At 53.4% G+C, this 142,300-nt stretch overlaps 2 protein-coding genes across 2 annotated transcripts; one reads left to right on the top strand and one right to left on the bottom strand.

Moving 5' to 3' along the window:
- The first annotated feature begins 7,697 nt into the window (after positions 1–7,697).
- NSG1 (neuronal vesicle trafficking associated 1) lies at positions 7,698–21,764 on the top strand. The gene is made up of 5 exons (XM_054708194.1): positions 7,698–7,754; positions 8,089–8,240; positions 10,169–10,285; positions 18,205–18,315; positions 21,481–21,764. The coding sequence occupies exons 2-5, from the start codon at positions 8,112–8,114 to the stop codon at positions 21,679–21,681; spliced, it is 558 nt and encodes a 185-aa protein (XP_054564169.1). The 5' UTR covers positions 7,698–7,754; positions 8,089–8,111; the 3' UTR covers positions 21,682–21,764.
- A 986-nt stretch (positions 21,765–22,750) lies between these two features.
- Positions 22,751–107,501, bottom strand: STX18 (syntaxin 18). The gene is made up of 11 exons (XM_008150883.3): positions 107,209–107,501; positions 42,714–42,781; positions 38,866–38,981; positions 37,589–37,666; positions 37,366–37,432; positions 30,439–30,551; positions 27,837–27,925; positions 26,998–27,056; positions 26,186–26,255; positions 24,478–24,558; positions 22,751–23,828 (listed from the first exon to the last, which is right to left on the bottom strand). Exons 1-11 carry the CDS (start codon positions 107,374–107,376, stop codon positions 23,733–23,735), a joined length of 1,005 nt encoding a protein of 334 aa, XP_008149105.2. The 5' UTR covers positions 107,377–107,501; the 3' UTR covers positions 22,751–23,732.
- Between the last annotated feature and the right edge of the window lie 34,799 nt (positions 107,502–142,300).

The following is a 142,300-nucleotide window of genomic DNA, read 5'->3' on the forward strand; positions in this document are numbered from 1 at the left end:
CACAGACCCATCCAAGGCAGGGGCGAGGCGGGCAGAGGCGGGCAGAGGCGGGCAGAGGCGCGCAGCCATTGTCCCGTTGTTGCCCACGGTTGCCATGTGGGAATGCCTTGGTTGGTAGCTGACACCACTCTTCAAAAGAAAGCAGGCGCCCCGGCTGGGCGGCTCGGTTCGGTCGTCCCGCACACCCAAAGGTTGCAGGTTCGATTCCTGGTCAGGGCACATACCTGGGTTGTGGGTTCCACCCCTGGTCCAGGCAGGCAGCTGAGCCATGCTGCTCTCTTCCATCGATGTTTCTCCCTCTGGCTTCCTCTCTCTCTCAAATCAGTGGACGTACCTTCCAGTGGGGATACAAAAAGGACCAGAGAAAGTGGGAGATCTGGGTGTGCTGTGAGCGCTCTGGCTCTCACACATCCCCCATCACTAAACGCAACGAAAAGATGCAGAGAAACGAGCCGTCTGCGTGTCCAGTGGAGCCCGTGTGCAGAATTCCAGTTTGCAAACCGGACCCTGCGCTTCTGAAACCTGAGTGTGCGGGAGCCGCCCGAGGGCTTGTCGAACCGAATCTCGGGTCCAGCGGGTCCGGGGTGGGGCCTGAGCATCTGCAGGTCTACGTTCCAGGTGAAGCTGATGCCACTGGTCCCGGTACCCCAGTTTGAGAACCACGGCCCTGGACGAATGCTCTCTGAGTCCCACCCCAGCTCTGAGATGCAGGCTCGGGCGCTGGCCTGGAGGGGAGGGAGCTGCCGCCCCGGGTGAGGCTGGGGCCAGGGCCCTGGGAGTGCCTGGGACAGCCCGGGGCAAGGACAGCGGCTCCCAGCAGGTGCACACCTTCAGCTACCAGCTTGAAGCACGGAAATTCACGCTTGGGAGTTGCTTTGCACGCTCTAAAGAGTGACTTAAAAGAATGTATGTGATGCTGAAATATGTAACGGGTTAAGCTCTGCAGTGCAGAAGCATTAAGTGAGCGACTGGGGCGGTGGGACTTCTGTAACGGTTCCTTGGGCTTTCATCACCAAGGACCTCAAACCGGGTGGCTTGAAACCACAGGAACACCTTCTGCCCGGGTTCTGGGGGCTGGAGTCCAAAACCCAGGTGTCAACAGAGCGGGCCGGCGGCAGCCCGGCCCCCCAGCTGCGGCTGCGCACTCGGCTCCGCCCACTCCTGACTTCTCTGTGCCTCCATGTCCTCGCTTTGCCTCCTGAGGAGACACTGGGCCCGTCATTGGACTTAGGGCTCATCCTAAACCCAGGGTGATTTCATCCCAAGATCCGCAACCAATTACATCTTCAAAGACCCAGTTTCCACAGTTACACCCTGAGGTTCCAGGTGGACATGAATTTTTAGGGGACACGATTGCAGCCCCCTTACTCTTCTTTAAAAATACTAGAGGCCCGGTGCACGAAATTCATGCACAGGTGGGGTCCCTAGGCCTGGCCTGTGATCAGGGCCGATCAGGTTCCCGCCTCCCCGCCTCCTCTTTCCCTCCTGACCCACATCCGTAGCCACCCCCTACCCCCACCTCCCTCACCCTCCGCCGTTCTCCATCCCAGCCTGGGGCCCAGCCCCGATCAGGTGATCTGGACCTGCCAGCTGAGGGGAGGGACTGGGAGGTTGGCCAGCAGGCCCCATTGGTGATAAGGGCCTGTGGGCTGGCAGCAGTTCCTGCGCTGAGTGTCTGCCCCCTGGTGGTCAGTGCGCGTCATAGTGACCAGTCATTCTAGCCGTTCTGGTCATAACGGTTGCTTAGGCTTTTATCTATATAGATATTTTTATTGATTTCAGAGAGGAAGGGAGAGGGAGAGAGAGATACAAACAACAACGATGAGGGCGAATCATTGATTGGCTGCCTCGTGCAGGCCACCCACTGGGGATCAAGCCTGCAACCCGGGCATGTGCCCTGACCAGAATCGAACCCGGGACCTTTCAGTCTGCAGGCCGATGCTCTATCCACTGAGCCCCACCAGCCAGGGCCTTCCTCCTTTTTTTAAAAATGTCATTCTAGTACATTTGGTGATTAGAGTCTCTGCTCAGAGCAAACTGGAAGGAGCTGATGGGGCGAGTGGCGAGGACGGTGGCAGCAACGCTGACCAGGATGGAGGTCACAGAGACACCAGGGAAGGCACGTGCCCTGTGCCCTAGCCAAGCCTGGAGCCTGGGGACTCGGGTGTGCGGTTCCCAGCCCTTCGCCCCGTCCAGCTGTTTCAAGCGACCCCACTCTTTCCAAGTCCTCTGTGTTGGAAGGCAGGGCGACAGGCCTTGCATTACAGAGTGACTCTGGTCCAAAATTAGGAGAACTAGACCTCGAGGGGTAAAGATTCAATCTTTTGGAAAATCTGATCATGAGGAACTCACCCCCATGCCCCAGCTGGACCTGAGAAAGAGGGGAGAGGACACACAGGGTGGACGTCTGAAAAAGAATCCCGCCCCCGCCAGCAGCCGGAGCTCAGCTCAGAGGGGGCCGGGTCAGCCTCGCGCTCTCTCACTCCCATGTCTCCCCAAACCCCGGCCCCAGCCCCAGCCGCGGGATGGAGACAGTACAGACAGAAAAGGCCCATTAGGTCCCACCCAGCTGCCACCCGCATCTGCCAGTGCCTCTCAGCCCCGCACAGAGCTGCCTCCAGCACCCCCCGGGGGCCCCGTGAATTTTAGCCACTCTCCCAGGGACCCTGGCTCCACTGAGCGTGAATGAATTGCCTTCGCCCATCTGTGGGCTTTTAAAAAATCCAATAATTAATTCGAGCGGACAGTGATAGCGCTGCTATTAGGATTTGGCCTTCCTGTGGTTCTTTACTTTGGCAAAGTGCTTTTCATCATTTACCAGCTGAATAATTTAACAGGAGCTACGGCTGTGCGGAGACCCGGGGTTCAGTTGGCGCGGGGCAATATTGGAAAGCTGGGCGGGGGAGGGCCGGATAAATGACAAAGGCCGGCGTTTCTCCCCCTGGAACTGGGCAGTACCTCGTGGACCTCCAATGCCCTCTGTCCTCGGTGCTGACCCATCGGGTCGTACTTGTGGTGGTGACAGTGACCCAAGTCAGGGGGGTTTTCTCAGCTGGAGGGGAATTAAGTTATTGCAACCCAACCCCTCATTTTATGGGAGGGGAAACTGAGGCCCGGAAGAGTCGGGGCGCTGCCCAAGGCCACTCTGCTGGTATGACTCACCCACTAATGAGAAAGGCCCGAACTCAGGACCTGGGGGTCGGGGGTGCAGGGGGCGTCAGGTTTAGTGTATCCTCCATTTGGGGGCCAGCCGTGAACTTGGAGTCCAGAGGGGAATTGGGGGTCCAGCTGGGTTCCCCATCACATGGTATGAGTGGGGGTGCAGGGCAGGGCCTGGAGCAGAGGGGAGGGGCTGCCTTTGGGGTTGGGAGCCCATCCTGTGACGAGCTCTCAGAGTGTCTCTCCCTTCTTCTGCCAGCGTATTTTCCGACCACCGTCTAAGGACCATGTGTCATCCAGTCTCAGTGGTCTCATCTGCGAGATGGAACCGTAATGGGACCCTCCCCAGAAGGAGGTCTGAGCTCTCGTCCGCACTCACACATGTTCACTGTGATTCATACAGTGGCTGCAGCCAATTCTGATGGCTCCGCTCTCTGTCAAATGGGTATAATCATACGTCTCTTTCCTCTTTACACTCTGTACAAAGCTAGAAAGAAAAAAGGTACCGGCAGAGAAAGCGTTTCTCCATCATCATCTTCACCTAAGCTCTCCCTGCAGGAGGGTAGGCGGAGTGTCTTCCTGGAGGCTGCAGAGGGTCCAAGCAGGGCCCAAACATTCCCCCTCTGTCTGTCCCTCGGCCCGAGGCCTCAGACGGGCAGCTGGCCTGGAGCTCTATGTCAGGGACAGTCTGCAGGGGTGTGGCCAGATGTCGGCCACCTGATTGGGCCAGCAGGAGGGCAGGGAGGGGGCGGGTCCCGGAGGGCCTGAAGCTGCCACAGAGGAGCTGTGACTTTCCTTGAGGGACAGGAAGGGGCTGAGGCGGCCTAGGGGCAATTCCCACTGGCCGGAGGGTGTGGAGTCCATTGAGGTGAGCACGGGGGTCTGCAGGGCAGCTCCCGCCCGGGGAGAGGGTGGCACGTGGAGGGGTCTGGAGGGCGCAGGGGGCACCAGCTCCGCAGACTCCTCCGTCACTTGGAGCACTAATCCTGCCAGGACACACGCCCACCTCCTCGTCCCGGCTCTGGCCTAAGCCTCCAATAGAAACCACAGGGTATGGAATTAGAGGTCAGAGCCGTAATCACAGCCCAAGCAGGCACTGTGTGTGTGTGTGTGCGTTTTAAGATGTAATAATAACCCCTTTGATTCTCGTAACACCACTGTGATGGAGGTATTGTCATCTCCATTCTATAGATGGGGAAACTGGGGCACAGAGAGGTTAAGCAACCTGTCTAAGGTCACACCGCGAGGAAGGGGGAGACACAGGACTGGAAATCAGACTGAGCCCCCCTGCCTCCTGCTGTAGCAGTCAGCACTCCAAGTGGGCGGGACAAGGGAAGCACAACAGGCTTGGACTTGGAAGCTGACGTGTCCCGAGGCCGGGGGAGCAGCCGCTGGCTGCCCAGTGCGGGGTGGCTGGGGCCGGGTTGTTGCTATTGCTCCAGCAGTGAGGGGCCGGTCCCGGGATCGGTAAGCCTAGGAGAGTCTCTAAGAGTCGTTCAGAAAAACCCAACGCATGCCGAAAGCCCGGCGAGGTTCGGGGGTTAGAGACCGTGGGCGCTCGGCCAAAACCAGGGTCCAGCGGGAGCCCAGGTCCTGTCGACCTCGCGCTGTGCGCTGCAGATACCTACGCCTGCTTGTCCCGCAGCCACCACTGTCCACTGTCCCCACTTCTGTGACTGTGGCCTCTTCAGCCTGCCCTCTGGCCGAGAGCCTGCCCCTCTCAGAGCCACCTGCAACCCCGAGTTCCCCCAAGCCCTGCACCCACGCAGGCTGTGCCCACAATGAGCTCCACGCTGCCGGGACCTGGAGCCACACCTCACTGGCAAAAGATGTGATTAGATTCAGGACTCTGGGGAGAGAACCGTGTTCTGGGTGACCAACGAGTGCCTTTATAAGAGACGCTGTCTAAGGAGGCGCGTGACCCGGAGGCAGAGGCTGGAGTGATGGGGCCACAAGCCAAGGCATGCCGGGGGCGCCCGAGGCTGGGAGAGGCAGGGACAGGCTCTCTCTACAGGCAGTGTGGCCTGCGGACGCCTTCATTTTGGATCTCTGGCCTCCAGAACCTCGAGACCACGCATTTCTGTTGCTTTAAGCCACCAGGTTTGTGGCGATGCCTTGCACATTCTGTTCCCCACCTGGAATGCCTTCCCTGAGCACAAAGTCTGCTCCGCTGTCCCCAGGCCTCTCCAGGGGACCTCATCCTTCACCCCCCACTCCCCCCGGGCTCACTGCTTCCCTCCAAGACTGGCCAGCGGTTTCATCTCCCTCCTCGTAAGCTCCCGGCGGGCGGGCTGCGGGCCACGCCTTGGCATCGCCTGTGTGTCACTGTCACGGGGCCTGGCACAGTTTGGGCACCCCCAAAACCCACAGAACGCAGGTGCCAAGTCCCAGTGAGCAGCGCCAGTCAGAACCGGGGACAGCATGGTGACCGTCCGCGGCCCTTCTTGTCTCTATGTCCTCGGTTGACAGAGACCATGAGGGGGAGAGGGGTCCCCTGGGGTTAGGACAGCCTGCCCTCAGCGACCCGGATGGGATTCTGACCACAGCGTGCGTGTGCCTGTGAAACACGGGCACCTACGATGGGGACAAAGCCACTCCCTCCCTGAAGCCCTCGGTGATAGAGCCTCCCTTCCCCCAACTGATGGACGGAGTATGACGTAACCTGCACCTGCAGCCTGGACATTCCTGAGCACCTCACCAGGCACCTTATATGGACTGTACATTGAACCACCCATCAGCACCTGCCAAATACCCTAAGCCCCCGATGCCTAAGTCCCTAGGTCCCTAATCATGTGCCTTACATGACACCACCAATCAGCGTGTGCTGAGTGCCCTAAGCCCCGTCCCTTCCTTTTCCTCCCCTCAAAAGGCACTCTCACCCCAGCACGTGTGCTCTTTCTCCTCTGGAAGGCAGCCCGGCAGGGGTCTTCTCCTCCAATAAAGCCTGTGTCCTGGTCTCCTGGTCTCCGGCCCTGTCTCATCTTTCACTCAGGTTCCTCCTGACCTCTGACCTCAGTATGCCAGGACATAATCCAGCCGGGTCCTCGCCCGCTGCCTGGGCCCACGTAAGGCACCTGCACACAGAGCCGCCTCATCAGTGCCGGAGTCCCTTTCCAAGGGCCTTTGAGAAAGGATGCGGAGCCCGGCGCTGAGGCTGCTGGCAGGGAGGGCCGCTGGGACACCGCCTCCCAGGCGGCCAGGGGCAGTGAGCGGAGAGCCGAGCGCCAGGCCCTGCAGGCTGCGCTGTATCCAAGGCCCTCTGGGGGCTGCTGGGGACCTGAGGTGGTGAGAGGAATCAGTGACCTCATCTGTGACAGGGGTGGGGCTCTCTTGGGGGTTTTGAAATCAGGGCACCCCAGCCAAGAGACTGCTGTCATGGTTCCGGCTCAGGGCACAGCGGGCAGAACCAGGCCCCCTGGGTTTAGTGTGTGTGTGTGTGTGTGTGTGTGTGTGTGTGAGTGAGAGTGTGTTCGCTCCCGGTTGGGGCCATGCCAGGCCAGGGGAACCCAGGCAAGGTGGTGAACATACGACTTCGGGGACAGCATTTCTCCAGCAGCCGCCTTCCGCCCCGGCTCCTCGATGGGGCTCCCACAGCCCGGCTGGCTGGAAGTCCGCAAAATGGGGCCTTACTGTGGGCGGGTGTGTGGGGGCGAGCAGGGCAGGCTACACCCGCTCCTTCATTCCAGGCCGTGCCTCCTCCGGAGGCGCAGGGATGCCAGAGGCGGAGGTTGCGGAGAGGGGACCAGACCAGAGAAACCTCTCCCTCTCCCCCCAACCGGTGTGCGCGCGCGCTCTTTGCCGGGAACACCCTCCCTCTTTCTACCCGGGGCGACCGTCCCCAGCTCTGCAGAGCGCCCCCCACCCTGCACCACCCAACATGGCCCACCTCCTCTCCCGTCGGCGCCCCCTCTATCCACGGATGCGCCCTCTTTGTTGCCTCCTCCCCAACCAGCTGCGCACCAAGGGAACGCTCCAGTCCCTGCCGCCTCCCTCCGCCTCCTGTAATCTCCCCAACCTTTCACACACACACACAAGCACACACACACACGCACCCTCCGTCGGAGCGGCTGCAGACGGGGCACCCTCCCCCACTTTGGGGGTCACTCCATCCCTAGGATATCCCCCCTTTTCCGCTACGACTCGCCTTGCGCCCCGGGCACCGCCCCAGGGCTGCGCAGCCCTCTTTCCACGTCCCGCATCCCCGGCCCCCAGCTCCGGGGTGCCCTTCGCCGCGGCGACCCCGCAGCCGGGAAGCGCTCCCATCCCCCCGCTCGCCCTTCCCCTCCAGTTTGCAGCGTGGGGTCTCCGGGGAGCGCCCCATTCCCGCCCGCCCCGAGCTCCTTTGTGCGTCGGGCGCGCGCTGCGTCAAGGCGGGGGGCGCCCGGCCACACGCGCACACGCACCCGCGCACGGCACCCCCGGGAGCGGCAGGAAAGGAGGCGGAGGGCGGGGAGGGAGGGCGGGAGGGGAGGGGGCCGCCGAGCCCAATCGCTCGCTCCCGCACGGCCGCGCGCGCCGCCTCCGCCATTGCTGCGAGCGGAGAGGGGACGCGGAGCGCGGAGCGGGTCGGAGCCCAGACCTGCGGGAGCGGCGCGGTGAGTGCGGGCGGCGGCGCCGGGGCTGCGGCCGGGCCCTTCCCGTCGGGGCGGGCTCGGGGGTTGCGGGTCTCCCCCGGCGGGAGGGGGGTCTCCAGGCCCTGCGGCGCCGGGACCGAGGACGCGGAGACTCGCCGGCAGAGGCAGCGCCCCACACCCTCCCGCGGGGCGCCCCGCGCTTCCGTCCGCGGGACCCGAATCTGTGAAGACACAGCACCCCGCCCCGGGCCGTGACCGCCGCGTCCTGCCACCCCTCCCCCGGGAAGAGGGGGGCTGGCGAGTGGGGGACAGCGGTGCGTGCCCCTCGCGGTGACTCCCGCCGGCCCCTCCGCAGGCGGCACCTCGGTCCCCGGAGCCATGGTGAAGTTGGGGAACAATTTCGCGGAGAAGGGCGCCAAGCAGGCGTTGCTGGAGGACGGCTTCGACACCATCCCCCTGATGACGCCCCTCGATGTCAATCAGCTGCAGTTCCCGCCCCCGGATAAGGTGAGAGGCCCCGCGCCCCGCGCTGCCGGGTGCGAACCCCGAATCTCGGGCGGCGGCTGCAACAAAAGAAACCCGCCGCGTGCGCTGGGGACGCGAAGTGGGGCGCGCTGGGGCGGGAGGACCCATCCCCAGGATGGGGGTTCCGGATCGGGAGCCGGGCCCTGAGAGGGCCGCTGCGCGCAGACAGCGGAACCCCCGGGAAGGTCCCCTCCAGGCTTCCGTGGGAGTCTGGTCCGAGCGGTGCCCTGGCCCTGCCCCTGCCCCTGCCCCTGCCCCTGCCCCTGCCCCTGCCCCTGCCCCTTCCCTGCCCCGCGGTGCCAGGGGCTCTGGGTCTGGGGTAGCGCAGGCGCCGCTGCCCCTTGTGCCTTCCCAGGAGGTTCCCTTTCAGCCGGATTTGCCCCTTTGCGGAGGGGAGGCCAGCCTGTAGGCCGGGGGTGGGGGTGTGGTGGGGGTGGGGGGGCCTCCCAGGGGCTGAGCCCCTCCCGCCGCGGAGGATGCTGTCAGCGCTCCGCTTCCAGCCCCCTCCTTTGTTCCTTTGTGAAACCTCCCAATGCCGCCCCTGCCCCTCTGCGTTAGCAGCCCCAGAGGTGGTTCCTGAATTTAAAGAATCCTGTCTTTTGCTGAATGCAGCATCCAGTCAAGTAATTTGTGTTCGTTAGGGATAATGTTTTCAGGAATTATCACTTACACAGGTGAATAGGCTGCTTAAAAGTCGACACAATTGTAAAACATGAACCTGAAACAATAAACCAGTGTCCGTTCTCACCCCCTTGCTGCTGCTTCAGCCCACCCCGGCCACGGCCACGGGCACGGCCACGGCCAGGAGGGAGCACGCTCCGTTCCCAGCGAAGTACAAGTACATTTGCATTTACTGTGTCATTTAGTCCCTGGGGAGGAGGTTCTGGCTGGGGCTTGGCTGTTTTCTGGGCATGTTGGTGGCGGCCGTGGGGCTGGGGATTCCTTGGGGGGGGGTCCTCACTTCCAGACCACCCCTTTACTGCCAGGGGGCCCTCTGAGAGGGTTGCTCAGCCCTCCCGAGGGGGCTGCCCCCCAGCTGTATTGTCTGTTCGGTTGGGGCGGGCAGGAGCGAGGTCGGCACAGGAGTTTCAGGTGAGGAAGGCCACACCTGTGCACCTGGGCACGGGGAGCCACTGGGCCCCCCCCCCCCGATGGTCCAGGAGAGGCCTGGCAGGAGGGGCCTGGCTGCCTGAGGCCTCACCTCCGAGCTCCTCGGCCCTGTCCAGGCATCGCGCCTGCCCGGGTAGCACAGCCTGGCCCCGCTGCCCCCGCCTCGCCCTCCCGCCTCACCCAGAGCAGCGGCCTGTCCGGTGGCCCCCTCCTTCAGCCGGGCCCTCCTCTTGCTCCTTCAGTCTGTGCCATCCCAGGACCGTGTGGCGAACAGTTGGCTTCTATCAGGGCGGAGGTCAGGGAGGTAGGACATCCGGGACAACCCATGGCGTGGCCTCGCAAGCTAACGAGGCCCCCGTCTCCGGGCCTGTGGGAACCAAGCGGGCACCTGGCAGGGACGCCCAGAGATAGGAATGGAGCGGGGACTGAGAGCTGGTCTCGCAGATTCCTGAGGCCACAGATGAGGAAACTGAGTCTCGGAGAGTTACGTACAGGACGTGGTCCCTGGGCGGTGGACGGGCCCTGCACCTACGGGCCGTGTGGCCTCGGCCCACGAGCCTAACCCCTCCGCCCCTCAGTTCCCACAGTCCTCCGGGGCTGCTGTCAAGGGTCCCTGACCGGTCACTTCTCGGCAAGGCCTGGCACCGAGGGGGTGGCCAGGCGGAGGTGGCGGTTCTGGCTCTGCCGGTGAGGGCTTCCTGGCGAAGCGGTGTCCTTGGGCACGAGCCGCCTCCTCGGCAGGTGTGTGTGAAGGCCCCTGGCTGCCCGCTGAGCACACGTCTGCTTCTCCCCTGGACAAGGTGGTCGTGAAAACTAAGACCGACTATGAGCCCAGCCGCAAGAAAGGCAAAGGACGCGCCCACCGGATCGCCGAGTTCACGGTCAGCGTCACCGAGAGCATGTCCGAGAGGTTCAAGGTGAGTGGCGGGGGCGGGCGAGGCGCTGCCGGGCCCCGGGAGGGTCCCGAGCCGCAGCGATGACCCGGCGGGGACTGGACAGGACGGGTCTGGGCTGACCCAGCTGCGCCAAACCACCGGTGGTTCAGAAAACTTCCTCATCTTCCCAAATGGTCACATATTGCTTAGTGTTAATCACGGGGGGACCCACCCCCAAACTCTCCTTTAGACAAAGGTCGTACACGTGAAAACCACTCAGCACGCAGGAACCCCGACCCCACAGGCCGCAAGGAGGAGTGGCAGGAGGGTGACCGTGGCCCGTGTTCCCTGCCCGACACAGGCCGCGCCCTCACTTGCGCCAGCTCCTCTACACAGCCCCCCCGCGGGCGGTACTGTCGGGGTGACCCATTTTGCAGATGGGGAGATCGAGGCACAGAGCAGCCACAGCTCTACGTGGCAGGGCCGGGGCCCAGAGCTCTGTGTTAGCCTCTCCTTGCCGCGCGCCCCACTTACACGGTGTGAGGGTGAGGCTGGCTGGCCCCCCACCCCCCCATGCGCTCACTTGGGGAGGGAAGCGATGCTCGGGGCGGTTTCCCGGGAGGCCCAGCTGCTGAATGAATGGTGGGTCCCCGCCAGGCCTGGGGTGCTCTGAGGGTGCACGCTGCTGTGCTGCTTGAGGGACAAGTTCGGATGCTGATCTGGAAACTTCTCTTTGGGAAACACGGATGGTGAAAGGGAGGCCCTCACTGGCTTGAAAGGCGTCGCCGGGCCCTGAGGGGTGGCCCGGGCGCGCTCCTGGCTCTGCGCTAGAGTGTCTGCCCGTGGAGTCCTGTCCCAGCTCCGGGCAGCCCGGGGGTTTTGGTTAATAGTTGAGAGCGAAACCGGAGGAGGTGAGGGGGCTTGGCGGGTGATCTGGAATGCCTCCCCTTCCCGTCCCTCCACGCTGCCTCACTGGGTGGAGAAAAGCCCTTCAGAGGCCTGCCTGGCCCAGGGGTCCCATCAGAGGTGCTGGGGGGACGGGGTGTTTCCCGTGTGAGCTCATCTCCTCCTCCCGCAGCCCTCCCCCAGGTAAGTGCTGTGAGTAGGCCCATCCTGCAGGCGGGGAAGCGGGGCCCAGAGCCGCCTGCAGCCATGGCTCCTGCCGGTGGGCTAGGGAGGGCCTGTGGCTGGCGCTCTGACAGCTGCTGGCTGACTGTGAGGCTCAGGACGGGACCAGGTTGCACGGAGCCGGGGTCAGCACCGCTCTCCCTGGCCAGCCGGCTTGGCCTCACCCGCTGCCCTGCTGGGCCCTGGGACCGTCTCCCGGTTGAGGCAGACGTGACCTGGATCTGAAGGTCACGCGGCCATCATCCCCTGGGGGGCGCCACCTGCACACCTGAGTCTGTGTGGGTTTCCCATCCCCCGTTGGACCTTCGCCTCGCCCGGTGCCGGCGTGTCAGGTCCACGGGGGGCGGGGGGGGGCGGGGGGGGTGCTTGAATGTCCCTGGGTGCCAGTGTCCCTGGGTGCCAGTGTCCCTGGGTGCCAGGCGGTCCCCCAGCGCCGGGTCCTTTGCGGGTGCCTCTCCCACACGTTCAGCTGGTGCAGGTCCCCAGGCCCCTTGCTGAGGCCCTGGGTGACGCACCTTGGCACCAGGGCGCTCGGCAGCCACGCCGGGGCCTCCGGGTGGTAACCTGGCTGCGGTTGCCCAGAGCCTGGGCTCAGAGGACCTCAGAGGCCTGTGCCCGTCCCAGGGGACCGGCCGCGGTGGCAGAACCCGCCTCCTCTCTGCTCCCACCTGGGGGAGTGGAGGAGGCGATGCGTGCGGTCGGTTGCTCAGCACCTGCGCAGCAGGGAGCCCGTCCCCCCGCCTCGTAGCGAGCAGGCCACGCGTGTTCAGGCGCTCAGCACCCGTGCACAGCCACACGAGGGCGCGTCATGAGCCCCTTTTACAGATGAAGCTGTTGAGTCCCAGGTGGTGCCCGGCGGGGAGATGGGGTGCTCCCCACGACCTCCTGCCACACACACCTCCCCGGGCCTCCCCTTCCAGCTCAGGAATCACCGCCCCTGAGGAGCCCCGGGGATTGACTCGCCCTGTGTTCCCGCTGCCCGAGGTGAGGAGGCGGCCACAGGGCTGACCTCGTGGAGCGCGCTCGTGAGCCACGCGCTGGGTCCAGCCTGTACGCGCAGTATCTCATTGGTGAAGTGTGCCAGTGACTGTCTCCGTTGGACAGTGGAGGGGAAACTGAGGCAGAGCTTGAACCCAGGCAGCCCGCCCCTGCCTGGGACACCCGAGGTCACGTGACTCCCGGGGAGCTCTCACCAGGCCCCCTTGGGGTGACTGTTCTGCACTAGGGACCCTCCCCCTCTGCTGACTTGACACCTGACGGTGAGCCCCACAGAACCAGGTCACCGTCCTGCGCCCTCCAGACGTGTGGCCTCCCCGGGACCCGAGCCCTCCCAGTGTGAGCATCATTTTCTCTCGTACCTTCCTGCCCTGTCACGGGTCCTGGCCCCCTCCTCTGGGGGCTGTCCCCGCCTGGCACCTCCTGCTGGGAGGCCTGTGACGTTCCTGGCGAGGTCGGTGGGGCCCTTGCAGTGAAGGCCCCTGGGAGTGGAATCAGCGCATTTCGGCCCCTGTGGCCACATCAGCCGGGAACTTAGGCGCCGGATCCTGGTGGGGACGCCTCCCCTCCCGACGCCTTCCCCTCGGGGCCGAACCCCCAGTCCCAGCGGGAGCCCTGCTGATGACTCTCAGGCCGCGCCTGGTGCAGGACTCGGGGAGGCGTGCGGGGCCCACGGAGCCCCCCGGGCCTCGTGTGCGTGTGTGCGCGCCCCTCACAGGTGGCATCACTTCGCACCCAGTGGGGCCGGTGCCCCGCCCAGGCCACGCGGTCAGCGAGCGGCCAGGCGGCCCAGGAGGCCCGCGGGCGGGGCTCACCCAGGGGAGCGCCCTGGTCCCCAGCGGCACCTCGTGCCTTTGCTCCAGGCCCTTCGGACGGGGAGGGGGCACCCGGCTGCCCCCTGTGCACCTGCCGGGGGGGACTCGCATGGGGCCGGCCCGGGAGGGTGCTGTCACCAGCTCTCTAGGTGACCCCTGTGGACGAGGGGGGCGGGCGTCCTAGCCCCAGGTCACGGCAGGCTTGGAGGGCTGGCGCTTTCTGGAATCGCTGAGTGCTCGTCCTTCCGGAACATTCTCTCGGCCTTTCACTGCCGGTCTGTTTCTGGCCTCTCTGAAGGCACTCCCCTGGGTTAATCCTCACCCCAGGATATTTTTTCCATTGATTTTAGAGAGACTGGCAGGGGGCCGGGGGGAGAGAAACATCGATGTGAGAGAGACTCATCGATTGGTTGGGCCAGGGTTGAGCCTGCAACTGAGGTACATGCCCTTGACTGGAATCGAACCCGAGACCCTTCCGTCCCAGGGCCGATGCTCTCTCCACTGAGCCAAACCGGCCAGGGCGGGCGGGGGGGGGGGTGCGCTCTATCTGACGCCGGGCACCCCTCTTCCTCATCCTCCTGGTGAAGGCCCCCCGTGTGTCACCTCGCTCTCCGCCTGTGCGAGTCTCCGGAGGGAGACTGCCTCTCAGCTGCGAAGCAACAAGTAAATCGCGTCCCTTTGTCCCTAAACCGGCTTGAGCCTGCTCCCCGAGTGCCGCCGGTTGGCATCCTCAGACCAGTGTCCTCTGGGCGGTACTGCACGGCGATCACTCGGGGATGAATCCCTTGGCCGCCAGGTTGCTAGGCTGGTTGCTAGGTAACGGCTGGCTGGGGACAGGGCTTCCTGAGGCTGGGCCACTCTGGGATGGCAGGACGCGTCCCCCGCGGCGGCCAGATGTCAGTGCCGACCAGGAAGGCCGTCGTTCCTGTATGGGGGGTGTTGGTGCCGAGAATAAACATTTTTTAATTGCGCGCCTGGACTCACCCACGCGGGCGGCCGTCGGCGCTGCTGGGGCTGCTGCTCCCCGCCCTCCCGTCCAGGCCGCAGCCGGGCCGTGGCTGGGCAGGTCGGAGGCCGGTCCGCGGGGCTCGCCAGCCCCTTTGTGCTCTGTGGCCGCCTCTCGGCCTCCGCGGTCCGCACGCCCTCTCCCTGTGAGCTGTGGTTCGGCTGAGCAAACCGCACCGCTCCCCGCGCACCCCTGCCACGTTGCCGTGGGCTGTGATGAGATTCCAAGGTCGGCCCTGAGATTCCAATGTCTCACGGTCCGCCCAGAGTGGGAGAACGTTCTAGAAGGAGAGACCACGTTGGTGCGGATGGTTTCCATTGTTGGCACTTCTTTTTAAAAATATATATATTTATTGATTTCAGAGAGGATAGGAGAGGGAGAGAGAGAGAAAGAAACATCAGTGATGAGAGAATCATGGATCGGCTGCCTCCTGCACGCCCCACACAGGGGACCAAGCCTGCAACCCGGCCATGTGCCCTGCCCGGGAATCGAACTGTGACCTGGTTCATAGGTCGATGCTCAACCCCTGAGCCACGCCGGCCGGGCAAGCTTGGGTTATTGTTAAACCTAAACAGATGGGGTGCCCCGAACGGAACTCTGACGAGGCTCCCACGTTCTCGGGACAGGTTTAGGGATGCCCCTCCAGGACTGGAGGTTGGGTTCCGTGTGGCTTTAGGCTGAGATGTAATTGACAGGAAGCGTTCTGTCAGCTTCAGGAGCGCCACGTGAGGTTCAGTGTGTGCACACCGTGCAGTGGTCACCACGCCACGTCCAGTTAACATCCGTCACCTCCCTTTTTTTTTTTTTTTTTTTTGTGATGAGATCTTTTAAGATCTGCTCTCTCAGCGACTTTCAAACACACGTACAGTGTTGGCACTATGTCCCCATCTGCACGTCACATCCCCGGGACACACGCCAGTTTCCCCCACGACCTGAAAGCGAAGGTTCCTGTGGAACCGTCTGTGAGCTGGAATGGCCTAAAGCAGAGGTGATTACTATTGACTTACATTGAGTGGCCAGATTATTATGATCTCTGAACGCATAATAATCTGGCCACTCAGAGAGAGAGAGAGAGAGAGAGAGAGAGAGAGTGTGTGTGTGTGTGTGTGTGTGTGTGTATTAGAGGCCCGGTGCATGAATTCGTGCATGGGTGGGGTCCAGCCAGCCTGGCCAGGGGGAGGGGACATGGGCAGTTGGCCAACCTGCCTGCTGGTTGAACTCCTGGTTGAGGGGACAATTTGCATATTAGCCTTTTATTATCTAGGATATACACTGAGTGGCCAGATTATTATGCGTTCAGAGATCATCATAATCTGGCCACTCAGTGTATATGGACAATTTTTGAGCGTTCCCAAGACCCTAAATTCAGTGCACACGCAGTGTCTTGATTTGGTTCATGGCGCTCGCAGTGCCTGATCACATTCAGTATTATGCTGAGCGTAACACCCTGAGAGCGTAGTCTTTCTGATAGCTCAGGCACATCTTGCTGACAGATGCACCGAGTACATGGAGATGAAGCCAGCTGCTCAGACAGCTCACAGCTCGAGGGCTGGATGCTGCGACGCTGGCGTGGTTCTGAGGAAGGAGCTCTCGGCCCTCTTGCTGCTCGGGGGAGGGGGAGGAGGCCTGTGTCCTGGCTCGCTGCAAAACGAACGCAGTGCTTTTTCTGCTTTTCACCTTTGCTCACGGAAGTGAGAAGCCTCTTCCAATCGCTTTCCGTTAGTGAAGACTTCGACCCCATTTACTTGTATTCTGTGACTTAACTGAATTGTTGACGAATTCTAACAGGGTTTTGGTGGAGTCTTTAGGGTTTTCTGTGTATAATATCATGTCATCTGCAAATAGCTTTACTTCTTCCTTTCCAGTTTGGATGCCTTTACTTCTTTTTCTTGCCCAGTTGCTCTGGCTGGGACGTGCAATACTGTGTTGAATAAGAGGGCCTCTTGTCTTGTTCCTGCTCTTACAGGAAAGGCTCTTAGCTTTTCACTGTTGAGTGTGATGTCAGCTGTGGGCACGTCATAGCCGACCTTTATTATTATCTTGAGGTATGTGTCCTCCATACCCCCTTTGTTGAGTTTTTATCATAAATGTCTGTTGACTTTTGTCAGATGTTTTTTTCTGCATCCTCTGAGGTGATAGTTTAGTTTTTATCCTCCGTTTTGTTAATGTGCTCTGTCACCGTGATTGGCGTGTGGGTGTCGAGCCATCCTTGCATTCCTGGAATGCGTCCTACTTCGTCGTGGTGCATGACTGATGGACTGTGTTGTTGAATTCACTTTGCTAGGATTTTGTTGAGATTGCATTCTCACAGGGGTTAACCTGGCGTGTGCCATGGGCCTTTTTGTAATAGTGCACCCAAAATATAAAGCGCTACGAAGGGGATACTTATAATGCATCTTTCCCGACAGAGCCCGGGTGAGGCAGCCCTGCTGCTGTAGTCTGTGGGGACCCCCGGAAGCTGCCTCGTGGCCCCGAGGGCTGCAGCAGGGCTGGGTCCCCGGCAGGGCAGATTCGGGAGTGAGTGTGGGGAGGGGGCTCGGGTTGGATGGGTGGCGGGCTTGGGGGAAGCTGTGTGGCCGACACTGAGAGCCCAGCTCTGCACCTCCCAGAGTGAGCGCGGCAAAGACAGGTGACAGCTGCAGTGCAAGAGCAAACGCTTCCTTCCTCCTTCCTCCTTCGCAGTGTCCACTGGCCCAGGTGCTGGCCTCAGCGGCCCAGGTGCTGGCCTCAGTGGTGTGCATTGGGCCCTCGGCCCTCCCGCCAGTCTGGGAGCTGGGTCCTCTCCCAGCCATTGGCAGGCAGGAGCCCCAGCCCAGAGGAGCTGAGCGACAGGAGCCCGGCTGCAGGGGCAGAGTTTCTACCTTGCCCCTCCCGCCCCTCCGATGAGCTCCTGGCCTGCAGGGTTCCTGCCCTTGTTGGAAAGCCCTGAACCTGCTTGCTGCTCCCTCTGGGACTACCTGCCCCTGGGGCCACTGCCCCTCCCATCTCTGGACAACTTGACCTCCTTTGTCACCCAGCCTCACTCTCTGCTCCCTCTGCAGCCTCCCTGGGCTGCCCGCGGCGAGGTGGCTGTGTCCCTGCCCCCGGAACTGGATGGCACTTCCCCCGACCCAGCCCGGCTCCATCCTGTCAGTCTCCTGTGCCAGGCACAGGGTTTATATGCAGTAGAGTCTGGGCCCTCAGGGAGGGTCACAGCCTGACCGTGAGCAGCTGCCAGGCCCAGGTAGGGTCCCGTTATCCCCCAGCTGGGGCAGGACCTTCCACCTCTGTGCTCTTCCCACACGCCATTGTGCATGTGTCTGCAAACGTTAGCTGAGCACATACTATGTGCCGGCTGGGCACGCAGCCTGCAGCGGGGATGGAAGCTGTGTCCTTGCTCTGGAGACTGCTCTCTGTGGTGGGGACAGACGCTGACCGAGCAGGCAGGACACTGTGGAGGGCAGAGGGGTGGGGGCCCGGGGCTGCCTCCTGCTCGCTGGGCTTGCTCAAGGGCACGGCCGGCGGCCAGGCCTCAGGAGACGTTTGAGGACAGCTGATGAGCTGGTGGCTGCTGCGTCACCTGGTGATGGCGGCAGTTAGACGGGCAACCATCCATCCCGTGTCTGAGTGTCCATGAGGCTTAATCATATTGGTGCCACAGCTTTCACGGAAGGGCCTGGAATGCTAAAAATAGCTAATTTATGAAATGAAGGTGACATGTGGGTCTGGTGAAAACGAAAGTGGTATGAAGAGTTGTTCAGTGAAAAGTGATTCTGCTGCCTCCTTCCGAGCCGAGACGGTCTCTGCTCACGCTGGTGTGAGTGTGTCTGTGTGCGTGCGGCTGTGTGTGTGTGTGTGTGTGACTGTGCCTCTGTCTCTGTGCCTACGTGTGTGTGTGTGTGTGTGTGTGACTGTGTCTGTGCCTACGTGTGTGTGTGTGTGTGTGTGTGTGTGTGTGTGTGAGAGACACCCATGTGTGCATCTGTCTGTCTGCCTGGCCCCCGGCCCCGGCCGCCCTGACGCCCGCCTGCCCGCAGGTCTCCGTGCTGGTCTTCATCGCCCTGGCCTTCCTCACCTGCGTCGTCTTCCTGGTCGTCTACAAGGTGTACAAGTACGAGCGCCTCTGCCCCGACGGCTTCATCCTCAAGGTAAAGCCGCACCCACTGGGGACCCGGCACCTGTCTCACTCGCAGGTCCCTGGGGAAGTCCTGGGGGGAGGCCCTGCTGGGGTGGGGGCAGGGCGGGCGGGACCTGGGGGAGGAGACTCCTGGGAGGCCTCGGAAAGGGGAGGGCCCGCTGAGGGCGTGGGGAGGCTGAGGCCCAGAGAGGGAGGCTGCCCACGGCCACGGGGATGTGGGAGTAGGGCTGGCACCGAAGGGGCTCCTACTGTGTCCCCTGTCCGCCTGCTGCGTCGTGGCCCACGCTCCTCGTGGGCGCTCACGGTGCTGGTGTGTGCCTCCTACCACAACGCCGGTGCGCGGCACGCAGTGCGCGCACACACATACACACACGGACACACGGACAAGGAGGCAGGGAGGCAGGACATGAGGGATGTGGGTGAGAAGGTGAGCTGGGGAAGGCCAGTGCGCTGGCTGGACCTGCTCCGGTCCCCACGCCCTGAGGCCGGGGCCCACGATTGGTCCTGAACCTTCCAGAGCCAGTGTGCCGAGGAAACGCCATCATTTCCAGGGCGTGGGTGCCGGCATCACAGCAGGAGAGCCCAGCGCGCGCGCGCGCGCGCGCGCGCGCGCACACACGGTCACTTGGTTCTGGGTGTCGCGGACGTGAGGGATGCAGGGCCTCGCCCAGGTAGCAGGCCAGGCTGGACCCCGTTCCTGGCCCCGCCCGCTGTGCGCTGTGCTGCACTGTCCATACTGTGGACTCCGTGGGGCTCCCACACGCCCTTCCCCCACTGGCACTGGTCCCTGCCCGCCTGCCTCCCGCCTGGGCTGGGGCGGCCGCTGTCCCAGGTGCTGAAGCAGCAGGAGCCGCTGGGGAAGGAGCCTGTGAGCCTGCGAGAGGCCCCCTGACTCTCCCAAGAAACGTGAAGGCAGTTGTATACCGAGTTACAGGGTTGTAAGCGCTGGAAAACGCAAAAGCAAAGCAGTATGGGGCGCGGCTTCTAGAAGGGGGGTCACCTTTGAGCAAGGCTTGTAGGAGGCTCCGGAGGGAGCGTGCAGGGACTGGGAAAGCGCCTCCAGGCAGGGCGTGGGGAAGCCCTGTCCACACCCTGGGCCGGGGCTGAGTTTATAGTCTGTCCGGAGGCGCAGAAGCCTCCATGGTTTAAAGCAGGGGTGGGGGCCGTAGCCGGTTTGGCTCAGTGGATAGAGCGTCGGCCTGGTGACTGAAGGGTCCCAGTTTCGATTCCATTCAAGGGCACATGCCCCGGTTGTGGTCTTGATCCCCAGTGTGCAGGAGGCAGCCGATCAGTGATTCTCTTTCACTGATGTTTCTCTCTCCCTCGCCCTTAGACTCGCAGGCCATGTAAGGCCCGCAAAATTGTTTGGTCCGGCCCTGCCAAGGCATTAGGGTGAGTTGATTAAATGGCCAAATACAGCAGGCTGGTTTTTAAGTTGATGATCTTGTATGGCCTGAGGATGATGTTATAAAAATCCAGATGGCCCTTGGCAGAAAAAGGTTCCCCACCCTGGTTTAAAGGCAGTTGTGAGGAGGGGAAGGCTGGCCTGACCCACGAGCTGGTGAGCAGACCCTGCGGGCTGAAACGGTGGTTGGGGGAGGAGCAGCCCACACAGGTGACGGCAGGGCGTGCTGGCCCAGACTGGGGTGCCAGGCAGAGGTCCCTGGAGGAGGGGAAGTGACAGGAGGCAGCGAGGTGGCCGGGGGGCTGCTGCTGTGGACCAGGAGGAGGTGAGGGTCTGGACTGGCCGTGTGCTGGGCACAGAGGAGAGACTCGCATGACATGGGCCTGGACGGAACCTGGAGGTAGGGGCGGACAGGAGGTGGCACCTGGTCAGAGCTGGGGACTCGGAGGGGCAGAGATCTCACAGGAGCCATGGCCTAGGGGACCCCATGCACAGAGGACAGCCCGTCCCCAACCAGACGGCTCACAGAGAGCAGGACAGCAGCCCCACCAGGGGCATCTGGGTCTCCTTTCTGCTCCTCCCTGGGGCTGGGACACTCCCTGTGGGGGGAGGGGCAGACCCCTGCATGGCATTGTCTACTGGGTGCCGCCCGGTGATGCTGGCGCACAGCCAGCACTGGGCACGGGGCAGCAGCCCTGAGGGATTGTTCTGCAGCTGTTTTGGGACTGGCATCTTCCACGGGCATCTCATGGGGAGGTGCTTTCCTGGAGAACGCGGCAGGGGGGCCGAGAGCTGCTGGTCCGAACCCCAGGCCCTGGTAAAGCTGGAGAGGGGTGGGGTGAGTGTGGGAGAAAGGCCCCCCCCCGCCCCTTTCTGCATGTTTGAGTGCAGGCTTCCCAGGGCCTTCACCCCAGATCTCCGACGGCTGCCAGACACCGTGGGGGAGCTGGACACCCCACTTACCACAGGAGGACACAGGGCGGACGGTCGTGGTGCCCCCGGCCACGCCAAGGTCATCCGTATGTTCAGCATCTATTTCCTGAGTGTGGTGCTGGGAGTACCGTGTGGGCGGGTCAGCCTGGGCCCCACCCTCACAGCAGCAGCAAATACCGACAGCTCGGGAACTACCCGGGCGGTGAACGCACTGCCTTTGCCAGTTCCTTGGTCCCTCGGGAAGTAGCTGCTCACGGAGGAGCCCGATCTCCCGCAAAGTGTCCAGAGAGCAACGTTTCACACGTAACCTGCCCTGGCCTGAGGCCTGTGGGGACAGCCTCTTCCTTGTCAGGGAGTTTGTGCATCCTCTGAGGACCTCGCTGACTTCTGCTGTGCTGTGGACGGCAGCTCCCACTCCCCCTGCCCAGCAGGCCCTGAAGGTGTGGCCTCACCCTCGGACCCTCACCTGGGCTCCCAGTGCTCTCCCTTCAGTCTCTTTACTCCTCACTCTCGCCACACTTCCTCCCCTCCCCTTTCCCCACCTCAGAGGTCTCCTTTGCTTGTAAGCTCCTCCCTCCCCACCCCAGGCTGCTGAGAGCCCAGCTGTTTGCTATTCCTGGTGGGCGTGTCAAAAGTTTTGTTGTTTTCCAGATTTAAAATACGTGACAACTAGTGTAAGGTCTTTCCTGAAGTGTGAAGTGGGAGGGCCTGTCTCCCACACCCCGGGGGCCCACGCACCTCTCGGGCCTGCCTGTTAGGTCAGCTGTCACATGGTGACTCAGGGCTGCGGCCCCTGGCCCCTGGTGTCCGTGCGGCTCAGCGCCTCCTGTCTTGCAGAACACCCAGTGCATCCCCAACGGCCTGGCGGCCTACTACGCGGAGCAGGACCCGCACTCCCCGGACAAGTTCTACGCGGTGGTGAACCACTACAACCTGGCCAAGCAGAGCATCACCCGCTCCGTCTCGCCCTGGATGTCCGTGCTGTCGGAGGAGAAGCTGTCGGAGCAGGAGACCGAGGCCGCGGAGAAGGCCGCCTAGCGGGCGGGCCGCTTCTCACGGGGGCCGCCTGCAGGCAGCAGAGGGACTCGGAGGGACATGTCATTAAATATAACTACCGATAATTTAGAGGTTACTCATTATGGTGCAACCGCTTCCGTCTGCTAATGCTGCTTTGCAAATACAACTTGCTGCAGCCCACCCCGGGCAGCCCTGGCGCGTGCCACGCTGCCTGGAGTGCTGGCGCCACTTCCCACGGGGGAACCTTCACGTGGCTACTGCGCTGCCATCTATTGGATGCGGCCAAAAAACACATGTACACTGGACATGCGAGGGGTTTGGGTTTCAGACAAATAATGCGTTTGCGGAATTCTTTTTGTTTAATCCTCACATGAGGACATGCTTTTTAAATTGATTTTGAGAGAGGAGCATCGACGTGAGGCAGAAACATGGATCAGTGTCCTTAGTACTCGCCCTGAACAGGAATCAAACCTGCAACCTTCCGGTGCACGGGATGACGCTCCCACCATTGGGCCACCTGCCCAGGGCGGCATCGCTGCTTTAGACACCTGTTTCTGGGCCCAGTGCCCCAGCCCCGTCTGGAGTGCGCCCCTGCTTTGCTCAGAGCCAGCCGTGCTCCCGCCCCCGTCAGGCGGCACCAGTGGGAGCCGTGCAGAGAAGGACGTGTGCCCTCAGGCCACTGTCAGGCCAGTTTTGAGTGCCTGTCGCTGTCCGTGTGTGGGGGGAGGGACGCGGGCAGGGGGGAGGGGGCTGGGCTGCAGGGCGCCGTGTCGTCCTGCGCGTGATGTGCTGAACAGGAACGCAGCCCACCGGCCCCTTGTTCACCTGTCATGAGAACTCGTGCACCGAAGGCCCTGTCCGCAAGCTGGTTTAACAGGTAGCTGGGTGGGAAGGGGGAGTGTCGCTGCTGGAGGCCTCGGCACTGATTTTAATTTTGTGAAGCAGATGTCACTCTTTTGATGTCAAGCAGGCAGGAAAGGCGGGGGCGGGGCGGGGCGGCACCTCGCAAGTCCAGTTATGACATTTCAACTCACCACCTTTGTAAGAATATTGTTTCAGCCCGAATCTTGACATTAAAGTCTATGTTTATAAAATTGCCAGTTAGATAAGTAAGTGTGTAAGACGATTAAATAGAACAGACATCAGACATTCCTTCCGTGTTACTTGAACGTGTTGTTTCTGGTGGACGTGTCACAGGTGCCGTTTTGGTGGATCAGAAATAAATGACCGTGAGACCTCTGCGAGCACATGGCTTCCTGAAGCGCGCTGACGCAGACGATGCTCTCTCCCCAGGCGCGTCCGGAAACACCGCCTGGGAAGGGACCGCACCGCAGGGCCGTGGGCGCGTGCTGCCTTGCGGCTGCGGAGCTGTGGGGGTGCACACGCTTGCGCACACAGTGATGACCACGGGGCAAAGGGCTCCCACACCTGCTGTCTGTGGGCAAGTTCACGGGGCCGAGGCAGCCCAGCTGCAGGTTCGAGCAGACAGACTTTATTGGCTGTAGTTCGTTTACACAGAGCGCGAGGGTCCCGAGACCGCCCAGCAGACTGCACAGCACGCCCTTCACAGGCCCAGGGCCGGGCCGTCCACCCTGAGTGACCCTGGGCCCCAGGACGCCGGGCAGACGGGGCTCCAGTCCGTGCCTGCCATTGCACACGGTCCCAGCACGTCTCCCAGAGCGTCGATGCACAGAGCGCAGCAGCCCGCTCTCTCGGGCCCTTGCCTTCTCTGAACAAAGCTCCTGGGCCCAGCGGCAGGAGGTCAGGCCAGGAGGCAGGCCGGGCCTCCTCTGAGCCCCGAGATGCGGGTGGAGCGAGACCTGCGGTGCCCTCCGGGGCAGCCCCTCCACAGCTGCCCCCCGCCCCGTTATTCAGGATAACCACCCCTCCCATCCCTCCACCTGCCTCGGGTTCATGGTGTTCTCGTTCAGCTCCTAAACGGGCTTAAAACTCCAGGTTGTTTGTGTCCCTTTAGTGGAGTGTGTGTCTCCGCGCCGCCCGCTGTGGTCAGACCTGGCCGGGACGGACCCCAGGCCCACGGGAGGCCGGGCCGCGCGCCCGCCGGAGCGGGACTAGCTGTCGTACCAGTCGAGGAAGAGCAGGGAGAAGGAGCACATCACCAGGAAGAAGAGCACCCACACGCGGAAGCCCGCGTTGTTCTTGATGGCCTGGGGACAGAGACGGGCGTTTCCTGGGGCCCGGGCGCGGGGCCCGGGGCTCACGGACCGCATCCCTCCTCCCCACCCCATGACTGCTGTCCGTCCTGTGCTCACCCTGATCAGACGGCTAATTATGAAGCAAAACCAAAGGCTGGCCCTTCCCTCCCTGGTCACCATCACCCGGAGGTCCTGCAAGACCCTCCTGGGGACCCGCCCCCCGGAGACGGCCCCCCTGAGCCAGGGTTGAGACTGAAGGCATGGACTCAGCACCATGCTCCTGGCTGGCGTCCCAGCAATAGATGGCGTGGCCTCGGAGCAGTCCATGCCAGCTCAAACCCCAGCCACACTCAGTGACAAGGTCCCTCCACAGTCGGCTGTGGGGCCTCCATACACAGCGCCCGGGCTCTGCCCCTCGGCGGGGCTCTGCCATGTTTCAGGAGCACCCACCTCTGGTCCAGGGAGGGGTCAGAGGCTGTGGGAGCACCCACGCTCCTCTGGGCGGTGAGGTCAGACAGCCTCACTGGGCGGTGAGGTCAGACAGCCTCACTGGGCGGTGAGGTCAGACAGCCTCACTGGGCGGTGAGGTCAGACTGCCCTGCCAGGGAGGCTAGTGCTGCTGCCTGCCCACGTGCCTCTCAGCCTGGGCCTGGGCACCCACCTCTCTGATGTCCTCGTTGCCCTCCTTGATGTTCTCAGTGGCCCCCACGACCAGCTGGTGGATGCTGTCAATCTCTGCTTCCTGGAAGGAGAGGGCGGATGAGCGCTCCCCCCACCCCCTCCCCCCACCCCCAGCATGTCAGTACAGACAGCAGTGGCCGCTCACGAAGGGCCGGTTTACACACACGAACCCGTGCACCCTCACAGCACCCCCACGGTACAGACAGGGAACTTAAGGCTCAGAGAACTTTAGTAAGTTGCCCAAAGTCACACAGCCACCCAGTGCAGGACAGGATTGGGCCCCAGTGCTTGTACCCTGCCCAACCTCGCCTGCTCCTCTCCCGCCCACGGCCAGGGGAACAGGTACGAGGGGGATCACGGAGCGGCCCCCACGCCGGGCGCCCCCCGGTCTCACTCTTGGGAAGTGCGGAGAAGCAGCTTCAGATGCACGTGCTCTCAGCCACGCGCTGGCGTCACGCACACGCACTGTCCCCCTGTGGCTGAGGCTCAAACTTACTATCACAGTGGGATGCAGGGTGTCTGCAAAACTCCACCCCCAACACTGGGGGCGCTTCAGAAAGGCGGGCCTGGGCTTCCCGGGGAGCCCCTGGCCCAGGAGCCCCCGGCACGGCACAGCCAGGCACGGCCGTGGGCTTGGGGCCACAGGGCCGCCTTCCTCTAGGGGTGGGGGGAGTGTGAGTGTGAATGTGTGCGTGAGCGTATGTACAGTGGGCATGTGTGTGAGTGTGTATGTGTGTGAGTTTATGTGTAAAGTGTGTGAAGCATGAGTGTGTGTACAGTGTGTATGTGTGTGAGTTTATGTGTAAAGTGTGTGAAGAGTGAGTGTGTGTACAGTGTGTGTGTGAAGCGTGAGGGAGGGAGGGACTGTCCAGAGCGTGGGCTTGGGCAGCCTGATGGGCTCCGTGCTGCGGGGGAAGCGCCTCCAGCCACCTGACCCAGCAGTGAGTGGACACAGGACACTGGGCGCTGCCCGCTGCTGTCACCCTCTTAGAGTCAGGAAGGGGGAGCTTGAGAGAATCAACGTGAGCAACTGGGCAACACAGGTGAAAACCCCGACAGACCTGACTTTCCTCAGGTCAGGAAACCCTGCACACCCTGAGGCTCCGACAAGGGCAAGGGCAGCAGGTCGGGAGGCGTGGCCAGCTGCTGGCGGCCGTCAGAGCTGCAGGCAGATACGGCACGGAAACCACTGACGAGAACCCCAGCTCCCGGAGGACCCCGCAGCTGAGGCGGCCTGGGCCGGCACCCGGAGGGCCCACAGGCCCTGTGTCACTGCCGGTTAAAAGGCTACTACCCACCGGCCCTGTGTCACTGCCGGTTAAAAGGCCACTACCCATCGGCCGGTGCCGGCTGGGCGCTTTCCGCAGGTTATCGCTGACCTGACAGCGTGGCCACCCCGTTTTCTAGATGGGAGAGCCATACTCGGAGGGGCTGCCCTGCGGCTGGGGGCCTGCGGAGCCGAGATCACGCACCTCCCTCCCGGTCCCCGTGGCACGGGCCTGGGCCAGCGGGGGTCCACAGGGGGAGCTGCCCCACAAAGGCTGCCTGGAGACCGAGAGTGGCCAGGAGCTCCGCCGCGAATGCACCCTCAGCAGCACCTGGCCGCGGGCACAGCCCCAGACGGACCCCTTCGGAGGTGCCCGAGCGCTCGGACCTTCCTCTCTTCCCCTAAAACCATGTCTTCTTACCTGCTGTAGAACCTTTTCTGTGAATATCTCTTGGAGTCTGGAAATTTCAACCACTTTCCCTTCAATCTGCCTTCATTAGAAAAAGAGATCACAGATGAACTATTAGTACTTGGCAATCTTCACAGGAAGGTCACACATTTCTAAAGAAATCTCTTTTAAGTGAAGATGTGTGAGAGGGAGGGGGACACTCTGACACTGGTGAGAGAGGAGGGGTCCCCACACCAGGCTGGGGAAGGGGTGGGCAGTCCCCCGGAATGTCTCCAGCCCAGTGGGGTGCTGATCCCGTGTGCCCCTGCCTCTGGGCCAGCGGGTGGGGCCAGGAGCATGTGGCTGCACCCCGTTACGAACAGCAAAGCCTGTCAGGCCTGCGCCTCGACTGTGCCCAGCGACACATGGAGGGAGAAGAAAACGTGAAGATGCTGAGAACCCCTTCCTCTTGGGGGGGCAGGGAGGGTGCATTTACCTTGGCCGCTCCCTGTGGGGAGAGGACCCCCTCTGGCCTGAGGGCACCCCACCTGGGTGGCGCCTTCCCCTGCCAGGGCCAGCAGGGTGGGCGGACGGACAGGGCACTGGAGGTGACGCTGTCCCAGCACAAGCAGTGACGGGGCAAGAGGCGGGAGGCTGTGGGCAGCAAGCGGGGCGCCAGCCCAGGCGAAGCAGCGATGTTCCTGCTCCTCCCAGACCAGCCGAGGGCAGCGCAGGCGGCGCGGGCGGCGCTGTCCGGGGGAAGGACCGGGAGGCCCACAGGAAGTGGGGGAGGCCCGGGGCCGGAGTGGTGACGAGGCCACGAGCCGGCAGACCTGCACACATACCTCACTTCGTCAAACAGGCTGTTCATTTCACCGATGAGGCGCTGGTTTTCTTGTTCGAACTGCAAGGAAACAAACACGTTACCGGGAAGTCATTCTCAAGGCTCAGAGGCGCGTGCCGGCAGGGCCTGCACAGAAGCCTCGGTGGTGCCGGATGCCACCTGGGGACCAGCATCCCCTGCGCACAGGGGACAGGACTGGGGCGGTCTGCCAGGGGCCAGCTCCTGTCTGGACAGCGGCTGGCACTCCCGGGCGGCCAGTCAGGCTGTGGTTGAAAACCAAGACCTGCCTCCCCAGCTGAGCGCAGGGCAGCCACTCAGTGAGGCCTGGCGGGCGCAGGCGAGCGGGGAAAGGTGGCGCTGCCCACAGCACCACTGCCACCAGGTCTCAGGATGGCTCCCCAGCACCTCCTCTGGGAACTCGCCCAGAGCTGGCAAACTGGCAGCTGGAGGACAGGTAGCTAAGAGATGTCGCTCTGGGCCTCGTTCAGTCGTTACTATGCCTTCTTCACGTTATCATAGCACCAACGAGTCACACGATTAAGTGGCACCAGAGCGCCAACTACAAAAGAGCATTCAGTCTCGAAGACATTTTACTGCTGCAGGAAAGGTATGTGACATTGGTGAAGTTATTCCAGGGCAACTTCTCCTTGAAGTATGCGACTGCAAATGTAAAATATACGAAAAGCATACTAAGAATCAGGAAATCTAGTGGACAAGTTGTATCTAAAATAATTGTAACTTTTAGAACTTGGTGTCAGGGAAGGGCGTGTCGGACGATCTCCTGAATAAAGGCCTCGCTAACGGGTGGAAATGGAGCGCGTAGGCAAAGAACAGCATCACCATCTGTATCTCCTCCGGGGACAGCTCATCTTCGCCTTTGCCGTCTCCCCAGCTTCCCAACTCAGGCTGCGCTTCAGCTGGAATGTTTTCTGTTAAGAAGAATGAACAATAAATAGAAGACAAATGTCCATTTTCGAACAGGCGGCTTAGGACGCGGACGTGAGAACCGGGGGAGGGAGCAGTCTCACGGGCGTCCACCTTCAGGTACCTGCGGCCACCACTCAGGCCCGGCAGCCTGGCTCCTGGACGGTGTCTAGACCTGTGTGTGTGTGTGCATGTGTGTGCATGTGTGTGCATGTGTGTGCGTGTGTGTGTGTGGGGGTGAGGGGACCCATACACAGTTTCAGTGCTGCACTGATTTCAGTGATGGCTGTGAGCCAAAGGACCTTCTTCCGGACCGGCCTGCCCAGGCTATTTTACCTCAAAACACACCCCCGCCCTATGCTTTTCGAAGACTGCAAAATGTATGGGCATGTTCACTGTCAAAGAATCCTCTATCCACACAGAGTACAGGAACAAACACCCCCCTCCCGTTCCTCTCCCAGCAGGAACCTGCTGTGCTCTGACGTAGCCCCATACACTTTGGGCACCGACTCCCTGCCTCCCCACCCCACCCCAGATCGAGGGTCTCCTTCTGTGTATGGTTTGTTTCACTAAGAGCGCAGTGGTCACACTCTCTACAACTTGCTTTCCGTACTTAACATGTACCTCGCAGCACCCTGTGCAGGTCCACACAGCTCTGCCGCATCTTTTAAATCGCCGCACAGGGTTCCACTGCAAGGACCCCGGTGCCTATGTCACCGCAGCTCCCCGCCCCTGACCACTTCGCTGCTGCTTCTCGCGGATGACGCACCGTGGGCCGGTCCGCGCGCACAGGCTGGCGGACTCAGCATGGACCTGGCGTGGGTGCTGGACAACTGTGTCCTCCACGAAGCACCGAGCACAGGCTGCTAGACAGGCTGCCTGCCCGGGGCCGGGGCCGAGGACCGTGCAAGTCACACGGCGGACGAGAGAGGGGGTGCGGGGGAGAGGACGGGAGGGACCACTCCTCCTTGCTGGGGACCACGATGGGGTCTCTGTTTCCAGAGGTGACTGGTGTCTGGTGCCTCTGAGGCCTGCCAAGTACTCGAAGGCTGATCTCAGCCCTCAAGATGGACAGAGGCAGAGCTTCTGCTCTGGGACCGATCAGGCATGGAGCACCGTGATACACAAAGCAGAGAAGCCGACCGGCAGACCATGCGCACGGGGTGGGGTACTCGGGTCACATCCTCACGAAAACACACGCTGCCTGCGACTTTGTGCAAGGTTTAAAGTAATGGCTGCGTGGCTGTTTTTGCCAGACTGTTACCATGTCGATAAAAGACACATTTGTATGTCACTGTATGTAATATACAAGTAAAATATCCACATAATCTACATATAAAAGACATGTACAGAAGACGGCTGTTACCATGTCGATGAAAGACACATTTGTATGTCACTGTATAAAATATACAAGTAAAATATCCACACAATCTACATATAAAAGACATGTACAGAACACGGCTGTTACCATGTCGATGAAAGACACATTTGTATGTCACTGTATGTAATATACAAGTAAAATATCCACATAATCTACATATAAAAGACATGTACAGAAGACGGCTGTTACCATGTCGATAAAAGACACATTTGTATGTAACTGTATAAAATATACAAGTAAAATATCCACATAATCTACATATAAAAGACATGTACAGAAGACGGCTGAAAGCAGCTTTGGAAACGGATGTGTTTTCTGCAATGACATCTTCAGGGAAGAACACCTGTGATTTCCCTCATCCCACCTGGCCCCAGAGCTGCGGTCCCCTGCTGACCTCATTACCATATTCATGACAAACTTCTCCTTCTATACTTTTAAGGATAAGAACACAGAATTAGGAACACAGAAGCCAGCGAGAGCCAGCTCTGAGCTGGACTGGTCAGCGTGTTCAGGAAGCTGCTGCTCAGAGCACCGGCCAGTGCTCGGCCAGACCTCCCGCACCGCCCGACGCCAGCACACAGGCCGGACTCCTGGCCCACCCCTCCCGACCCGATTCCCGCCCTCCACCCGCGTGTGCCTCGTGGCCCACAGTGCTTGCTTCACTCTGAGTACTAGTCATGCTTCCCTCTGCCCTAGCAAACAGGGCAGCGCCTCAAAATCGGGGCTTCCCCCACCCCTTGCTCCACCCCGAGGCTGGAGGTCAGCTCCACGCAGGCCACTGCTGACAGTGCCCAAGGACACGGGAGCAGCGCACAGCACCCCCCACCTGTGACTGACACGCCAGCCCCCGGAGAAGAGATCTCGACGTCTCCTCCTCATGGAGCCCAGTCCCCGCCTGGGCACAGCAGTGCCAGCCTGCCCCTGGGGCCCGCCAGCTCCCGGGGCTGGGAGTCCTCCCACCTTCCCCCGAGCGGCGGCCATAGATCCGCTGTGACCGGGCAGGGCTGCCGCTTCCCGCTCCCTCTGCTCTAGGGGACGTCACCAGCACGCCTGTCGGGCTGCGCGCCTGCTCTTCCGCTTTGTGTTTGCCACCAGGTCATCGGAAGACGCAAGCACGGCTGTGACTGGGGTTGCTACCTGCATGCTCCTCGGCGACAGGCTTCTCCCCAGAGCCCGGCGCAGGGTCCAGGGAGACGTCCTCAGAACCGGGCTCTCTTGTCTTTGCGGTTGTTTCTGGCTCCAGCCTGGATCTGAAAGGAATCGCAGCCACAGCATTCACTTACACAACAGAATTCCACCTCGACAGCAGGAGGGAGGCGCGCGGCCCGGCATGCTTGTTCTGCGCCCTCCTGAGAGCAGAGCTCCTGCCTCGGCCCAAGGACCACCCTGACGCCCTCGAGGGGGCACTTATTCCAAGGCCCTGCTCACGGTCTGCAGGGTGCGGGCAGGGGAGGGGGCGGAGCATGTGCTGGAGCAAAATGCAGGAACCTGCCCCCCAAACTGACACCACACGCAACACGTGGGCAGCAAGGCTGCCTCTTCCAGTTCAACACGTGCAGCAACGCGGTGTTGCTGAACATGCCGCACACACGTCTGTTACATGACACATACAAGCGACGTCGTATAGTAACGTGAATGTAAAGGTAACCTGTGAATGTCCGCTGGATGGACCAACCTGTCTCAGGAACCGCACCGGCCCTGCCCCGGCCCCCCCACGGCTGTGCTGTGTCCCAGGGGCCGGGCTCGGCTCAGTCTCTCCTGCTCAGAGGCCTTCTCCCACTTTCCTACCCAAAAAGACCTCTGTCCACACCCCGGCACCCGCCCCTGCTCACGGCTCCTGTTCACGGCCCGTCTCGCTCCAGCCCGCGTGCCCTGAGAGCAGGGTGGGGCTCTAGGTCCTGATGCCGGGCATCTGGATCCCGATGAGGTCTGGCATTCAGCGTTTAATAAATACGTGTTGGGTGAGTGGACACTTCAGAGCCGTCAGTAAAAGGCCAGTAACAGAAACAATTTGGGTTGTGAAACACTGAGCCTCGTGGTAGCTTGATGGACCCACACAGCGCTATGGAAATCAGAGGCAGAGCGCTAAACGGCTCTGGGGTCACGCCCACAGCAGCAGGCAGAGACTGTGCGCAAAGCAGCCGTGAAACACACTGCGGGCGGCAGCGGTGCCGGCTGCTGTTTACTGAGGCTTACTGTGTACTGAGCACTCCCTAAGCCCTTCACGCGGGTGAGTGTGATACCACCATCCCCAGGAGGCAGGCACTAGTGTTAATGACCTTCTGCGGGGGGGAAACGGGTCTGAGGACCTTAGGAGACCTGTCCCGCCACAGGGAGCAGGTGGCTAAGCTGGGAGGTGACCTCGGGAGCCTGGCCCGGAGGAGGCCGGAGGAGGCCATGCCCCTCCCCCGCCCTCCCCTGGGAGCGGTGACAATATCCCATCCTAAGAAGAGCGCGTGGGCTGGGCAGGTTTAGGTGCAATGGTCCTCTCTGGAAAATGCAGTCTGCTATTCTAAGTATCACAAACATGCAGAGATATAGTTACAGGATATTCACCACAGCACTGCTTATAGTAACAAGAGAAATGACTTACATGTTCGTGGAAAAGCGCCTGGTTTACAGTTAGAAGACATAATAAAAGAGAAACTCCATTTGCAATGCCAAAACAAACGATAGAAAACTAGCAATAAAAGATTTAAAAAACCCCAAAAACCCTGCAGCATAAACTAGCTACTTAACAAAAAATTTAAAAGCCATCTGTGAAAAACTAAAAGATGTTCTTAAGAGATACAAAATATACTGAACAGATGAGAAAACAGACGTTCTTGGGTAGAAAAAAGAACCACCATAAAGATGCTCGCTCTCCCTGAGCTGCAGACGCACTGCGACCCCCTGCGGGCAGAGACGGCCGTGATGAGCCCATTGGAGCCTGCGGAGGTCAGGGGCACCGTGTACCAACACGGACCTCCGGCTCACGCTGAGCGTGTCGGGGAAGAACCCACTGGAGCATGCGGAGGTCAGGGGCACCGCGCACCACACGGACCTCCGGCTCACGCTGAGCGTGTCAGGGAAGAACCCACTGGAGCATGCGGAGGTCAGGGGCACCGAGCACCACACGGACCTCGGCTCACGCTGTGCGTGTTGGGAAGAACCCACTGGAGCATGCGGAGGGTCAGGGGCACCGTGTACCAACACGGACCTCCGGCTCATGCTGTGCGTGTCGGGGAAGAGAACTGGCCTCCTCCGCCCTCCGCCCGCATGGAAAACCTGGCTGCCAATCACATATCACTCAGAGCTGCTGCAAAGACTAAAGAAAACAGTAGCTATAAAATGCCCCATGCCAAACGTGCTCTACGAATTCTTACCACTGAACCGCTCTAACCCATGCGAGGTGGCACACTGGTTTATTCATTTTGCTGCGAAACCGTCACACAGAAAGCCTGCGGCAGGTCAAGGGCCATCGGAAGTGAGAGGCCCACCTGACGCCCTCCACCTGTGAGCATCTTGGTGCCTCCGAACACAAGCGCGCCCTTCAACCCGAAGACTCCCATCAACACCGGGGTTGGCGCAGCTCTTCGGTCCCCTGTCCCACGACCTGGAGACAGCGACGTGCCAGTTACCCAGTAAGACAGCCTCCTCTGAGTGTGCCGGCCACTCCTGTGGCTGGTTCCGGCCTGCATCGCTGCATTAACACGGTGCTATTCCCTTCACCCTCTTCCCCTCGCCTCCCGCCAGGCTGTGCGTGATTCCACTGGGCCCGCCTGACGAAGGGGTGCCGCCGGGCTCCCCCCGTAAGGCCACCTTTCTCCCTCGTAATGAGGAGGACGGGGAGGGACGCTTTGACTCTATGTCATTATCAACTTCCAACTTTCGATTTGTCCATTCACTCCTTCCCGTCGGGTGGGCGCCTGGGGTCCTGCGTAACTCAGTGGGTTACAATCAATCGGCTGCCACCACGGATGCTGTCGCCCTTCAAATGGCTGGTGTCCCTCTCGCACGCCCCTGCCACTCTGAGCCCTCCGTGCTCTCTGGCTCATGTTATACTCAGCCTGCCCCCAAGTCAGCCACCTCTCCCGGGCCCGGGGCCTGGAAGCTGAGAGCTATGGAGCAGCCAGGATCGGAGCGCTGCCCAGGCTATTGCCACTGGGGTCACCGTCGCGGCCCCTCAGCTGCAGCATACCTGTGTTTATTTCTACATCTACCTGTGTACACTGCAAGCCGGCCCACACCAGTCTTCCATTCTAACCAGCACCGCAGGGCTCCTGCTGGCTGGCGCCTTTGGGGTCTCCGGGAGACAGAAGCCTGACTGCCCCGGTCCTTACACAGCGCTGACACCTGGTCAACCCCTCTGAGCGTCACCGGCCGCACCGCCACCGCCACCCTCCCCCTCTGACCTGCTCTGGGAGCCCCCAGCTGGGGACACCCTCACCCTGCCCCACTCCACCTGCCCGGCGGCACTGTTCACAAGGCGACGGTAACTGACTTTCACACAAAGGGCCCCCCTGCCTGGAGGCTGTGTCCGGGGGGCGCACGGCCAGTCTCCAGCTGGAAATGAACAAAGGCTGCAGCGCGGCAGGCAGGCTCCGACCAGGTTCAGTGCCTGCTCCTAAGTGACAGAAACACGTCTGAGTGAACACAGACTGCCTACGGAAACCCCTCGGGGAGCTACAAATCACCTAGTGGAGGCAACTTGAGAAAAGGCCAGTCTATGCCCGTGACTTATTTAAGTTGATTTCTCTGACGGGAGGCGGAGCCATCGGCAGTTCGCACCGGGCCCACGTCTGTCTCTAAGTCCCCTATCTGAGGAACCTAGTGATTCTAGTTACCATTTTAAAAGAACAGGGCATAGAAAAGAGGATGAAAAATGGGTTTTTCAGTTTTGAAACAAGAAACTACGAGGGAGAAGTTCCTTGGAAACCTAAATAAAGCCCTATGCAAATCTCAGAGAAAAGTAACTCATATACCGGCACGGCACTTCTTTTATGCCCCGGTAAAGGCTCCGGGTAGGAAGAAGGCGCGGTTGACGTGCAATAAGATGGCATGATCATTTCGAAAGTGGCTTTCACACTGCGGTGCCCACCCAGCCACAGGCACCGAGCACTCCCAGGAGCCGGGAGCCTGGCGCCACCGGCCCCGCAGCCGTCCCCCCGCTGCGCAGGTGTTGTATCCTTTCAGGCCGGTGTGCTCGGCGTGGTGCGCCGACCAGGCCAGACCAACGAGCTGCTGTCACTGCTCTGCTATGAGACTGTACAGAGATGAAGCGTAAGCACTAGAAACATGACGGCAAGCTGACACTGACAGCTAATCGTGGCTCATCTCCAGCTCAGGGTCCCCCAACCCCTGGGTGGGTCCCCTGCGGTGTGAGCTGTGAACGCACCCGTGCAGTGGACACACCTCAGTCCATGGCAGGCGTCCTCAAACTACGGCCCGCGGGCCACATGCGGGTGTTTTTGCAGTTTTGTTTTTTTACTTCAAAATCAGATATGTGCAGTGTGCATAGGAATTTGTTCATAGTTTTTTTTAAACTATAGTCCGGCCCTCCCATGGTCTGAGGGACAGTGAACTGGCCCCGTTTTAAAAGTTTGAGGACCCCTGGTCCACGGCGACCGAACAGAACAAGCAACGGAAGCGCCCTTGGCCCGGAGCCTGCCCTCACAGGCGGGCACACCTCTGTGAGGGCCAGCGGCACCTGCTGAGCGAGGGGGGAACGGGCGAGAAGGAGGTGCACCGTCGTGAGGGCCACAGGTACCTCCTCAGGGCCTTGTGCTCAGAGTAACTGGCACAGGACACCTGGCAGCAGACAAGGCTGCACTTCACGTCCCAATGAGAACAATTCCCATCTGCCTGGCTAATTTAGAAAACCTCACTGAGGAGGCAGCAGCAAAGCCTCTGCTTGCTTTACTTGGGTGCTTTTAAGGCTCAGTGCCAGGCCGCCTGGCACAAGGCAGCAGAGCCTGGCATCTCTCCCTCTGGGGGGTGAGAGCCGGTGACCACGCTGTCTCGATGGTAAATGGCTCATCACCAGGGGCCGCCCTCTCCTCCCAGACTGGCCTGGCGCACTGCCCGACCGCGCCTTCCCTCATCACTTCCCCAGACACGGTTCTCTCAGCACCAGCACCAAGCCCATGGCAATCTGCCCGACCACCCTGAGGCTCAGTCTCACCCAGCTGTGTGATGCTGAGCAGTCTCCCAGGTTCTGAGCCTCCATTTCCACAGGTTGGAAATGTTTACTAACGGAGTGGTTGTGAGGATTCAATTAGGTAAATTAATATACTGCCTGACACGTGATAAATGCTTAATAGTATGTAACAGTGCACATTAACATATGGTAACGGCTCATACGAGTGTTCCACCTACATCAACTCACTTGTTCCCCTAACAACCCCACACGGTGGGAATGATGAATGCTTCCCTGCGCACAGCAGGCAGGCAGGCTCCGGGAAGCTAAGTGACCTTCCCAAAGCCACACAGCGTGTCCGCGGCAGAGCCAGGATGGGGCACAGGCTGTCTGGCGGCCGAGCCTGGCCTCTGAGGCACTAGGCCTTGCTTCTTGGTAGCTCCACGCCCCTGAACTTGGTGCTGCCTCACTAACTATGACACACCCTGACGAGGCTGGCTCATTGTCTATGTTTATGCAGCAACCCAGCTGCCTCTGAGCTCCGAGAGGCCGAGACGTCACCTCTGGCTTCGCTCTGCCCGTGCTCTCAGGGGTGTACCACAGTTCCCGCTGACGGGTACCTTGGCGCACCCACCTCCTCTTCCACAGAGCGGGGCTGGCATCGGCAATGTCACACCCGCTTCACACGTGTACAGAAAAGTCATCACCGCAGGCGGGAGGCTGCTCACCTTGGCCTACTTGCAGTCTGGCCCGGGGCTGGTGCCTGGGAACCCGGACCTGACTCCCAGACCCCAACTGAGAAGGCTCGATGTGCTGAGCTGGGGTGGAGGCCGTGTGGCCAGGCTGCCCCGCTTCCTGCTGGGAGTCTGCCGTGGCTGTAGGCCAGGCAGCAGGTGCCCACCTGACCAGGCACCATGACAATCCCTGAGCAGTGAGTCTCTACTGAGCCCCCTGGCGTCCAGCTTCACACGAGCCGTCACAGCCACGCCTGCTGGCCCCTGGAGAGGACTCTGGAGCGTGCCCTGGTTCCGTGCACTGGCCGGCGCCTGCCCCTCGCTGCTGGCTCTGCACCGTCGCACTGTAATGACTCAGCCCCGGGCAGGCTGTACGCCAAATCCTGTAAGTCCTTCCAGTAAGCCACCAAGCCTGAGGGGGGTGCTGGGACCCCGACACAATAGGAAAATTTCCCCCCTAACACTATGTACTGTATCTTCTGAAAGAACGCCCTGAAATCTCCCAGAGTTAGACGCGACCAGGAGTCGGGCCTGGACCCAGCTCTCCACGTGCGTCAGGATGCAAGCCTGGCTTTAGGGGCTGGCACCCACTCCCCAGGAAGGACAGACGGGACAGACAGGTGCCGTGGGAGACTGGGGTCGGGCCTGCCTGCATCCTGGCTGTGAGGCCTCGGGCAACTCATTATACCTGCTGGAGCTTCGGTGTGCTCACCTAAGCGGGGTCCGTGCTGGAGTGGGGCGCGCGCGCGTGTGTGTGTGTGTTTGGGGGGGGGGGGTGCGGAGCATGGCGCAGATGCCTGAGAAAGGCCTGACGGGGGACACTGCCTGCTGTGCTCGGCAATCCCCTCAGGAACCCCCTTTCAGGGACAACAGGAGGGCTGTGGGGGTCAAAGAGGCCCACGCAAAACAGCTGAAACTGTGTCAGCCTCAAGGGTTACTAAGACAACAAAATGGGTAGAGGCACAAACTGTGGACCTAGGGCCTCTGCTCCGCCTGGCTGCACCCTTGGGGTGAGGTACCTGACTTCCGGAGCCACAGCCTCCCCATCCGTAAAATCAAGACAACAGCCCCGCCTCCCGGGGTTGCTGTGAGTGAGTGAGGCTCAGTGAGCGCCCGCCCCGCATCTGTAGGCTCCGCACGGCCCGGCAGAGGCCAGGCGCCTCGCTATCACCGCCATCCCTGCTGCTAAGGGCCCCCCCAGGCAATACTCACAGCCTCTTCTTATCCACCACTCGTTTCACGCGGATGGCTCTTTGCTCTGAGTACAGTTTGCAAACTCCTGTTGCAGGGGAAGCACCAGAACACAGACCAATTAAAAGGGCTTCTCGGCAAAGGGCTCATCAGACACAATGAGACGCTGTGGTCTTCCCCCGCAGAGCTGAGCGCGCATCTCACCCACGTGAGACGCCCCGTGACGCTCAGGGCAAGGACGTACTTCTCAGGTAGTCCTGCGTGAAGTCCAGGACGGCGCTCCTGTGCTCCCTCACCTGCTGGGAGTGTGTCTCCTTGTGGGCTGCAACAGAAAGCACAGGCTCAGGTCTCTGCACGCACCTCCGCCGAAGAGCAAGGCGGCCGCCCCCTTGCAGCTTCTCCACGGAGAGCATTTAAAACCCCGCTGTGGAACCAGAGCGGCGGGCAGCTGCATTTTTAAAAGAGTAAGAGCGTCAGGCTTTACGAGATGAGAGATGAGCCTGCAAAAAACCAGTCACACAGCTGACGGTCTGGCAGCACGTAAGAATGGTGTTTGGTGCGCCCACTTTTTTTTTTTTTAATATGTTTTATTGATGTTTTACAGAGAGGAAGGGAGAGAGATAGTTAGAAACATCGATGAGAGAGAAACATCGATCAGCTGCCTCCTGCACACCCCCTACTGGGGATGTGCCCGCAACCAAGGCATGTGCCCTTGACCGGAATCGAACCTGGGACCCTTCAGTCCACAGGCCGACGCTCTATCCACTGAGCCAAACCGGTTTCGGCAAGGTGCGCCCACTTCTTGAGAGCGGGCCACACGCTCCCGGTGCCTGGGACGGTGCGTCCTCTCCCCCAGCCACTCACCGGGTCCCGTAGACGTGGAGTCCACCCTCCCTGGACTCCTGGCCACAGGGTGCCGTCCTCCTCCTGCAAACTCGCATCTCCGAAGCCCGAGCCACTGACCCTGGCAGCTCAGCCCCAGGTACTGAGAACTGAGCACCTGCTCGTGCTTGATCCCCATCACTGTAGCCGCCGACATTGTCACCCGAAGGCAGCCATGGCTACGTTTACTTTACACACGGGAGACTAAGGCCAAGCCAACAGGCCCGGCCGCAAGGGTTGGCACTTGGCTCCTGGTTTTACTAGGTTCGTGTGTATGTTCTAGGTTATGTCAGCATAGACCCTTATGGGCACGGAGCATGACTTATGTGATCACTAAGGGCTGCCACACAAACACAGGGGTGCACACACACACACACACACACACACACACACTCACACTCATCTTCTCTGACCCTGGCCCCTTTGTCAGCTTTTAGTTGCTCGGAGAGGTCCTGTTATTTAACTTAGATCATGGCCTTCTCGTTACTTTTACCCGCTTAGGTGAAAACACTGATCGGGAAAAGAAGGATTTGGAAGCTTACAACCTGACTCTAAACGGGTGCACAGAGGACTGTGACTGGTGGTACCGTGAGGGTCCCAGGGCGGTCACGGCTGCCTGTCGGAGCCCCAGGACCTCACCTTGATTCCTCAGCTGCTGAATGGCTTCTGAGCAGGTCCTCATGAACGTCTGCGCGTCCTGGTCTATCTGGTCTCGCTCTGCGTCTGTCATCCTCCCATATTCAGACAGGATATGGCTAAAAAGAGGGAGAGCGAGAGAGAGAGTGGGCGTGGGGGCAAAATTAAAGGGCAGCAGCAAATGGGCACGTCACACAGCCCAGTGGCCTGAGGAGGATAAGCGTCCCTGCCCGAGTGACAGCCACACTGAGGCTTGAAGGAGGGGCGGGGCCAGCCGGCTCAGAGGCGAGAGAACGGTCAGGGAGTGGAACCCACACTTGGAAGGCGTCAGACAGAAAAAGCGCCTGCCCAGGCCACGCTGGAGCCGCCGTGCAGACAGAGGGACGTGGGCCTGGGAGCTGTCCGGGCGGCACATGCAGCCCTCATTAAAAACGTGGCTTTGGCCCTGGCCGGTGGTACTCAGCGGTTAGAGCATCGGCCCACACACTAAGGGGCACAGGTTCAATTCCCAGTCAGAGGCATGTGCGGGGTGCGGGCTTGCTCCCTGCTCCTGGCTGGGCTGGCGGGTCAGGGACAAGGACAGAGAAAGCTGCTCACTTCCTGTGAAAGGCGCCTGGGGCCAGAGCAGCCCTCTGAGGACTAGCTCCGAGAACATTAGGTTAGCATCCGCCTTTGCTATAGTTTGACTTAATGGAACCTCAGCTCAGTGAAATGGAAAAGTCCTAAAGGTTAATTCGATAAAACTGATGACTCAATTAAAAGGTTATGTTTCTTTAGGGCACATTTTACGTTAACCTTTTAAATTGGAAATTAGCGGTAAGGTTATTCTATTTGTAGCAACAGCAGAAACCAATAGAGTCCCCCCCCCCCCCCCCCCCCCCCCCCCGTGGTATTGTCTTGTTGCCAGGATATTGCAGAAATGGTCCATCTACCAGAAGTGGAGGACTTATTTTTAAATACAATCATTTAGGAGACCCAGCCAGAGGCGACCTAGGTTGCATGCTGTTCTGCTCTAGTAAAATGTCATTATTAAAAAAAATTAAATGGGTCAATAAAGTCGGAGCTCTACATTATGGAAAAAATTACAGCTTCCTAATTATGTCCAACTAACAGAGCCTTATGGGTCTGAACGCAATATTTCTAAACATGTTCTTTCAATTCCACCATCCTACTCCACCCAAGCTGCCCGGAGCAGGCGGGGAGGGGGAGAAAGGCCTCGCAGCCACGCTCTGGGCGGGAGCGCTGACCGGGAGGAGGAAGGGGGCCTCTCTCCGTCTGGAGAGAACCTAGGGCACTGAGGTTCTTCCTCGTCCCCGTGCTCTAGGGGCGTCCGTCCCCCAGGACTCCCAGCCTCCCCCTCAGCCTCCTCCCTCCCGCCCTCCCGGACTGACCGCCTGGCAGAGGGACTGGCAGGAACGTGGCCCCACGTCTAGCCACAGCTCCCCTCCGGGGGACCTGCTGCTCGGATCGCAGAGGCTCGGCTCTGTTCCTCTCACGGGCTCTAACGGGACCTGCCCCGCTCTCTGCGCTCTAGGAGCCGTGGCTGCTCAGTGGCATCCCGGCTGCGTGAGTGTTTGACTCAGGAGCCTGCGTCAAGGCCACTCGCCGCTGACCCAAGCACTGCCTGCCACCCTGGATTTTACTACCGATAAAACCGGTAATGCGCCCTCGGCCCTCCTGCTGGCCTGCCTCCCGCCTCCCACCTTTCCCCCTTCCCCTCCCTCCCACCTCTGTCTGGCAGGAGACGGAGGCGCTTTCTTTTCTCAATGATCACCCCCAACTGCATCACAGCTCAAATGGGGTTCCCATTCAACTTCTATTCACCAAGGGGCTTACGTGTGCCGAGAGCGCTCACATCCAATCCTTGTGAGAAACACCGTCCAGGTTTTACAAAGAAGCGAACAGCCGTGAAGTGAGCTGCACGCACACACACGGTTAACACTCGGTGGGCTGACGCCGGCTCCTCGCTGTGCCTGGCCCCGAAGCCCTGGCTCTTTCAAAAGGACTGAAACAGGGTTAGGAATGGAACTCAGAGGACATTAGCTGGCACCGACCGGTTGCGACCAGGAAGCGGGTGACGGATTGGTCAAGACTAGGAAAGCCTCAGGAGCTACAGCTCTGCCTGACCCTCGCGCGCAGAGCCAGGAGGTCCCCGCATCCGCTGCCACTGAGGCTGGCCACGGGACGGCTCAGGCAGGGCCCGCTCTCCTGAAGGCATCCGAGGAAAGGACGTGGGGTGAGCCTGGCCTGCGGCCCGGGAACACTGGCACGGCGTGGGGGCTGGGCTGTGCGGGAGAACTGCCTCGGTGTTACAATCGCAAGTTCAAAGCCACTGCGGTTAAGAGCAGCACCTGGCACGGCACCCGTGCTGAACCGCTGCTCTTTTCTTTCTGCACCAGATCAGCTGCACTGTCTTATCGGAATCTCCTCACTAGCTGTAGAGTGAGCATCACCCTGAGTATTTCGAGCAGGGCTCCGCAGACGTTTTCTGAAAGGGTCCGACAGAAATACATTACACTGAGGGCCGCGTGTCTGCCACAGCCATCACAGAAATGCACGAACGAGTGGGCATGGTGCTGCTCTGATACATGCTATTAACGGACATGAAATCAGAACTTCACAGAATGTTCATATGTGGTGAAGTTTATTGTTCCTCCCTCGCCATTAAGAACATGAAAACTATTCTTAGCTCCCGGGCTGTTCAAACACAGGCAGTGGGCTGGCTGAGGCCACAGGCTGCAGAGGCTGAGCCTGCTGAGAGGAAGACACTGGGTGACAGGCTGATGAGGAGGTGGCTTGAACTAACCATCGTTTAAAGCCTTCACACAGCCGGAGGCCTTTTCCCGGCCAAGGGAAGTTAACGATGGATTCCCATGGAGGAGCGGGACACGGAAGGGTTACACAGTGTGGTTAAGTTTCCCAAAATAACTGTAGCTTCCATTTTATGGACCATGGGATTAGTACTTGATATTCAAACACACCTTTAGAAACAGTTTACACTGCCATCTAGTGTTGATCAACTATTTGAACTAAGAACTTAAAAATACCATCTTCTTGGTACTAGGCATTAGGGTAATAACTTTAGAATATTTTTAATTATTCAAATGAAATACACTTAAATGTATAACGTTGTCTGTTTCAGTAGACAAAGTGGCGAGGGTTATTTAGAATTCAGCCGAGGTGTATGGTTTTCTCTGGAAGAGCTCACACAGAACATTCCCCCTGCCTTCCCTCTCTCCGGCCTGGGAGAGGAAGGGGTCTGGGCCAATGCCCTTGTATCACTGTTAGGAATCGTAAATATCTGTTTTCCGATGGTCTTAGGCGACCCACAGGTTGAGAACCGCTGCCGTAGAGCCCAAGACCATCGGAAAACACATATTTACATTACGATTCATTAACAGTAGCAAAATTACAGTTATGAAGTAGCAACGAAAATAATTTTATGATTGGGCGTCACCACAACATGAGGAACTGTATTAAAGGGTCGCGGCATTAGAAAGGTTGAGAACCATTGATCTAGAGGCTTCCATCAAAATGCTTTATCTTTTAAAAACAACCTAACCACACCCCCCGCAAGCACTCATCTCCACGGCATTTTCACCTTCTTACTGAGTGAGACGCTCTGTCCCTCGTCTGAGTGCCCAGCAGCGAGGTGCACACAGCGGCACCACCACCTGGGCCATCCGAACAGGACATGTTGCTGTGGGGGTGGCGGGACGCTGAGGAGCCGGTGCTCGGTGGGAGCCCTGCAAACTGATCTCCCCATTCCGACTCGGAGTCCCCACGTAAAAGGAGAGGCTACCGGTATGGAACAGAACATAGCAAAGCCACGCTAACAAGTACGCACTCACCTGTGAGCATTGATATAGTCTTTCCTGTGTTCCAGAAGAAAATCTCTCAGTTTGCCAATGTGTGAAATCTAAAAAAACGCACAAAACAAAATGTTTATATAGCTAGATAGATGTTATAATCACATGTAATGTTCACATCGAGTGGAATGCCGATTGTAGAAAGATTTTGAAACTACAAACTGGACAACTCTGGTTTTAGACTCGTGTATAATCACTGACATTCCTGGCCTTCTTCCTGTGACTGTTGTGGTCTATGACATTCTGGAGAAATGGTCTCTAGGGAACTTGGAGGTTACACGGGATAATGCATGTCTGTATACACACAGCATATGCCCAGTGAGGGCCAATTCCCCGCTTTCTGTCTGTATCTGAAGTGGACCCTAAGGCAGAGCTCTCCCATTTAGAAAAGGGCCCTTGCCAAGCAGTTACAAGGTTCAGGGCCACGGTTTATCGCTGCACAGCCGGCCCCGTCTCCCTCCCGCCCCCCCCCCCCCCCCGGCCCCACCAGGATGAACAGAGAACACACAGCGAACAGGATTCCATTTGTGACAGCCAGTTTCCAGCATCTTAAAAACCGACTCTAAAGCACCTACCATGTGTCAAGTACTGTGCACGGAGCTATGAATAAAAAAACAAAGTAAAACGAGGAAGGAAGATAATAAATGTGTGTTGCTCTAAACCACTGAGTTTGTAGTAATTTGTTATAGCAGCAATGGAACTCTAATACACCTTGTCTAAGTCAGCCTGGGCTGCTGTAACAAAACACTATAGGCTGGGGGCGTACACAACAGACATTCATTCCTACAGCTCTAGGGGCTGGAAGGCCACGATCAAGGTGCAGGCGGATTCAGTGTCTGGTGACGGCCCCTCCTGGTTTGCGCATGCTGCCTTCTTGCTGCACCCGGACATGGTGAAGAGAGATATCCCCTCTCACGGCTCTTCTGAAAGGGCACCAATCCCATTCGTGGGGCTCCACCCCATGAACTAATCACCTCCAAAGGCCCCATCTTCAAATACCATCACGTTGGGGGTTAGTGCTCCAACATGAGAATTTTGGGGACACACACATTCAGTTCATAGCACACCTACTTAGGGCCTTAATATCCAAAACAGGATTTTTAGGAGTCAAAAAGTTTTCCATAAAAAGCTTTAAAAGGTCCAAGGAAAGTTTTAAAAGGAATCTACCACACAGGCTAGCCCAGCTGCCACCACCATCTTTAGCTAGGTCTAGTCTCCCAGGGGGACTGGTGTGGGGGGTTGTGTGTGTGCCAGGAACCAGGCGGCCCCAGGAGCATCTCAAAAACATAACTGCAAGAGGTTTCACTTAAAGTATAACATATTGATCCCCATTTCTTTTGCTCTGCCATGGCAAATGTCTACAAAATGAATGTATTAAAATGGAGTTAAGCTTATTCAGGATTAAATGGAATTCTTGGTAACTTAAGAGGTATTAAATAATTACAATATCATCAATTTAACTCAATATTTAACATGAGCACAATGTATAAGCTAATATTTCAAATGCCAAGGATACAAAGAAATAAATGAGTACTGAGATTTCTATAGGTATTTGACAACCCTGAAATTTTATCAGCTTCCTAAAATAAACACACGCACAAATCGCAACACATCAATAACAAGGAAAAAATCCCAATAGGCATTTGATTTACCTAAATAGACAACATAAACCCCCAAACAGTATCCCAGGATAGGGTCATTGTCTTGAGGAACCATCTGACAGTTTAACCACGTGACCACCACCATCTCTGTGAAAACTCCTGGCCAATCTCTCATCTGGTTACTGTTGTGCTTAAGCCCTGTCTTTTGAGAATAAACTGCCCAAACAGCTTATTATACGGGTGTTCCACACAATTGTGATATGCCCGGATGTGTTCAAAGTTTTAGAGAGGTTGCATAGTGCCTGCTTTGGATGGTGAGTATTTCCACAAACAGAGCTAATTCTGAAAAGAGTTCTTACGTGTGTGTACCTACAGAGAATAACTCTTACTTTTAAAGGAGAAAGGCCATCATTTCAAGTTGGACAAGAACATCAGAGTAAAATGGAAGCACATCTGCCCCATTAAAATCTAAGGCCAGTGCCGCCGAAACCGGTTTGGCTCAGTGGATAGAGCGTCAGCCTGCGGACTGAAAGGTCCCAGGTTCGATTCCGGTCAAGGGCATGTACCTTGGTTGCGGGCACATCCCCAGTAGGGGTTGTGCAAGAGGCAGCTGATCGATGTTTCTCTATCATCGATGTTTCTAACTCTCTATCCCTCTCTCTTCCTCTCTGTGAAAAATCAATAAAATATATTAAAAAAAAATCTAAAACCAGTGCCAGTTTCCTGGTCTTGATATCACTGCGTGACAGGGACAGGGCTCCTAGGAGGGAGGAAGGGGTCACTGGGCAAGGCCTGTGGGGCCAGGTAGGTGAGAAGACGCAAGGGCTAGAGTCGCGAGTGCTTTGGGGGCTGAGCCACGAGCGGGGCATTTCACAGACGGGCAGTGTGGGCGCGCCGTTCTCACAGCTCTGTGCCTTTGCGAGTGCTCTTTCTCTGCCTGGAACAGCCTTCTTCCTTGATGCAACCCCATGCCACCCCAGAACCCAGCACATCCTTCAGGTTCCGCTCAAATGCCACCTCCTCCATGAGGCCTTCCCTAACACCTCCCTTAGTATTTTGTAGACACCTGCCAGCACTTTCCATGTGATAGAAGTATTTATCTACAACCCCCACGAGACTTCCATTAAGTTCTCTCACTGATTAATCACCGTAGTACCTACAGGTTGGATGGGGGAAAGGAGAGGAGGGGGGACAGAAAAAGGCTTCAAGATCTGATGACTCCTGACTTACGAGTTGAATCAAGAAGTAGCAAAGCTATCACGAGGTGGCACCCGGATAACTGTGCACAAACAGACGAAGCAGCACACACTGGCTCTGTGCAAACAATCCTCCTCGCATGTCAGTGAGGGGCGTGCAGGTGAGCATCGCAGGCAAAAGCGCTGACAAGGTGCGTGCTGACGAGCTGCAGAGAGAGGATCTGTTCCCGTCGAGCACTTCCCCGGGGAAGGGTTTTATAGCGGGAGCTGCGTCCTGACCACACGCCACACTGTATTAAGTGTCTATTGGAGAGGACAGATGTGGCTGAAGACAGAATCCTTCATTTCCAACATGCACCGTGATTTAAAGCAAGAACTGAGCTGCAGCTGAGAGAAAGGAAGGCAGTACTAGCTACTGTCTGCTCCACACCAGCCACTTCCAGTGGATATTCATCTAATTCTGACAACCGTGGCAATACCTTCCTCACGGCCCGCGAGGCGGAATCAGCGAGAGCAGAAGTGGGACCCTCCTGACACTGAGCTCCAGGGGCTCCCAATACACTGACGGACACGCTGCTGTGTCGTGTCATTGGACACTGAAGTCACTTTAGTGCCTGCTGTGTAATTACTATTCAACCGGTTTGAAAACCTCCCACTTAACATTTAATGATGTCAAGTAATTACAGTGAGTTTTTATTCAGGTACGATAACAGTATTACGTGTTATGATGGTTTTAATATTTTTGTTTTTAAAATCCTTATCTTTTAAGGATATGTGCTGAAAAATTTACAAATAAAACGACATCCCTGGGGTTGCTTCAAAATTACACGGGAGGCGGGGGAGGGGGCGGATGAGCCGGGATCAGCCCTCGTCCACCGCTGCCGGAGACGGGCACGGGGCCTATCCCCTGTCCCCTGCAGTGCATATGAAAATGTCCTTAGAATATTATTTTGAAAACTCTCCCCCTAAAGCACTTTCTTCTCTTAACCTTCTTAGTCATTCTGAAGTGCAGATTTTCCGCTGCCAAAACAGCAGTAACCACACCTGAGCCAACAACCAGACCCACCCCACTCCCGGCTGCTTCCGTTCTAAGCTGGGATTCTCCGCCTGACGCTCCTCTCAACAGCCTCCCGGCCACTTCCCCCATCGGCAGCGGCTTCTCGGCGAGTTTGCTGTGAAGCAGTCAGCTCCCCCGAGCTCCGCGTGCACAGCAGCCCCCGAGGCAGCCCGCCGTCTCACCGCTGTACAGGTGAGAGGGTGCGTCGGAGCGAGGGCCAGTCATCTGTTCGGGGACGCAGGGGTGAAGCCCGGAGGGAACCCAGGCACCCGAGTGTCGGGCACAGATGGAAGCGCAGGTTCCTGGTCGGTCACGACTAGTTTTCGGCCCAGGGCTCACAGGGGACGGCCGGGGACTGGGAGCAGCAGTGAGCGAGCAACATCCGGCTGCGCTCTCCCCTCACATCTGGATCAACAGTGCACTGCACTCGGGATCCCGGACCGGGGCTGTCAGCTGCGCACCAGCCACGTGTGTGCCAGGCCTGAACTGCTCGACATTCGCTCTGTCAGTTACTCCCCACAACATCCGGATGAATCAACATCACCCCCATTCCCTTGTAATTAGCATGGAAACTGAGGCCAACACAGGTCACGAGGCTAGTGAGGGCGGAACTGGGAGGGATGGCAGGCCTACGCCGCAAAGGCGACGTTACTTATCCCGTATTGTACCGCCAAGGCTAAGGAAACTGCTCATGGTTCGCTTCAGTTTGAGGTTTGTCTTCAGGAAGGATGAGCAGGGCTCCAGGTGAGAACGTCTGTGTGCATGGGCTTAAAATGTGTCTCACTGCGTGGACAGAGGAAGACTGCGCCAGAGGCTCGTGTCCCCACACACGTGCTCGTGTCCAAGTCCTCCTGTGGCCCAGTGAGACGTGCCTGCCCGAGAGGACGCGGCCCCGGCGGGAGGCTGCTGCTCCGAGGCGGCTGCTGGCCTGTGGTGTGCTCCCCAGGAGGCTTGGAACTGACGGCCACGGGATGTTGCGAGGCCCTCGAGTCTGAGCAAGGAGACGGAGGCGGGAGAGACTGGCCAAGGTGACCAGTGCTCCCGAGTGTCAATCAACAAACACTGCCCATAGGGCTGGAGGGGCCACGAAGGCAACTTCCAGGAGGGGTGCTGCTCCCCACACCTGAGCTCCTCTCTGCGTCTCAGGACGGGGCAGAGCAGGCTGGGGCGAAAGGCGGTGTGTGGGGCTTGCGTGGAGCAGGGCAGACAGGGGGCGCTGGTAGGAACACGGGGAGCTGCCGGATTCTGTGGCTCTGATCTCGTTTGGCCGCCTTCTGCTGTCCTCAGGCTTCGGGTGGGAGGACTTCAGCTGACGAGGCTCCAGGCCTCTCCCAACCCTCACCCTTCTCAGAGGGCGGAGGGTGGAGGGCGGAGGGTGGAGGGCGGAGGGCGGCAAAAGCACTCTGGCTTATGACTTAGAGGAGGGGGCGTGCTCGGCGGCCAGCCTGCAGAGGGGGCTCTTCAAGTGCAGGCTCCACCCACATCTGGCCACAAAGCGAACTTGGCTTTTTGTGTTCTGACTCCTGTATTTCTCTTTCAGGTGGTTCCAAAGTTGGGCTGGGAAGAAAGGGGTGTTTTATAGCTCTTCTAACTCTCAGGCTTTGCCAACTGGAATTCTGAGCAAGCCGCTTAATATCCTTGGGCTCCGCTACAAAGGGAGGGCTGTAAACATGATTTCTCACAGACAGCAGTAGCACAAGTTAAAAGGCAGCTTTTATTGAGTGCATACTATGTGGCGGGCACCGGGCTAAATGCTCGGCATCCCTGACCTCATTTGCTTCCTGAAACGATCGAATGAGACAGAGTCCACTATGACCCACATTACCGATGGGAAGGCACCGAGGCAACACAGTTCGTAAAAATGGCTCAAAACAAGCAGGAGACACATCTACCCACGCAAGATGCCCCCACGCCCCCACGCCCCCCCCTCCCCCCGAGCCTGGCAGTTCTCTGAGGGATGCTTTGCCAGGAGTGTGGCCAGCACCCGCTGAGGTCAGAGGTCCCCGCGCTGAGGTGCTCTGCCCACGGAAAGGCCCGCTACAGCTGCGGGACAGCACGGAGCGGCAGCCACGCTCAGGGTCTGCTCGCCCAGCCTCTCCCGAAAGCGGCTGCTCACCCACCGGTTTGTCTAAACTCCGTCCTAACACTCCAGCTATTCGGCGGACCCACCCTCTCTTTCTCCGAAGATAAACGGAGTCCACTTTTAAGCGGCTGTATTGTAGTAAGGCTAAGTCCCCAAATCAGCCAGACACGGCAATTTTCCACAAGACCCACCCACCGTAAAAGCAGCTGATTATGAAGCGGCAGCGGTGTGGTCCCTACAGCGGATGTGCTTGAGGGAAAAGCTGCGCATGACCTGTCCTTACGCATCAAGGCCTTTAACGAGGGGAGACCCAACAAAACCCCAGCAGCCCACCCTGAGCTGCTGACGGGCCTCACCCAGGGCTACGGACAGGGCACGCTGCCGAGAGGGGGAACCACGGCTGCCCCAAGTCCGTCGACAGAAAATACATGAAACGCGCACCTACGCGGCTTACACGCACAGAGAGGACTCTAAGGCTGCTCATCAAAACACCGATGGTTTCTGGGTGGCAAGATTTGGAGACTTTGCTTTATTCTTTTTTTAAATATATATATTGTATTGATTTTTTACAGAGAGCAAGGGAGAGGGATAGAGAGCTAGAGAAACATCGATCAGCTGCCTCCTGCACACCTCCCACTGGGGGTGTGCCTGCAACCAATGTACATGCCCTTGACCGGAATCGAACCCGGGACCTTTCAGTCCGCAGGCCGACGCTCTATCCACTGAGCCAAACTGGTTTCGGCAACTTTGCTTTATTCTTAACACCTCTTTGTACTTCAAAAGTTTTCTATGATTAGTGTGTTCAATCTTTGCAATCAGACTGAGAGCTTTTTTAAACAAAAAGGTCAATCTTCCAAGGACTCCCCTAAGTGCACATGGACCCACAGGATCGAGTCCAATTCCTCAAGCCCAGGCCCTCTGCGACTGTCCCCTGCGGACTTCCCCACACGCAGAGCCTCCCCCTCCCATTCCTAGTCCTCTGACCCACTGGCCAGGCGGCTCAGGCGACAGCCAGCCTCCGGGAGGCCTCCTCTGCCTCTTGCAGGCCAGGGTGAGGACCCCCTGCACGTCACCGCCTGGTTCTGAAAGGTGACATAAGCTGCGCACTGTATATAAGAATTTAAGCTCTGAACTGAACTGCTCTTCCAGGCGCTTCCTGGCAGGGAAGGGATTAATAGCAGGGAAGAAGGACTCCCAACAGGAAGCCCGCTATACACTTTACATGAACCACGAGATGGCAGCACAAGCATTTCAGCTGCAGCAGTAACGGGAACTCAAAAGTCTCACCATTTTTCCCAAGGGCTTTTAAAGTTCTCAGGTTCTTTGTTCTTCTCTAGACTCAGGGACGGTGAGAGGTTAACTGTTGTGCCAGGCCGGAGCCGGAATGACACTGTTCAGAATACACACGTGCACTTGGAGAGACGGAGAGGGCTGGCACCACGGGGGCGGGGGCACGGCTCCATCCGTCCCCCGGCGGGCGTGGCCCGGCTTTATGTCACCCACAGATCAGTCCTGCTAGCTGCTCCTTCATGGGTGTTTTGTAAATTACCGAAAGGAAGATAAACTGTAAAAAATCATCCCTGGTACAAAAGGGCAGGGCTCTTCTCCGAGGACACGAGCTGCAGAGCTCACAGCGGTCACAAGTGTCCCTCGCGGGGGCTGCCAGCGCCCGCCCCCAGGAGGAGGCGCTCTGTTCCGCTGGCACTCGCTGCACTCGCTGCACTCCCAACAAAGACCTGATTGATGATGAAACACTAAGTACCGATTTGCATAATTTGCCTCTGCAAGAAACGGCCATTGTTCAAGATTAAAGAGACTCCAGTAGGTCCCTCTGGCACATTGTAAAAAGGCCCCTGAAGCACAACATCATTATTTCTTCATTCCGGCAGTGGACACAGCTTGCCGTTCAGCTGAGTAAGCAGCCACAGGCACAGCCAGCACCACCACTGCCGGAGAAATGTTTGCCAACTACTGATAAGCTGAAATGGTTTTTCACAAGGATCACGTTCCCCAGACTGATTGGGAGGCCCACTAACCAAATCCCGAACCCACCCCCTTCAGCATCATTGAAAAATGCATCAAGACCACTTCCAGCTACAAGTCCAGGACCAGCGCACCTCTTGGGGCGCGGCGACCTGCTGAAGTCGCAGTGGGGTGTCGGAGTCCGGTCCCTGTTAGAGAAGCTCCCAGCGGCTCGTCACCCGCAAAAAGCCTGGCACCGCCCCAGACGTCCCCCGGTGCCAGCCTGCTGGGCTCACAGAGGTGAACCGCTCCTGCCTGCTCGCCTTCACTCCAGCCCTGATTTCGTGCTCAGTGCTACGGCCTCTCCCTCCTCCCTCTGTCCCTCCTGCACGATGCCACCCGTCAATGGTGCGGGCGCTGTAGGGTGACAGTCCTAGTGGGAGCCCTGGCCACCTCCTCCCAGTCCCATGCAAGTTCCACCGCTGCCCTCCTTGGGCTCCCAGGACCCCACTCCCTCCAGGTCCTCTTCTCAAACCCTGACAACTTTCCTTCACCTTCACTCACCGCCCCCACCCCTTCCCCAGCCTCTGAGACTTACTGTCAGCCCTCACACATTCCTGCTGAACAACTCACTCCCCTCCACAGCTTTGCCTGCTATCTGCAGAAAATGCCCACCCAGCCCCTGCCTCTCCCGCATGGTCCAGGTGAGTGGGTCCCCCCATCCCTGCAGGTCCCACTGGGGCTCAGAAGCAACCAGTCCAGAAGCGCTAATGATCCGACCGCTCCCTCTCCATCCCTCCTGGCTTCCTAGCTGTCCCTCCTGTCCTGGTCCCCCAAGCGAGGAAGAGCGCTCTCTCCATTCCCCACGTTAGAAAATCTCCCGTTTTAGGCCCGTCTTTCCCTCTTCTCACCCCCCAAGTTAAACTGGTCGGCTGCGCCTGTCCACTCACCTTGCTAAACCTCCGCCAAAGGAGCTGGCACCGACCGCTCCTCACCCACACCCTCCCACACGCCTCCGCGGAGCCGCCTCTTTCTGCCTCTGCAGAGGGCACCGGCCTCCTCTGCCCGGAAGGCCTTTCTCCTCGGCCAAACCTCTATGCGGATGTGTTTGGCCCAAGAAGGTTTAAGCCTGGCCTCCTGCGTTCCCTTCCCACTTTCTCTAGAGCTTTCCTGAAGCATGCTGTGTCTGCTAGTTGAGTGTATGCGTGTCATACACACATGTGTATACATAGTGTTATATGTGTTCGCTGAACGTATGTTCTAGCCCATCGGCTGGAAACTTCATTAGGAAAAAGACAGGCAGTGTGGATCTCAGAAACACAACTGGAGCTGAGTAAGCGGTGGTAAGCGCCCGCTGAGAACCATGTCAACGCTCCGGGACTGCAGCTTCCAGAACGGAGCCTGTGCTTTTAGGAGAGAGACAGGGAACCGTGCAGTGGAGACGGCTTTCCTAGCCCCCCTTTCTTCTGGGCCAGCTTCAGAGCCCTGGCCACCGGCAGGGGCGGCTGGACAGAGGGGACAGGGCTAACTCCAGCTGCGATGAACTCCGAGGTCTCATTTCCCACATTAGCAACCGACTTTCTAACAACCTGAAAAGGTTGCTCCTTCCTATTCAGCCCCGTCCCCTTTTAAGAAATTCAGAAATTGGAGAAAAGTAGAATCTTATGTCCTTTGTGCTGATGACACAATGAAAGAGCTCACGTCTTACTTTTCAAAGCCGCGCCGCGCCCCACGGTGCGAGTGACCCGTGACCAGGCCGCCTCCGTTTTAAACAGGTCTAGGCCCCACCTCCAACAGCAAGCCTGTCCTTCTCAGCGTCCTCCGCACTCCTGGCCCCAGTCCCTCTGACAGTCACTGCGGCCACGCTCACACTTCAACCCGATCAAACCTCCCGCTCCGGACCCTGCCCCTCTGTCCATGTCACTGCGGCCACGCTCACACTTCAACCCGATCAAACTCCCCGCTCCGGACCCTGCCCCTCTGTCCATGTCACTGCGGCCACGCTCACACTTCAACCCGATCAAACTTCCCGCTCCGGACCCTGCCCCTCTGTACAGCCACTGCGGCCACGCTCACACTTCAACCCGATCAAACTCCCCGCTCCGGACCCTGCCTCTCTGTCCATGTCACCAGGGCCACGCTCACACTTCAACCCGATCAAACTTCCCGCTCCGGACCCTGCCCCTCTGTCCATGTCACTGCGGCCACGCTCACGCTTTAACCCGATCAAACTTCCCGCTCCGGACACTGCCCCTCTGTCCATGTCACTGCGGCCACGCTCACGCTTCAACCCGATCAAACTCCCCGCTCCGGACCCTGCCCCTCTGTCCATGTCACTGCGGCCACGCTCTCACTTCAACCCGATCAAACTTCCCGCTCCGGACACTGCCCCTCTGTCCATGTCACTGCGGCCACGCTCACACTTCAACCCGATCAAACTCCCCGCTCCGGACCCTGCCCCTCTGTCCATGTCACTGCGGCCACGCTCACGCTTTAACCCGATCAAACTTCCCGCTCCGGACCCTGCCCCTCTGTCCATGTCACTGCGGCCACGCTCACGCTTTAACCCGATCAAACTTCCCGCTCCGGACACTGCCCCTCTGTCCATGCCACTGCGGCCACGCTCACGCTTTAACCCGATCAAACTTCTCGCTCCGGACCCTGCCCCTCTGTCCATGTCACTGCGGCCACGCTCACGCTTTAACCCGATCAAACTTCCCGCTCCGGACACTGCCCCTCTGTCCATGCCACTGCGGCCACGCTCACGCTTTAACCCGATCAAACTCCCCGCTCCGGACCCTGCCCCTCTGTCCATGTCACTGCGGCCACGCTCTCACTTCAACCCGATCAAACTTCCCGCTCCGGACACTGCCCCTCTGTCCATGTCACTGCGGCCACGCTCACACTTCAACCCGATCAAACTCCCCGCTCCGGACCCTGCCCCTCTGTCCATGTCACTGCGGCCACACTCACGCTTTAACCCGATCAAACTTCCCGCTCCGGACCCTGCCCCTCTGTCCATGTCACTGCGGCCACGCTCACGCTTTAACCCGATCAAACTTCCCGCTCCGGACACTGCCCCTCTGTCCATGCCACTGCGGCCACGCTCACGCTTTAACCCGATCAAACTTCCCGCTCCGGACCCTGCCCCTCTGTCCATGTCACTGCGGCCACGCTCACACTTTAACCCGATCAAACTTCCCGCTCCGGACACTGCCCCTCTGTCCATGTCACTGCGGCCACGCTCACACTTCAACCCGATCAAACTTCTCGCTCCGGACACTGCCCCTCTGTCCATGTCACTGCGGCCACGCTCACGCTTCTACCCGATCAAACTTCCCGCTCCGGACCCTGCCCCTCTGTCCATGTCACTGCGGCCACGCTCACACTTCTACCCGATCAAACTTCTCGCTCCGGACCCTGCCCCTCTGTCCATGTCACTGCGGCCACGCTCACGCTTTAACCCGATCAAACTTCCCGCTCCGGACCCTGCCCCTCTGTCCATGTCACTGCGGCCACGCTCACACTTTAACCCGATCAAACTTCCCGCTCCGGACCCTGCCCCTCTGTCCATGTCACTGCGGCCACGCTCACACTTCTACCCGATCAAACTTCTCGCTCCGGACCCTGCCCCTCTGTCCATGTCACTGCGGCCACGCTCACGCTTTAACCCGATCAAACTTCCCGCTCCGGACCCTGCCCCTCTGTCCATGTCACTGCGGCCACGCTCACGCTTTAACCCGATCAAACTTCCCGCTCCGGACCCTGCCCCTCTGTCCATATCACTGCGGCCATGCTCACGCTTTAACCCAATCAAACTTCCCACTCCGGACCCTGCCCCTCTGTCCATGTCACTGCGGCCACGCTCACACTTTAACCCGATCAAACTTCCCGCTCCGGACCCTGCGTCTCCTGAGCACACCGCGGAGACCAGCCGCTGTCCGCCACCTGCATCTTCTCTCCTCTCCACCCAAACATCCTGTCCCCTCACGAGTTCTCCATTCTCCTCTGAAGGCAGCAATTTTGGAGCTCGAAAATCAAAAACGCCCGAGAAGGGACTCGCTGTCCTGTGCTCCCGGAGGAGGTGCAGGGGCGAGCAGAACTGCGGCCTCCCTGGTTCTGGCCTCGGCCTCCAGGGATGTCGCCTTCGAGCACGCCCACTGGCATGTCACTGAGCCAAGGTGACTTAACATCAACTCAACTCATTTCTTCCATTCTGCTGCTAAACTGTGCTCATTGTGCTCACTCCCCCCTGGTTTCCTGTCATCTGCCACTCTGTCCTTCTGCCACTAAACACACCGGAAACTGAGGGCAACCTGGGCACGTGCCCTGACCGGCAACCTCTCAGTACATGGGACGACGCCCAACCAACTGAGCCACACGGCCAGGGCGTTGATGTTTATTGGGTACTCACTCTGTGCCAGGCACTATTCTAGGAGCTTTACATACATTTAGCTAATTTAACCCTCACAACAACCCTGTGCGGGAGGCACCGTTCTCACCCCCCTGAGAGGGAAGGAAGCTGAGGCCCAGGGAGAAGCGAAACGTGCTGCCCACGGTGGGTATCAGCTCCAGGACCGCAGAGCCACTGCCCTGGGCCTCAGTCCTCACTGCGCGGCACAGGTCAGATAAGAGGGTCTTTACTCGGAAATCCCAGGTAACTGGCTCTGCTGCATCGACTTCCAGCTCCTGTGACCACACCCCCTCACTGCTTTCTGCCCCCTCCTCTGGTGCTTCCCCAAACTCCCAGCAGGAGTGAGATCCGCGTGCCTGGGATCCTCATTGATTAAGGTTTTCTGACTTACGACAATTCAGGTGTAGAACCTTAGTAGGTCTGGTCATAAAAAATTAGAAATGCTTATGACTGTTCACACGTCAAGAAGGTGTAGGTGAACTAGACAATAAAAAACAAGCGATAGCAGGCAGCTAACTTGTACATATAAATGCCGTGGGGTACATATGCAACAAAAGCGAGAGCAGCGTTCACACAGCACTGACTACACGCCAAGAAGAGCGAGAGGCCTTTGCGTGACGACTCCGCGTCGCGTCCTTATGACCCTGTGAGGCGGGCACCGTCAGTCTCCTTACGGGTGGGGGCCCAGTTGCTGGCGCGAGGTCTCGCTAGTAAGGGGAGCTGAACTGGAACAGGGTCTACTCCGGAGCCTCCATGCCTCACTTTTCCTTGCTCTCATGATTCTTCAGAACGGGACAAGAGGAGGAAGAGGGAAAAACATTCCATTTATGTATATTTGAGTCCTTCAAATTAAAATCTCAACTATATCCTCAAAATGATTTATGTCTCATCTAAAACAGAGTGTACGATGCAAATCGGCGTTTCATTTTCTAGGAGGGGTTATGTTTCTAACCTCTTGAGTGGCCTTCCAGAAAGAATCATGAACATCTGAAGTGACCTTTTGGGGGGCACAGAGGCCTTTGAAACTCTGACAGAAGCTGCGTATCTGAGCTCTTCCCTTAAGCAAATGGATTTCCCACAGATACAAAACCTCCCGCCTCCCACTACGGGCTTGCGAGGCTCTGGGCTGTCTGGGGCCCAGGGTAGGAACCTCATATCACAAATGTGATTCAATAAGCAAGTACACAAACGCAGAGGGAACCCCCTTCTGTAAAAGCAGAGGGAACCCCCTTCTGTAAATGTCATGTGTGGGAGGAAGTGCTGCCAGCCCGGCATGGGAGAGAGCTGCTGGCCCTCCTGCCGTGGAGTCTGTCTGCACAGGGGCTGGGGGGTGGGGTGGGGCAGGTGTTGAGGAAAGACCGGTGCATGGTGACAACCACACCTGCCTTACGGCAGGCAGAGCCACCCTTACCCTCGACAACATGTCGTGCTCACTATGTGCCAGGCACTGCATCAAGCCCATTGGATAGATGATCTCTTTTATTCTCATAATAAACGAGAAAACAGTTCAGGCAACTGAGGCACAGAGCCCCTACGTAGCTTGCGCCAGGCCATACGGTTAGCAAGTTGAAAAGCCACGGTCCGTACTCCAAAACAGACTCTTAAGTTCTTCACTCTGTGCCTCCAAGCCTGGGCTCAGAGGTTAAACCTGAGCTGGGAACCTGAGCTGGGAACCAAACCCAAGGAGAGTTATCACACAGCCTCCTACCACTTCCCACACACCAAACGCGTGAAAACGAGCCACCATTTCATTCACCAGCTTCTCCAAGAGCATTTGTGAAATGTCGTCTAAATTCTTCCAATCCGTGGCAGTAAATACTAAGCAAGTAAACACACTTACACTCCACCATAGAACATGTCATAGCCTAGGAATGCGTTCACTCTCATTTGTGGTGAAGAGCTAAAAGACTTTTAAAAATTGTATGCCCAGAAAGAACTATATCGTGTTCATTTTGGATTGCCAAAGCCCAGCAAGCTTCCTAGCTCAACAAATGTCTGTGAATGAGTGGTACATTTTATCAAGAATCTATCATCCTATCTAATAAAAGGGCAATATGCAAATTAACTGTCACTCCATCACAAAGATGGCAGCGCCCATGGCCACAAGATGGCCGCCTCTCAGCCTGCTGGAGTCCTCCAGTCCTGGCGGGGGAGGGGGGGCAGCCGCTGAGAGCGGGCAGCGTGAGCGGCCTGGTGGAATGCTTGCTTCATCGCCGCAGCGACGAGGCAAGTGTTGTGCGCCCGGCCGCGGATGGGCCTCTGGCCAGGCCGGGGTGCAGATGGGCCTCTGGGCCGCGGAGAGCCTCTGGGCAGTGGGCACCGAGCGGCCAGGCCCTGCAGAGAGCTGCTGGTGCACGGATTCATGCACAGAAGCAAGCAAGTTATAAAATAAACATTAAGGAACAGCTATACCTAAAACCAGTGATTATGATGTATTCAAGGTTTTTTAAAGTATAGAATTTTCTCACACCATTTTTGCACATGTTTCATTATACACGAAAGACACACACTCTCTACAACAAGCTATGATCCACAGTTAATAATTAGCATCAACCTCTCCTCTCATAAGATGAACAGCTTAGCAGAGTATAAAGTTTGTGACAACAAACAAATTCTACCCAAATGTAGTCTCTTATTACTATGATTTTATCTATCTATCTATCTATCTATCTATCTATCTATCTATTAAAAAACATGAAATCTCCAAAGACTAAAGGCTGTCTTGTTGACATTATTTTATTTTTTAATTGATATCTTTTTTCAATATGTTATTATTGATTTCAGAGAGGAAGGGAGGGGGGAGAGAGAGAGAGAAACATCAATGATGAGAGAGAATCACTAATCGGTTGCCTCCCGCATGCCCCCCACTGGGGATCGAGTCCGCAACCCAGGCATGTGCCCTTGACTGGAATCGAACACGGGACCCTTTGGTCCACAGGCCAATGCTCTATCCACTGAGCCAAACCAGCTAGGGTGGCATTTTTTAAAAATGATCTTTTTATTTGAATTATAAGATCATCTATAAGGAGAAAATGTTTGTGAAGAAGGCCAGGACCAGCACTTACACCTACAGAAGTGAGAAAACCACAAACAAAACTGCCATCGCACAACTGCTCATAACCTCCTTCTCCTAGGGTCCTAGCACTGAGGAGAAACTGAGCTTGGAACAGCAGAAAGCCTCACTATGGCAAACCAAGGACAAGAGTTAGTCAACATAGACTAGTTCCCCCAATTTACCCCCCGCAGCACATGCAGCTCCTGTCCACTAGGTGGGGCTCTCCACCGCATTGTTCCTGGGGGAACAGTCTAGTACATCAAAATGACAACAGCCTGGTTTTAAGATGATTTGTCTCCTGAGGATATACATTTGGTTTAAGTTTCCACTGCAAAGTTAAAGTTCTTAAGATAGGTCATGCAGATCAATTGCTCCTGTAATCTGAAACTCAAAAGAGCAAGTAATATCTAAACAAGGGGAGGGGGAAGCCCCGAGCTTATAAGGGTCTCTAAAAGCCAGGAGACAGTCAGCCTGGCTACCTCTAATCTCATCATCAAAACTGTTACCTTGTCCAGTTTCTGCTTCACATCAGCAAAGAGAAGAGTGAAATGAACTGCGGGTGGTACAAAGGGAGAACATGCATTCAACTTCCATACTTCTTGATAGATGCCAATAATTTACACTCAACAGAAAACGCTACGTGATAACATTTGAACCCTCAACGTTTAAGTGCTTTGCTCTCCTAAAACATAGTTTTTCTCTGTTAGTAAAAACAAAAGCCCAGGAACCAGTGTGTGTTTTATCATGAAGCTCTGAGAAAGCGGCTGGGTAACAGGATACAGAGCCTTGCCCCGAAGCCGTCTTTCTGAGTGAGTGGGAGGAAAGTGCAGAGCATGCCGGCCTCGACCAATAGTACCACTGCTCAAGTTCCAAGCAAGACCCGGGCCTGGTTTCATCACTCCCCGTCTTCCAGGACTCAGATTCCTTTCCCTCATTACGCTGTTCTTTGGAGTAAATAGGCATGAAACTTAAAGAACTTCCGTACACATGCCAAAAAAAAAAAAAAAAGGCAGAAAATATTATTCCAAGAAATAAATTACAAAAAATTCTAACATCCTCTCTGCTTGGAAAAAAAATAAAATTTAGTTGTTTCTAAAATTTAAAGAAACTGTAGCAAACTACTAACTGCTAAGTTTTATAAAATGAGGACAGACTAGTCTGATGAAAATTGATTTTTAGTTAAGTGTTCAAAATAGCATAATTAGTCCCTAATTATAACACTTGCCAGAGAAAAATCTGTGTGTAAAATAACCAGAAAAATAACAGTTAGATCCTGAGCTGTATATTACAGATCGTGACTTTGAGAATCAAAGTTATCTTTTCATCCTACTTTTAAGATACTATACTGTTTTACTAAGACACAAAAAATGTTTAACTCCTACATTTGAATTTTATATTCAGAACTCATTTTTAAAGCTTTAAAAGTTAAACCAGTATATACAATTTAAATCCCTTTAACAGTTTCTCAGATCATTAGGTAAAGCCTTTAAAACATGGCACACACAAAAATTGCCATTCTTATCACAGCAACAAATTTCAGGTTAACATCACATATCAATTTGTAAGCCATAAAAGCGTCACCAAAACGTAACACTGACTGTCCCCTAAACACACACACACTTTTAAGGGACAATGTAGTAGCATACCGAGGAGAGGAGATTCAAACTTGACAATGTTCAAGAACTCCTTAGGAACTCGGTAGCATTAGTCAGTATCTGATTAAAAGCTGGCATGACTGCTATTTCCCAAGTGCCCATATGTAACAACTGGCAAATACCTTTCCACACGTAATGCCAATGTGCGACTGTGACGTTAATGTTATAACAATGAGATTCAAAGCACATTTTAGATGAAGGTTTTAAAATTTTATTTGTACTCTCTATATTGTGGTGTGTTTCAATAATTAAACCAACTAAAACATTTTTCCTCTTTACAAAATAATTTCTTTCTATGCTAAAATGGAATGCTTATTTTATAAAAAATAGTTTAAAATTTCCTGGCAACTAAGTAAGTACTTTGTTTTTCAAATGGAATCTATAAATATATATGTACTTTCTGTGCCCATAATTGGAAAGGGGCATTTTGGGGACGCCTCTGACAATCACAAAAGTCCTTTTAGAAAAGCAAACACCCATGTTGAGAAGTTCACATGGAACCCTTATTTTCAAGTTCAGCCCAAGCCTTTGTTTCAGATCCACAGAAATCCCCATTCTTCCCTCTGGAAATGAGTTTTGGAGAAAACATTATTAAATGTTACATCTGACTTTAATAGAGTCTCCCAATTTGCTTTTGCATGTTTATTATCAAAGTCTAATCACGACTTTCCCAAACTTATTTATACTTTCACACAAACTCCCAAAGTTTTCCAAACTTAAATAAAAACCCACAAAAACTGTGGGAAATGTTTCGCTTGAGAGATAAAAGTAAATTGGTCCAAATGTACATTTGCAATAATCAGTGTTTACTTTCAGCTTACAGCACTTTCAATATCTGCACTCAACTTAATTTTCTTGTCTCTTAGAAAGAAGGAGGGAAAGTAGTTTTATTCCCCCCACTTTGCTCTCAAAATATAAACTCACTTCATGCACAGCACTTGCAGCAGGCGGGTCTCCCACAGCCAGCAAGCCGGGTCTCCCCAGCGCGCAGGCTGCGGACCAAATGATTTCCTTCAAGACCTCGGTCGGAAGAGTTTATGAATCTGATTTCACGTTTCCTAATAAAATGAGGGTGTTTGACTACAAAGACATAATTAAATGTTAGTAAATGAAAATAACAAAAGAACTGATATGACAAAACTGAAGTAGGAAGGAGGATGAGTATTAACTCATTTAGTTAAAAAGTTGGGTTTTCCCCCTTTAAGTGTCTCCACAATAGACTTTGCACTACATTTATTAAAATATGACAAACTTTTAATCTATCTGGAAACAATTTACCGGTTACATTATCTCCTGCAAGAGGAAATATACTTTGGGTAAGTAAAACACTAGAAACTATTTATGCTGCCCTTGTTCAAAGCTGCTTAGAAAACGGCTGTGTGTGCACTTTAAAAATAATCATGAAAAACCAGTCTGAAGGGCAACTGTGACATAGTTAATCCACAAGCCAAGTGATGCCACTTAATTCCAGAGACAGAAATTTGTCTCTCAGAGGGGACCTAAGCCATCCATCCAGTAATACATGTTAAAGTTCATAAAACTATAAAGAAATACTCTAACAGAATGGACATATTTTAAAGTTTGTATGACTGGCAACAGAAAAATTTTTTATGCTTTAAAAAAATGTCTCCTGACAAGAGATTCTAGTTTTGAAGTATGTCACACCCCAGTTCCCCGGCCACGACTCCCAGTTCATTTTTTAAAATGAGGTCTATTTCCTGTAATTTTCGATATTTTAGAGTACAATTATTTTACATTTTTATGATGCCTTTGGGGTATCATTACAAATATTTTTATGTGTTTAAACTTAGGAAAGTAAAATTAAGTAATAGCTTCTCTTAAAGGGAGCTGTCAACTCTCTCCTGAAGAAAAATCTTTGTTTTAAAGCAATCTAGAGATTTATATCCCAAGTAACCATAGAAATTAATCTTAAGCTTTAGGGGAAAAAATTGCATAAAATGCCCTTTATTTAATTAAAATCAGAGCTCTGCCCTTAGAAATAAGGACCCTCTTTTGAAGAGAAAGAACTTTCCACAGAGTACGATTGTTTTAACTCAAGGTGGCACTCTTTGTGATAAATTAATCAAACACGTTTAATTGACTCGAATTTTTGTGCGCAGAAAGTGAAATACTTTGTGGCAAGGTTTTGCTCAGGAAATCCATCCACTGAAAACTTAGAGTAAGAAAAGAAAGCCTGGACCCCAGACCCAAACAGTGTTTGTAGACTGTGTGAGCAGAAGAGGAAAGAGGGAAGAAAAGACTTTAATAAAAACGAGGAGAGCGCTCACAGCGGAAGTCACTTTGTTTTCATTAGGAAACTAAAAATACCATTCACGGCCTCAACACGAAGATCCATCAACACGTCGTAAGTCAGTGCGTTCTGGCGACGACTCTCACTTTCTGTTTCACACGCACTGAAACAGACGGGGCCTGAGTCCTGCTTATCACCGTTATGACTCAGAAGTTCATTTCAGCCAGAAGGCGGGGAGGGGGGCACGCTGGGGGAATGGCAAGGCCCCTCTGCACCCCGCCCTCCCGGGACTGAAGGAATGCGTGCGTCTGAAGGGTGGTGAAGACAAACTCTTCAAACGTTTTTAAAAAGTCCAAGTTTCAAAGCTTGTAAAATTCAGGTTTTGATGAAATTTGTGTACTACCAAATTTGATTAACTTTTATAGCTTCAAGTTTTTCTCTACAGTGAATGATTTTAAAAGCTAAGCCACATTCTGTTTCCATTATATTAAAAAAAAACACCCAGACATTTGAACTTTTCTGGGGAGAAAAAAAAAAAAAGAGATAAACACAAAAAAGCTTAGTGTAGCACCAGGAAGCAAAGACACTGACGGTCGTGTAAGAAACAAACACTATTTATCTGTAAAGCGCTCACACGGGGCATTGGAAGCACCAGCTCAATCCAAACGGCAAAGCTTTCCGCTCAGGCGCCCAGTCTTCAGAGGCCAGAAAGGCCGCTCCGCTGGGCTAGGTGCTGGGAGGAACGCTACACGTTTCTCATCCTCTTCGCTAAGCGGCCCCGCGTTTTGGAAAAGTCGGCATTTCCTCCCACACCGCCCGCGGCTAATTTTACAGCCCGACAAAGGCAGCAGTTCCCAAGCATTTAAGAGATCAAGACATCGAGGCAAATGGAATGAGCTGCAAAATGGGCGAGAAAGCGCTGAGGCATCGTAAGTGAGAATGGGTCGCTTCCCTGTGCCTGCCAGTGTGCTCACCTCGGTGGTTCTAGAACTCCTCCTCGATGGGAAAAAGAAAGAAGACAGGAGCCCAGGGTTTAGATTCAGAGACGAGAGAATGACACCGCCGGCCTGTTCACTCCGGCTGCACACTGCTCTAGCCATTAGCCCACAGTCAACACCATGTGTGTCCGTGAGTCACTTTTCACTTATAATTCAAATTAAAGTAATAAATGAGGATAGAGATCTAAAAATACATTCTAAAGTATCAATAGAAAATGTTTATAATAGCTTAAAAATAATCTCAAAGAGTAATGCTGTTTTGAAACTTTTACAATGTGACGTGTAGCAAAAGCAACATCAACGTTCTTTGAAAAGCATCACTGGAATCACTCGCCCTCTGCTAACCGGACCCGTGCAAGCACCTCCGAAAGACACAGCACCACATTCACAGAAAACACAAGCACTCTCACCCAGGCACTGTCTGTGTGTGTGCTTTCCCCTCTTCCCCCTCATGCAACGGCCAACAAGGTAAACGCAGACTCTCCTTGCGCCTCCTGAGCCCCGCCCCCCGGGTCGTCTCCTGTGGGATTTCAACAAGCAAAGCCTTACACGGGTCAGACAGCCAAGCCTGCAAAGTTGTCCTGAGGGCTCTGGAACATACGCCAGAGGACGCGGAGGAGCTAATGCAAGCGCCGGGAGGTCAAAGGTAACGCTAGCCACGGCGGCCAGGAAGCCTGTATTGACCACCTATGTGCACGGGGGACACAATGGGCCCGCAGCGTGCCCTTGGTCAAGGCCCTTCCTCAGGCTCCGGTTTCCTCGCTTGGAAAATGAAGGGACTGCATTCCCTGGTCCCCACGGTCTGTTTGAGCCCCAGAAATTCCACGACTTCTTGCATTTGACTGAAATCTGAACTATATATTTTATTTTCTAAATTCAATTTATTGGGGTGACATTGGTCCTCAAAACCATACCGTTTTCAAATGTACCACTCAATAAAACATCACCTGCACACTGCATCGGGCGCCAGCGCCCCAAGCAAAGCCTCTTTCTATCCCCGTTCCCCGCTTGGCCCCGCCCCCTTTTCCCTCTGGCCGTCACCGCACTGTTGTCTGTGTCTATGGATCATACATACATGTTTTTGGTTAATCCCTTCACCTTCTTTCATCCAGTTCCCCAACCTCCCTCCCCTCTGACAGCTGTCAGTCTGTCCCATGTATCCATGCCTCTGCTTCCATTTTGTTCGTTAGCTTATTTTGCTCATTAGCTTCCACATGTAAGTGAGATCATACAGTGTTTGTCTTTCTCTGACTGGCTTATTTCACCTAGCACAATGCTCTCCAGGTCCACCCATGCTGTCACAAAGGGTAAGAGTTCCTTCTTTTTTACAGCCGGGTAGTACTCTATTGTGTGGATGTCCCACAGCTTTTTATCCACTCATTGTGATGGGCACTTGAGCTGTGTCCAGATCCTGGCTATTGTACCTAGCGCTGCAATGAACACAGGGGTACATATATTCTTTCGAATTAGTATTTCAGGTTTCTTAGGATATATTCCTAGAAGTGGGATCACTGGGTCAGAAGGCAGTTCCATTTTTAATTTTTTGAGGAAACACCATACTGTTTTCCACTGTTGCTGCACCAGTCTGCATTCCCATGAGTAGTATATTTTAAAGTGATTTTTCATATCCAAGTTTTATGTGTAACTGTGCTTAAGTTACAAGGGGAAAATTTAGCATTTATTTCTGATTACCTACTACATGACAAAGCATGTTCCATATTTTCACATATTTCATTTAATCTTCATAACAATCCTCTGATATCATCACCTTGCCCATTTTATAGGCAAGAAAACCGAGGCGTAGATCTGCTAGCGTTGATAAAATCAGACGTGTCCAATGAACTCCCCACACTCTGCCACACATCGTGGGATCTGCCCTGATGCAGAATGCCAACAGTGTACCGACCCGCCACGGAGTGGCGTGCGTGTGTAAAATGCTGTGCAGGGTACACACAGGCAAGAGGCATGTCCCTCTCTCCACGGGCCCTACCTTACACGGCCAAACCATAAGGCTATATGCCCTTGACTGCAAACCTACATGTGCCATGAAATCAGCGGAAGGAAAGGTGACGGACTGGAAAAGCATGGAGGGAGGGATGCGGGTCCTGGGGAAGGCAGAAAGGGAAGAGTGGTCTCGGGGCCAGGGGGCATTTATTTCTGTGTCTGGGTGACTCTAATGGACAAGCAGAGCTGAGAACCCCTGGTGTGGGCACAGGAAAGCGAGCGCACTGTGGAGTGGGGCTGCTGGCTCCATAGAGCTGACAGCCACCAGCTGCGGGGCCATTCCCCCATTACTCACCCTCCCTTCGCCTCAGTTTCTTCATCTGTAAAATGGGAACACGGCAGTGCACACCTCCCATGGTGTAGGAGGATGAAACGCGCCATGTTCTGTGAAGGCTCAGGAAAGGCCTGCATCCAAGTCCTGGCGAAGGCTGGAGGCCCCGGCGCCCAGGGAACGGGTCCCTGCGAGCTGGTGGTGCTAATGTCCCCTCAGAGGGCGGCAGCTTCCTCCTCCTCCCCTTCACACATAAGTCGTGTGTTTAAACGCAAAAAATAAATGCTAACTTTCTGCCAATGCAGGACCAGCTCCAGCTCCCCCACCCGGGTCTGCATTTTTCAACAGGAAGAAAAACACGATAAAATTCACGTTTAGGTCAAGTAGCCTGTGGAGTGAACTGTAAGCAGATTTTTCAAGGAGGGTCTCACAGGGTCCTGGGGTGCGGACATGGAACAAGGTAAACGGGTCTGAGCGCTGGAAATAAACGACAGGGCACCGTGATGCCACCTGTGAGCACACACCAGGCTCCACGCGTGCGCACAGCCAACACGTGGGGCGGGAATGGAATCCCGTGATGAGCGCATGGGCTTCTTTTCATCCTATTGTTGGATGAGGAAACTGAGTCCGAGGGACTGCCCAAGGTCACCGTTAAGTGAGATGAACATGGTTCCTTAAATAGCAGCCCCAGGGGAGAGGCAGGGGGAAAGCAGAGGCCTGGGCAGCAAACAGAAGTGTCCACAAACTGTGGAGGACTCTCACGCCGGCACCCCTACCCTGCCCGCCCCGCCCCGCCCTCACACAGCCCCCTGGACCCGGTGGCCGCCATTCCTGTGTTCGCTGCTGTGAGCCTGAGACCACCACTGTCTTCTTGGGCCGAGGCCTCACGCCCCATGGCTGGTCCCTGCTGCCCACTGAGCTAACCAGCCCATCCGTCAGCAATCCCACGGACCCCATCTCTGCAGAGGCTCCTGAATCCTGCCCCTTCTGCTCCTCCCTCGGCCTTGACGGGGGGTTCCTCACTGCTGCCCCTGCCTGGCAGGTTCCCCCCTTTCCAGCCCCCCCGTGCACCCTCGGGCACCTCCCCCCGCGGGCCCAGCCTGCAGGCCAGGGAGGAGGAGCTGAGGCAGGGTTATGGGTGCTGTTTCGCAGTCAGTAGCTGTGCCTCCATTCTCAGCCTCACACATGAGGATGCTGCTGCCCTACCCGACCGTGGGGAGAAAGGCTGGCGCTTCACCCCCACCCCGTCCCAGGCTGACTCACTGCCGGGCTTCGTTACTCTGAGACTAACTCCAAACACATCAGCAGGTAACACGCGTCTATTCACCCCGTCAACAGGCATGGTTTCCGACTGTCCCACAAATGTTAACTCAATTCTCCGTCACAACTTTACGGGGCAGCTTTATCACCTGTATTTTACACACGAGGACAGTGAGGCGCAGAAAGGTTAAATACTGAGCCCAACACCACTCAGCTCACGGGCAGCACAGCTGGATGGAGACCCAGCGCATCTGGCTCCAGCCATTGCTCCTCTCTGCTGTCTGTCCTGCTTGTCCTGCTAGACCTCGAAGATCTGCCCCTGAAAAGCCTCCTTGTCCTACACATTATGCCCACAGTGATATCTGATTGTGCCTGCGGAGTTAAACTAAGATCAGCTTTATCTTCTAACACACAAGCGTGTAAGGAGACGTGCTGTTTGTGCAGACAGTGTACTGCAAGCATGTCAAACTCCCGGCCCATGGGCCACATGCCTCGTTTATTGGCCCATGTTAGCCTTTGAGTTTGACATGCTTGGTGTACTGTGAGGTGCTCACACCTGAAGGTACCGGGTATATCCGAAATGGGTGTGATTGCTGATTACTGCAGCAAACCCAGGAGCTTTTCCACCTACCAGAAAAGTCACGTGAACTTTAATACAATGTTAACTTTAATACAAGACAATCAAACGCAATTCTTGCTCCACAGAACCTGAGTGCCTGCTGTTGGTCACCACAAATTTACAGTTCATTTCTATAAGCCTTCCTTCACTTTGGAAGATCTTTTCCTTCTTTTCAGGATCATTTTTCTCTGGAGGGAACCAGTCCCAGCAAAAGAAGCAAATATAGTTGAAGTGACTCTTCTACTTGTTTGCAAAATATAGTAAGCCCAATTGTGATAATAAATCCCAAATAACAATATTACTGCTAATATGTCAGGAAGGTCTCCTTACTAGACTTGCTGGCCTTTGAGCCACTTAATCTCACCATTTTTTGAGCCTCCAATCCTCAGCACAGTGACTGGCACAGAGTCCCATGGGTCCAAAAATACTTCCTGAATTACTAAGTAAAAGAAGGTACCTGTGTTTGGACTACTTACACCACTGGTCCAGGGCAAAACCAAGACTTCATAACCCTTCCAATGAAAACAGCTCTGCTACTAGTTCACCAGAACTTAACACCATTCATTGTTAGGACAAAACCATCAGCTAATAGCATACAGGCAGTCAGGACTTCTAGGGCGTATAATAAGAACGATTAGTGTACGTCCATGTGGGTATAAACTAGTAATCCCAAGTACTAAGCAACTAGCGAAGCAGTGTAAGTGTTAAGAAAAAATTCCAGGTTTCACAGGTAAAAGCAAAGAGAACACAGATGTGGTCAGTGAGGAGTGAGCACCGGGCGGGCAGACTCCGCTGTCCTTCTCCAGAGGCCTTCACTGACCAGACGTCACCTGGTCCCGGGGCCGAGGGCTACTTCCGCGTGAAGACGGGAGGCTCGCCTCGCCAGCCTTACGCGGGCCTTGGCCACAGCATTTGAAGAAAATACACAACGAGGCCAAACAGGCGAAGGAAGCAAAGAGGTGGCACTTCTTAGCAGAAGGATCCCAATTTGAGGCTACCGTGAATTTACATAAAACAAACCTTTCAAAAATGTATCCTGGTGCCTAACAAACTCTCCTTGAAAGATCTTTTCTTCTAAATTAGAAACAGTAGCTTTATTAACGCACAACCCATTTCAAATTTGAAACACAACTCTAAGCCATACCTTGTGGAATGGAAAGCCGTAATTGTAATGTGGAACGAGACCAACTGAAATCAATATATGAAATTTGAAGTAAGCAAATACTTGTTTTTCCTAGGGGTAGTATAAAACGTATGAAATTACAGTAGTAAGTTATTAATTTGAAATTATAAAGTGGAATTGAGGATTTCAAAATACTCATAGATTTTTCAAAGAATTTTGAAAGCAAAGAAAACCGTGCCTGCTCTGGAAAAGCTTACCTTCCAGCGAAGCGGCCCTTCGTCTGCGCGGCTGCCGGGCCACGCCGCGGGCAGCGCCCCAGCCCCGCGCTGCTTACAGCTGTATTCTCGGGTTCAGGGGTAGCACACGGACTGGCTTCTACAGACACCCCGTATTTAACAGTTAACCCGATTTAATCATTAAACCCGAACCGGGGGGAACAGGGCCTGTGCTGAGCTGCCTACGTGACAGAACACTGGCGCGCAGGCCTGGGGAAATTTCAGCAACCCAACATTCCCTCCCGTCAGAACTAACTGTGGGCCTCACTTGCTAAGGGGAAGAATAAAGGAACGTTCGTTCAACCGGGGGAAAGGCTTTTCAAATCCACTTTCCCCCTAAGCAGCGACTGCGGTTACTTAGGATCTCGCCCCTCGGCCCGCAGTCCAGCCCGGTCTCTGTCCCCCGTGGCTAGGAGCCAGGCCGTGGGGGTGGGGCTGGGGCGGCGCAAGCGGCAGACTATATCCTTGCCTCAGTGAGATTTTAAAGTGGTTTTCCCATCACTTGGCATTACAAAAAAAAAAAAAAGGCCTCTTCAACTACATTTAAAAATTTTTACAACCTTATTTTCTGCTTAGAGTGGAGAGTTTGTGAAATTGCACAATATAAAAAAGAAAATAAATTCAACCCATAATATCCTCACCTAGAAATAAACTACTTTGATGTATTATTGTCCATTTTATGTATATATATCCTTTATATAATTGAAACCATATTAGATGTACATTCTATTTTCTGCTTATTTTAATTAACATCATAACAAGCATTTCCCCATGTAATTAAAATTCTTCTGAAAATTATTTTAATGTCTACATAACACTTTATTATTGAAACTTACCATAATTTGACTATTTCTGTATTTTTAGACAACTAGGTTGTTTCTTCTCATTTTTCATGTGAATAAAGTACGCTGCAATGAACATCTTTTTGCTAAGCCATACCACAGTATTTTTGTATGCTAAACCTTTATCTGATTTTGTCATTCCTTAAGATGGAGTCTTAGCAGAGGAATTACAAGGCAACAAGTTACACACATTTCAGAATCTGGACACACATGTCCAGACACTGTCCCGACAGGAGAGGCCATTGTCCCGGCGCAGGCCCAGGGCAGCAGGCCCCTCCCTCTGGCTGCCTGTTCAGACCGCCGCCTGCATTTTAAAACAGCCACCAACAGTTATCCGGATACCATTAAATCCAATTCCTTCTGCCTCGAGGTAGTGATCGTTTTCATGATAAAATACGGGGCAAAAATAAGACTGCAGTCTCCTCGTCTGGAAAATGAGGAGAGTCAGGCGGAAGGACCTCCGACACTTTCGAGTCTAACATTTTCTGGTTCTTGTCTGTCCCGGGCAGACACACACACCCGTGCACACGCCACTGTCAGGAGGGTAAACTGTAACCAGCGCACTTAAAGCTGTTCAGCTGTTACTCAATCTGGTTTCTCTTGGAGCAAATCATGAACAATAACTCTGCAAATTGGAAATACTTAAATACAATTGCCATACTGTTTTATAAAAAGAAAGATAACATTCACTTCTGGTACTTAAACACAACCTACTTTTTGATTCTCAATTCAGGCTCCATAAAACTAGATGCCGCAGCTGGAAATTCTGATTCAAAATTATGACTTCACAGAAAACCAGACGCTGTATCGAAGATAAGGTTTCCTGGAGAAGTGTAGCATTTTAAGAGGCCATCAAAAATCTGTATTAGATTTTCTGCAGAAACCTCCAGGATACTACTGAGCATTAAGAATCTACACATTACCAGGAAGATAAGGCTGCCAATCTGCTTTATATTTCTTAACAGCAATATAACACATTTATTTGATGCATGCATGCAGACCTCTATTACCCTATAGGTGAAACGCGCTGAAAAGAAGCCACCAGATTCCTCAAAACCACTGGACAAAAAAGAAACAAATGACAGCACTTTTTTTTTTTTAATCTTTGAAGATTAAATCAGTATAAAAAGGACCAAAAATATTTTAAACATTATTTCAGTGGAGAATTAAAGCAGAACCTTGTTACTTGAAAAACAGTAAGTTACCTAAAACAATGTAATTGGCAAAACAGAGAAAGAGAATTTAGGGAAAGCCACTGAGTCAGAAAGTTTACTTGTAAAATAACATAACATTTTTATTCTTGAAAATAAAAAATTAACTTCCTAGCATACAATACTATTCAGGTATTTAAAAATTATCCCTTTCGTATATTTTCAACAGAAACGGAAAAGGTTAATAGATTTGGAGTCAAACTTTACATGAGAAGTTTTTCCTTGGATCCAATGCCTGTGAAATACATGTACTGAGTTCTAACTAAATGCCTTGAACTGAGGAAACTGGGAGAGAAACAAACAGTCCTCAGCCCTGGCCTCGTGGTGCTGGACCCTCGTCTGTCCCCACGACGCGGGTGGGAGAGAGCCGTCTCTGGACCCTCATCTCCCATGTCCACTCCTCCTGAAGCAGGTCAGCTGAGACTCCGCGACCTCCTGGTCTCCCTTCCTTCCCGCGTGCCCTCCACGGCACCCTCTCCACACCACACCAGCAGACGCAGCTCTCACCAAACCTGCACTGACCAGGTGCACGGGCCTGGCCACAGCCCTCTTCACGAAGGGACACCGAGAGAGATGACTCTCACGACTGGACAACAAACCCCCTCACAGGGCTGGGAGGGGGTCCCAATGGTTTCAACAAAATTTGAGGGGGTCTACCTGAGCTGTCATCTGACAGGTCATTAGGAAAACGTTTTGATGACAGTTCATATAAACACGGTTTCTTATGTCGTAAGAAATAAGAACTGAGAATGCTGCTGATATTGAACCCTGTCATGTTCTAGAAAAAAGTAATAGCCATCCACTTGCACTTGATCTAGTTAGAAAACAAACAAACCCATCCATTGCCTTAAGGGGCTTTTCTAATAAAAAATGTATTTTTTGTTTTAATTCATGTACACTAGTAATAATTGCAAAGGTAGTTCAACACAGAACAACTCAACACGGTATCAGAGGACAATTACAGCCCTTTGGTGATCACTACAAATTTTTAAAAAATTAAATTTCAACTTGCATACCTATTTTTGTGCATGGAAGTATGATAGAATGATCAATACAGGATTTCCAACCATAAACGGAGAGAGGATACTATTATGTGGGGAGCAAAATAGAAATCAAGTGCAAGGAGAAAAGTTTTTTTCACAGATATTTTTCCCAACAAATGATGGTTATCAAACATAGTATTAAGATTCCATGGAATACATTTTAAAAAGTGATAAAAAGTTTCAGTTTAAAATGTCAAGTTTTATAGTATACTGGAAAGTATATCATTTGCAACTATTTAAATTTATGATGAAAAATTACAGCTGTCAGCTTGAAATATATATGTGAGCAATTACCCAGTGTTTTTCAAAATTCTTTTAGAGAGTAAATGAACAAAAATACTTAAAGGGCACTGGCTCATGGTCTGGTGGGGTAAAAACACTGAACATACATAATTACAAATAATTAAAGTTCTGTGAAGCAAAAGCAGCGTTACACTACATGAGCATAAAACAGAAGTGCCCAGCCTAGCCTGGGGGGAGGGGCAGAAAGGGTTTCTGTCTGTCTTGTTCACTCTGACATTTCCAGGGTGTAGAATGAATGACTAAAAATGATGTTTCAGCTAGGAAATAAAAATAAGGAGTTGGGTGGCAGAGAGTGGAGGAAAGGTGTTTCAGACAGAGGGAACAGTATGTGCAAAGGCTACGAGGAAGAAGAGAAATGTTCAAGGAATCAAGCTGGACCATGCCATGCTTAACAATCTATATTAGAGATTTTTTTTTTCCTCAAGAGGTAACTGGAAAGAAACATTTTAATCAGAGAAGTGACCTAATCAGGTTTCCTTTTATATATTTATTATCTCTCAGGGAAAAAAAAAATCTGCTACTAATCAGTAAGGAGCAGGAACTCATTCATTCATCCATCAAATGTGAACTGAGTATCTGTTTTGTGCCAGATACTGTATTAGGCTCTGAAGCTACAGGAATAAACAGACAACCAAGCCCTCACAGAACTTACAAACCATCAAGAAGTATTTATTTTAAGAGAGTTAAAGCACAAGCTAAATTAGGGACTGAGAGAAAATACTTGAAAATCATACATCTGACAAAGGACTTGTATCCTGGACATATAAAGAACTCTCCAACTTAACACTGAGAAAACAACTCACTTTTAACCTGGGCAGAAGGCCGGCACAGACACCTCATTATGGAAGGAGAGGACCTAGCATGTGAAAGATATGACACCATTAGCCAACAGGGATACGAACTGACAATGAAACAGCACCACACACCCACTGAAACAGCTAACACCAACAGTGACAATACCGAGTGCGGGTGAGGCTAGGAAGCCCCTAGAACTCTCCCGCACGGCTGGTGAGAGCACAAAATGGGACAACTACTCTGGGAAATAAGTTAGCAGCTTATTTAAACAAAAACAAACAGTCTTGCCTGGCAGGTGTGGCTCAGTGGTTGAGTGTTGACCCATGAAGCAGGAGGTCATGGTTCGATTTCCAGTCAGGGCACATTCCCGGGTTGCAGGCTCAATCCCCAGTGGGGAGTGTGCAGGAGGCAGCCAATCAATGATTCTCTCTCATCATTGATGTTTCTCTCTCTCTCCCCCTCTCTCTCTGAAATCAATAAAAGCATATTTTTAAAAAGTAACAGCCTTATATAATAAAAGCCTATATAATAAAAGCCTAATATGCAAACTGTCCCCTCGGGCGGTCATTCAACCACTTGCTATGACGTGCGCTGACCACCAGGGGGTGGCATGGAACATGGCAGACGTCAGATGGCAACCAGCAGCGGTGGCGGGGGTTGGGGGGGTGGGGGAGGCGGCACTGCCGCCCAGCTCCCAGGCACTGAGGGAGCCGGGTGGGGGGCCCAGGCCCTGGCCTATCTCCCCGCAGACGGCGACCAGCAGCCGGCAGGCCCTGATTGCCCAATTGGGGCTGGTCCCAGGCTAGGACAGGGAACTGGGGGTGGGGGGCTGCGACCTCTCACCGGCTACCTGGGGACGGGGGTAATGGGGACGGAGGTGCAGTGAGGATGTGGGGTGTCTGCCGAGCTTGTTCTCACTTCCCCTGCTACTCTCCCCTGGGACGCCAGGGCTCGTGCTCAGGTGCTGGGCACCTGCAAGGAGCCCGCCCTGCACCCATGCGGCCTCTTTTGGGTGAGCCGGGCGGCAGCAGCGCTCACCGCATCTCCGTGTGGGGACTCGGGGTCCAGAGGTCAGCTGGGACCTACCCTTCCACGGCAGATGCTCACGCTTCGATCACCGGCCAGGCCTAGGGATCGCACCTGTGCACAAATTTTGTGCACTGGGCCTCTAGTTAAAATATAATTTAGGTAGCATATCCTTTACCCATTTAAAGTGTGCTTTTCAGTGGTTTCTAGTATATTTACAAGTTGTACAACCATCACCCCAATCAACTTTAGGACATTTTTGTAACCCCCCAAACCCTACACCCATTAGCTGTCACTCCCCATTTCCCCCAGCCTCCCAGCCCAGGACAACCAATCCACTGCCTGTCTCTATGGATTTGCTTATTCTGTACATTTCATATAAATGGCGTCAGACAATATGTGGCCCTTGGTATCTGGCTTCTTTCACTTTGCATGTTTTCAAGGTCCTTCCAGGTTGTAATATCAGCACTTCATTCCTTTCTATTGCCAAACAACCTCATCGCATCGATGTAACGCTGTAGTTAACCATCACCAGCTGATGGACAGTTGGTGATTTTCACTTTTTGGTCATTATGAATAACGCTGCTGTGAACACGTACTTTATAAAAACATTAAACATACAGTTACCATCGGTCCCAGCAATCCCACTCCTGGGTATTGGCCCTAGAGAAATGAAAACTTAAGCTCACACAGACACCTGTGCACAACTGTTTATAGCAACTCTATTCATAGCTGGGCGTATTACAACTTCTGTATCCTGATGGTGAAATGGTTACACCAGTAAGATGGTAAAATCCACAGAACTGTAGAGCAGGAAGGCCAATCTTGCTGTATGTTAATTTTGAAATAAAGTTAAAGTTAAGAAAAAAGACACTAACTGGAAAGAGGCACATTCCTGTCCTGGCGCTTGTGCTCCGCCTGAAAGTAAACCTTCCATGTGTACTGACTGGGGGTTTGTCACTGGCCAGAGCAAGTGACCCCGGCCAGCCCAACAGGACAGAAGAGGCACTGAGCCCCAATAAAGGTGTTTTAAAATGTAAACAGTAGCTGGCTCCCGTGGCTGCTGAGAATGGTCCTTGCGAAAGCACCTGCTTTTAGGACTTCCAATTCCGGGCTCATGTCCCAAGCTGCTGGTGGGTTGTTTGGTTTTGGCTTGGTTTTGTCTGTTCATGGTGTCTCAATAAGTCTGTCATGTGGGCCTCGCCATACTCCGCCATTTAAGCTGCTCTGGAAGAAAATGGCCTATTGTCTGGACGGCCCCTTCTTGCCTCTCATCTATGCTCTGCAGCCTATGTTATACCTGAGACCATCCCAAACAGAACTTCCAAATTTAGTGAAAATCCAGGGATTTTCTGTGTTGCAGAGAAAGGCACAAAGCAACATTGGTTTAAACATGTAGTAGACTGTATATAAGAAGTTTACCCTTTGAAGCAAAGACTGAGCCCAGAACTTCAGGAGACCAGGGGAGGGAAGTCCCAAAACGTCAGGATTATTCTGAAGTCAACAAGGAGGAGCTGGTTCGTAACAAAAACTGAATTGAACTTGGAATCAAAGGACCCCCATTTTGAGCCAGAAAATCTCTGTTGTCGGGAAATTATTTGGGGGAAGCTGTCCTATACATGGTAGGACGTTTAGCCACACCCTGGCCTCTACCTTCTAGATGCCAGCAGCACCCCCTAGTTGTGACAACCAAAAATTGCCGAATGTTCACTGGAGGCCAAAGTGCCTCCAGTTAAGAGCCACTGGTTTAGTGACTGAAACAAGGGAAGGGCTGTCCTGGCTGGTGTGGCTGGGCTGGGTGTCGTCCTGTGCACCGAAAGGTTGTCGGTTCAATTCCTGGTCCGAGCACATGCCCAGGTTTCAGGCTTGATCCCTTGTAGGGGGTGTGCAGGAGGCTGCCAATTGATGTTTCACTCTCACACTGAAGTTTCTCTTTCTCGAATTCCCTTCCTCTCTAAAAATAAATTTTTTAAAAAGTTTTTTTTTGCCCTAACCAGTTTGGCTCAGTAGATAGAGGGTCGGCCTGTGGACTGAAGGGTCCCTGGTTCGATTCCAGTCAAGGGCAGTACCTTGGTTGTGGGCACATCCCCAGTAGGGGGTGTGCAAGAGGCAGCTGATCGATGTTTCTCTCTCACTGATGTTTCTAACTCTCTATCCCTCCCCCTTCCTCTCTGTAAAAAATCAACAAAATATATTTTAAAAAATAAGTTTTTTGTTTGTTTTTTTTAAAGCATGGTTAAAGCAAAGATACAGCTGGGCCTCTCAAGCAACTGGCAGCAGACATTTATAACTTCCCTATGGCTCCCTTGGTTTCGAATCCCCTTTTCCTCTGCATTTTAGACTTAATTTTCTCATTGCAGCTCAGAAATGGGACGTGGCCACCAATAGCTCCTGAGTTTTGTTAAAATCCAGGCCTCTGGGGGCAAAAAAAAAAAAAAAAAAAAGACTTTTCTAATTCCAATTTGTAAACAATCCTAGGGGAGGATTCTGATTGGCCTGACTTGAGTCTTGGATCGCCCAGCTCTGTGGCCTGGAGGAGGAGGATGTTACATACATGGGAACAGAGCAGCTTCTGCTGAAGTGACAAGTTCATAGTCTGAGGCAGGAGATGCTCCCCAAAGCAGGAAGGCGCTGCTGTTGACAGAGGGTGGTTTGGGGACAAAAAAATAATAGGTATCCCCCAAACCCATGTAATACTGAACCATAAGCAGGCAGGACAGTATGGCTCTTCATGAGTGAACTAGACTGACTTCCCCCCACTTGAGGCATGCCTGTGAGTCAGGTATTCTGGGAGCATTTGAGGAACTGGGAGACCGTTATTAATCTTTGGATAACTGGGCAACACAGCACATAATGTCTCTGCTTGGCCATTTTGTCACTGATGTATTTTAAAGTGAACTTCTGGATGAAACATTGAAGTAATCCACAGATGAAATTTGGGAATATTACTAATGCTGTGATATTACTGCCCACAGTCAGACATGACAAAGGACTGACAGTGGTATGCTCTGTGGGCTACTAACAAAATATACTTTTAAAATGCGACCCTGCCTAAGTCAACAGGAGACCATAATTGAACAACCATTGCCCAATTTGTGGGCTAACAGAAAACCAATGTTTGCCTTGAAACTTTCCAACTGAGCTCAAGAATAAAATCCAGGAATATGATAATATACACGTCAAACGGACACGAAAGCATCCAATTCAGAATGTAAAGGAGCAGTCTACGTTCCCAAAGACTGAAAGGAGAGAGGAGACAGGAAGTCCTCCCGTTTCTCTCCTTCGCAAAGGGCAGCAACTGTGTCTGTGCGTTAGAGAGAGGAGCACTGTACCCTGAGAGTGCGGTCAGAAAGGGGGGGGCTCTGGCTGGACCTCACACCTCAGCTGGGGCAAGCCGGAGCTCACAGGGGCGTGCACTTCCTCTGTGACCTCCCGAGAAGTAGGCGCAAACGCCTGATTACAACCTGAGTCCAGGAGGAGCATCCCTCCCGTGGGCCAGGAGCCAGTCACAAGCCAAGAAAGGGCAGAGACACGGGTTGGAAGCAGCGGGGGAACGTGTGAGGGATTCCAATTGCAGACGCATCTCAGTCACCTTCCTGGGAATCGGGGCTCCCGGTCACAGCCCTCTCTGTTCTGTTTGGGGTTCACTATGTTATAGTTGCTTTTAGGGGCTACATTCCCCAGTGAGAAACACACCGGAATAGCAGTATTTTCAAAGTTCATCAATGGATTACTTAACTGTGGCACCTTGAAAAATGTCCAAAATCCCAACGTTAGTAAAAATCACATTCCTACATTTTAAACAGGCACCCGGCAAAAAGAACTAACCAACCAGATTACTAATCCTCTGAGGGGTAAGAAGTACCCCAGCATTCACATCCCTGCAAAGCCAGAGGCCGGGCAAGTCTCCTTGCTGACGCATTAGTAACATGCTAGTTGGTTGCAACAGATAACCATAAACTTCTACCTGTTCTGATAAGAGACTGATGTTCAATCATTGCTTCTATAAACGCATGATTTCTTTCCATTTCAACCCGAGGGCCTGGAGGGACACCACGCAAATATCTAAGAGTCAGTACTGGAGGGAGAGCAGTGAGCCCGCCTTCCGCTGGGGGAGAGTCCAGCTTAAAGAAGGCAGGACATCAGCCCTCAACTTCAAATTCCCTGAGACGAGGACCCGCCCGTTATGACTGCACAGCACCCTGAAGTGCACAGTGACTGTGTATTGAGTGGTTATTCCTGCAATGACTCAGGAGACATGTAAATGTACACATCAGAGCAGTGTGATCTTCTCACTGCAGATGGGGAAGCAGCTGCATAAACTCAGTTATGTTAGCAATCCACTGGTCAAGCACAGCAACAGATAGTGCAGCCTCAACGGGAAATAGACGGCTTCATGAATAAAATTCACTGTCGTTGATCTTATTGTAAGAAATAAAAATAACGTTCTTTCTGTCCTCGCTGGGTGGCTCAGTTGGTTAGAGCATTATCCCATACACCAAAGGGTTGCAGGTTCGATCCCCAGTCAGGGCCCATACACATACCGATGGACGTTTCTCTCTCTCAAAAATCAATAAAACATATTCTTGGGTGAGGATTAAAATAATAATAACTAAAGTTCTTTCTTTCAGCTATTTGGATATGGCAAGAGAGAGCTTAAATTTTATTTAGATGCACCGTAATTTCTATTTAGATTCTTCTCTCATGCCTTTCAATACTAAGAACCCTAAATGAATGATCCACTTCGTCCCTATTTTTCAACACATTGTTTATTTAATCCTAAATGCTTACAACTTGGCTTCTCTCTTAACTCTTCACTGAAAGTATTCTCCACGTGATAACCCATTAGCCTGGGGAAGCCTCCTGGTCTTCCCTCTGCCTCATGATATCCAATTATTTAACTAAAATTCTCTCTTCCTTGGGATCATGGTACCCTGGCCTGGAGTCTTGATTCTCTGAGGGCTCACCCCAGGAACTGTCCTTAGCTCCTGGCTAAAGAGCTCCTCCTAGCACCTTCCTCCTGTAGACCTGACCTGTGGGGCCCATGTAGATCCATGAGGAGAGTACACAGGACATGCTGGATAGGTTTTGCTGAGTGAGTGCACTCCTGAGTGAGTGCACCGTGGCCTAGAAATGCTCTTCTCCCACACTAAGGGTTCATGTTCACTCTTCAACTGGGCATGCTCACACCGGCCTCACTTAGCCTTGGCCATCTGATTATTATAGCAACTCCTGAGTATTTTCTACTGTTTGTATAGCTATACACAATTAGTTATATTTATGTTTACTTATGGGTGCCTACCTTTATGGCCAGTGACCTTATATGCTCTATGTTAATAAAAGTTGATACTTATTGAGCACTTACTATGGGCCAAACACTACTCTAAGAATATATAAAGGGCGGGGCAAACGTAGGTTTAGAACTGTTCATATGGAAAATAATACAGAAATTAATAAGTTATAATACAAGAAAACTCCTGTAAACCTACTTCTGCCCCACCCTGTGTATTAACAACCCCATGAGGCAGGTACTATTCCAATACCTATTTCACAGATGAGAAAACTGATACACACAGAGGTAAAGTAACTTATCTGGATTGCACCGGCAGAAAGTGCCAAAGCCAGGGCCTGAAGTCTAGGCTGACTGAGTTCCAGCATCTCTGTTCTTAACCACCACACCGTATTGCCTTTACATTACCCATTGTTTTCTTTTAGATTATACACTCATAAAGGCAAGCATTATTTTCCTCCCAACCACTTTTCCAGGGTCTAGCAGAGTGCTCTGAAAAAAATAAGGGTATATAATCCAGACCAGTTAAGGATTTCTACTTTGATTGCATTTCTTTTATTTCTTTCACTTGATTCGTTACAGTCTTTCAACAAATGTTTTTTGCATTACTACTAGGACCATGCTCTGTGGAGTGGTAATCAAACAGGACGTGGCCAGTGCCCTCAAGAAGCGAAAGTGGGGAAAAAGGTCAACGACTGCACTATGGCTCAGGAAGACACGCCGCAGACATCACTGCCGGCTGCACCGCCTCTGCGTGTCCAGATGCACATAGAAATAGGACTGAGAAGATATGTACAAAGAATCCTGGTGCACCAGAAACAACAAGGGTCTAAAGTGAATTCTGATCTGAATTCTTGTCCTGGCGCTTTGGGGTTTACGACTCAGTCGAGTCAACTTGGGTTCTCTGAAGCTGCCTCATCTCTCTCAAACAAGGAGGCCTTCCTAAGAGGATAGTGAGAAGAAGTGAAAACGGCAAACTGGAATGCTTTAAAGAGACACTCGATATTATTTACATACTTAGACCTCATGTGAGCTCCATCTCAATACAGCCCCAAAGACTACACTGGTCCCTACCAACAGCTCAGAAAACAGTGTCCTCAACTACAAGACACAGCTTCTCCAGGGCTATGTCCAATGAAGTGCAGACACCGGGCAATAAAAATTATAAAGAAGAAGATGCAGCTTGCAACAGCAAGGTTTCCAAGGAATGGGCCCTCTTTTTAAAGGAAGAGTAACTGGCTGGCTCCAAGGAGAACGGTGGAGGGTGTTCTGGGCAGGCACCAGCATGGCTAGCATGAGGAGGGAAATGCGAGGTGCATGAGGACATGGTGCAGAGGAAAAGGAGAGGAAGCCCAGCGCGGGGCGAAGAGGGGCTGGGAGGGTTTGAGAACAGCGTTCAGACATGGTGACCTAGCCAGGGAGCCTGGGGTGAGAGTTGGGCATTCATCACTCAGTCAGGGCCTGCCACAGGCCAGGCATTGTGTTGGTGCGGGAGCACAATGTGAGAGCACACAGCCAGCCTTTGATCTGAGGAGCTTCCAGTTCTGTGGGAGTGGCACAAATAGGTTAAGAAACAAATATAAAAATCTAAACCATGTGACGTGCCATGGCGGAGTAGCTTCGGGGCCACAGATTACGTAACGGAAGCAGAAACTAGGAGCCAGTGCTGTCTGCGAAAGGGTTAGACAGGGGCGTGGATGAGACAGGCCCCACAGGGTCTCTCGAGCTCATACTCAGGAAGACAGACCTTTCGCCTTCTCTATGACGAGTCTAAGAAGCACGGGGGGCAGGACGACAGGAGAGAAATCATATTGCCCTAGTGTTCTGAACAAAAGTCTCATGAAAACATGAAGCATAAGGTATTTGTAATCCTTTTTAAGACTCATTTTCCCCATATAATTTCTCAGAAAGTTACACTCATGCAACTGAATAAATCTACTTTTCTCCCCCATGACAGAATCCTTAAAACTTTCCTAAGATGGTGAGACCTAAATGAACACAACTTTTAAAAAATAACATAGCATGCTGGTCGTAAAATTTCTAGAAAAATTCATGGTCTATATGCAATGATTACATCCAATAAATACCCCAAAACATTTGTTTCCAATGCTAATTGGAATGTGAATGACTTGAATACTAAAAAATGGGGAGAGGGGAGAGCTTTGACCATTGCGTAAGCATTCTGAAAAACTGTGGTCATCTTTTGTTTGTTTTGTATTTTAAGAAAAACTTCAATTGCCAAGATTCCTAGATAAAATTTAAATATGTGAACTGGCTGTGGCTGTTCATTGCAATTCTCACAAAGACTCATCAAGTCATAAAAGGACTTTGAGAAATTGTTTGAAGTGGATTATGAATATTATCCACAATATCTAATGGATACCATCCTGATGAGCAAATGCAATAAAAAATGTATAAGAGAAAAAAAAACCTGTAAGACATATGTAATAAGAAAGATTTGTTTTATTAGTCTACACGTATTTTACAAAACATATTCTTAACTGTACAGAGGAACTGAAAATTTCTGAATTTACGAGGAAAATAAATTATTTTTCCTAACATAGAAAAGAGCTCTAGTCAGCAGCAGCAGCAACATTTTAAAGGCAACTTTTAAAAAGGACTACTCCCGGGTATAATCCCCTCCCCCGCCCCACGCGGTCTTTTCTGCAGTGCAAATTATTGATTTGCAGACAAAAGCAGGTATTCAGAAAACAAACATCTGATTACAGCATGCGCTTTTGCTGATACTAACGCTCCTGTGATGAGAAAGGTCAGTATCTCAAATCTAAGAAGGTAAAACACCAAGTAGCAAAAATGAATACTTTAAGAACTATCAAACTAAACAAAAAACAAAATTAGATATAAATTCAAGTTTTAGACTGTGGTCAATTGAGGTCTAGACAAAACCCTATGTTTGCTCACTGCCTAGTCTCCAGTCTGCTCCAAGTTTGAAAAGGTAATTGAACACAGTCTATAATTACTGGATTAGACACAGATGGGCTCTGTACATTTCAGGGGGAAAAAGCCCTGTTTTGATTCATTTTATGATTGCCTGTAAGGTCAGACTTTTCAAAATGTACTTTCATCTGTTAAATGGTTTCTCAGATTCCCTGGGGTATATCTTCAATAACTGTGATGTTTTAAGCAATTTGGGCCTATCAGATCCTGTCTTTGAATGTAACTAGCGGCCCATTTTCTAGTATTATAAATGTGCATGTAGGTTAATTGCTACATCTCTTACATATTTTCTGAAGTTGCAGTTTTGGGGGGAAATACTGAAAAAACTGTGCCCCTTTTATGATAGGAATTGGTCATACTGACGAAAATTTTCAGGTAAGAGAAAAAAACTTAGCTACTTAATAACAAAGGATTTAGTGTCATCTAAAGTCCATTAAAAGTATTTTCTAACCAACTCAGGTGAAAAACAGAAATAGGAAAACAGCGTTTTGGATGAAAGTTGTAAGTAAAGTCCGTTTAGATTCTTGCAACTAAATAACTTATAAAACATACTTGACTCAAATCCTAAACATTTTTCTTAATAACTACGTATAAAATGACTAGGAAGTATGTTGTCTGTGCTCAAACACAAAAAAGAAAAACTATTTTCTAATCTAAAGGAAGAAAATCCCTAAAAATACCATTCTGTATCACTTACAATAATAATGATGTCATTATATAGCAACGTATTATAAATTCATAGGGGAAAATGATACCTAACTTGGAGATTTCGGTATTTGGTCCCTTCAGTGTAAAGCCTATCCTATTTCCAAACATCTCCTATTAAAATAACTTATTCAATAGAGCAAGACACAAAATTTTTAATTATGAAAACTTGTGGCATACTCAACAGCTTGGGTTAAAATGCCAGAAAAAGCCTTCTTCGCTTAGTATCCTTAACACAGAAAGGGGGTTCCTAGGCTACAGACTGGGTGACATACCCCGGAGGAGGCTGTGGCGAGTCCCAGGCTGCTGGGCACCAGCAGGCGAAGCTCCGGTCCATCCATCTCACTCCCACCTCCCATAACATCACAGCCTGACACCAGATTCTCCAATTTAAAAAAAATCTCCTTTCCAAATACAGCTTCCTTTCTATGCCCCAAATCCACTTTGGTTAGCTCCTCTGTGATCCTGATGGCCCAGAAACATCCCCAAACCAGAAAAATAAAAAAAGACTGTAGAACGCGGAATAATTTCAAAAAGTTTTTTATATGTTCTAGGAAGTAGGTTGTGTGTATTTTAACACATATGGAAAAGGGGAATTTGTAGTCATATAAAACCTAAGTTGATATTCTTCAGGCAATTACACATGCAAGTATTTATACTCAAAGACAGCCACATTCAAGAAAACACAGTTTTACTGACGCTCTACAAGATGCATAAATGTGATCTACAGCCTCTTGTCACAAAACCAAGGAGTTTCTAAACCACAGATACTCTTGTGTTTTTAAAAACATGCCAATTTGAAAAGAAGAGAAAAGTTTGGGGAAACAAATGTTTATATCACTATTTACACGAACACAGCAATCATTTCATTTATAAGTGTTCCTATAAAATGTTGTTGCAAATATAATGATCTCACATGTACTAAGGAAGTGGTTTTTAACATTAAATCTATTATATATGTGTTATGTCTTTATACGAAATGAACAGCTGCTTTTCTATTTTATATTGCACATATACGTGGATTTTCTTTGTTAAACATAAGATAGATCTCTATTAAGTGACTAGAAGCTCCGAGTACCATGTAAATGCTATAGAAAATTATTTACAACTTCCATCCTTGCTCTCCTCAGAGCTCATACACAAAACCAAAACAATATCAGAATAAGGAAACCATGTACAGGAAACCACGACAGAGCTTTGGCCTGTCACCGGGCTGTTTTATGCTTTCTTCAAGAGGGTGTATATAAATTGAGCGCAACAGGCCAACCAAAACGATAAAACTGCCAGGAGGGAAGTTTCTTTAGGTAAAATTATTGGTGAATCTAAATATGAGTTTCCTAAGACTGGTTACCAAAAACTTCACCTTAATATCGTTTATAGACACATAACTTAAAAGAACTGAAAGGTTTTGTAAAAAGATGTACATGCGATAAATTACTTCCGTTCTTCCTTCCTCCCTCCCTCTCTTCCTTTCTTCCTTAATTTCATTTCCAAAGTCACAGAAAACACATTTTAAAAGATTAGACTATAATGAATTTGACCTAGATTATTCTGAATCAACATCGGTTTCTGCCTAGCTGTAGCTCACAACCATCTGTATTTACAGACACACACCCTTTATTTTTTAATATAAATGCTTTAAACAAATTGAGTTTAAAATCATGAAAATGAATATAAGAAACAAAAGAAAGCCTGAAGAGATTTCCTCTTAGCCTTTCTCAAAAAAGGCCCTTCCCTGTTTAAACAATTTACATGATGTTTGATGGTCCTTTTAGAAGAGAATTATAGTAAATGGAACTCCAAGTGGGCTGTGTGAACCCACAAACCACTCCTCATAAAAACTGCTGTAATTTTCTAGGACAGGGACAATAAAATATCATACATAAGCCAAAGCTAAAACACGGTGTGACCACAGTAACAAACACATTATTTTCACAAAAATTAAGCATGATAAAGCTAACAGAGAGATGAGGGGGAAAACTCCTCACAGATTTTCCCAAGCACTTACACAAGCATTTACAGAATTTTCCTGCATTCCTAAGTGGCTTGAAATCCAGGTGCTAATCTTATACCCAAGTTTTTATATGTAGTTCATCTATTTTCAATAAGGGATTAAGAAAATAAGTAACTTCAACTGTTAGTCACAGAATACTTTAAATAAATTCATCAGCCTACCTAAAAATTGGTAACATTTTTGTTTCTAATCAAATGTTAAGCGTTATGGAAAGTTCTAATGACATTTTCAAGAGATGCATTTCCCACTTCAGACCACTAGGGACCAATAAGTGTCTTCCATTCCCAAGTCAGAGACTTAATAGTTAATAGAACTAACATGCGGCGAACTCTAGCAACATCCTCCCTTCTCCCTAATAGAACCAAATCCGCTATCTGTAAGAGCTGAGAAGACCCCCCCAACACTGCACAGGAAAAGGGATGATCAAATAAAAACTTTAAAAGATGAAAGCAGTTCAAAACGGTATAATTCTTTATTCATCGCTGCTCTGAAAAACTTCCCCCTTTTTCCTTCCCCTTAGAGTTGTTCAACACGAAAACTGAAAACAATATGAAAACCACGCTTTTCTCACTCCGGGGTGGGGAAGCTGCAGTACCACACTGATAGAGAAAATAAAGCCTGCCTAATACAATTCACTGCAGCAGATCGCTGCGGCTTACTGCTAAGTCAGGCATAATACTGAAATTAGGATCGGTGAGCCCCGCCAAAATACCTCTGAAAGAATATCATTTACACAGAGTTATCTTATGGTGCGGTAACAGTGGTAAAAGGAAACAGCATTTTCTACTTAAATCTGCTATTATTAATTCTGGTTAGAGAGAACTATTTAAAATATTTGCAGCACTCCTTTATAGCAAAACATTGGAACGAAATAATAGCAAGCCCCAAAACAAGTTAACTGATGGAAACCTTAGAGATGTTTTACTGCTTTTCAGATTCTTATGCTAAAATGGATGGCTCTTTCTAGAGTAACAAATTATGTTAAACTTACATAGTATTTTTGCATATAAAGTTCCCAAGTCTTTCCAAAAGGGCACCGTTAATTAGCATCTCAAATTTCTAGGAGAATATGGCGGTGATTCAAATAATCTGCTAAGTCTACATCGTGCACAGAAATTTCCTCTCCCTTCTTTCACACACAGTATAAAAGAAGAATAATTCTAAAACAGTAAGCTAGAGAACAAACGTTAAACACTGGGAATGTATGCTTGTAAAATTCTTTCAAATAAAAATGCACTTTTCATATAAAAAATATTTTTGCCTCTAAAACAAACTTTAAGAAACAGGACACTAAAACATTGATACTATTAGATATAAAGAACAAATCAATCACATTTAAATAGTGTGCTATTAAAAATGAATTCATTATTCACATAGTTCCGGTTTTATATGATAAAATATGTCGTTGTGTTTGTTCAGACAGTCTAGCGGGCCTTTGTTTGTGTTTATTGGAAATGCCTTCCATATACTTAGGCCCCAAATCAGAGCTTCCCAAGTGGGATCTGCAGAGAAAAAACACTGATTCCAAAAAGAAGACTGTGCAAACAACACACAGCTCCAAGATAAATAAATCTATCCAAACCGACTAAACTGTCCCCCGGGTCAATCAACGGCTCTTTTCCTAGTGAAATAGAGCTTTCAGAAAATGCAGGTTGTCCATATGTCAAAGACTTACAATTAAAATGATCTTCAGCATTTAAAAATTTTCATTAGCCCAAACACAACAATGAACAATGTATCTAGTCTTGCAAATAGATTAGAAGAATCTTCGAAGATGCAAAATGTCTTCACCTCATCCTGCAAAATCCAACCTGACTCTGATGACCAAAATCTGCCCACTCACCCATTCCCCTTCCACCCCGGCCCGGCGCCTTTTCTGGACTCGGTGTGATTGGCCTACGAGGGCAAAATCCTTCTAAGCAGAAAGAAGAACATACTGAACCTCCTCTCGCCCCACGGCCTGGGCTCCTTTAGGTCCCCTCACTGACATTTCTTTGGCCCCACAGCATGGGGGCGCAGGCCATCTGCATGGCTGGCGACACAGACGCTCACGAAGCCTTTACAAGTGACCACACAAACACAATACCACAGTGCAGGTCAGCTTGTGCATTCACAGGCCAGCGCGAAACTTACATGGAGGTAAACTAGAGACATGAATTTAAAAGGGTAGAATTCCAACCAATGATCCTAAAATTATTTCAAGGAATCAATCCCCAAGAATGCATCATGAAATCAGAAGAGCATCTGAGGGGAAGGAGAAAAAGAAAGTGAGAGGCTCTAGGAGAGGCAGCGAGGTTTCACCAGCCATCACACCACTGAAAGGGCTCAGACGCCAGATGAAGCTGGAATACAGAAGACTGTAGAAAGGGCATTTAAAATTATTAACTGATCAAAAATTTGTAGTTGTCATTAAAAAAAAAAATACAACTTAGCAATCCAGTTCAGAAAGAAGAATATCCCCAGGAACATACAACATCTGTTTAATATTACAAGCCAACTGTCAACATCCTAAGTGAAGTTTTAATTTAATATTTTTTCTTTCTTGATGTTTTACCTTTAATCAATGCCTCATGAGAGTATCAGCTTTCTATAAGAAACTGTTAAATATAAAGAAATGTTATTGTAGCATGTTTATAAAATCATAGTTCGAGAACTTTTTATTTTTCCAAAGCCTGACCACAACTTAATTATCTGCAGGACATTCCAGGCTCACAATTGCAAGCTCCAGTTCCCAAGCAATTTTAAACAATATCTACTGTACGGGACAGAGGGTACACAACAGACCGCAACATGGTTATATTTCCAAAAGTCAGCATTAGGCCCTTTAGACATGGTTTTTATTTTCATTAAACAATATTTGTTTCCTCACTAATCATTAAATGGTTTTCATCACTATTGCCTGTTTTCCTTTCACATGTCAGTTGCTAGCATCGGTGTTTGTGTTCATAATAAATAAAAAAGTGACCCACCCAGTTATTTCAAAATGAACACACACGATGTCTGGTTCAATGTTAGAAGTTCAGCAACATACTCGCACCCTGCATACTGCAATACTGTAATCCAGACTTTCACAAACTTTAATGGAATAACAGAGTCTGTACAATAGTCCTTTAAATCAGACTTAAGCCCCGTGCCTGCTTATGTTATTGTGGGCAAATAGATCTAATCAGTGGTTCAAGACATTTACTTGGGAAAATGGAAGAGGAAGAAGAAAAGACAGCAAGTTCATATTCCTGACCATAATAGGGAGGAGCTGAAAATACTGCCAATTCCTCCAGATGGATGAGAAGAGTAGCCTGATTAAAAGTAACATGCCAGGAACTGGCCCAAATGTGGGGAGCAACTAACAGCATTCCAGAACGTTAGGAATGATTCTGGGGAAGGAAACTTTAAAACAGAAAGGAGGAGAAGGGAAAGCTGTATGCTAGGAGGGATTATGAAATATTTACAAATATGTGAAGTGTACAAGAAACAAAGAGAAGTACACCAAAGTCAGAGGTACCATTCATAGCCATTAGAAAAAATAATTCAATCAATACTCTGGAAAACCTCGAGAAGTCAGCACTTGCGTTGCTGCACTGGAACCACCAGTTTCCAGAAGAGCAGATTATTAAAGTTCAAGTAAGCCAACTGTGGATTTCAGATTAGCTAGCCAGTGAGCCAGAAACAGACAGATGCACAGATGCAGGGCACACAGATGTGTTTCTTGGTTTCTGGGTTTATTCAGCAAACACTTTACAGCACTTCCATGTGCCAAGCACTTTCAGAGTGCTTTACTCACTGAATCCTCCAAAATCAGATACTACTTTATTCCCATTACACAGATCAGGAAACGAAGTTAAGTAACTTCCCCACAAGTCACACACCAGTAGCCAGAAGAGCCCAGAGCCCATACCACAAGCCATCCAGCTGACATGACCTTTATCAAGGTCAGAAGAGGTGGATTATACGGAAGGACCCATCTAACTAACTTCTCCACAGCCCCCTTCTCTGACGCCTAGGCCTCTGCCGGCCTCTCCAATGCCGTGGCCCAGGGATTGCTGGCCAATGCTCCTTCCTCCAGCCTTCACCTCCACCTCCACGTCTCTCGATCTGCAGCTCCAGCTCAGAAACCTTCCCTGAGGTCTGTTTCTGTATTTACAACTGCCGCATACACATGTGTCCGCGGTGCTCAGCAAGCATCTCAAACAACATAACACTGAGCTCCTCCTGACCACCTGGTCACCCACACAGTCCCAAATCCTGTCAAATGCACCTGGAATCTGCCCTGTCCCTGTGGCCCCTGGTTTAGTTCAGGCCTCTCCGTGTCTTGACTGGACGCGATAACTGCAATAACTCAACTGTCTCCTCCTTGCTGGTCCTCACCTCTGCTGAGCCCACCGACGGCCAGAGAATGGCCTTTCAAACACCCACACCTGAGCCTGCCAGGCCCCTGCTGAAAACTTCTGAGCGTTCACCATGGCCCTCAGGAGAAGGCCCTTCCTTCCCCATTCTAGAAAGTTCCTTTCACCCTTCCAGGCTCAGCTCAAAACTCACCTGTCCTCGGAAGCCCTCGTGTGAAGCCCCTCCCACTGAGTTCACTTCTCCCCCTGGATGCACACATGCTTCGATAGCAGCACTCACCACATCCCGCTGTAACTATGTGCCTATCAGGCTGTCTTTCCACTGGACCGTGAGTTTCTCCTCATCAGGGGCCGTCTCACTTGTGTTTGTGCACCAACACCTGGTTGCACGCCTGGCGTATGCCGGGTGCTCGATAAAGAGTGATTAAGTGAATGAAAAATTCATTCTCAGAACCCCCTCAGTTCAAAGCGATGTTAATAACCTAAGGCGGAGTGAGGGCACAATTTAGAGCAGCGGTCGCCAACCGGTGGCCCGCGGACCACTGGTGGTCCATGAGGTCCGAAGGGTTGGCGACCGCTGACTGAGAGCAATGCACATCTGTTGTTGGCCACCCACACCCACCGCTCCCTCCTTCCGGGAGCAGCTCCCCTAGTCTCAGCCATGCGTCTGGTCCTCAGCAGGCCAAGCAGTGTTCCTTCCCCGCGGAGACGGGTGGCTTTCAGGACAGGCACCCGCCGCCGTGTGAGCGTGTGAGCCAGTGAGAATGACTGCGTCCGAGGTTCTGGTGGGAACCCGGAGCGCAGAGCCTCTCCCCTCTGGGTGGGCCCTGTGGGAAGCAGCCCCACAGCTGCAGCTCTTCCGCTAACGAGACGAGACGCTGCCGAACAGGGGCCTCTGGAGACGCTGCCTTGTCCACGGGTCCAGCCATCGGAGGTTAAGTCGTACCACTAGGCTTCTCAGTGGTCTAAGTCAGGGCATTCCCCTGATCACCGAAGCAATTTACACTGGGTTCTCTGGAACTTGTCCCCAGAAGACTCCTGATACAGCATGTGAGTGTTTGTGGGAAGAATATCAAGCTCCACATTTAAAATGCACACACACACACACACACACACACACACACACACACACACACAAGGAGCAGGTGAGAGTGGACAAGTTACATCTGACAGGCAGTGGGCATTTTTCAAACAGTCAACAGGGTAGTCCAAAACACAAACAGAGACTGAGACCCAGAGGCCTTCCATCCAGACAGTACTCGCCAGGCCCTCAGGGGGTACCCTGTGGTACACTGATGAAAAAAATCAAGTTTTATAAAGAACTAGAAAAAGAAATAATGAATGCTTATTTTAAAAAAAGGCCTTTATGAAGAAAAAAAAGGGTTTAGGGATAATTTCATCTGGAGAAAGCAAGTCCTAGGCAGTGGTTCTCAACCTTTTTAATTCTGTGACCCTTTAATACAGCTCCTCATGTTGTGGTGACCCCCAACCATAAAATTATTTTCGTTGCTACTTCATAACTGTAATTTTGCTACTGTTATGAATCGTAATGTAAATATCATAATGTAAATCGTAATATAAATACAATTTCTGATGGTCTTAGGCTCTACAGCAGTGGTTCTCAACCTGTGGGTCGTAACCCACAGGTTGAGAACTGCTAGCAGGGTCGCCTATGACCATCGGAAAACACAGATATTTACATTATGATTCCTAACAGTAGCAAAATTACAGTTATGAAGTAGCAACAACAATAATGTTATGGTTGGGGGTCACCACAACATGAGGAGCTGTATTAAAGGGTCGCGGCGTTAGAAAGGTTGAGATGCACTGTAGAGGCTATTTAACTTGCTGAAAGGTTATTTATAAGGAGGTGACTAAACAGCTGTTCTCCAGTTTCACAAGGAAAATAATTAGAGGAAATTGATTTCCATTTAGGTATGAAGGGAAGGCAGGCAAAAGGAAGAAGTGCTTTAGGAAGAACTATTAATGATGAAAAAAGCTCAGAGAAAAACCTGGGTTTTTATTGCTTTTAGAAGACGTAAAATCCCCTATGTTGATTCTTTAGTCAAACTAGAAAACAAATGTTTGAGAATGTCCTTTATTCATGTATTCACACACCACATACGAAATGCCTACCATGGGCGGGCATGGCGCCAGGCGCTGGACATGCAGAAATGACCACGATGTGGTGCCAGGCCTATCTAACGGCTGCCACACCAGCTCCAAGAGCCACTGAGGAAAACACCCACCAGCATCAAGCCAGAGTCCTCCCCTCTCCTCTCCCAGCCCCGTGCTCAGAAGCAAGCAATACAGTTTGGGGGACAACGTAACAGCACTCTGAAAGGTAAGCAACAATGCAATCATGAAATAGCAACACAAACCACAATGCGGAGGCTGTCACGGCTGCACAGGGCCCCTTGCTTACTGAGTAACACTAGCAGCAGAGGATTTGAGTTCAGGAGACCAGTACAGGACACGCTGTCCCTTTAAAGATGGCAGAACGTGAGTAAGTATAGGAAAGCATGGCATCCAAGCAAGAGACACAGCAGGAGACACAGGAGGAGGCAAGGCAGCAGAGGAGGCGCCGAACAGAGGGGCCTGTTGAAGGTGGGAGGATCGGGGAAGAGTGGGAGGTAAAAGGAAAAGTGGGTGGACTTTACAGAGCTACGTATGAAGACCTCTGAGCAGCAGCCCAGCACCCATCGTGGGGAATGAGCAGTACCGAGCGCACTTGCTTTTGACACCAGGAGGAAAGTGCATCTGTGCACCGGGCTGGGCCTGGCTGTGGAGGGGGCTCGTGCTGTCAAGCTCGGGGTCTGAACCCACACGGTCACAGGCGGGGGAGGGGGAGCACGGGCGCTTATTCACTCCACTCATTTCACCCACGTGTGTTCCCTCCGTGCTGTGCCGGGCGGTGGAGCACAGACCCTGTCCTGTGGGTCTGGAAAAGGGAGACAGAAACGGCAAAAATGGCGCTCAGTGTGGCGGTGTCTGGGAGCCTCTGGTTCCTGGGACTTTATTTACATAAGCTGGAACTACAACAGAACGCCAAGACATAAACAGAAAAACCAACCTCCCAAAATATCACCTCCTGTGTGTCTGGGAGATACTGATGTTTGCTGACAGTTGAGTCATGGAAAAGTATAGAAGCGAATATGCCGGGGCCGAGTGATGGATATGAGAGAGAGGTCTTTTTTAGCGCAGAAATGCTTCCAGATTTCATCTTTTGACATAACTGAGATATATCCACACATTTGCCACCTGCCCACAGATAGGTATTTAGACACTTTCAGAGAATTCATCACCTCTCCTTGATATTTTTTTTTATTTCCTTCCCTTAATTTAATTTTGATTTAACTTCCTCTTGTCACTGCTTGCTTACAAATCACGGCCTCTATGTCTGGAGTCAATTAGGGCTATAAAGCACCCCACCACGCCTTCATCTGGGGACCCATTTATATATATTTTCTTATTTCAAGAGGTAGAACTAAAAGCCTGTAACTCCAAAAGTTTCCAATCAACCATCACATTCTATTCTTTGGAAAAGTATGCTTCTCTCCGCAGTTAAGAAGAAGACATACATATTTTGCAAGAATATTCCTTTCCACCTATATAAAGATGAACTGTGCTCTGGGAATTCGTTTGCAAAAAGTGGGTTGAGTGTGTGTAATACATGCTTAATAGCAATAACATTTAAAAAATCTTTCTACCATTTAAAATTAAATGTAATTTCCTTATTACTTTAATGGAATCCCTTGGAGTTGAAGTATTTAACTAGTCCCTTCACATCAAGTATTCATTATATAATTCCCTCTTAATATTAGGTATATTAGGTATGTAAACTGCCCACTGACAGAATAAAAACACACATTTCCACTGAAACAAAAACAGGCGAGAGACAAGGCGGCTTGATTCAGAATCTGATAATGGGTTACAGACTCCATTCCAGTTCAGATTTAGAGTAAAAAATGCCACAAGAGCCATTCACCACCTCTCACCTTTCAGGGCATATTTGGAAGAAAAGCATAAACTGCCACATCGCTAAGAGAAAATCTGTTTGAGCCCCAAATTAATTGACTTTTGCCTGTTGGAATGCTGAGCTAGAAAGGGAGAGGAGAAATATATCTCCTACAAAACCACCTTAAGCAAAGAGGCAGAGATGCATGGTCCCCAGTCCTGCCCGTGAGGAGGCGGCCCCTGTGGCCCTGTCTCTTCGGGCTGGGGCTGCAAGGCAATCCCATCCACTGCTGGCTGGGACCAGCCTACTGGTTAAACCCATCCTAGCCCGAGGATGCTTCACACACACAGGGAAACACTGCAGGGTGGTGGGCAGCACCTAACCGGAGCCACAGACTGTGGATGCAAAGCCTCTACCCAGTTCCCAACCAACCCCTCTCTTCCAACCCTCCAGTCTCCTGCTGGAGCCTCCCACTGGCTAAACCCAGTCGGAAGTCGGGCAGCTGTAAACTCATCCTGAGAGAGAAGTTTGCTCGGACAAGAGCAGAGAGGAAAGGTGGGGGTGGATCAGGAAGGGCCAAGGGGTAAGACAGGGCACACTCACTACCTGCTTATTCCTCCCAGCTACTCTGAGCTTTCCCACCGGAGCCTCTGTCATGTTCCTGGCCTGCTCCTCCTTCCTGTTTCCACACGGAAATGGATGAGGCCAGCCTAAGTGTCACCTCCCCCAGGAAGTCTCCTCTCAACCTCACCCGACTAACCTCTCTGTCCTCTGAATTCTTCAAGTTCCTCTGATGAATCCTCTAATTACATATGAGTATGTCTTATACTTATGAGTTTACTTACCACTACCTGACATACACGTGTTTATGTATGTTCCCTTATTTACTGTAAATTTCCCATTAGCACATAAGCTTCATGAAAGCAGAGATTTTCTCTTATTTTTGCTCTATCTCCAGTGCCAAAGACAGTGCAGTCTACAGCAGGTGCTCAATGAATATTTATTGAATGAATGAATGAATGAATGAACGAACGAATGAATGCCCTTTCCAGATTGTAAGTCTATTAATGGCCAGGTGAAAGTCATACTCACCTTCCTATCCCAAACAGCAACCTAGGTGCCTTCTTTACTCAGAGGTACTCAACAAGTGTAAGCTGGCATGTAGTTGCCATTTAATGAGAACCTATATTGTACAAGACAAATGCTAGCAGCTTTACATACAGTATGGCATTCAATCCCCACACCCCTAAAGCTAGTGTGGCAGACCTGTGCCTTCAGGAGTGAGGCCCTCATTCCCCTCAGCTCCCAGGAGAACTGCCTGCTGATGGCCCACAGCAGAAGGAAGCTGCCTGACCCCCCCACCCCCCGGCCCCGGGCATGGCCCTGCCCTGGGGGGAGCCCACATCCAATGGCCAGCCAGTGCGGTGGCGGTGAAGGCCTCGCCCCTGCCTCCCTGGGCAATTCTGAAAAGTCACCTCAGCCGAAGTTCTCCAGTTCTCCGTAGGGTGACTGCTGGATGAACAAATAAACAAAAAAACAAAACAGTGCCCCAAAGACGAAAAAGACTTACACTTTTTTGTATGGCTGTGTGTTGGGTCTTCTTCCTTATCATAATTTCACTAACTAAAACCACAACATTTTCCCCTTTTCCCCAAAAGCGTACCTCAATACTACATTATTAAAATACATTAACTATTAAAATACAGAAAAACAAATAAATCTGTAGAAGATAATTGTTGATTTTTTTTAAAGTTTGGTTTGGCGGCAACTGTATCCCCCTATTCAGGGACTTTCAAATGTATATGACTTATGGTCCAAAACATGCTCCTAAAGACAGCAGACGCTCTGACAACACGCCCAGGAGGAACCGGCCAGAGACCTAACCTGTGGAAATGCAAATGAAGTGCAGTCCAAAGTCCTGGGGCAGCACTCACCATGTGCACACCCTGCATTCAGGGAGCCTGGAGGGCCGCAGGCAAGCCGAGGTACACGCACACTGCCCTCATCGCCACTTCATCCTGGGCAGGCCACTTAACCTTCTGAACTTGGTTTCTTCATGAGTAAAGGGACCTAACTTGCAAGGATAGTCAACTCATTTACAAAGCTTTCAGCCGGTGCCAGGTAGAGTAGGTGTTCAACAAGTGGTAGCTATTATTATCATTTATTATTTTTTAGAATGACAGCCAGAAAGCTAAGACATCGATGCAACATTTGTAGGTGATTTTCTTGGATAAGTTAAGAAAACTTGAACTGAAAATCCAGCTGAGTTACAGGAAAATTACTCCCTTTACAGGTTTCACCGCAGTCTTCCTTTAAGGACGGACCCCTCCACTGTGCATTTAATATTTAGATACTGCTTACTCATGAGTTTTCTAATCAAAAGATATTAATTCATTTCCTATTGCATCTCAACAAAAACTTGTCTTTCTAGAGTTTTAATTGTTCTGTTCTGCTTTTCATTTCAAAAGTAATGCAGCCAAATAAATTGGTGACACAGAACAATATACTGTATATTGATGTGGAAAATGTCCATATTACACTGTAAGTAAAAAAGGCAAGAAAAGAAAAAAAGAGGGGCTTTCTAACATCATCATAGAAAAAAAATGCTGTTTTTATTTAATAGGAAAAATGTCTGGGAAGATATACATCAAAATTATAACCGTGGCTATTTCTGGTCAATAATATTTTATGTGAACTTTATTTTCTTCTTTATTCTGTTTAGTGAGCTCTTCCTACTTTTTAAAAAAAAGTGTTTTTATTGATTTTTAGAAAGAGAGGAAGGGAGAGAAGGATAGAGAGATAGAAATGTTGATGAGAGAGAAAAATCATTGATTGGCTGCCTCCTGCACATCCCCTACTGTGAATCGAGCCCGCCACTCAGGCATATGCCTTGACAGGGAATTGAACCCAGGACCTCTTGGTTCATGGGTGGACGCTGAGCTGGGCTGAGCTCTTATGACTTTTATAATCAGATTTCAAAATTAGTTAACCTCAAAAACATGCCCCACTGATAAAAGTCCATTATAAGAATACTAGAGGCCCGGTGCACAGATTCGTGCACTGATGGGGTCCCTCGGCCTGGCCTGCAGGGATCGGGCTGAAACTGGCTCTCCGACATTCCCCGAGGGGTCCCGGATTGCAAGAGGGTGCAGGCAGGCCAAGGGACCCCACCAGTGCACGATGGGGCTGCAGAGGAACCGTGGGAGGGCTCCAGGGTGTGTCCAGCCTATCTTGCCCAGTTCCGATCCGTTGGACCCCAGCATCAAGCTAACTTACTGGTCGGAGGGTCTTCCCCCTGGTGGTCAGTGTGTGTCATAGCAACTGGTTGAATGGTCGAACAAATGGTCGGACACTTAGCATATTAGGCTTTTATTATACAGGATACCAGGGGCCAAGTGCACGAATTCATGCACCTTAAAAGGAACTGTGTGCTGCGAGGCTGCAGTGGGCACAAGGGCGGGTCTCAGCCCTATCCTCCGCGCCCCCGCCCAGCCCCTCCCACTGCGGCCCCCAATTCCCTGTCTGCCTGCAGCCCCGCTCCCACCACTTCCATTCCCACAGGCTGACAGCGCCAGCCCCGTTCACACCCGCTGATGGCACGGAGCAATTGGGGCCGGTGGAGTCAGTGGGTGCGAGTGGCGGCTGCTGCCCCAATCACCCCTCATGAGCAGGGGGAGGTGGAGAAGCCCTCAGGGGCGATCAGGGCCGGCAGCCGCCGCTCGTACCCGCTGACAGCACCGAGTGATCTGGACTGGCGCCAGCTGCGGGTGCGAGCAGGGCCAGCACCGGCAGTGGATGCGAGAGGCAGCTGCCGGCCCCAATCGCCCCTCAGGAGCAGGGGGAGGTAGAGAAGCCCTGAGGGGGCCATCGGGGCCGGAAGCCGCTGCCCGTACCCGCTGATGGCGCCGAGTGATCGGGGCCGGCGCTAGGCACCGACAGCAAGTGTGAGCGCTAGGCGGATGGCAGCACACAGGAGCAAAGAATTTTCAGTAACCACCAGAGGCTTGCCCCGATGACAGCAACCGGCGCCCTGCCTTTGTCTGGTGCCCCTGCTTACCTGCTCCACCATCCCGCCGCGGCTGGTGCCCGCCATGTTCTGCGCTCTGCCTCCTGGAGGTCAGCGCATGTCATAGCGACTGGTTGCTCCGCCGTTCGGTCTATTTGCATATTAGGGTTTTATAAATATAGATAATCACTATTAAATCAAATAATTTGTGGAAACATACTAAATGAGAACTCTGAAAAACAAACTCATTTTTTTCATCTAGGTGAAAAATTCTGAGTACACAGGAACTTGGGGTGGGGAAGGAAGGAAGAATAGCAAAAGGACTAGGTAGTTGTCATTGCAAAAAGCATCTCTATTTATAAAAGCCTATGCGACCAAACGACCGGAACAACCAGTCGGTATGATGTGCACTGACCACCAGGGGGCAGACGCTCAATACAGGAGCTGCCCCCTGGTAGTCAGTGCGCTTCCACAGCAGGAGCACCGCTCAGCTGACCGACCCCGGCCTGGCAACCCACCAGCCTGGTGGCAGCCACTCACTCCCTCAGTGGTCCTACAGGTCCAATCTCCAGAGAATGGGCCAGGCATCGAGGGACCAGCGCCGCCAGCATGATCCTGACAGCACTGCCGGCCTCCTGAAAGTCAGCCTCTGGCACTTTGGCCGCTTCCCCTCCCTAGACGCTGCGCAAAACAGAAATAATATAAAAGTGGCCTCCGGGTGGCTCCCGACAACCAGCATGAACATCAGTGGGATGGATCCAGATCCCGGGCTGGCAAGGGCGTTCCACCGCCCTCCCGGAGGGCCAATTGTATCTGGCCCCAACCCCTTGGGACCCCACCCATGCATGAATTCGTGCACCAGGCCTCTAGTTTAAAAATATATCTGGCACCCTGGTCCTGGATAGCTCACTTGGTTGGAGCATCATCCCATACACCAAAAGGTTGACAGTTCAATTCCTGGTCAGGGTGTGTATAGGAAGCAACTGATTGATGTTTCTCTCTCTCTCTCTCTCTCTCTCTCTCTCTCTCCCCCTCCCTCCCTCCATCCCTCCCTCCGTCCCTCCCTCCCTCTAAGAATCAATAAAAACATCTCCTTGGGGGAGAACACTTGGAAAGGAGAGCACTGAGTCATGGAGCCCCTGTTGAAAGGTCCTTAAGGATTATGGAGCCAAAGCCTCTCATTCAACAAACAAGATGAAAAAATGAACCAAAAACAAAAGGGAGGTTAGGTGAGGTCTCCAAAAACACAGTTACCATATTTTCCAGCGTATAAGACAACTTTTTAACCCAGGAAAATATTCTCAAAAGTTGGGGGTCATCTTATACGCCGGGTGTCGTCTTATAGGGCGGGTGCTGAAACTTCCGAGCTGGACTGGAGAATCTGTGGTCGCCGCATACGGTGGGGGGAGCTCAAAAACGGCCGCACTCCATTCATTTCAATGGAGCCAGACGGAGACCGCAAGTGTCTCCGGTCGGCTCCTTTTTGTGCCGCATACGGTCTCCGTCCGGCTCCACTGAAATGAATGGCGTGCGGCCGGGTGCTGGCCGCATATGGCAGGGATGCGGCCGTGGCCGTTTTTGAGCTCCCCCCCACCGTATGCGGCGACCATATGAAAGCAGCAAGGGCGGCACTGTACAAGTACGGTACAAGAAAATCCACTCACCAGGATTCGTGGAAAGAAGTGACTTAACGCGGTCCCGATGACAAGGTGAGGGGGCGCCTCACCGGGAAGGTGTAAGTGAAGGGCGGAGCAAGCTGCAGGCGTCCGTCCAGGACGCCCGGGGTATGGAAAAAAGAGATAGAGCGGCGCTGTGCCCAGAAAAACCCATTTAAAGATCGCATTCGAGAACAGTGGAATGAATGGATGGTTAGCGGCGAAAAGTCATTCACAAAAGGGGGAAACATGCGTGCTCCACAGTTGGATGTTTTGTGCAAGTTTGTCATAAAAGCCTGGAATGATACTGATGCAGAAACAGTAATCAAGTCTTTCAAGAAGTGTGGCATATCAAATTCATTGGATGGTATGGAGGACGACTACTTGTGGCAAGATGAAGAGGAAGCCGAAGCTGAGACCACACCATCTGATACGGAATTCGATCCATACGATGACTGCCTTACAAATGTATCACAAGATGTCACTGATGTACTTATGATATCAGATGACGAACAGGAGCATTTTGAAGGCTTTTAAAGGGAAACTGTCACGCCAGAAAAACCTGTGAAAATACCGTAGCTTGCAGTTATGATGGGCGTTGCTAACTCGCCAGGGACCTGCCCGGCACTTGCTCTCTCTCTCTATTGTTTGTCATCTTCCTCCTATCATCATCAGTTCCAGTTTGGTTGACAGCTTAGAAAACAAACAGCATGGCAGCTCCCATGGGTTTACTGTCTTATCCTTCCTTTCAGCTTTAGAGGGAATTAGGAAAAGTTTAATCCACTTGCATTGTTTTATGTTTACACGTTTGATGACAAACAGCCTTATGTTTATAAGTGACAGTTTTCCTGCTAAGTACCTGCATGTCATAAGCATTTGAATTAAAATTACCATATTGAAATCAAATCTGATGTTTTTTTAATTTTTATTTGGTGTGCGTTGGAAGAGGGGTAGTCTTATACGGTGAGTATATCCCAAACTCTATATTTTAACTGGAAAAGTTGGGGGTCGTCTTATATGCCCAGTTGTCTTATACACCGGAAAATACGGTACTTAATAGCAAACTCTAAAAGTACTTATAATGAAAACTTATGCTTTTTAATTATTTTCTCACTGTCTCTGAGTCAAGATATGCTGCTGTCACTTGTACTTAGACTAGAAGGCAAACGTTCAGTTTACTGGGGTTTGCACACCATCTGTCTAAAGGTAACCAGGAATTGAACAGTAACGTGCGCACAGCTCAGGGCTCCAGAAGGAAGTCCTGACAAGCAGCCTATGTTCCCCTGGGACAAGTAGGAGCTGGCACACTCCAGGATTTACAGACTTCGAGACCCTGAAAGTTGGGAAGAAAAACGTGCTATTGAGTTTAGAATTACAACTGTGCCACAGCTTTTCCTATCTGCGTGACATGCGTTCATTCAACACGTCTGACTTTCACTCCTCTGTTCACTCCCTCCCTATTAGAGGTTCCCCAGGGGCCTCTTTCTAAGCCAACTTTCAACCTAATATGTCTTAAACACATTAGGTTTTTCATAATACATGCCGTAATTAACCACTGTAGACTTTGCTGACACTTCACCCACCAGAGGGAGCCCATATGGATTTCCATGTAAGAAGAAACCTCAAACATCAAGTGTGTATGAATTCTAGAATATTATTCCTAATCAATCAATATTATAAAATCACACATTATCTTCCCAACCCCAAAAAAGAGAAAAATTAAGTGAGATCAGGTATGTAAAGTCCTAACGGAGTTCCTGACCTACAGCAGAAGCTCAAAAATAAACTGATTTTGCAAAATTTGTATCCTCCTATGAGTCATAGTGCTCAAAGTAAACAAGTAAACTTGTATTCTGACTTCAACACAAGCTGGTGTGAGCTCAGCTGACAGCTGTCCTGACAGATGATTCTACCCTCAGCGTGTTGACAAATCTGGTTCTCCAGCTTGCGAGGCAGAGCCAGACCCTGGACAGGAAGAATTGACAGCGTCACTCCAAGGAGACCGCTTCAGCAGCCCCACCCAAGTATGCGACACGATGAACTGTTGGTGCCTGCCAACTAGAGACCCAGGAAATTGGGAACTCGCTGACCCAGTGCAGATTTCTCTTGGCATGAAGGAGGAAATGGACTGACCATCCCTGAGCACCATGCTGCTACGACATGGGCTGCGATCATTACAACCAGGATGCATTTCCTTCAGGGATTTAGAAAGCGTATTGAGAAGAAGACTCTGCACAAGAGCCTGGCATGCAGAAGGGCCTAGCGCAGTGGTCAGCAAGCTCATTAGTCAACAGAGTGGCAAACCGCGGCTCGCGAACCATATGTGGCTTGAGAGCCGCAGTTTGCCGACCACTGGCCCAGCATGTCTCTGCCCCCATCTGCAGTCCGGGGGAAGGGGGGCTCACATGCCTGTATTTCTCACCAGGTGAAGGGAGGCCCCGCCCAGTGCTGGCTGGGCTTGGGAGGCAGACCTCAGCTCTCCATACGCTCAGCCACTGGCCACACTGGCCAGGCAGGGGCTCACTATTAATACCATGAAAAGTCTCCAGCACCGAGGTCTGCTTACAATCTATACTCGGTTATTACAATCCATAAGAACATAGCATCGTGCAGCTAACAGAGGCCTTGGAGAATGTTAACACAATCGTTTCTAACCTGTGTCCCTGAGCCCTTCGGTTGGCTCCAAAGGGGCTCAAGAAGGGAGCAGGGTGGTAGAGAGCAGGCTGCCTCACCTCCCACACCCTAACCTAGCCTTAACCAAAGCTGCTCCTTATTTCACCTGCAAAAAGGTTTCTGCATTAAAGAGAACAACAAAAAAGATACGATTCTATATGCTCACGTTCTGTTCGAGGCCTGCATCCTAAACCTACGGTTTCCTGATCTACTCCTGTCCTGCTTGGCCCTATCACCTGTCATTCCGGCTTCTCACTGATCTCTGGCACCTGCTGCCTGATGTGGCTTTTTCAAACCCTGCTCTCTTGACTGACATCCTGTTTAAGTAGAACTATACTTAATCCTTGAATAAAGGCTATTTCCAGCTACCCTGGTGGTCCCAGCCCAACCTCTAGGTCCCAAATTTGGCACAGAGGTCAACAAAACGTCTCAGAAGCAAACCAAGGAGGACTGTGGAATCATGCTGAGAGCTGCGGCTGTCACTTATACCTGAGTTGTTATACTATTTACTAGTAGCCCATTTGCAGGAAAATCCTGCAAGCGGCTGTTGCGGCCGCATGCACTGCCGCTGCCGCTGCTGCAGCCTTTGCGGCCACCGCGCCTGCACCTGCTCGCCACTGCCGCCTGCCCCGCTCCGCCCCGTTCCGCCCCGCCCGGGCTTTCTCTCTGGCAGCCACCTTGCTTTCCGCTTTTCCTCCCTCTTCCTTCTAAGTTGTCTTCAGTCTTCACTCCTCCCTCTCTCAGCGTATGCAAATTAACCGCCATCTTTGTTGGGTAATTTGCATACTCGCCCTGATTGGCTGGTGGGTGTGGCTTGGGCATAGCGAAGGTGCGGTCAATTTGCATATTACTATTTTATTAGGTAGGATGTGTCTGCTTCTCCATTAGACTGAGGTAGGAACACATCTTCATAATAGAATACATTTATTTTATTTAATAAAATAAAAGCTACTTTTTATCTAATGTTGACTCCAGGTACTGTGTACTATTAAGGAATGTTAGGATCACTCATTCCTAGAACTGGAAGGAGCCCTGGGCAGACATCAACGAGCTGCAAAAGCAAAGTGACCCTGTGGATTAACACTCCTTCATTCATTCAAGAAATATTTATTGAGCACTGATGTCCTTAGGACCTACGGATTCAGTGCTAAAAAGCACAAAGTCTTTGTTTTCAGGAAGCATATATTCTATAGATAAGTGATAAATAAATGGATACCCGATGTGTTAGATAATGAAGAGAATAAAGCAGAATAAGGTACAGAAAAAGGGAGCTGCTTTATGCAGGGCAGTGGAGGAAGGTCTCATTCAGGCAACATTTGAGCAGAAACCTGAAAATCAAACCATGTTGAATTTGGGAGAAAAATGTTCACGTAGAGGGAACAACAAATGCAAAGGCCTGAGGCAGAACTGTGCCCGGTGGCGTGAGAAAGGCAGAGGCGAGGGGGTGGGAGTAGAGTAAAAAAAAGTGAGAGGAGGTGAGGTCGGAGAAGTAGGGACCAGATCATCTGGCTTCGAATCACTCTGAATTTCAGCCAAGAATTTAAGATAACCAATTCCTAAGAAAATAAAAAATAAACCACATTTAGCTTTCATGAAAGCAACGTATAATAGACAGAACGTTATCAGCACGCCTACTCTGAAAATAGAATTCCCAACAACTCAGGGCCACTATTACCTTATATGTAATCAAAACATCTTTAACAGGGCTCACTGCTGTCTAAGCTCTCAGTCTTACCAATGTGGATCCTGAGGCCCCGAGAGATTACGTGGCCTGCCCTCTCAGTCTTACCAATGTGGAACCTGAGGCCCCGAGAGATTACGTGGCCTGCCCTCTCAGTCTTACCAATGTGGATCCTGAGGCCCCGAGAGATTACGTGGCCTGCCCTCTCAGTCTTACCAATGTGGATCCTGAGGCCCCGAGAGATTACGTGGCCTGCCCTCTCAGTCTTACCAATGTGGAACCTGAGGCCACGAGAGATTACGTGGCCTGCCCTCTCAGTCTTACCAATGTGGAACCTGCGGCCCCGAGAGATTACGTGGCCTGCCCTCTCAGTCTTACCAATGTAGATCCTGAGGCCCCGAGAGATTACGTGGCCTGCCCTCAGTCTTACCAATGTGGAACCTGAGGCCCCGAGAGATTACGTGGCCTGCCCTCAGTCTTACCAATGTGGATCCTGAGGCCCCGAGAGATTACGTGGCCTGCCCTCTCAGTCTTACCAATGTGGAACCCGAGGCCCGAGAGATTGCATGGCCTGCCCACTTAGTGGCTGGCCTTGAGCTACAACACAGGTCTCCTGTGCTTTTCATTGGCCCCTGCTCCCTGGACAGTCTGGCTGCGTAGAGGCGCCTTGGTTTCCCGTGTGGTGCATTCCCGGCCTCTGTAACTTTAAGTCAGTAAGAAAATGAAGAGCTGCCCCATGAGGCACCTCCAGGCACATTCCCACACCCACAGCCTGTCATCACAAGCTCCCCATCCAGTTTTCATTCCCCCTGAGTTGAAGACCACCAGGCAGGGAGGCAAGTCAGGCACCGTGCTAGACACTGTGAAGGCTGTTTTTGTTGGATTTGCCTGCCCAACATCCCTCAGTGCTCCCAGAAGGAGCACTCCCCTCCAAGGTCCTGGTAGGGCAACAGCCATAGTATTCAACCCACCCATTGGAGCAGACACATGACCTGGGCCATTTGAAGAATCTTATTCCTCTGATGCCATAAACCAGAGCTCAGGATCCAACCGGAACCAACCAGAGTCCTTTCCTGGGGTTTTATGGAGAAGAGCTAGAAAAAGAAGCTCCAGCCTGTTTCCCAGCTGTCTGAGCTAAGGCATCTCCATTTTGCTCAGATTAATTTACGTTATTAGATTATTGTCATTTGCAACCAAAAGAATTCACACTTGTGCAGGCACTTGCATACCTTCTCTCATTCCATCTGCATAACAACCTTATATAATTGTTATTACTCTATTTTAGAAGTGAGGAAACAGAGGTTAAGGATATTGCCCAAGTTCATACAGTAAGTAAGAGGCATTCCAATTCATAAAGTAAGTAAGAGGCATCCAATTCAGGTCTTTCTGCTCTAAATACCATTCAGTTTCCAGTTTTGAATTCAGTATTAACTTTAGAAGAAGACTCACTGCCATTCTAAAGCCCCAAAAATGAATTTTTGGTTTAAAATTATAGTGGAAATTAAAGGTAGGAGGATGGCGGTTTGGGGCATAATAAATAGCATTTGAGCACCTGGCTTCTACTTCAGACTCTGTGCCATGAGCTCAGACATTAGGACTCTGGGCAAGTTGTTTCACTGACCTGGGTATTAGTTGTCCCACCATTAAAATTAGAAGCCTGTACAGCACGAACTTAAGACCCTTTTAGTACACGAAGAACATAAAGTGCACGTGGTTCAGCTTCAGGTATACAGGTTCTGTTTCTGCTCTGTGTCAGGTAAGATGTCAAGCAGATTGTAACTGGAATGTCAGGCCCAAGAACAGGCAATGGCTGTCTGGGGCACGACGTTGTGAAGGGTTCCCACGGCCACGGGGAGGAAGAGAGGAACAGCGGTATCCTGGCCACACGTCTGCCATCGCTGACCAAGCGTCTCACCTTGACAGAGGAATGCTGCTGTCTCCACTACTGAGGCTATTAATACCCGCACGGGATTTTCTCTGACTCCTTCATGAACTTTCTTGGTTCCCCTTTGCGAGCAAGGAATGAAAGTACCAAGAAAGCTAAGTGGTTTAGGGAAGATAGCTTGACACCAATGACGAAAATAGTCTAAACAGCCGACGTGGAGTTGAGGTAGGGAGTGAAGAGGAACAATAAGAATCGGTATAGCTCTTTATGATACATGTGGTCTCCTAAGAGCCTAAAGATTTGATTACCCGTGAAAGTATTATCATGCCCCTTTTATAGAAAGGGAAAACGAGGCTCAGGTAACAGGACTTGTCCACTTCTAAGTGGCAGGACCCAGTTTCAAATATAAGTCTTCTCAATCCAAGTCCTAGTCCTCTCTCCACTCCCAGGGTCCCCATTAGTCCCAGGAAGTTAAACTAATCAAGCTCATCATTGTTTGCAGCTGTTCAGACATAAGTTTCTCCCTTATAAAGCAAAATTTGAAATATCATTACCAATTTGTTTGTAATCGAATGGGTCGACATGCACTGAGTACATATGAAGCGAGCACAGTCACCTATCTCCACACCTTCGTGTGTAACGCTTCTCAGCCTGCGGAGCCCTCTTCACCCCGTCGGCCCTGGAACCAACTATTCCTCTTCCAAGGCTTGTTTCAGGAATCACTGCCTCTATACAGCCGTTCCTGGCGCTCAGTGAACACATTTCCTCTGTGCCCTACACATCTGCTAGGCTTGATGGCACTTGTGTGGTTAATATGTTTGTTTCTCCCACCAGTTCTTTTAAATTGTGCTATCAACCCATCAGGAAACATCTGGTCAACCTCTGCCCCCTGCCAATGCTTGAACATCCCCTGCAAACCGCCACTCGTTAATTCATGCATACATATATTCACTGAAAAAACATGAGTGTCTGCAAAGTACCAGGTATTGGACTGTGCCAGTGATGGTGAACCTATGACACGCGTGTCAGCACTGACACGCGTAGCCATTTCTGATGACACGCAGCCGCTAAGGTGGCCGCATGCCGAGGGTGAAACATTTGCTGCTCCTGAGGATGAAACATTTGCGAAAAAAAGTTTTTTCCTCAAAGTGACACGCTACCCGAGTTATGCTCAGTTTTTTTGGCGAAGTTTGACACACCAAGCTCAAAAGGTTGCCCATCACTGGACTGTGCCAAACAGAAGTGGATTTACCATGAAGTTAGTGAAACGTAAGCTTCACTTGCACCTCCCAAAGCTCTGAACCGTCTTTTGGAATTTTACATTTCTTAGAGTCCAGACAGAGCTGTGTATGTGTGGGGCTACACAAAAGCAACATCCCCCTGGTGCCAAGGACACAAGGGTGACCAAGGCCAGCACCCCTTACAGAGTGTCCTCTCCCCCTGCAGAGTTTCGTGGGGAAGACCGACAACCATCTGATCATTTTTATCTTCACTCGATACTAACCATACACTAAGCAACGCCGGCCCCGTGGGGCCCTGGGATCCTGAGGCCAGGCCCACCCTGTCCTCGCCTTGCGGGGGGGGGGGGGGGGGGGTAAGGTCCCTGCTCTCCTGGACGAAAGCCTGCTGCGTCCAGGGCACAGAAAGCAGTTTCGATGGCTGCACCGTGGAGTGTTTGTGAAAGATGACCCTCCACCAGCCTCCAGACGAACTGATCCCTAGAGGAGCCCTAATCGACTGCAGGAGGCCAGGGGAAGGGAGAGGTCAGCGGACCGTGATCTTTGACCTCAACGCGCGGGGGGGCGGGTGGGGCTGCGGGGCAAGGGAGGGAGGAGCACGAAACGAGAACGCGCTGGAGGCGAGTGCACTGTGGTCAGTGCAGCCCCAGGAAAGCGGGGGCCGCGGGGAAGTTTCCCGGCGTTCAGGGCTGCGGTGACAGCGAGCTCACCCTCCCTCAGAGCGGCCCCTGAACTTGGCGAACTGAGATTCCCGAGCGTCTCTCCCCCTTTCTCCCCCCCCCGCCCCGCCCGAGAAATGTGCTCCCCAATACACGTCCCCATCCTTCGAATCGAGGCTGTTCCCTTCCCGACACAGCTGTCGGCTCCCTGGGGTAAACCCTCCTGTCCCCCTTCCGGACCCCTTTTCTCCAGGCGCTTCTGTCACACACGCTCGTGGGACAGGGTCTGGTCTGGGGTCCGGGGTCCGCGTCGCCGGCCGGAGCCCGAGCCCACCTCCTGCCCGCCGTTTCCATAGCAACCAGCTCACCACTTCGCGCGCCCGGCTGGAGAAGTCGCCCTTGGGCCGGGGGCTGCGGCGGAACAACTCGTCGCGGCTGCCATCGACCCCGCCGCCCACCGCCACTCCCAGCGCTTTGTTCCGAGTCTTCACGGTCTTGACGCTGGCCCGGAACAGGAGTGTGATGTCTACCGCCATCACGCCCCGCACTTACAGCCCCGCACCCGGCTGGCCCACGTCAGCAGCCGGCGACCACTGCGCGAACCGGGCCGCTGGAGGACTGGTCCGTCGCTGCACGCCTCCGCCCGCCAACGGCGACGCGAGCACCAAGGTTCCGGCCTCCGCGACGCGAGCAGATAGGTTCCGGCCTCTGCCTGCCGGCGACCGCGGGCGCGAGGCGGGTTCCCGCGGCGCCCCGAATCCCGAGACGCGCACACCCGCGCCCTCTTTCCCCCCAATACAGCTTTCTTTTGCCTATAGAGAAAGAGAGAAAGTGAGAACGAAATGACAAAGCTCTGCCAATGATTCTGCATTGCATAAATGGGCCTTTGTGTAATGGAGACACTAGTGAGTCTTTGCCTTTGAAGGTAAGGCTGGGGCAGAGCAGAAGAGAGGTAAAGAGCTCTGCGTAATATATTGACCGGGAGTGAATTAGGGTAAGGGGGGGCCAGAACCCAGGAAGGAGCCCAGGTCTTAGGGAAGGGTTTTGAGTGGGAGAGGGCTGAGCTACACCAAACCTTCAATGTGCGTAGTGTGTTTGGTGCAGTTGTGGAGTTTTGTTGTTTTTTGGGGGGCGGGGGGCATGGCGGGAGGCGCAGGAGGGTCGGAACAAAGGTCTAAGTTTCCTCTGGATCTGCAAGAGCAGAGAAGATTGTGGAGAGGACACACAAGTGAGCTCAAAACATCAGGCTCTACAAGGCACCCGTGACCACAAGTACATGCTATCCCTAGGAAAGTCAGCGGGGAGGCCATTCATTAGTCTTTCCACAGACCGTGGGCTATGAGAGTTCCTTCTCATCCTTCTTTTTATTTTATTCTCTTAACCTCAGAGAGCAAGGGACCTTCCAGTGGACAGTGGGCTATTTGAAACCCCATAGAGCTGAGGGGATGTGGATGCAAAGAAAGAGCAGGGTGGAGGGATGCTACAGGCTGCCCAGCACCTAAAGGAGGTTTCATCGGTAACAATATTTCATTAATTAGGCCAGGCGCTCTTCTCTGGAAGACAGCAAGGCATAGGGGAGTTCCCAAGCACAGGCCCCTCCAGCCCCACCTCTGCACCATCGGGATGGATGCAGGCAGCGTGGATTCATTTGGGGACTTTCACAGACGTCCTTAAGTGCAGCTTCGGCCAGAAAGAGCGTATGTTGCAACCCAGGACAGACGTGTGCTGTGAGTGAGAAATGGCCGCCAGCCACCCAGAAGTCATTGTCACATCCCTGAGAAAGGTTGCTTGTATGGCCCTGCTGCCTGGGGAAAGATGGTGTAAGCAGGCTTTTGCCGCGTGGAAGGTGCCCGGTGCCCGGAAGTGGGGATTCTTGTGGGGTAGCACGGGACACCCGAGTTTTCTGGACCCATGGAATCATGAACGTGCCACGATAATACAGAAACTGGAGGCCGTCTGCAGTGGTCTCTGTCGTTCCCCAGAGGCAGGGTCTCTCCCCAGGAGAGGGTGATAGTTGCTTGACCTACTGATGACTGACTTGGCCATAATAAGCAGCGTGTGTTGCAAATTTAAGAAATCCCACGTGCTTCACTGCTCTCTTTACCTTCTGCCATGACAACCCACAATAGTCCAGTGTTCATCGGCCTGGTCCCTGGAGAAGAAGCCATGGGGCACGGCCAGCCAAGTACGGCCTTGGTTCTCGCTGTCCATGGAGATGTGTGGTGGTTGCTACTGCAGCATAATCAGACTATAAAACCCACATCCAGATACCTGCCAGAGCAAGACTATTGGGCGCATCCTTCACTTACCACCATTCCTGCATGGGAACTGCAAGCCCGGACACGAGGCCGAGACAGGCCCACGGGCTGCTGAGCACCCAGGGCCTGCTGGTATGCAGTCCCCAGGAGCCACAGAGAGTGGACACCAGTGAGCAAAGCTTCGGAAGAGAATGGGAAGCTACTGTGTTAACCTTCATCCGTATCGCACCTGTAGCTTCTGGACACTAGACATTTCTAGTTTAAAAAATAAAAAAGGAGGAGAAGAATCCCAGGAAATAGCCAAGAATGAGTAATAGGAAAAGCAAACGAACAAACAGAAAACACTTTGAGATTTGGAAACTGAAGGATCTGGGTTTGAATTCCAGCTTCCCTGCTCACCAGCTGTGTGACTTTAAGTGAGCTGCTTTACCTCTCTGAGCCTTGTCCGGAAAATGTATGAAAAACAGGAACACCTATTCACCACTTCTGCTTCTGTGAGCAGGGATTTCTTCCTAAATACACGTTCCACCTCCCCCCGGAGCCAGTACTGGTCATCTGGCTGTTGGACAACGGCCAGCACCCTGCATTTTTCGGTTGGTTGGAGCTGATCTCTTAACCTTTCTGAGCTGAGGACATGGGCTCTTCTGTAGATGTCAGCGGGAGGAAGGGAGTGGGCGAGGGGTCTGTTCTGCATACTTGTACTTCACCTTGGGAGGGAGCTAGGCACTAGAACGCTACCAGACCTCTCCACCTCTCTCTCCCTCAATATAATTATCTCTGCAAACCAGCCTTCTCTGGTTCTCACTTCACGTGGCCGACCACGGGCCACCGTCAGCTCCTGAGTTTATACGCTTCTAGTCACAGCTGCATGGATTCCAAACCCAGATTCTGAGCATGCAGGAGAACATTGGCCCAGCTTGGGACAGACATCCGCGCCTGGTCCAGTCAGCTATGGCTCAGCATCCAGAGTCATGAGGTTCAAATGTGACTGTCGGGACATATTCTGACAGTTGGGGCTAGTTTTTCTGTGACAAATTAGCACAAACATAGTAGCTTAAAGCAAAGCACGTTTGCTAGCTTCTAGTTCTAGAGGTCCAAATCTCAAATGGGTCTCACTGGGCTAAAGTCAAGGTGTGGGCAGAGCTGTGTTCCTTCTGAAAACTGTAGGGGGGAATCCACGTTGCCTCCTCTGGCTCCCAGAAGCTGCCCACCTTTCTGGGCTCGTGGCCCCTTCCTCCATCTCCAAAGCCAGCGATAGCCGGGCGAGTCCTTCTTACAGCCCATCAGCCTGACACCTCTTTTCTCTTCCACATGTAAGGACCCTTGTGATGGCGTGGGGCCCACCCAGGCGGTCCAGGATAACCTCCCGCTCTGGAGGCCAGCTGATGAACAACCTTCCTTCCGTCTGCCGCCCCATTAGGCCTGGCCATGAATCAACATATTCACACATTCCAGGTGTTCCGATTTGGATGCCTTCTGCCTACCACAGGGTGTCACTCCAACAGAAAGGTGGGTGATCATGAGCTGGGCTCACACTCCTTACGTGTCTCCCCAGATGAACAGAGAGATCCACGCTTTTCCATTTCTCTCACAACAGCCCCGGGCCTGCTCCTTGTAACACTCCGAGGGGCTACAGAAATTGGGGAGCACTGCCCTTAAAGGGTTCCTCCCGGAGGGGGCTTTCCCGTGCCGGAAGGACAAGGCAGCGTCCCTCTGACCCCTTCCGGCCCTGTCTGCCTCTCCTAAGGAACCATCCCACTTTGCTTAGCCCGTCTGGAAAGACACAGCTTGTAACAGCGTCATTAACAGTTTCCAAAGTTCAAGTCCTCTCTCTCCCTTCACCCCCACAGGTTTGGAAGTTGGTGCCACTTCTTCCCAGCACTCACTTCGTCCACCCCAGGAGTTTCATAAATCACCTCATAAAAACTCATTTACTGGTTTCCCCGACATAATGGCAGAAATAAACTGCTCGGTGCGCACTTGGCAGCTCGCTCCAGAAAGCGTGTCCAGCCGTCGCCGGCTTTGGCGATGGAGGAAGGGCCGGCATCGTGGTTTCCAGCCTGGACTCCTACCCCCTGTGCTTGCGGACAGTATCTCCCATAATTAGGACGACCGGGTCCTCGACTTTTTATTGAGTTGGATGGCAAATCACAGAATAAATGCTTTCCTTTGCACTTTAAAAGGATTTAATAGGAAAATATTTTTTCCTACATCCTGTTTCAAGGGGAAAATGTGATTTTAGGGGACATTTTATAGTTCACAACAGGATATTGAAGGGCATTTGGTTTTGCTTACTTTATTATGACTGTGTTTCTCCAGCATGAAGAGGTGTTTTTGTGCGATTATTTAGATAAGTCTGATTGAGGTGGGTGGATCGCCATAGAATTATGGAAATTTAGGACTGGAAAGGGCCTCAGATATCACCCACCCAACTTCCTTTCGGATGAGAAAGCAAGTGGCTGGCCCAGGATCACACCTTGAGTTCGTGGGCGCAGGGGAGCGGGGGGGGGGGGGAGATGAGATTAGATTCTTTATCTCCCAACTGTTCAGTGCTCTCAAACCAGGTTTTTTTTGGCGGGAGGGGGAGAGTAGGGGGAGTGACATGCATACAAAGGGATCTGTATGTATCTGTAACTACTTTTGAATTTGAGAATTGGGGTAATTAAGTGTGTACTGTGTATGTGTCATCCATTCACTCATCCATCCTTCCTCCCATCCGTCCATATATACATACATCCACCTATTGATCCACCATCCACTCAGCCATTGTCAGTCATTCCCTCACCCATCCATCCATTGTCAGCCATTCACTCATATTACAGACACGTTTTGTCAGTAAGTGGCACTGTGTTAGGTACTGAAAATATAAAAGCAGCCTACAGTCTCCACCTGGGAAAGGTCAGACTAACGCGGCAGACAGATGTATTCATAGACCGTTACCATGAACCACGACAGGTGCACAAACGGAGCTTGTTGTTCTTAGACATCTCTGAAGAATTACATTTAAAAACAGCTTTATGAATCACCCACCCACTCTCCATAGATGGGAGAAGACCATGAATTAGAAAGGGGTCTTGACCCCAGAAATAAGGTTATTCTTGTGGCCCTTTGCAGCCCTTTCAGCCATCCCAGCCTTGACGGGAGTCTGGAGCGGAACCAGGGCCTAGCCCAGCGTGGTGGCCAGGGGGGGCTCCGAGTCAGACAGCCCTGAGTTGGAATCCCAGTCACTTATTAGTATTGAGATCTTTAGAAGGTATTTCTTCATCCATGAACTAAAGATAAAAATATCCATCCATTCGAGCATTGGCCTGGGGACTGAAGGGTCCCAGGTTCGATTCCAGTCAGGGGCACATGCCCAGGTTGTGGGCTCAGTCCCCATTGGGGGGCATGCAGGAAGCAGCTGATCAATGATTCTTTCTCATCATTGATGTTCTCTCTCTCTCTCTCTCTCTCTCTCTCTCTCTCTCTCTCTCCCTCCTTCCTCTCTGAAATCAATAAAAATATATTTAAAAAATATATCCATCCAACAGGGTTGTTGTGGGCATTAATGAGATGATCTGCAGAGCGTGTAGCAACTCTGGCACTGAGCTGGTCCTACAAATGGAACCACTGCCACCGAGGGTGTTGAGGATGGTAATAGATTACATGTCACAACTGGAAGGAGCCCCCACATCACCCAGGAACGTGGGGTGCTCCCGAGGAAGGCTGCACCATTGCCTGGGGTGACTGCTGGAATGAAAGGAAACGCTTAGTAATTGGCTGCCGTGGTTGGGGCCAGTCTCCGAGAGTGTTGCTGGGAGTAGGAGGACTGATTCTGGAGACAAGATTCGGGCAGATGAAATAAGGGCCCTCCCGTGTGAACCAGGGGGTGGAGGGCAGCTGACCCCTGTTCTGCTCTGGCCTGGGTGGGAGGAGCTGAGCTCACACTGGCGCGTGGGGGATCCAGGCCGCACGGTGAGAAGAATGTCCCGGATGCCGGTGGTGGTGCACTTGGGGGTGTTCAATGGCGGACAGTGTCTCCCGGCCACGTCTCTTCACGTCTAGGAGCACTCACTGGCTGCGCGCAGGGACGGCTCCACTCGCCAGCCCTTTCCTAACCGGGGCGCCTGTGATCCGAGCAGAACCCTCCAACTCAGGGCCAGGAGTCCCAGCCAGATGAAACCACCGTCCCAGACACCGGCTGGCAGCTCCCTCTGGCCATCTCCGGGCTGAGCATTCCACAGATGCCACCATCGCTTATGGAGCTCCTCCAGCGACCACGCAGCGCCCCTCCTGGAAGTTTATTAAGAGACTCTCTGTAGGGCTTCTTTCACCAGAAGTGCATTTAATAAAGCTTGGAATTTCCTCGCAACACATTTATTCTGGTTGCTGCATTTTTAGGTCTCCGTTATTACTTGTCTTCACCTCTCGGCTTGGTAGGCACGGGGCAGGCCAGCCCAGCGGGTTCCAAACATTGTCAATAACCAGGAATCGCCCCGTGGCTGGAGTTCTCCCCAGCCCCCCTCAGAAAGGCCAAGTTTCTCCTTGTTCACCTAGGAAGCTTTTAAGCCAGCCGCTGCTTTTAATAATTATTCATTAAAAAGGCAGGCAACTTACAGCTCTACGTGCAAAACTGAACACGAAAATCTCACTGTGACCATCAGTGGGAATAGTTTTGAGTCCCTCCCCATCCCACGCCCGACCCCCCAAAAAAAGTAGCCTCTGATGGGTTAAGTTTGTGTTTTAAAAATAGATTGGATGTTGAGTGGCTGTAACTTGGGAGAGATTTTAAACAAAGAGCCTGTATGTTGGTCATTCAGCAGTTACCAAATACGCCCCATACACCTTAAAGCACTTCGTTAGAAATGCCTAATTTATTATAGTAATGCACTAATTGAATTTATAGAAATCCCTAATTATACCCGCAGGGCTTTCACAGGCTCGATGCCTCCGTGACAGGGCATGATTCCGAGTGAGCCCAGCCCGGCCTGTGCCCCTGGTCGTGGAAGGAAGACGTGAAGTCCCCCACACCAAACGCCTTGCTCCTATCAGGCACGTCTCCCACAGAGCCCGGAGAGCATGCCAGTGCTGGTGGCACGTTCCTGTCCACACAGGGCTGTAAAGGGAGGAGAGGCCGGGGCAGCTGCTCGGCCCAGCGTCGGCCCAGCACGGGACCCAGCTCTCCGTTCCTGAGGCGCCCATGGCCACCCTCTGGGATGCCCTCAGACCCTGGTTCTTTTCTTCCCTTCCTCCTTCTCTGACTCCTTGGTCTATGGAAGCCCTGGGGTCCTGCCATTGCCTGGGTTCCATCTAAGCGTTCAGTGCACGCTCTGCTGCCTCCTTCTCTACCCTGTGTCTCCTCCTCCTCCTCCTCCCCTTCAGTTGTAGTCCCTCTATTTGTCTTCGCCTTGGGGAGTATAGATTCTAGAAAATGGCGGAGGAGGGTGGAGTAGAACATCCCATTCCCTACAAGTAGATACACTGAAAATTCGTGCTTGGGGGACTGGTTGTCATTAAGAGAGGTAGGGGATGAAGAAGACAATGGCAACGATGATGATGAAGATGAAGATGATGATGATAATGATGACAACAATGATGAGATGGATAGCTTACAAGCTCTATTTTAAATGCTTATGGATAGTAAACCACACAACCCTAAGCCGTAGGTAATCTTAGCATTGCCATTTTATAGATATGAAAAATAAAGATACAGAGTGGTTAAGCTCCTTGCCCGAGGTCACGCAGCTAGTAAGTAGCAGAGCAGTGTGGAATCCAGGTGGCAAAATCTGAACGGCCTCCCACAAAGACCGCCATCACGGCGGGAGTGTCTGGTGGCCAGCCAGGTGGGCATGGGGAGTAGCTGTAGCAACTCGGGCTTTGAGACCAGAGGTGACCCCGAAGCCAGAGCTCAGGGGCCCTCTCTCAGGCTCCTGGGCTGGCCAGACCTCCCCCTTGGGCTGCTCTTGCAGCCCTGCCTTGCTGGCTGATCAACCTCCTCTCCGTTTCTCCATCCACTCACTCCCACCCACACAGCCTCCTTATCCAAACCACTCATCCCCACCCCAGGCACCTCCAGGCTTCCTTTACAGCTCCTGCCCTCAGAGCTTCCTCCTGCGGCGGAGATTTCTGCCTCACCATCACTCGGTTGCCCGTCCATCAAACTCCGGGCTCCCTTTCCCATCAGCCTCCCCAAAGCTCACACAGCATCTCTGAGGGAGTTTGGTTTAGAGTGAAGATGCAGTTGCAGCAGCCATCTCGCCAGAGCATTCTCCAGGCAGCTCTCATTCTGCTCTGCTTCCCTCCTCCTGCCCCCCCCCCCCCCCCCCCAGCTGCTGGAGCAGGGAAATGCCACAGCCCCATTCAAAGAACATGCTTTACATAGAATAGTTTCCAAATTTATGAGGGAGGGCAGACAGCAAAAGGACACCGTAATCAGGGAGTGTTTGCACACATTCGATACCTTCCCACCGGCTGGAGTATCGGCTTCCTAACTGAATGAGGTCTGGACAGAAGCGGGAGAACAGAAGTATGCTCCCTCTTGGTAAACGGTCAAGGCGCGGGTGTTTATCATCCTGGAGGGGGCAGGCGGCGGGGTCAGCCTTGGGGGGGAAGAGGGAGGGGCAGGCCCGTTTGGTGAGGATGTGTGGTCAGGCTGAAATTGCAGGGCTGACCTTGTGGGTACAGACAGGAGGAGGAGCCTCTGTTTGCATGTAACTAGCTATCTACCCATCGATTTCACCGTCCCTCATCCATCTCTCCGCTAGCTAACTCACTGGCCACCCATCCTGTCAACACGGATATTCCGCCTTGTTTTCAAAAGCCAGAGATCTGGGCGCAAGCACAGGAGGGGAGGAGCAGGCCGGGCGGGCGGGTAGCAGGAAGAGCCCGGTCAGTTTCACTGCCCCCTGAGGACGAAGGAGGAACACTGGGTTTGGTGTCCGGCACCGCTGGTTTTGAATCCTGACCACCATTGACTAGTCCTCATTTATTGCTCTGTCTTTAAGATCAGAATCGCACTTAACCACTGATGTGCTAGTACAGTGGTCGGCAAACTGCGGCTCACGAGCCACATGCGGCTCTTTGGCCCCTTGAGTGTGGCTCTTCCACAAAATACCACGTGCGGGCACGCACGTACAGTGCGATTGAAACTTCATGGCCCATGCGCAGAAGTCGGTTTTCAGCCTGGGCGAGTCTATTTTGAAGAAGTGGCATTAGAAGAAGTTTAAAGAATTTGGCTCTCCAAAGAAATTTCAATCGTTGTACTGTTGGTATTTGGCTCTGTTGACTAATGAGTTTGCCGACCACTGTGCTAGTAGGTGAATGGCACGGTTAGTAATAGGCTCGTTACCTGACACCTGGCATCGGGCAGAGAGCGGTACCTTACCCCTCCTCTAAGTGTGTTCTGAGCACAGACTGTAAGCCAGGCACTGCTCCAGCTGCAGGACTAGGCCGGGGAGGAGGCTAGCCCTGTCCTCCTTGAAATTTCTTCACGCCCATAGGGGCCTCGTGAAAAACCCGAGGTACAAGACAACATACGCTTTTTCTAAACCTTGGAGACCAAGCAAGACGGAGTATCAGGACGCAGAATCTCAGAGACATGCTCATGTGTTTTCATTACAAAAAGTAACAAGAGGTTTCGCTGTTTGTTGTTTGTTTCGTAGGAAACTTATAACTGTTTATAGAAAAGGAAAAGTAAATACAGCCCCATGTTCCGCCTCAGGCGTGTTTCTGAGACCCACAAAGGGGCGTTTTTTCACTTCCCCAGAATGTCTCCCCCCACCCCAGCCCAGCCCACCCCACCCGCGCCTGGCTTCCTTTTCCCTCCAGTGGAATCACATACACAAACGCTCCCTCAGCATTTGTATGGAACACACGCCAGCCTAGAGAACGCGTCATCCCCAACAGAGCCCGAACAGTGCGGGACTCATTCATTTGTTCACTCATTCATTCGAGATATGTGTACTAGCAGGTGCTGTGGGAGCGTTGGGAACAAAAACCGCCCGAGACAAATGGCTCCGGCCTCAGGGAGGGGAGGCTGGCGCACACAGACGGTGAACTTGGGCCACAGCGACGCTCTAACGGGGTGACACGCCGAGGCGGGGCCTCCTCCTCGGGGCTGGGGAGAGGGGGAACTGCTTCAGGGGGTCCAGGGCCCTCGCACCGGCCACTGTTCCTTTCTCCCCGCTCCCTTCTCTTTGGAAATCACTAACAGAAAAGAAATACGTGTCTGAGAGGCCGGCATGGTGAGGGCATAGCTCTCCAGACTCATGGAATAAGATTCTCAGGTCTTGGAACTTAGCTTCTATTTCCAAAATGTCATAGGATGCTTGGCTCTCTCCTTGTGAGGCCGGAGAGTAAGGAGGTAAGAAAATTCCTTGGCTCGTGGAATGGGGAAACTGACACAGCTGGACACACAGGCCACTTACAGCCAGATACAGGCGTCCCCAGGGCGGAAAGCCCGGGGCCTGGCAACGGGCCAATCAGTGGCCTTCCTCCCCTGGCATCTCGCTGGTCCTGCGGTCCAGACCCCTGACCTTTGCTCCCTGGAGGTAACATCGAGGCTCGGTTGGATTTCGGCTCCAGGCCCAGCAAAGCAGCAGAACCAGGTGGGCGATGCCAGGACCAGCTGCGATGACTAATGACCCGCTGGCGCCGACCCATCGGGAGACCACGGCCCTGAGGGGCCCACCTGGAAAGCCGATGGGCTTCTACCGAGACCCTCCCGCAGACGGCCCCTCACCCACGGCCTTTAGGAGCCTCCGAGCACAGGCCCCCGCGCCTGCCTGTCCCTGAGCCACGCCTTCCTCCCCCTCCTCTGTGTGCGGCTCCTGAGCGCTAAGGGTCCCACGAGACTCGAAACCAGGGGAGCACTGGGCAGCTGGACATCGTCCGGGGCTAACCCCCTGAACCTGCCCCCCAAACCCCTTTTCCCCGACTCCCCCGAGAGCGGACAGCAGCCCGCCTGGGCTCACTCCCTTCCTCTGAGGTTTCTGAGCGGCCAAAGCCGCCGCCTCCTCTCCCTGCTGCTGCCTCTGTCCTCGGCCCCCCTGGTCTCACTGTCCCAGCTCCCATAAGCACCCCCTCCTCGCCACCTGGCCCTGCTGTGAGCTCTTTCCTGCTCGAAGTCAAGAGCCCACACAGGCCAGGCTGCCGAGGCAGCCCCCCTCGGGCCAGTCTCTTCCCAGTAACATCAGAAGCCTCCCGCAGGGGCTCTGTTGCACTGAAATGCCCCCGTGGGTGGGGCCTCTCTCCTTTCGGGGGAAGCTCTTGCTATTTGGGATGCTCCGTGCTGTGCATGCAGCAGATATTCCCCGAGCCCGGGATGTGTTTCTGGTTGTGTGCGGGGCGCGGGGAGAACCGAGGCGCCCCACCGACCCGGCCAGGCCCTCCGGCTGCTCCCAGCCTCCTGGCTTCCTGTAGGCACTCTCTGCCTATTTCCCCTTCCCTCGCGGTGACTGGCGTTTTGTGTGGTCACCATTTGCCCGGTTTCTCCCCAGAGCTGAGCCCCAGGCGCCAGGTGTGGTCTGACTCACGGGCCCCCCGGGTCTCCCGTCTCCGTGTGGAGCAGCGGGCTTGGGGGCTCATGTTCAAGGCTCAGGCGCTCATTAACCTGTTGGCGGCGGGTCCAGGCCTGACTCCGAGCTGCTCCCCGGCCTTTGCTGCCTGTGCTGCCGCTAAGCCTCCGCCCCCGTCGCCTGCCGGCGTGGGGTAGTTTGGGACAAATGTTCTGAGTCCAACACCTGCCCTTGTTAAACGGGCTTGTTACATGAGTCCCCTTGTTTTAGCTTCTCGAACTTCTGAATCTTGTTTCTGTTACCCAAGGAGACCTCAAAAGCTCCACACACTCGCCTGTTGAGAGAGAATTTGCACCTACACACGTGGGTGCCGCTCTGAGGAGCCCACCCGTAGCCTTCTGCACACTCCTCCGTGAATGCAGCTCATTCAGGCACAAGTTTATTCGCCCTGCAACGCTCACTCCGCGTCCCTCCCAAGACCGTTGCTCTGAGAACTTTCTGCCTAGGTATTTCAAAGAGAAGGGAGCCAAGTAACCCACACTAGGGAGGGAATGAGGGGGAGTCTTCACGCTCTTAACTAGCGCAGGTGTCTGCTGTTAGCCCAAATGAAACCCTTATTGGGGAGGCAGCAGACAGCAATCCAGGAGTCAGTGGGCACTCGTTTCCAAGTGATCACTCAGCTGTGAGGGATCCCTCAGCGCCCACCCAATCCCCCCCCCACACACACACACACTGTGGGAGCCCTAGAGAAGGGCCTGGCTACCCCCGGGTATAGAAATGTTCAGGAAACGTCCAGCGTGCGCCCTGCTCGTCCCAGCTACACACCAGTCAGCCGCGTTGAGCTCAGAAAGGCTGTGGTGAGCACAGAACCCCCAAACTCTCAGGTCTTTCTCCAGCCTCAACTCACAGCTTTCTCCCTTGGTATTGGAAGGCGTGGCAGACTCTGGCTAAAATCTGTTTCACAAGGTGATGTCTTGCCCAGACCATCCCCAGCTAGAGTAAAACTCCTGCTTTCCATGTCGTGGTGAGTGCAAAGGGCCTGGGGTTTGTGCCTTGCGAGTCTTGGGTAGAAATGGAGTAGCAGAGGTCTAGCGGATCCGGCCTTTATCCAGGGCTATTTTCCTCCTACGGTTTGCCTTTGGCTGTTGTGAATAGTGCCACCATGGGCAGGCAACTATGTTTGAGCCCCCACTTTTCATTCTTTTGGTACATACCCGGAAGTGAACTTGCTGGATCATGCAATAATTCTATGCGTCCTGCCTACAGTGCACAAGGGTTCCAATTACCCCACATCCTTGTCAACACTTGTTATTTTCTGTTTCGTTTTTCTTTTTCATACTAGCCTTCCTAAGTGTGCTGCTTTTTGACATACTATCTACTTTGATGTTTTTCCTCTTTCACTAGAACGCGGGCTGGGGGAGGGGGGTGCACACTTCGCTGTAGCTGGGCGCCCAGAAATGAGAGGCCAGCACGGGCGATGCCCAGTAAACACGCGGGCGGTGGATGGCGAGGGGCGCAGCCAGCAGAGCCAGGGAGGGGGTTGGGGGACTGAGACTGAGTGCGGGCCCTTGCTGCGGGGCCCACAGGACAGCGCCTGGCTGTGCTGGGCGAGGCAGACCCAGAAATAAAAAACACAGTGGAGTGTTTTCCCGGCCATGGGGAGCTACTGCGGTGGACCTGTGGGTGCTCTGCCCAGAGCCCTCCCCTCCGGCCCCCCCACTCAAAGCCCACCCCAGGCTGCTGTGTGCTCTGCTCTGGAGGACGCACACCTGCAGCCTTCAGGGGCTGCCCGGCTGGCTGCTGGGGTCACTTCTGCGCGGGCAGCGAGACCAACCAGCGGCCCCCCCACCCCCACCCCCAAAACCCCACAGTAGCCCAAGACTGCCAGGAGAGTGGGAGTCGCCTTCCTGGCCTCCAGGCGGGACAAAGTCCGAGGTGTACCTGCGGGGAGGGGGGGTCCCTGGGCTCCCTGCGGGGTCGGACTGATTGGAGAACACCTCCCCCCACATCCCCAACACCCGCCCCCCCAGGTGTCCGCTCGGTGTCCCAGCCGCCCAGACACGTGTGCAGAGTTCAGTCCCACCAGTGACCCGCCCGGGGGCCCCAGGGGCGGCTTTGGTCTCAGGACTAACCAAGGGGCCTCTTTTCCTCCCGAGAAGGAGACATTGATGATGACGCTCTCGGTTTGACTGAAATGGACGAAATGCGTTTCATTGCCGGCCCCCTTGGGGGAGGCGTCCCGCTACCTCGGACCAAAGGAGCCGCGAGCCCCTGCGCCCGCCCGCGCCCCCTCGGCGTCCGGGACGCAGCGGGGCGGGGCGGCCACCGCGCCTCTCGGACTCGCCCCGTCGCCCCACGGGCGCGGACCCCCGGGATCGCCTTCGGGGCGGGGGGTGGAGGGGGGCGCGTAGACTTGGAAGCGCGGCGGGGCCGGGCGAGGGGCTCGCGGGGCTGCGGGATCCGGCGTCGGCGCTGGGCGGGCAAAGGGCGCCGGCCACCTCGCGGCGCGGGAGAGGGGGGACAGAGGTGGAGACGGGCGCGGAGCGTGGCCCCTCCGTCCCCGGAGCCCCCCAAGAGTTCTCCCCAGGCGGGAACTGCAGCGCAGGGCACCCCACCCGCCGCAGGCACGCGCCTTTGCCCGCCCCGGCCCGAAGGAAATGGTGACAGCGGGACCTCGAGTTTCTCCCACGAGGCGTAACGTTGCCACGGGGCGCGGCGGTCCTTTCTTCGCCCGGTAACATAAGGATTGCTGGGCGCCCCTCTAAATCCGTTAGCTTTTAAACCAGCGTCCATCTCCCATGACGCCCCGAGGCGGGAGGGATGGTGGCCCATTGTACAGATGAAGGAACCGAGGCACGAGCTAGACGTGGGGCTGCCCGGCTGGCTCGCCCCAGGCCCCCCACATCTGGCTTTTATATTTGGTATTTGGCTTATCTGGCACCCCGCTCCTTTCCCTTGCTTTACACACACACACACACACACACACACACACACACACACCCTTTATCAAGTTTTTGCGCCTCTTTAACTCTGCATCACAAGAGTAACCCACTCGTCCCTCCCCTGGGCTTACCAGGCCTTTGGATTCTCACAACAAGCTCCTGCAGTTGGGGTTACTGACCCCCCCCATCCCCCATATTCCAGAAGGGGAAAACCAAAGCGGAAAGTGCCTTGCCCAGGGATTGTGGCAGGCCAGCCTGACACCAGCGCGGAGCGAGTGCAGGTACCAAGTTCTGGTAAGCCCGGCTCTCCTCGCAGCAAGCCCCTCAGAGCAACCTCACACGCACTGCACGGAGCCTTTTTATTACCAAGTTTTAAAGGATTTTTAAAAAAATAATTTTAATTTTGCTTTTACTTGGTTACAGGGCCCTAATTTACCATGGCTGTGATTTCTTAGGACTGATTGGGCAAATTGGGAAATTCTTGCAAAGTGAGAAAATCTAAATCGTTTTCACGAGTAATGAAACTTTTTAGGAATAATTCATTTAGCCATTTAATGATGTTGACACGGTGCTACCTTCTGTAGACGTTTAATTACGCATTTATTAATTTTGACCTCGCTGTTTCCTTTTCTCGCGGTAGAGCCAAAAACGACTTTTCCAGATCTCCAACGTTTTTGTTGGAAAGCCCTCCAGGCGGCTCGGGATTCCCAGGCAGTTTGCCTGAAGTTAATCCTAGGTTCATCTTGCCCACCGACGCCCCGCCCACAAAGACCCCGCCCACCGAGGCCCCGCCCACTCCCGCCCGCCCCGCCCCACTGGTCCAGGGCACCTCCATCCTTGGGGGGGGGGGGGGGACCTGGCTTTCAAGGAAGCAGAACTTGTTTGGCTCAGTCCTGCTACACCGAGAGCCTTCCCCAGGGCGGGGCCTAACTGTGATCATGTCTCAATAACCCGCCTCGTTCAGGGAGAGAAAGAGGGCCCCGGTCAATATTGGCTGAATGGTGACTTCCTCATGGGAGGAAGGGGAAATGGATGTGGGATAGAACGTGCCCCAGAAAAGGTGCAGGGAGTCCGGGTGCTGCTACTAATCCTGTGAGTCCCTGAGGCAGTGCTGAAGATGGGCCCGGAGGCGTCTCACCTGGTGCCCCTTTCGACCTACTGACCGGCCACAGCCTTCAGGAGCAAAGACAGAACTCCTCTCCTCACTCAGCCCCACGCCCCGCCCACCACCTGAATCAAAGGCCCCGGCCACAGGCAGCTGTCTGTCGGGGAGCCGAGAGCCGGGTGCTGGTTCCCGCTCTGAGGCCATCATGCTGTGTGACAGTAGTCCCTCCCTGTCTCTGAGCCTTGGTCTCCCTGGCAGTAACCGGGATGCTGGGCTGGAGCCGTGCCCATCTTCCAAGGCCTCTGTGGAAACGCAGTCGGATTCCGGGGTTCGGGGCAGGCCGGAGGGTCTGCATGTCTAACGAGCCCCCAGGTAGGGCCCTGCTCCTCCCGGTCTCTGGGCCCACTTGACACAGCAAGAACCTAGAGCCGTGGTCGGCAAACTGCGGCTCGCGAGCCACGTGCGGCTCTTTGGCCCCTTGAGTGTGGCTCTTCCACAAAAGACCACGGCCTGGGCGAGTCTATGTTGAAGAAGTGGCGTTAGAAGAAGTTTAAGTTTTAAAAATGTGGCTCTCAAAAGCAATTTCAATCGTTGTCCTGTTGCTATTTGGCTCTGTGGACTGATGAGTTTGCCGACCGCTGGCCTAGAGGACTTCCGAGGCCACTTCTGGCTCGGGAGGGCCAGACCTTGAGCCCCGGCAGCAGGAACATGGGAAAGGACAGAGTGGCCTCGGTGTGGGCCCGCGCGGGGGAAGGTGGGGGTGAGGCAGGAAGGGGTAACCCAGAATGGGAAATGACCCTGAGGGGTCCTTCCAACCAGCAGTTACAGGAATCGTCACCACCACCACCGTCGGCATCAACGAATATGGATGCAGGGCTGCTCGGTGGCCCAGGCAGCTGTCACATCCTTGAACCCAGCTGACCCCGCGCGCACCCTGGTGGGCGGGGAGGAGCGGGCTGGCGAGCCTATTCAGTCTGGGCCAGAGGATCTGGGCCAGAGCACAATAGCCTTCCGAACGGATGGTTTCCCAGCGGCCCTTTGATTCCCCGAGCTTGTTTTCTTTGGGCGCCTGCTCTCTGACCCCTTCCTCCTTTGTCTCCTAGTGCCCGCCTCCCCCTCCCTCAGCCTCCCCTCCCCCAACACACTCTTCCATACACAATGTCAGGGGGAGAAAACCGGTGTATCCACCCCCAGATTTCCCACTTTTGATCCTCTCCAAGTAGAACCCAGCTTGGGGCTGGGATCCTGCCTCATTGCGGGGTGATCTGGGGGCAGATCATCTCTTAAGACCCCCTCATCCCGTCTGTAACAACGGTCCTTTTCCCTATGGGGTGAGTGGCGGATTTACATTGTCAAGGACACTATGCTCAGGGACTCCACCCCACCACAACCCTAGGAGGCAGGACCCGTCAGGATCCCTATTTAGTGGCTGGGGAAGAGGCTTCGTGGAGTTTACCTGCTTCGAGCCATCCAGCTGGTCTGTGACGGAGTCAGGACATCGGACCTTGGCCGGCGGACATCAGAGATGACTGTAGATTCACACGCAGTTGTAAGAAACAGTTCAGAGAGAGCTCGTGCACCCTTCATCCAGTCTTCCCGAGGGACAGCATCTTGCAAAGCTACCCGTACGCTGTCACAACCAGGACACTGGCATCGATACAGTCCACCCATCGCATTCAGGTTGCCTCAGTTTTACTTGTACTGATGTGTGTGTTACAGATACATGCATTAGCGCTCCGTGATTTTAGCATGTACGTAGGCCCGTGCACTTAGCACCACAGTCAAGGCGCAGAACCTCTCCATCACCAAGTCCTGGTCGGCAAAGTGCGGCTCGCGAGCCACATGCAGCTCTTTGGCCCCTTGAGTGTGGCTCTTCCACAAAATACCACGGCCTGGGCGGGTCTATTTTGAAGAAGTGGCGTTAGAAGAAGTTTAAGTTTAAAAAATGTGGCTCTCCAAAGAAATGTCAATCGTTGTGCTGTTGATATTTGGCTCTGTTGGCTAATGAGTTTGCTGACCACTGACCCAAGGACCCCCGGTGTTGCCCGTACTATATAGCGACACCTGCTGCTTCCCCCATCCCACATCCTTAACCCCTGCCCGCACGGCATCTGTTTCAAGAAGGTCCTATAAATGCACGCTTGCACTTGTGTGTTCTGGGATTCGCTTTCTTTCACTCAGCACAGTTCCCTTGAGATTCACTCACGTCGTGTGTATCCATCGTTGGTTCTTGTTTGTTGCTGGGGAGTATTTCAAGACATGGATGCACCACAGTCTAATCGTTCCCCCACTGAAGGATGCCCGGGTTTCCAGGTCCCACCAGCGATACAGGCACGGACCTGAGTGTGAGTGTAGCCCTGTGCAATTTGGTTACATGTGTGTGGTCTGCATAGCCGCCACCACAACCAAGACACTCAACTGACCGTCCCCACAGGACACACTTATGTGACCCTTCAGAGCCTCACCCACGCCTCTCCCCTCATCCTTAACCACTGGACACCGCTCCTCTGCTCGCTCTCTCTGTTATTTTACTAATGTTACCGTAACGGTACAGTGTTAGCCTTTTTAGCTTAGCTTTTTGCACTCTGCATAACTTCCTCAAGGTTTCCGAGTTGTTGCGTGAATCAGTAGTTCATTCCTAGTTATCGCTGAGCAGTGTTATGGGTTAAATGGCAGTTTGGAGTCCTTTGCCGATTGAACCAAGTTAAGATGAGGCCCCTAGGGAGGGGCCCTAACCTCATATGACTGGTGTCCTTATGGGAAAACAGAGAGGAGAATGCTATGCGAGGACACAGAGACAGGGCCACAGCGGGAGGCGGCCACGTGGAGACAGAGGCAGGGATGGAGTGAGGCTGCCACAGCCGAAGAGGCCTAGAGCCGCCAGGAGCTGGAGGGGGCCAGGTGAGATGCTCCCAGGAAGTTTTGGAGGGAGCAGGGCCCTGCCAGTGCCTCGGGCTTGGACTTTCGGCCTCCGGGACTGTGAGAATCAACTCTGGTGCCAAGCCTCCCAGTTTGTGGCAATTCGCTCCGGCGGCCCCAGGACGCTGCCCGTGGCTCAGGGGTACCACCGCTGGTTTGACCATTTACCCACCGACGGCAGTCCGGCTCACCTCCAGTCTGGGGCTGTTATGAATAACCTGCTACGTATTTTTGTGTACAGATTCCTACATGAAAAGAAGTCTTCATTTCTCAGAGGAAAATGGTTTGTTTTTAAAGAAACGGTTCATCCAATGAAGGAAGGTTGCTTTTCTTTCTAGTCTGCTAAGACTTATTGTGCATAGGTGCTGAATTTTACCCAACGCTTTCTATCTATTGAAGACCTTTCACCAATATATTCTTAATAGAGTGAGTTCTATTGATCGATTATAGGACTGCGAAGCAATCCTGAATTCCTGAAGTGAACCCAACTCATTTATGATGGACTTTCTTTTTTATGCTATAAAGCCCTGGATTTACCTTTCTATAATTTTGTTCAGTATTTTTTAACATATGTTTTTATTTATTTACTAGCTTTCCCGTTGCAGGAAAATTCCTGCAATGGGATTTCCTGCTGCACTCTACCCCGCCTCTGTTCCTCCCTTGCCGCCCGCCTCACCTTCTCCTCCGGCCCGCCCGAGTTTCCCTTCGCCCCCGGCCCCGCCACCGCCCCGCCCTTGCCGCCCGCCTCGCCTTCTCCTCCGGCCCGCCCGCGTTTCCCTTCGCCCCCGGCCCCGCCTCCGCCCTGCCCTTGCCGCCGGCCCCGCCTTCTCCTCCAGCCCGCCTTCGTTTCCCTTCGCCCACGGCCCTGACTTCGCTCCTCCCTTCTCCTCCCCCCGCCCCCCTGGCTTGCTTGCTTCTTCGAAGCTTTACTCCCCTTTGCAGCTCTTGGCTTCTTTCGACACTGTCTTGATATGCAAATTAGCCGCCATCTTTGTTGGGGCAATTTGCATACTCGTCCAGATTGGTTGATGGGCGTGGCTTGGCTGGTGGGCATGGCTTAGGTGTAGCGAAGGTGCGGTCAATTTGCATATTTGTCTATTATTAGATTAGATTTCAGAGAGAGAGGAGGGAGAGGGACAGAGAGATAGAAACAGTGGTGAGATGAGAGAGAAACATCATCGGCTGGCTGCTTTCTGCACGCCCTCTACTGAAGTCTGAGCCCTCAGCCCAAGCATGTGCTCTGACCGGGAATCCCACCGGTGACTTCTGGATTCCTGGGTTGACGCTCAACCGCCTAGCCCAGTGGTCGGCAAACTCCTCAGTCCACAGAGCCAAATATCAACAGGACAACGATTGAAATTTCTTTTGAGAGCCTAAAACCGACTTCTGCGCATGGGCCACGAAGTTTCAATCGCACTGTACGTGGTATTTTGTGGAAGAGCCACACTCAGGGGGCCAAAGAGCCGCATGTCTCGCGAGCCGCAGTTTGCCGACCACTGGCCTAGCCGCACGGGCCAGGCTTGTTCAGGATTTTCACATCTACGTTCATGAGCGAGACTGGCCTGTCGTTTTCTTTCCCTGTAACGTCTCTGTCGGATTTGGGGATCACCGTAACACAGGGAGGGCCCCTGTCTTCCATGCCCTGCAAGCATTGTCTAGACGGAGGGTATTTCTACCTCCTGTGTTGGTAAGACCAACTGTGGCGGTCAGTTGGGCCTGGAGGTTGCTGTGTGAAAAAGTTTTATTTACAGACTCAGTTTCTTTAATAAATACAGGAAATTCAGGCTTTCTGCATCTTCCTACATAACATCATGAAGTTTCAGTTTACAGTCTATATGTTTCCAAATTCACTGGCATAAAGTTGTTCATAATCTCTTTTATCTGTAAAAAAGAAAAATGCAGAATTTGTGATAATGTCCCCTTTCAGGTAATGGGGACCTGTGCCTTCTATCCTGTTTTCAAAATTCTTGCCTTGTCTACCAGCATATGTGCTTTCTGCAGGTTCCCCAAGGGTCCTGGGGCCAACAAGTTAAAGATACTGTGACCCAATCTGAGAAACTGAGGCAGGCCGAGAGGGGAAGGTGTCGTAGTGTTCTCGGCTGTCATAACAAAATGCCATGGACTGGGCCGCTTAGGCAGCAGACTTACAGGCCTGGAGGCTGGAAGGCCAAGATCAAGGCGCCCATTTGGTTGGCTCTGGGGAGGCCTCTCTTCCTGGCTTGCAGACGGCCACCTTCCCGCTGAGTGCTCCCACGGCCTTTCCTCTGTGCACACAGAAAGAGCGAGTGCTCTGGCGTCTCTTCCTCTTCTTATAAGAACACAGTCCGATCACAGAAAGTCCCCACGCTGTGACCTCCTTCATTATCTCCTTAAAGCCCCCGTCTCTCAACACAGTCCCTTTCTGAGCGAGGTTCTAGAAGCGAGGACTTGGACATAGGAGTTTAGGGAGGAGACACTTCACCCTGTAACATCAGGGCTCTCCAGGGTCCTGGTTGGTGATAGAAATGAGACTGAAGATGGCACCGCCCCTGGCACCGCCCTGCTCCCTTCTCCCCCCCGCCCCCCACCAGCAGTGAGCGCCTCCCCAGAGGGCGTGTCTTCTCATGTCTAGCGGCTGTTCCGTGAGTCTCTTATGGAGCCCAGTGGAACGAAGAGTCCTAAGGGGGATCTCTTCTCACTGTATAGTCTTTCCTTTTCCTAATGTGAAAACAGAGGCCCAGAGAGGGCAAATGGCTTGCCCATGATCACATAGCAAGTTGGTGGCTAGAACCCAGGTCTGCAGCTTCCAAACTCGGTGCTCTCTCCCCTAACACCCCCACTTCCCCAAGGTGGGCTCCTGCTAGGCCCTCACTCCCTGCCAAAATCGGAGAAAAGGGAGCAAATCCGCGAGTCGGGAGCCGGCACCAACTCATTTCCTCTCACAGGATATTTGTGCTGAACTCTCTGCGCCAGGTCGGGGCAGAGAAATCTAAGCCATGTGTGGGCAGGGGGGTCTCTGTCCCACGGGCTGGGAGGGCGGGCTGAGGCCAGAGACAGGGCCGCCCTGGGAGACAGAGCTGCTTGGCCTGATTTTCCTGCCCCCAGTCCCTGCCCCAGCCTCGCTGTCTGATGTTGATGTGAGGGCGCGTGTGTGTGAGGGCACGTGCATGTGAGGGCGCATGCATGTGAGGGTGTGTGTGTGTGTGTGTGAATGTGTGTGTATGTGTGTGTGTGTACTCAGAAAACTGGAAAGTTGGACTGTATTTCTACATCCAACACTATGGTTTTTCAACCCCAAATCCCAAATCCCAAATGAAAGGAAGGCCAAATTAGCTCATGTCTCCATTTCCAAGTTATAATTTGAAATAATAAATGTTCAGGAAAAGAATTTGGGCTTGTAGGATGGAGTTGAAAACCACGCTGCCCGGAGCGAGCCGCTCTCATGGAGAGGAGCGGCTCTGAGCGCTGCCGCGGAGGAAGCTTCCCGAACCTTCTGGGTCGGGCGGAGGAGGCCGCTCTGGGCCTTGCCACACCCCGGGCTGGCTTTGGGCGTGCCACGGGTCCCCTCTGGGCTGTGACTTTCACCTGGTCTGGTCTGGTCTATGGCGGGGTTCGTGTTGGGGGTCCCTCCTTGCGTTACAGCGTGAGCTGGGCAGGAGAGCCCCATGACTCTGAGCAGCCCTCCCCCCTTGCTGTGCCTCAGTTTCCTTGTCTGTAAAGGGGACCACGACAGTGTCCAGCTTAGCGGGCCTCCGGGAGGATGAAGTGAAGGAACTCTCGGATGGCGCGCTCTCGGCCCGGGCCCCGATGGCCCAGGACGCGTTCTCGGCAGCTTGAACCCGCGGGCAGGCGGAGAGCGAGCCTCTCCTGCGTTGCTAGCGTCGTCGGGGCGGTGTTGTTTTCAAACTAGCCTGGAGACGGAAATAGTTCTTCCTTAACATTGTGAGCACTGAAATCTGTTAGCTGCTAGCCCCACCCCTAGAGTTCAAGTCCATACGTGGGAAAGGTAGGAGCAAGGCCCTTTGGGGAAAAGCAGCAAGCACCAGCTCCCGCCCCTTCGGCAGATGGGCAACCTCTGGGGTGGCCGTCGGGGCCCTTAGAGCCCGCAGGAAGGAGGGGTGCAGGCATGGAGGGAGGGGTGCAGGTGCGGGAGTCCTGAGAGCAGCGCCAGCCAGGGCTGCTGGCCTGCTCAGACCGGAGTCTCGCAGAGGGACAAGGCGATCACGGGTTCCGACGGCCACCGTCAAACTAGCGGCTTACACAACACGCGTGCAGGGCGGAGCGGGCAGTGCCCAGGGTTTTCAGGCCGGCGACACCACAGCGTGATGGTGGGATGGCGGGTGCACGTCACTACACACTGTCACAACCCAGAGGATGTACCCCACCCAGAGGGACCTTCCCGGAGCCCGGGGACTCGTGGCTGACCAGTTCGGTTCACGTGGCGGACGAGGACATCCGTCAGAGCCCCTGCGAGGGCCCCGGAGACACGGCGGCCGGGCCCCGGCCCCGGCTTCCAGGCAGCATTTGTGTTCATACAGATCCCCACATGAGCTGCTGGGCCCGAATCACTGAGAGCTGCCGGCCAAGGCGGGTGGAATTGCTCTGTCCCGGAATTCTCCCCGACAGCCTGCATGAGGTGGGAAGGGAAGTTTCCGGAAAGATCACCGGGAGGCAGGAGCCAGGAGACACGGCTGCCAGGGGGCAGGGGCGCCTCCGTCCAGGCTGCTGTGGAGGGTTTTCCTCTGGGGAAGGCGTGTGACCCAGTCCGTGACGATGGCGCGCTCAGAAATGATGGGGGAGGGGAGGGCGAGGGCAAGTGCTGGGGAGGGGAGGCCGAGGGAGGTCAGTGGGGAAATAAAAAGGAATATGTACTACTATTTGTAATACCTTAAACAATAAAATTGCCCTGACCGGTTTGGCTCAGTGGATAGAGCGTCGGCCTGTGGACTGAAGGGTCCCAGGTTCGATTCTAGTCAAGGGCATGTACCTTGGTTGTGGGCACATACCCAGTAGGGGGCGTGCAAGAGACAGCTGATCGATGTTTCTCTCTCATCGATGTTTCTAACTCTCTCTTCCTTCCTCTCTGTTAAAAAAATCAATAAAATATATTAAAAAACAAAAACAAAAACCCAATAAAATAAAATAAAACAAAACACCCTATGAAATAAACCCAAACAACTCGTTAGAGGAGAGTGGCAGTGCTATGGGGGCTGAGAAACTGAATAAAAGGGATAAAAAACACACGAAATGACGGGGGGCTGGCAGAGGTCACGGTGGTCATCGAGACCCACGGGGCGGTGGGTCCTGAGCCCCGGCGGAGGGCCCAGCGGCCTGGCCACACACCTTCCCGCAGGGACTGCTGGCTCCGTGGGCCCCTGCAAACGGCGGGGGGTTGGGGGGTGGGTGGGTTGGGGGGGTGGGGGTGGAAGGGGGGTAGCGACACCATGGTTGGGACCGGTTTACCTGCGACTCGGAGCCAGCAAACAAGCCAGCAGAAGAATCTGCTTTTAATTCTCCGGACCCAGGAGCCTGGATCGGATGACCCGTGGGACCAGCTGACCGGCCGGCTGGATCCGGCCCGCGTCCCAGAGCTAATGATGTCATGGCCCTGGGCTGTGTCGGCGGTGGCGCTGTGTAGTGGTGGCTGGGTTAATCAGCTCATGTTAACATGCTGATGATCATGAAATGAAGACGCCCGTTTCCCGGGGAGACGCGGGGCCGAGGGACGGGAGTGAAATCACTGGGACTTGACAGCGGTCACGGCTGAATTATCACAAAACTTCCTTCACTCGAAGCAGATGCTTCTGAAGATGAATTTAGTGTGAAGAGCGAACCAGGCTGCGTGGGAAAGACATTGTCCCCTCGGCTGCGTCACGGACACCCCACTGTCCTGCTCGCTGGGGACGGCGCTGGCCATGCTCTTCCTTCAGGGCACACCCCAGTCGCCCCGCAGTCCCTCTTCGGGGGAGGTTCCGTGAGATCTCGGTGTTCACGCGCGACGTGGGCACCAACAGAAGGGAGCATCAGTCGGGAAAATGGGGGACGAAGACAGAGCCCGTCTTTTGGCTAAAACCACGCGGTCAGCCATGCCCAGGGACCGGCCTTGACCAGACGAGACACAGACGCGGGAATGACTGCCTCCTGGTAAAGCAACAGGCGCTGCGTGCGGGGCGTGCGGGGCATGGAGAGTCCGGGTCCAGCGGAGGGGCCTGGGGAGGGCGTCCGCTGCTGGCATCCCGGTGAGTGGACGCACCTTCCCTCCGGACCCCGCAGTGGTGGTCACGTCCGTCCCGCCTTTCTCCTCTACTTCTAAGTAAAGAAGTGTCACTCCTCTGGTTTGTTCCAAAACGTTCCTTCTTAAAATCCTTTTTTAAAAAAAAAATATTTGTATTTCAGAGAGGAAGGGAGAGGGAGAGAAGAGAGAGAAACATCAATGATGAGAGAGAATCATTGATCAGCTGCCTCCTGCACGACCCCTCCTGGGGACCCAGCCCACAACCCAGGCCTGTGCCCTTGGCCGGAATGGAACCCAGGACCCTTCAGTCCGCAGGCTGACGCTCTGTCCACTGAGCCACACCGGCTCAGGCGCTTCTTAAGATTCTTTTCCCTTTGCTTCCGAGACCCACTGGAGCCGGGGCCCTCCTTGAGCTCTCGGCCTCTCCTGCTCCACCCCCGGATCCTCTCCCAAAGGCAGTCATCTCTTAGCTGCTCCTGTTCTCAGGGCTCTGCGCTTGGTCTCTGCTCTCTGGGAGCACAGCTCCATCGTCCATTTTTAAAAAATTTAATATTTTTTTATTGATTTCAGAGAGGAAAGGAGAGGGAGAGAGAGATAGAAACATCAATGATGACAGAATCATGGATCGGCTGCCTCCTGCACGGCCCCTACTGGGGATCGAGCCCACAACCCAGGCATGTGCCCTGACCTGGAATGGAACCCTGACCTCCTGGTTTCATAGGTTGAAGCTTAACCATTGAGCCACACTGGCCAGGCTCCACCGTCTGTGGAAGGACACGCATGTTGTTGCCACCGTCTGGCTTGTGTGAATTGTACTGCCGTAACGACGCTCGAGCCGGTCTCTGTCTGGACACGTTGTCAGTTCTTTGGGGTGTACACCTGGGAGTGGAATTGCTGAGTCCTGTCGTAGCTCAGTGTTGACCTTTCTGAGGGACCACCAGCTTGTCCCCAGCAGCCGCACCCCTTCGCATTCCCACCAGCCATGCAGGAGGGTTCCGGGTCTACGCGTTCTCGCCGACACTTGCCATTCCCAATTTTAAAAAGTAAAGCCGTCCTCGTGGGTGCGACGTGGCATCTCGTTGTGGTTTCGATCTGCGTGTCCCTGGAGGCATCTTTTTCTGTGCTTGCTGGCCGTGGGTATATCTTCTCTGGGAAAATGTCTGTCCAAGGCCTTTGCCCATCTCAGAGAGTTGTTTGTCTTTTTTATTTTATTTATTTATTTTTAAAATATATTTTATTGATTTTTTACAGAGAGGAAGGGAGAGGGATAGAAAGCTAGAAACATCGATGAGAGAGAAACATCGACCAGCTGCCTCCTGCACACCCCCTAACGGGGATGTGCCCGCAACCAATGTACATGCCCTTGACCTGGAATCGAACCTGGGACCTTTCAGTCCACAGACCGATGCTCTATCCACAGAGCCAAACCGGTTTCGGCTGTTTGTCTTTTTTGTTATTGAGTTGCCAGCCTTCTCTCTACACTAGTCCTTACCTGCAGGGCACATGTCCCAAGACCCCCAGGGGAGGCCGGAAGCTGCGCCCGCCGAACTCTATCTTTATGTTTTTTCCTGTGCATACAGACCAGGTTTAGAGGTTAGTGTATACATTGGGCACAGTAAGAGGCTAACAATAATAACTAATCAAAAAGTGGAACAGCCACAACAAGATGCTGTACGGGAAGGGCGTTGGGGCCGTTACTAAGTAAAACAAGGGCCACTTGAACGCAAGCATGGGATAGTGCCGCTCGATCTGATCACCGAGCCGGCTAGGAAGTGACTACCATGGGAGCTGGCAGCTTCCGGCCCGCCCTGAAGGGGAGGAGGTTGGTTATTTGTTTCTAAGTGTGAAGTAAACACATATTCACGGGAAACAATTCAGACCGTCGGCACAGGTGTAAGGTGGCAAGAATGGCCCTTGATGTCGAGCCATCACTAACACGGTGTCGGGTCCTCTGCGGTCTCCCCCGTGTGCGCATCCGCCCCATGCGTGCCCTTTGGTTACGTGTTGGTATTTATAGTTGACTAGAGGCCCGGTGCACCAAATTCGTGCATGGTTGGGGTCTCTAGGCCTGGTCGGAGATCAGGGCCGATCAGGTTCCTCGCGTCCCCGCCTCCCCCTTCCCTCACCGCCTATGTCCACCACCACCCACCCGCTGGTTCCCGTCCCAGCCTGGGGCCTGGCCCTGATAGGGCAATCAGGGCTTGCTGGCTGGGGGGAGGGACCGGAAGGTTGGCTGGCAGTCCCGGATTGGGTGATCAGGGCCTGCTGGCTGGGGGTAGGAGCCAACCGCCACTGAGGTGGGCGGGCGACAGCCAATCAGGGCCTGCCAGCCAGGGGGAGAAACAGGGGGAGGGACCTGGGAGGTTGGCCACAGGCCCCAAGGAGGTAGCTGGCCCTCAGCCCCCCTAGGAAAGGGGCTGCATCCACCACCACCCACCCCTGGTTCCCCGTCCCAGCCCGGGGCCCGGCCCTGATTGGGAGATCAGGCCTGTCGGCCTCGGGGAGGGACCAGGTGGTTGGCTGGCAGGCCCCATCAGTGACTGGGGCCTGTGGGCAGCTCCTGCATTGAGCCTCTGCCCCCTGGTGGTCAGTGTGCATCATAGCAACCGGTCGTAACGGTCGCTTAGGCGTTTATATATAGAGATAGGACGATGTGTGTGGCACATGCCATCTTGTCAGCTGCCTCTTCACTGTATAACATCCTGTTCATGTCTTTCCCCACCCACAGAGATGGGCCAGTGTCCGCGGCTGTACAGAGTCGGCTGTTTCTGGCCCCTCCTTCCTCTGACACCCTCTGTGGTGGGCATCGAGGTCCAAGTGTGCAGGTGGACACTCAGCGGCTGAGGGTGGAGGGCAGGGTTCCAGCCAGACTGGATCGGAATTAAGTAGCTTTTTTCTTGGGCCTTTGTTTTCCTAGATACAACGTGTGTGTGAGGACTCTGCCGTTGCTTTCACCAGAACTCACATCGTGCCAGAGAGGGGTGAGAGGTAGCTTTCAGGCCACTGGATAGAACCCTGGGTTATGGGCTCAACATCCTGAAATTTAAACCATTTGGGAGGTGTTTGTTCCTTCCTGTTTCACTGTGGGAACCTGGGAAAGCATGAAGCGGTGACGTCCTCTGCATGAGTACTTATGGCTGAGCAGGCTTGGAAGGTGAGCAGGGAGGGGCGTGGGGTGCCCTGAACCCCGGAGCCCCCACCTCTGCCTGCTCCAGGAACAAACCAGCCGCGCTGCCTGACCTCCGATGGCCTGAGTCCCCCCATTGTGTGAGTTGGTGACTTCACACAATGCAGATTTCCTCTCTTCTGGAGGATAAAGTCCCAAATCCAGGCATCAGCCGGGCTCCTCTGCGGCTGCGGGAAGAACCCGTCCTGCCTCTTCCAGCGGTGGCGTTGCCGGGTGTCCTCGGCGTCCTCGGCTTGTCGCCGCATCCCTCTGTTCTGCCTGTTGTCACACGGCCTCCCTCCTCTGCGTGTCTGTGTCCAAATTCCTCTCCTCCCTCTTCTAAGTCACCAGGCGTTGTGTTTGGGGCCCGTCCTAATCCAACGTGGCCTCATCTTACCTGGGCGACATCCACCAAGACCCGTAGTAACCGATACACCCATTCTTTGGAGGGAGGCTAATTTGGGGGAATTAGTTCCTACACACAAAGCACTTAGAACTGCTGCTGGCCCGGGGCAGCTCTGGGAAAGGCCGAGGGGACAGAGTCTGAGCAAATGACCAGTGAGGCCCAGCTCTGGCCAAGCGAGGGAGGTCCCGGCCCCTGTCCGTCGTGCGTCTTTCTGTCTCGTACGCCAGCGTATCAAGTTTTCCTCTCGCCATCCTTCCATTAAAGCACGGTTTATCTGACCATTTGTTTATGTGTGGAAAATGCATAAAAATTTATAAAATAAACCCATTTATTTCCAGACGAAAGCGAGCACGTTGCCCGGAGTGAATTTTTGTGGCCGAGTTATAAAATCCCCAACGTCAGGGCTCCTAATGAAACGGCGCTGCGCCCTAATGGCTCTCCCCGCCTCGCTGGAGCAAAGAACGAGCAGTGTTTGCCCCGGTGCGCTCTGGGAAAACCGCCGCCTGGGGAAGAGAAGCGAATGCCCTCTTTGTGGGCCAGGCTCTGTTTCCATTTTGTGGGGTCACTGGGCTCAACAAACATTTTATTGAGCACCTACTAAGTCTCCGTCCCTGGGCTGGGCATGGGGATATAAGGACATTAGTGGGGGGGGGGGGGATACGGTTTTGTAAATGAGTCCTTGCCCGGGTGTGTGTTGGGGACTGTTCTAAGTGCCTTAGGTACCCACAGAATCCGAACAGGGTCCCCACGAGAGAGGTCCATGTCATTGCCCACCATCACGCAGCCAGCAAGGAGGACGTCGGGGCTCATTCACATCCAGGCAGCTGCGCGCCAGAGTTCACGCTCTTGTCCCGGGTGCACACGTGGAGCCGGCGGGTCCTGAGCAGGGCGTGACTTGCTCAGGTTTGCCGAAGTCTGTACAGGACCCCAGACGGCAGCGTGCAGATACCCTGGCCTGGGAGCCTGCAGGAGTGAGGGGCCGGCACAGCAGGGCCCGGGTCCCAGCACCGCCTCTGGCTGACTCAGACGGTCCCGCTAGAGCAGTGGTAGGCAAACGGCGGCTCGCGAGCCACATGCGGCTCTTTGGCCCCTTGAGTGTGGCTCTTCCACAAAATACCATGTGCGGGTGCACACGTACAGTGCGATTGAAACTTTGTGGCCCATGCGCAGAAGTCGGTTTTTGGCTCTCAAAAGAAATTTTAATCGTTGTCCTGTTGGTATTTGGCTCTGTTGACTAATGAGTTTGCCGATCACTGCGCTAGAGGGTGAGGGTTGCTGATGCCCCCACAGGCAGGCAGGCAGGCAGGCAGCAAGGTCCCGGGCCTGGTCCAGGGACCCCCTTCTCCCTCTCCCCTTCCCCTAAGTGCGACGGGGAAGCCAGGGCTGGGGGTGGGCAGCTCTCTTCCATCTTTTTGCCCCGGGATCATTAGGGTTGTGATAAGCGAGGATTATTCATTAAAGGGATAAAGCGTGTGCGTCCAAGGGTGATAACCGCCCCTGTAAATCAGGCTTAATGGCGGCAGAAATTCATTACGGGTTCATTTCCTAATGATAACGAATTGGTCTGAGCAGATGTCAGATGCGGCCGTGACCGTAATTCTAATTCCGGGCTCCGGGACTGGGACGCGCCTGGGACCCGGGATCCGAGCAGGCGCCCGCCCTTCTGGAGCTTTGGGCCTTCGCGCTGCGGCCAGTGCCGGCGGCCACGCTCCGGGCTGCTCCTGGGGCCGCCGGGCCTTCGCTCTTGTCCTGCCTTCTTCCTGGAACACATGCCCCGACCTTGTCCCTCGGAAGCTTCCCCCGGCTGCTGCGGGCGGCACCGGCCCGTCTGGGCTCCTGAAAAGGGTTGTTCCCCTCGGGTCAGGCCCGGGCTTCACTCTGTATCTGTGAGCCCAGCACCCAGCACCCAGCACCCAGCACCCAGCATCCAGCACCCAGCACCCAGCATCCAGCACCCAGCACCCAGAACCCAGAACCCAGAACCCAGCACCCAGAACCCAGAACCCAGAACCCAGCACCAAGCACCCAGAACCCAGCACCCAGCACCCAGCATCCAGCACCCAGCAGAGCTGGTGCTCCGGGTGATGCCTGAATTCGTGGATGATAAGTGAGCAGGTGGATGTTTTGCTAAAGGCCCTCCAAAGAGCTCTCTATGGTAATCCTGTTGGTCCCCTCGGGCTGCCATACCAAGCACCCCAGACGGGGCTTAGACAGCAGAAATGCACTTTCTCACAGTCCTGGTGCTGGCAGAGTTGGAGACGGTGGGGGTCAGGGGGAAGCGTTAGATTTTGGGTGACTGTACGTGGCGGGGAAGGGTTAGGGAAGGAGCCTGCGACCAGGGTGTGCGGACCCTTCCGATGACAGATCAGGCTCGGAGGGAGGACGCAGGGTAACTGCTCCCAGAGCCTCCCCACTTGGCTCCAGTGAGTTCTTCCACTGGGGAGACGGGTGTTCTCCCCAGTGCACAGAGGAGGCCACGGAGGCCAGGAGAGGGGCGGGGACTTGCTAAGAGTCACCAGCTACTGGCTGTGGAGTGGGAATTCGGACCCAGGAGCAGGGGTCCAGGATGCCCCAGTGCCTCTGTTCTGAGGAGTCTACCCTGCTCTCGGGGTGACCTTGACCGGAGTCTTAAGCCCCATGACAGCAGCTGCTGCCTCCTCCGTGGCATTCGGTGGCACCCCTAGTCCCTAGAGCGGGGCCTGGCACCGGGCAGACACTGGCCTCATTCTCCAGACTTGGAAGAATGAATGGACTCTGCGAGGCAGGCAGGGAAGAGCTGTGCCCATTTCACAGCTGAGGAGACTGAGGCTTCGGCTGTTGGCCCACCTGCCCGAGGTCAGCCAGGCGACTCTCTACCCGGGATGTCTCCCCTTCCCCACGCTGCCGTGCAGGCTCACAGCAACCCGGTGACACCAGGGTGTCCACTCCCCTGCGGGTGGGAAACCGAGGGCGTGAGAAGCTGGGGTCCTGCCTGGCTCTCCCCACGGGAAGTGGAAGGAGACCACGCTCGAGTTTGGTGGCTCTGGTTTGGTGACGCCGGGTCTCGCCTCCTCCTCCAGAGGCGCGTTGTTCTGGGCCCGCCTGGGTGCGGCCGGCAGAGGCCCCTCTGCGCGGGTTTCCTCCCGGGCGCCTTTCCACAGCGGCGAACGGAAGTGGTCTGTGCTCTGCGGATCCTGGCCGCTGCTGCAGAGGGAGTTTCTTCTCCAACCGGAAGGCAGAGAAAGGCCTTTTGTCTGTTTCCCCAACCGCAGACGAGACAGGTGTCCCTCTCCCAGGCCGCCCATCGCGGCTTGGAAATGAACCCGCAGGTAGCGAGGGGGACGTCGCGGTCCGGGCAGGAGAAAGGAGCCCCGCGCTGTGTGCTTGCGCGGCGATGCCATGGAAGGTAGCAGAGCTATTGCTGTCCCATCCGGGCCGAAGAGGAGACTGAGGTTCAGAGAGGATGGGACCCCGGGGCTGGCAGGGGCAAGGCTTGCTGTTGGGATAATCGCGAATCCTGCCTTCCCGGGCCGTTTCCCTGCATGGCCCCGGCCCGGGCCAGGGTCTTTCTTCTGGGCCATTCCACGTCCCAGCCTCAGCCTGTCCTGCCCCCGTTGTTAGTGCCAGGCCTTCCTCAACCACAAGTCTCTTCAGCCGTTTCGTTGCGTGAATCACCCGTGCGCCTCCATTGGCCTGGGGAGAGGATTCGGTGGATCAGCTCTACTCCTCTCTTCCCTGGATGGCACAGCTTACAAATGGATTTCCATAGGGTCATCCTTTTAGAGAAAGCCTTCGGGGCAGGGGACAGCGAGAGAGGACAGTCACAGTGGAGTGGGAGGGCGGCCTTACACCCCACTCCTCAGGCGGGGGTGGGAAATGCAGCTTCTGTGTGTTTGATAGGGGAGCCAGCCCGTGCTGTTGGGTGGCCGGGGGAGGGGAGGGACCTCCCAGTGGATGGCCCTGGCTCTCAGCTCTTCCATAACTGCAGGTCTTCCTGTCACTCTTCCCTTCCTCCACGGGGAGGGGGGGGGCGGGGGGGGGGCGAGGGGGGCGGCCGAGGCTTCTGTGACCCTATCCAGGCAGGTGGGCAGGCTGTCTCCGCGCCTTCTTGCCTCTGGGGTGACACGTCCAGTTTGCTCTGATCTGGTCCCGGGGCCTCTGGGCGGGATCAATGAGGGACAGCTGGGCCCGGCCAGTCTTCTGGGGCACCCCCTGGGCACCCATTGCCAATGGCCTTGGCCACTTGCTGTGCCCTCTGAGCCCCCGCATGCAGTCCCCGCGTTCCGTGGCGCCTTCCTGCTGACACGGGCCTCTGCTGGTCCCCTTTGCCCCCGACCCAGCCGTCGGGGAGCCTCGGACTCCTCAGTGGATCGTGGCGGAGGAGCAGGGCCTCCCGAGGGTCATGGCGCTAGACTCTGCCTCTGCCCATGCTTTGCTGCCGCGAGCACATTGGGTGCCACACCACGCGAGCTTCTCCGAGGCTGCAGCTCCTGGGCCTGGGCCTCGGGTCAGGAGCCTGCTGCTGTCCGATTCCTTCACATTATCGGGGGCACGTCTACCTCAAGGTCATGGGCACATGCTTCTCTGTTCTACCTCCGCCGCCCTCCTCTTGGAGAGCAAAGTGGGCTTGGTTTCCCTCTCCTTCCTGGCCACGAGGGACTTTCCTGGGTCAAGGCCTCTTCAACCCAAGGTGGCATTCTCCTTCCCTAGCCCCCGGGGCCCGGGAGCGGCATGGCTAGCAGGGAATGAGCTCTACAGGAAGAGGAGGGGGATGGAAGAGACATCTGTATCAGATGTGCACGCACGTGCGCTATCGTCCACGCGATGGACCAACGAGCTACCCGGTAGCCCTGGGGGCTTGAAGGGGAGAGAACAGGGGCTCCCAGAGGTGAGGCGCTGCCTCAAGGTCACACGGACAATTAGTGAGGAGTCCAGCGCTGCCCTCGAACCCTCTCTCAGGCCCACGCTGGTTCCACGCGTTCAGTGTTGAGACTCGTCCATGCAGCTGTTTGAGCGGACATCCCTCTGGGAGTTTCTCGAGGGGCTCTCTTCCCCCCGAGTCCCTGCTCCACCACGAGACGGCGCCTTGTGCCCGAAGGGCGGACGCTGGGCTGGCGTGGGGCGTTCCCGCGTGGGGGGAGCGGAGCCTTCCCGGAGGCCAGCCCTGCCATTGTTCCCCGATGCCCGTCTATTTCCTCGGAGCTGTTTCTGGGTGTTAGAAAATTGGATTAAGCTTCAATCGCATTTTCCCCTAAACACAAAAGCCCGAAATTAGTAGCACATTTCCAACAGACCTCACTGAAAGCCACATCGAATTAAAGCGGGTTGCTCTCACATGGCCCCGAGTGTGCCGTGCAGCGTGGGCCGAAAAGGCATATGAATTGAGGCATGTTTGTAAATACTGCAAAGCTCAACATTGTTTTGACCTTGTGATATTTGAACCATATTCTTGTAAATTGTATTCAACTTGGAATTGACATCCTGGGGATTTACAGCCTGCCCCCCCCCTACCCCCACCCCCCGCCGGCCCCAAACACTGCTTTGGATTCTTATTACAAGCTCGTTTGAGGATGTTTTGTTTTTATAAATGCCGATGTTATCCAAAGCTGCAGGAGATCAAAGGGTCTTGAAGATGGACGCCTTCTTCGAGAGCTCCTCTTCGGCTCTCAGAACCCTCTCATCTTAGGGATCGGGGGGCCCTGGGGAGGAGAAGATGATGGTTCATTTAGTTGCCCGAAAGTACAGGCTCTTGGTCTCAGGGGGCTGAGAAGAAGCGTGTGTGTGTGTGTGTGTGTGGGGGGGGGGGCGGTCCCAGGAGATGGGTGTCACACAGGACTGTCCCCTCAGGTGTAGAAGCCCTGGCTGGCGGGGAGAGGAAGTGCCTGTCTGTGCCTTCGCTGCGGGAAGTCTTTTGCCACCATACTCACCTCTCCAGACTCAACTCAAACACCACCCCGCTCCCTCAGCCCCTGGCAACCACGAATCTGCCTCCCAGCTCTGTAGATGTGTCTACTCTGCACATTCCACGAAAGTGGAGCTGTATCATGTGACCTCTTGTGATTGGTTCCTTTCACCGAGCCTATGTGTTCCAGGTGTACCCACGTGGTGGAATCGGAACTTCCTCCCTTGTGTCTGGCTGGATGATATTCCGCTGTAGGGATACACCACATGTTGTTTAGCCATTCATCCAACGGTGGGCATGGGGCGGTCCCCACCTCCTGGCCACTATGGATAATGCTGCAACGAACCTTCACATACAAGTTTTTGTGTGGACCTATGTTTTCACTTCTCTTGGGTACAGGCCTAGGAGTGGAATTGCTGGGTCATGCGGGTGCTTTATGGTCAATCCTAGACCTGTCGAGTCATTTTCCAAAGCGGCTGCACCGTTTCACACCCCCAGCAGCAGCGCGTAAGGGTCCCCACGTCTCTGCATCCTCACCAGCCTTGTTATGACCTGTCTTTTGGTTATAGCCATCCTAGCGGTTTCGCATCTCCCTAACGATGAGTCGTGTTGAACACCTTCTCCTGTGGTTAGTGGCTATTTGGAGATCTTTGAAGAACTGGATGTCTAGTTCAGTGGTCTGCAAACTCATTAGTCAACAGAGCCAAATAGCAACAGGACAACGATTGAAATTTCTTTTGAGAGCCACATTTTTTAACCTTAAACTTCTTCTAACGCCACTTCTTCAAAAGAGACTCGCCCAGGCCGTGGTATTTTGTGGAAGAGCCACACTCAAGGGGCCAAAGAGCCGCAAGCGGCTCGCGAGCCGCAGTTTGCCGACCACGGGTCCTTGGCCCATTTTAGAATGGAATTGTTGTCTTAATGTTGAGTTGTAAGAATTCTTTCATTATTCTGGACACTAGACCCTTACCATATATCTATGATTTGCAAATATTTTCTCCGATTCCCTCCTTTCCCTCCTAGCGTCCTTTGCACAAAAGTTTTTAAGTTTGGCAAAGTCAATTTTCCTAGTTTT

This window comes from Eptesicus fuscus, chromosome 2, assembly GCF_027574615.1.
Source record: "Eptesicus fuscus isolate TK198812 chromosome 2, DD_ASM_mEF_20220401, whole genome shotgun sequence".
Classification (NCBI taxonomy): Eukaryota; Metazoa; Chordata; class Mammalia; order Chiroptera; family Vespertilionidae; genus Eptesicus; species Eptesicus fuscus.

Bases quoted from the DNA above. Each gene is read 5' to 3' on its own strand.
- NSG1 (XM_054708194.1), top strand. From the start codon at position 8,112: ATGGTGAAGTTGGGGAACAATTTCGCGGAGAAGGGCGCCAAGCAGGCG. The intron at 8,241-10,168 runs GTGAGAGGCCCC...CCCCTGGACAAG, and splicing joins AGTTCCCGCCCCCGGATAAG to GTGGTCGTGAAAACTAAGAC. The intron at 10,286-18,204 runs GTGAGTGGCGGG...GCCTGCCCGCAG, and splicing joins GCATGTCCGAGAGGTTCAAG to GTCTCCGTGCTGGTCTTCAT.
- STX18 (XM_008150883.3), bottom strand. From the start codon at position 107,376: ATGGCGGTAGACATCACACTCCTGTTCCGGGCCAGCGTCAAGACCGTG. The intron at 27,057-27,836 runs GTGATGCTGTTC...GTTTCCTTGCAG, and splicing joins CCCCGGAGGAGATACAGATG to TTCGAACAAGAAAACCAGCG. The intron at 24,559-26,185 runs GTAAGAAGACAT...CTCTCCTTCCAG, and splicing joins CAGAAAAGGTTCTACAGCAG to GAAGCAGAGATTGACAGCAT.